This window comes from Balaenoptera acutorostrata, chromosome 5 (genome assembly GCF_949987535.1).
Source record: "Balaenoptera acutorostrata chromosome 5, mBalAcu1.1, whole genome shotgun sequence".
Classification (NCBI taxonomy): Eukaryota; Metazoa; Chordata; class Mammalia; order Artiodactyla; family Balaenopteridae; genus Balaenoptera; species Balaenoptera acutorostrata.
The window spans coordinates 73,285,432-73,429,610 of record NC_080068.1 but is presented as its reverse complement, the minus strand read 5'-3'; the positions used below and the strand labels follow the sequence as shown (position 1 = coordinate 73,429,610).

General features: G+C 35.7%; 1 protein-coding gene across 3 annotated transcripts; it reads right to left on the bottom strand.

The window, feature by feature from the left end:
• Positions 1-23,543: 23,543 nt before the first annotated feature.
• Positions 23,544-143,035, bottom strand: GABRA2 (gamma-aminobutyric acid type A receptor subunit alpha2). Of its 3 annotated transcripts, XM_028166136.2 has the most exons (11): positions 142,778-143,035; positions 141,695-141,772; positions 139,019-139,134; positions 93,581-93,648; positions 76,032-76,252; positions 74,136-74,218; positions 69,481-69,624; positions 68,293-68,445; positions 36,871-37,073; positions 31,167-31,346; positions 23,544-27,190 (listed from the first exon to the last, which is right to left on the bottom strand). In XM_028166136.2, exons 2-11 carry the CDS (start codon positions 141,763-141,765, stop codon positions 26,894-26,896), a joined length of 1,536 nt encoding a protein of 511 aa, XP_028021937.2. In that variant the 5' UTR covers positions 141,766-141,772; positions 142,778-143,035; the 3' UTR covers positions 23,544-26,893. The 3 variants fall into 3 exon arrangements, with proteins under 3 accessions (XP_028021937.2, XP_007180805.2, XP_007180806.2); XM_007180743.2 differs by lacking the exon at positions 31,167-31,346; XM_007180744.3 differs by lacking the exons at positions 31,167-31,346; positions 139,019-139,134; positions 142,778-143,035 and having other exon boundaries at positions 141,695-141,766.
• Positions 143,036-144,179: the final 1,144 nt, after the last annotated feature.

The following is a 144,179-nucleotide window of genomic DNA, read 5'->3' as shown; positions in this document are numbered from 1 at the left end:
CCATAAATATGGATATAAAAATATTAATAGGTGAGTTAAACTGATACAGTTGAAGAAAGATGTAGTGAACTGAAAGATCTGAGGAAATTACCCAGAATGCAATGCAGAGAGGTTAAGAGAGGAAATTATGAAGGGAAAATAAAAGAATCAATATAAAGAATAGAGTGTGGTATTCTAATGTAAATCTAATCAGCCTATTAGAAAGGAGATTAGAGAAAGTGGGAGAAATCTGATATTTAAAGAGAAGATAACTGAGTAAACTCTAGTAATGGTGAAGGATAAGAATCCACAGACATAGCACAAGATATTCTAAACAGGGTGAAAAAAAAAACATAAAAAATCCTGTATAAACTATAGAACATTAAGTACAAAGTGTTGATCCTAGAGAAATAAGTAATACTGAAGTCAGACTTCTTACCAGAAAAGAGTGTAAGCCAGAGAACATAGGAAAGATTATAAAGAGTTTGAGAAACTTCTTTTAAGGAAAAAAAATATACTATTAGAGTAAAGGTGATATAAGTATACTTTTGGGAAAGTTACTACCGACAGAAATATATGAAAAGACATTCTACAAAATGGAGAAAAAGAGGAAATGAATTTGGAGGAGAAGAAGGGAGATACATAGATAGAAAGGATAGATATCCACTAAAAGAATAAAAATAGAATGCGTAAGAAAATAAAAGGTATAACCTCTAAACATAAAACAGAAAAAAAATATGAAAAAAGAAAACTTCAGTTATTGCCAAAAAAAAGAGAAAAGGGCGGAAAAGAAAAAAAAGCACAAAAAGAGAAGGACAAATAAGAATCAAAAGAATTCACGTAGAAATAACTCCAAATATATTTTTAAAAACTCTCAATAAACAAAAATGAATTAAGTTTAATATTTAAGAACAAATTGACAAAACAGATTAAAAATATCTAGCTACCTGCTGTTTAAAAGCAACTTATTTAAAACATAAGGATAGTTTAAAGTATAAAGTAAAAAGAAGAAAAAAGTTAAATCAGGAAAAATATTTACACAAAATTATATTAAATTCAGATAACATATTTAAAAATAATCTTTATTAGGGATAAATAGTATCATTACAAAGTTATCTGATGCTTATTTCACCAAGAAGATACAATAATTCTAAATCCATATGCCTCTAATAAAATAAATAAATAAAATCTCAATTACAGAGAGAAAAATGGATAAAACTAAAGGGAAAAATTATACTCAGTGATAATTTTCTCACTTATTCTTAGATCAGGCAGAGAAAATTTTTATAAATATTTATAAATTTTGAATAATACAAGTAACAGTTTTGTTTGAAAAGGTTGAACTCCCCACCCAGTATTTAAATAACAAACATTCTTCTTACACACTAAGTCATAAAGCAAGTATCAACAAATTAAAAAGAAATCTGTATTAAACATAATATATCTTTCCTCAACTTGTTAGAAACCATTCCCCATTATTTTGTAAATTTTTAAAAAGTATCCTTCTTAGTAATTATGAGTAAAGAAAGAAATCATCCTAAAGGAAATTTAAAATTAATTATAATGGAATAATAAAATTATTATACAGAAAATTTGTGGACTTCAGTAAAAGCGATATTTTGAAGGTAATATATGACCATCAATGTTTATATTAAAAGAGTGGAAAACCTTAAAATTAAAGAGTCCAATGATTAAATGAAGAAGATAGCAAAAGAACAAAAGAATAAAACCTGAGAATCACTGGAAAAAATAATGAAGATAATACAGAAATTAACAACAACAAAAAAAGAAATATAGTTGACCCTCCAGTTTCGGCAGATGCGGAACCCCAGATATGGAGGGACAACTGTAGGTGTATGCATATAAAGAGATATCTTCTCCAAAGCCAGAAGGTATTTGTTCTTATAAAATATTAATAAAATTAGAAAACTCCCAGTTAGATTTCTATCGTATTAGAAACCTCATTACTGGCTCGGGACTTGGTTGCCTAGAATAACTGCTACATTTTTCAACGTCTCTGGCAGCTAGTTTTGCCCATGTGATTAAGTTCTGAGCAATTAGACGAAAGCGGAATCTTCCTTATAAGGCACGAGCCACATCCTTTTTCTTTCTCCTTTTTGCCTTCCTTAGGCTGGATGGAAACTTGATGGCTGGGGGTGAAGGAGAATTCTTAGTCAGTGAAGTGCTTTTGGGAGTGGAGACGGAGGAGTGAATAATGAGCTAGAAGGGGATGAATGCCTATGGACTTGGGGAGCAAAGCCCTTATATCTGTAGTGATCTACCTGCCTTCAGACCTAAACAGAAGTAAATTAATATATTTCTATCTCACTTGAGCCACCATTATTTTTAGTCATTGCTAATTTGCTGAAAAAGAATTTTGCAGGAGGAAAAGACTCTCACATGAGATACCTTCTATTTTTTTTTTCGATTAAAATAAGATGAATCATTAATTGAGAATTAATTGGGTTGGGGGGATGAAGTTGAAGTTGTGATCAGAGAGGATAAATAATCATTTCAGAAAGTAAGCATATCAGGAAACAAGTTAGTATTGTCAGCCTGGTAGTGGTGACAGTGATTTAAAATTGTACCAATTTGCCAAGTAGTATAACTTTTCTCCAAGATGTTTCAAATGTTTGGGTTGAAGTATGGAGAAGGGTGATAGTTGGAAAGAACCAGGTATGGGTTTTACCAGGAGAGTATTAAGGCAAAAAGTTGAGAGTGTTTGACAGATATTTATTATAATGAATGGGGCACAGGACCTAGATCAGTCAAAAGAAAAAATAAGTAAAAAGTGAGGAAATGATGGATCTTAATGCAGTTTAAGAATTTTGTAGATAACTCAGGAAGAGATATGGAAGTTTTGAAGTTCATTGTCTGAGAGTGAAATTATTTCATTCAAGATGTTCTAACTTCTCTCCGAGTGTTCAGTTCAAAGACGTTTTTTTCTCCACTGTAACTGGTAAAAACAAGACTGGATGAAAGTTGGGAAAAATTGCCTTATGCAGTTACAGGTAAAGGCAATGTTGTTTAATGAGAAAATTTTAAACATTTCAAAAAAAAAAAAAAAAAAGAAAGAAAGAAAATGGTCTTCAGAGAACCCCATTTCCAATGGCTATATATAAGATCTTCATGAGGTATAGAACCACTCGTGCCCGAAGAATTATCCTAGAAATTAGTATGAACATACAAAATGCTAATAAAAATATAGGCATTCTCATTATCCAAACTCTCGTTAGGTGAACTCACAAACCCAATAGATTTCAATGTACTTTTTCAGATTCTTGTGGAGAAAACCATATCCCTTACTATCTAAATTCTTACTATTTGAACTCTCCTTGATATTTGAAACGGGGAACCAAATATATCCTCGTAGTAAGGGAATCCACTTAGGTATATATATTACATTTGTCTTTCAATCTTCAATCTAAATTTTGTATTCCAAATATTTGTACTGTATTATTAATAAACTTTATAAAAGATTTTAACATTGTTCTCCACAGTTTTTTGTCACCGCTCCATTTCTTATACCTGATTAATTCAGTGATATTCTGCTGGCTTTTAAAATTTTATTTATTTATTTATTTTTGGCTGTGTTGGATCTTCGTTTCTGTGCGAGGGCCTCCTCCAGTTGCGGTGAGCGGGGGCCACTCCTCATCGCGGTGCGCGGGCCTCTCACTATCGTGGCCTCTCTTGTTGCGGAGCACAGGCTCCAGACGCGTAGGCTCAGTAGTTGAGGCTCACGGGCCTAGTTGCTCCACAGCATGTGGGATCCCCCCAGACCAGGGTTCGAACCTGTGTCCCCTGCATTGGCAGGCAGACTCTCAACCACTGCGCCACCAGGGAAGCCCTCCACTACAGATAGAGGATAAAGTGCTTAAAGGAAAGAGCAAAGAAAAATAGTAAAAAAAAATAAAAAATAAAAAATAAGGTCTGTAATTTAGGATATGGTCATATTATGAAGGATCTTCTATGCTTTGAAGTTTTCTTTGAAATGGTTAGCTACTAAACAGTACCCTGATGTGATTAGATTTGGATTTTGGAAAGAAACCTCTGCTGAGGAGATGGAGTGTGAATAGGAATGGAGGGAGACAAGGCATGGAATTTGTTCAAGAGCCAAAGGAAGGAGAGGCCTAAGTGAAGGCAGCAGCATTAAGGGTGAAGGAAAGGGGAAGGTCCAAGGGGCACTTCAGCAAAAGAAGCAACAATTTTTTTCAACTGGACCCAGGGTATTTTTTGTTGACAAGAACTGATGAAGGTTTGAACACGAGGGTGGGGAATAAAACAGAAACAGCAGTGACTATAAGCATTCCCTTTTGACCAGTAGTGTGGGCATGGCCTCCCAGACTGTCAGTAGATCAGTACCTCAGATACCTTTCTGAGTGGATGGGTGGTACCACACAGGTATTTGTATGGTGGTGAGTATAAGAATTTTCATGGACGTGAAGGTGTTAATGCATATGTTTCCACAGAGGCTTTCAGATGCCATTCTCTTTGAAATGGCTTCTTAACAGATAACAAAATGAAACAAAACAGAACAATAAAACTAATTGGAGAGAAATAGAGTGAATACAAAAATCACTTTATGTTCACTGGCAAACCCTGGCAATCAATCATATGTTGTTCAGGCAAATCTATTTTGTTAAATGGAGACATTGGCTATAAATATAGAGCACTTTAATATACATGATTTTCCCTCTAAACTCCACCACTATTACTTATTAACAAAAATATTTCTAAAACACTCACCTGGATATAAAATGTTGGGGATTGATCACATAAGTTATACAGACCACATCTTCCAGAGACTACTAAGGTGCATATACTTATGAAAGAACCAACAGCCTTCTGAAATGTTTATCCTCAGTGAGTTTGGCACTATTCACCTGGCATTTATTAGTGACCATGCTGGATATGGACATTTTTGGGTTGATTTGTAAATAAGGTACCTCATGTAATCCATATCAAAGTTTACTGATCCAAAATCAAGATGTCAGATCAATTATTACCACCATCTTCACAAAACCACAAATCAGCTCATTATTTTATGATCTTCACCCATTATGTGAACTCTGGAAATGACCAAAATGATAGTGCTACAGAGTAATGCAAATATCCCTTGAGAAGGAGATGTCTAATGGGTGAATCATACACCTCAAGGGAACCACAAATACCCTTAGCTTATTAGTCATTGCTTTAGAAGCAAATGTGTCTCTGTAACTTAAAAATGATTTTTATTGTGTACTGGAAATTTTCCTCTCTTTATACTGTAAGATGATATTCATGAATATAAAACACAAAATTAGATCATCATATTTGCATTTGTTCCCAGGTTTCCTTAACCTCCATATATGTGTGCAAATAAATCTTGAGAGTCTACTAAAATGCTTTTTCTAAGAGGAAAAGCATTTTAATAACATCACTATATTTTTAAAACAACTTCCAGTGTACAGCTAAATGAGTTAGTCCCATCGAACAGGAGCACTTTGTTAAATATTTATTAAAAAGGAAGACACAACAAAGATTATACATTAATCAGGAACTTAGGCAAATCAGTAAAAATCAGAATATTTTATATATTAAAATTATTCAATAAAGAATTTAGTACAATATGTGGTTGTAAGAATCTAGTATATTAAGTTGTGATTGAGTTTTAACTTGAAGTATTTATCCTGGTGTTTTCCGTACATCCTTCCTCTCAGGCATTTTCCCTTGTACCCTTTATATATTAGTAGAGTTTATATATTCACTTCATATGCAATCACAAAGATTGAAATCCATGTGTACAGAAATCCGTGTACAGAAAATCCAAGATTTTCCACCCTCAGAAAATAATCAGTCAGTGCTGCATGATGGTAGAGCTGGTGCTGAGGTCCCTTTCTTTACCTCTTCCTGGTCGTGTGACACTGGGAAGCTATTTAACTTCATTGTGCCTCAGGCTTCCTACTGGTAAAATGGGCATAATATTAGTACTTGCCTCATATTTTCTATGATAATTAAATGAGTACATTCATGGAAAATTCTTTGTGACTGCCAGAGTGAATCTAGCTCAATAAATGTTAGCTACTGTTGATAAGTATTGAACTATAGAGAAAGGAAGAGAAAATGAGATAGCCTAAAAAGCAAATAATGGAATGGGTAACTTCCTGTTAGACCAGGAAGACCTCTCCATCAATACTACCTGAGAGCAGAATAGGAAGTCTACTCAGGGCCAGTTGCTTGAGGAACTCATTACCAAACCAGAGCCTGGAAATCAGATCCTGTGGATAGCCAATCATGTGATGTTGGAAGATACCCCCAAACACTTCTGATCAGTGCATGATACTGGTAGAGGATCATGGTACATTGGATCAGCTTCATCCTGTGATCGAAGTAGGACTGGAGATGAGCAAATAGAGATTGAACTATGAGCATGAGCTAGGTCAGCAGTAGACGCCTCACTTCTGTTACACATGGTTGTGATTTGCAGGGTCTGACATGGTTCCCCACTTTTCAATTTGGATATCAACACATTTACACACAGTACAAAATAAATAAACAAGTAAATTTTATCACAATAGAAAAGGGTCTAACAATTAACCTACTGCTAGTCTTTAAAAGGCATTTTTGCTAATTGCAAGGATGATAGAATTTTATTTTAAAATAAAACATGGACCATTTACACAAATCTGCCTGCCACCTGAAAGCAAGACCATTCTTTCCTCTACCACTGATATCTCCTCTGACTTAGAGATAGAAAGTCTATACTAATATTATCTGTCTATAGAGGAACTCCCCAGAAAGTTGGTTGGAAACTGGGAAATGGAAATGACACTTGTACATTGCACCTTGAAAAACTTAATTCCCAAAACTTAAGTGTTGTGGATGAAGAGATAAAGACCTGTTGTAACAGTCCCTTCTGGTGATTGGATTTAAAATAGTAACAATAACCATAACAATGCCAGTGATTTCTAACATTTATTGAGCAGTCAATATGTACTGGGCACTGTATGTTACCTAATTCAGGGAGTATATGGTAATGAATATAAACTGCATTAAAGGTACTGAGGAAGTATAAGGAAGAAGTAATGGTATTGTGGTTAATCTCAACCTGGGAGAAAATAAATGTGTGACTGTTCTCTTCCTGATACAGTGATATAGAGGTGGGGGAAGTCCAGTGGGCTTTCCTCCAGAAAGGACTCAGGATTTCCACATGCAAACTTTGTAATTTACCTGTATCCAATGTCTGATTCAGAAATAAGACATTTCAGCAAATCATTGGAAGTTCTTCTCTTGGTGACAGACTCATAGTAATCTAAATGTGAAAGTGATTTATAAAATCAGAACAACCATGATGCTAATCTGTAACAATAACAACTATTTATAGAGGCAAGAACATTCCTAGTCCATACACCCAGCACATTGTCTCACTGTAGGCAGACCTAAATGAGAAGCCAAATACTGATGAAGAGTTAGCTCAGTGTGTAAGTGTGATATAGTGATGTATAAGAAAAATATATGTTTGGTCTTCAGATGACCAAAATATATTTCTCACATATATTTGGTCTTTTCCCATGGTTCTTGACTCACAACCCAAAACCCTTAGAGTTTTCTTAGTGCTGTGACAAATGTGTCTTTTGTTATGTTAATGAGGTGACTTTGGACCCCCACCTAAGGATGGGGGCTGGTTGCCTGGGGAACCAACCCTGTGATTAGAGGGTTGGAATTTCAGTCTTATCTCCCTGAGCTCCAGGGGGTGAAAGTGGGCCGGAGAGTGAATTGATTGCCAATGGCCAAAGCTGTAATCAGTAATGCCTATATAATGAAGCCTCCAAAAAAACCCCAAAGGAGACGGTTCAGAGAGCTTCAGGCTTGGTGAACACATGGAGATTTGGGGAGAGTGATGCCCTAGGAGAGAGCATGGAAGGTCCCTGCCCTTTCCTCATAACTTGCCTTGTGCATCTCTTACATCTGGATGTTCCTGAGCTATATTCTTTTATAATAAAACTGATAATCTAGTAAGTAAAATGTTTCTTTGAGCTGTTCTAGCAAATTAATGGACTATGTGGAGGAGGTCATGGGAACCTCTGGTTTATAGTCAGTTGATCAGAAGTACAGATAAAAAATGGACTTGGAACTGGCCTCTGAAGTCCAAGAAGGCGGTCATTGGAAACTCCAATCTATAGCTGGTCTGCCAGAAGTACAGGAGATAATCAGAGCTTGTGATTGGCATCTGAAATATGGGGACTGGGTGAGGGGGTAGTCTTGTAGGACTGAGCACTTAACCTGGGGAATCTGAAACTATCTCTGGATAAATAGTGTCAGAATTGAGTCAAATTATAGGACACTGGCTGGTGTACCAAGCATTGCTTGAGGGTGTGTGGTGAAACCACGCCACTGCTAGCACACAATTTGCAACTGGTACCAAAACACCCAATTTAATAAGTAATCAGAACAAAGGAATATGATAAATTGAATATTAACCTAAATTAGGCTTACTTTGCCTGATGCAACCATCTGACAGTAGGGATGATTTTGTCCATACTCAAGGACCAGGGTATTCTGATGTATTTGCTAAGTCTCTCTGTTTTGGGGCAGAACTAGGATGGGCACTGTAGGTGCTTGCTTCTAAGGATCTACTTTTTTAGGCTTCTGTGGCCAACCAACAACACTCTGATTGACATTTGTTATTTTGAAATGTTAAAACTTGTAATCAAGTTATATTCTTGTCCATATGATCTGGAAGATATTTTGTCTGCTAAATATGAATTTGAAACTTCCTTTTTGGCTTTAGGGTTTAATTCTCAGAGAGAAAATTTAATTCTTTGATTTCTAGTATCTAAGAAGTTGGCATACATACCTAATTGAGTTTTTAAATTTTTGATGCAAAAAAATCTGGACGTAAAATAGAATATTAAGTCAATCATCTGATTAGTAATATGCCTTTCAACTGAGAAGTTTATTGTGCCATATGTGAGTTTACTATGCAGTTCTTAGAATAGCCTAAGAATAATAATTACGATCACATAAAACGTGAAAACACGTGCAGCTGTGATCTGCTTCCTTAGAAGCTTAGCAAGACAAATCCCATTTATCTTGACTTTCAGTCTACAATTGTTATACCATAAATAACTTCTCTTTCTTTGTACATTAGCTTTAAATATGCATACCCATTCATCCCATTATTCTTAACCTGCATGAACAGCTGGATTCATTACATGAACAGAACTTTCTCTTTCTTCCACCCAGAATGAGATGAGAGAATAATTTTAAACATTTACAGCAATATTTGAATGAAACAGCAAGTAGGCAAGATGTGGATGCCTTTCCGGCTTTCTGTTCCAGTAACTACTTGTTTTCCAGTCAGCAGAGTGCTGTGCTTTTCTTAATGAAACCCAAGTGTTCTGTACTGCTTGCCCTATAATTTTCTGGACTGAGTGAGCTGTTGTCTGTGCCAAGAGAGAACTACACACTTCATTATCTTTTCAATAGACCTGAAAATTATTTGTTTAAAAATATTTCCCACTGTCATTTTTAGAGGTGTTTGCAAGAGTGATTGTTATAGAGGTCTCAATAATTATAATTTAAGAGTTGCTTCGTATTTATTATCTCCTATATTTCAATAAGAAACAACTTGAGATTTAAAAATCACCTGTCTTCCATGGCTTTGTTTCTTTTCCCAAGAGTTGTCCGTTCTTTATTCATCAATATTTTGATTCACAAACTACTCCCATCTCATGAATTCATTATTCCCTTTTCATTCTTATGAGAGCACTTCACAGTGCATCTTCTAAGGGACAGATTGTACCATGCCCTTGATTTCTCTCCTCACTACCCACAAAATCATCACATAACAGTGCTAGAAATTTATCTAGTACGTACAGCATTTCATTGCTGATGTCTTTTGAGCTTTTTTCCCCACATTTTCCCAGTGTACTTTTCTAAAGTACTTCAGAACTCAGTTCTACAAACATGTCTACAATTTCAAGAGTTTTACAGAAATTCAACCATGGTCTGTGTATAGGCAATTTATATTTTTTAAAAAACCTCTAGCCCAGAGTTCCCAATCCCCTCTTTATTCTAGATCTACATAACTGCTAATGACAAAGCCAATTTGAAATACTATTGATTCCTGACATTGTCATATTTTAATATCTAGGACATTACTTTTTTTTCACCAAATAGATTCCACTTCCTGCTATTATCCTTTCTTTCCTAGTCTTTCCACACTGTGGCAGATAAAAGTTCTTGTCCCTGCCTTAAAGAATTGGCATACGTCATCTCAAATCACTTTCTTTTTCATACCAGTTTACATTAAAGAGCTCAAAAGGCAGCACCAAACTCACCCATCTGCATTAGGAGTAGCAGGAAGGCATCAGGAAATGAGTAGAGATGTAAGTGAAATCCTTTTTCTGCTGCTTACCAGCTTTTAATTTAAAAAAAAGACCTATTTGAATGTAATTATGATTTTTTTAATGTCTTGTTTTATTTGGAGCAGACTTTATGCTATATTAAAAATTAATGCTTTATCCAGAATTTGCTGGAATGGTTCTCAACATCTACTCTACTATCTTCTGAGCATCTTCATTTTCAGACTCTCCTGCAGCTAGAGTTCTAGATTTGATTTAGATTCAGACAAACAAACTCACACAAGAATTGAAAAGTGAAAACCAAAAGAATGAAAGGCATCTCTGGCTCTGCTCTTTATTCCAGTCAAGCACAGTCTAGGAGATATGGAGTTTTCTACAGTAATATTAGCAGTAGTCCCACTCTTCCATCTCCACAGGACTTGAAAGCAGGGCACAGGTATTTTCCTGATAATGATAATGATAGTGATAATTAATGATAATGGCAGTTACTTGGTTATGATGGTTGATTGTGGCAGTGGTGTTAGTTCTGGCACCTGTAACTCTGTGATTATAGAAGAGGTAACAACTCCCTTGATAGCTGTTCTGCAGCACATCTTTGAGAGAATTTCCTAACCTAGAGCTTCTTTCTGCAGTCTTCCAATGAGTCTCTAAACAGTTCATATGCTATAAGAAATCCATTCTTGTTTTCTTTGGTCTGCATCTTAATAATGATTGTTAAAATAACGGATGGCAAGATTGTTTGAAAGTAACAGATTCTTAAGGGAATGAAAAATTGGAGTTGATTAGGTGACCTGCTTTAGTTTAGTTTTTTTTTTTTTTTTGGTTTAGTTTTAAGTTGGCAATGTTTCTACTAACATGAGATGGGCTATAGGTAGTCTATGACATGCAATGTTAAATGGGTTACTTGAATTATGAGAGACAGTATATGAGATTGGTTGGGGTCATATACTTTAGAGATTTATAGCTTATGATTGAATTCAGGTTCTACCATACCATTAGCCATGTGGTCTTTGGCAAGTTATTTAATTTATCTGCATCAATTTCCTCATCTGTATGATAGTACTAACTTAAAACTTTGTATGAAGATTATATATATATATATATATATATATATATATATATATATATATCTAAAGTGCCTAGAAAGATGTCTGGAAGAGAGTGCTTTTTTGTTATTTGTAAGTATTATCATTACTATCATTTTTGGTAGTTGTTATTTGTCAAGAACTGTGAAGTCTAAGATTATACCCTACCCTATATTATACCCTATAACTTGTTAGCCAGCCAGGTTTTCTGAATACTGGCAGGAGACATGAGATTCCTGGGTCAGAGACAGTGTTTTTACTCAAAGCAATAGCAATAGCCAGCATATCATGATGTTTGCATATATTTCTTGAGCCCCAATTCCTACAGAACAACAAAAAGAGTTTCAAAACACACCTGCACGATGGGTTACATTATAAGAGAGAAACTTCAAGCTTAGAGAACCTGATTTTTTTATAATGACTTATGCCTCAGTGAAAGACATTATCATTACCATACTGGATTGTAAACAACTAGACTTTTCTACTGTCCTTATCTTCCAAGGCTGTTTGTTATACAAATGTATTTGAAAAGAGTCTGGGACAAAGGCAGCTAGTGCCTTTGCTGATGAGATGTACAGAAATTTGAGCGACTCATGGAGAATTGTTTCAAAAAGATCTACCTCTTATTTCTACACCATCTTGGCTTCTGGTGAATTTTTCCATGAGTATATGCCACTTTATTGATTCTTCTGATAAATCTGACTGATCGAAGCTTGGATTATATCTGTTCAGCTTGTCTCGTACATCATTTACATTACATCATTTAACATTTCCTACTCCAAGATGGAGGATGAAACAAACCTGCACTATTGACCATAACCATGGTCTCTGAGGTTCTCACACATATCCAGCTGAACAAATCCCATAAAACACCAAGGCCTAACTTAAGAAGCCAAGAATTTTTCTCTGTAAATCATTGTACTAACATTTCCCCTTGCCTGGAGCCATTAATCTATGTAAAACAGAGTGTATTAACAATCACACAGACAATGGCCTAGCCCTCAGGGAGGAAATCTAGGATGGTTCTATCATTCCTAACATCTCTGGCCAGTGAGTTGAAGATTATCTGAATGTCTTCATGGGTCAAGGTAGTGTCACTTACCATTTCAGATAAAGTCAGGAGAAAAATTTCCTACCACCTTTTCTAACTGTATGACTCCCATTATAGGGATAAACTGTCCTCAGGATATCTATAAATAATGAGTCAGTTATCCCTCCAGGAAGTCCCCCTGAATAATCAAGGATAACCTTATTTTGGAAAGAGCTCTATAATCTGAGGGCTAAATGATCTACTGGCAATGGTTCCTTAAATACTTGAAAGTCTCTAAAGTGCAATTCACCATGTTTCAAGCAGGAAAGGAAGTTAGTGTCTGGTTTCCATGCAAGAATTATAGTCCTGAAGCACATTTGTTCCCTTTGAAAAGAAAGTGTTATTTGCAATTATCAGGGCCCTCCAGCTGGGACCTATATAAATTGAGGGGCACAGGTTGCAATGTTTCCACTGTGGCTGAGAAGAGAAAAAACATGAAATTGTTAGAGGAGGAGAAAAGATATAATTATGAAACATAGCTTCATCATCAGTTGGAAAACAATGGACAGAAGTATTTACTCATCATTTCTCCCTTGCCCTATTATATATGGACTTTTTTGCTTTTTTTCTCTTCCTTTTGTCCATACTTCACATGCCTATGATTGTAGGCATAGGCTTTATGTCATCATAGAATGTCAACACAGAATTGTGATTATACTAATGAATATTGAGACTGAACACCTCCCAGAGAAAGATTCTATGACTGCTAGAATTTGTTTTTGTTTTTTTTTCCTTTTGGAGAGTTGCTGAAAATATTTTTACTGTTCAGTGATGGTTTAATTATGTTTAATATTAGCTTATTATTATTTCTGTTGTGGGATTTTTTTTTTTTTTTTTGTAAATTTAAGTATGGAAAGAAGGGTACTTGTGGAAATAGAGTAGTCAAATGGGTAAACTGACAGTAGGGTGACTTCCTATATTTTGGAAGTTTGAAAGATAAATATTATATAATTCAGTTTCTGGCTGATTTATGTTTGACCAATCAGATGCTATTCTGTGAGATTTGGAAGACCAATGCAATCTGAAGACTGTGCTTCTGTTGTTTCAGCTGTTTCTGCTGGTAAGAAGAGTGGTAATGGCAGTTGATTTTACTTTGGCAGTGTTAGCAGACATTCCAGTCACTAACCTCATAGATGTTAGGAAGAAGGACACAGCATGAATCTTCCATTAAAGACTGTATGTGGCACAATGTGGTTCTGGACCGAGGAACATCATACTAGCTTCCTGATTGGGGGTCTTCTTTTTTTTTTTTTTTAAACATCTTTATTGGAGTATAATTGCTTTAAAATGGTGTGTTAGTTTCTTCTTACAACAAAGTGAATCAGCTATACATATACATATATCCTCATATCTCCTCCCTCTTGCCTCTCCCTCCCATCTGCCCTATCCCACCCCTCTAGGTGGTCACAAAGCACCGAGCTGATCTCCCTGTGTTATGCAGCTGCTTCCCACTAGCTATCTATTTTACATTTGGTAGTGTATATATGTCCATGTGGTTGTGGTGTTACAGATCTTGGACCAGTCATTTCTTAATTATAGAGGAGAGAACAGCCTTGCTGGCCTGGTCCACAGTGAAGATATTTTCCTGTAAATTCATCCCATATTCTATTTTATTAAATACAATAACAATTCTAACAACAATAACAATTTAATAACAATAACAATTCCTTCCTAACAATTCTGTAGGCTCTTTTTAAAACTCTGTAATAATTTCCTGCTTAACATGGGTATAGTGGGCTGTTTTCTGCAACTGAAATCTGATTGATATAGTACCGTAGGTTTACTCTATAAAAATAATTATTTATTTTTTTAATGAAGTAGACAGCTTTAATGCCCTATAAATTATGAGCACAACTCATATAAGATAAATTCCTCATGTTCCTGTATATTTTCTTCTAAAGTAATCTGTAGTCATTCTAATTCCTTCAGACCTAAAATCAAAATCAATCCATTTACATTTGACTGTTTTGAGTTACTGTATTATTCAGGCACTGGATTTTTTTTAATAGTTTCTTATTTCAGAAGTGGGCACAATGTTTACAGAGACACTAGCAGTTTTTCCATGAGTAGTTAGTTACAAATAATTTTTTTAATAACAAATACTAATATGATGGCCACAGCTGCATCTTGATGTATGCAATCTTAAGATGTTTTCTAGGCACTTATCTCTTTAATAAGGTAATTCTGTTTTATTATTCAGTTGAATAATAGAAGATACAATTATCATGGACAATGATGGAAGATTGAATGTTTTCACCATATTATCAAGATGAAGTCATTCCTCTTTGAGCTTTCAAGTAAAATTTGGCTGAAATCAATTGCCAGATTTTCTTTTTAGAAACTCATTCAGTCAGGAAATCTGTTATACATGTATTGAACATTTAGTATATACAGAGAACTGAAGTCTGCAATAGAGCACAGGAAAAGCAATTACCAGAACATTATTTTGAAATGGTGACACTCACTTGCCCATGTTGTTTTATATGACTGAGACTACATGCAGAAAATTAATCAAACAGAACCTCAGGGGTAGGATCTGAAGGCATCTACCTGACTTAGATTCCTGGGGTTCCTTCCCTACTGCTCTGCCACAGAGCATGGAGTTTCATCCTGGAACTTCCCAGTGGATTAACACGTGATTTTTGTAAAGTCTTACTAAATATCTAAGTAATTTATACTCATATTAATTCCTTACAAGGCAAGATAATTATAAAATTTAATGAAAAGACTATGGAATTTGAAATTTAAAATATTATAAATGTGGTTTTAGGAAAGTTATTTAGCCTTAGCCCAAAAGAAATTATCCAGAATGCAGCACAGAGAGTTAAAGGCATGGAAAACATGAAAGGGAGGCTAAAGAACATGGAGGATAAAGTGGGAAAATCTAACATATGTCTAATGGACACTCCAGAACGAGAGGGGAAAGAGAATAGAAGAGAAAGAATGTTATTTAAAGAGAGAATGATTGAAAATTTTTCAGCACTGATAAAAGAAACAATCCACAGATTTGACAAATCTCACTGAATTTCAGTCAAAGCTGTGAAAAAGATGGGCATAATCCCCATAAGTGAGAATATCATAGACTAAAGGGGAAAACAAATATTGAGTAATCCTGGGTCAATAGGAGCCCAGTGATGAGCGCAGGGCATGCAGTCAGGCACAGGTTTTCCACAAAGGTGACTCGGATTTTCATGCAGAGTCTAGGTCAGTGGGAAGGATGTGGAAATAGTACTAGCTTCACTAGGTAAAGAGTTGGGTATGAAACAGGACTTCTCTCCTCCAGTGCAATGCCTATTAGTGGGATAGCTGAGAAAGGCAAACAAGAAATGATGTGGAGCCTAATTTTGCTCAATATAGGTTTACAAAGTGTTATCAAAGTTTGTCTATGCTTTGCTCAAATCAAATAATAAATTATAAATTATAATCTAGTGTTTCAGTTCTATTGTTATTATGAAATTAGCTATAACTCCATCAAATTTAAAGTACTGAAGTTCAATATTATAGAAATTATAATAATGTATGTTCAATAACAAGTCATTAATAGTGACATCCTGTATAAATAGAACTTCATTCTTTTGTGCAGAAAGTGAAATTATAAAATCATTCTTTCAGATATTAGTACTGTACTACCTTGAAATATGCTAATCAGATAAATTAAGCTTATATTAAACATGTAGGATGTGATCACTATTCCTGTATCAAAATTTCTTATATGGTATAAAAAGCACCCTAATTATAATCTTTGAATAAAGAAGCAGTAATATACCAAATACACATTTAGCTGTAAAATTTATATTAAGGGTAAATGGCAAGTTCTAGTTTGTGGAAACAGGGAAGACCAAGTCTTCAAATCTTGATTGCTACTTATCTCTTCTCAAATTCCAACTTTATTTCATTTTTGTCTATTATACCTATTACTACTGTTACCCAGCATGCATTATGAGCATAACGGGTAATGAAGATAGGAAGATATTCTAGTTCCATTTTTGGTCATCAACAGGGACTTGATTTCCATCATTTATAACACATGTTCCAATTCCACATCAGTTCTGCTCATCTCTTCACCCTTTTGTTTTGACCTTGTTCCTACAGTTTTGAATCTGTTGATTGTTTGTAATTGTCCTGGAATATTATTTGCCAGAATAATTTCTGTTTGACATTCATCCTCCTTCCAGTCCTGGATCATTTAAGATAGGAAACAGAGAAAGTAAAACTTCTAACTCCATAGAGCATCCTTTGAAACCTCAGTTCCTCCATTTCTGAATCTGTTAGAGCAAGGTGACATGAAAATTGTCTTATATTTGGAATCTAAAAAAAAATAAAATAAAAATTTAAAAGCTGAACTTATGGTAATAGAGAATAGAATGGGGGTTACCAGAGGCTGGGACATGGTGGAAAAGGGGAGGTAAGACAAATAAGAGTGATGGTTGCCAGGGGTGGGGGGGAGGGAGTCATGGGGAGTTATTGTTTAATGGATCCAGAGTTTCAGTTTTGCAAGATGAAAGGAGTTCTGGAGATGGATGGTGGTGACGACTGCACAACAGTGTGAATATACTTAAATTTTATGTTACATATATTTTACGACAAAAAACGAGGAAAAAACGGACACTTATGGAATATTCCTCTCCTACATCTTGTGATAAAGACATACTTTGTTTTCACTTTTCTAATAAGAGGCACTTTTTCTATCAGAATATAAATTCTAATAAATTCCTTTGGTGATAAAAAAAACCATTTCGTCCTCTAGGAGGACCCAACTTGTCAGTCCTGACGCATTTACCTGAGCCACCAATCAAATTACCTCCATACTTATTGAGTCACTGTGCTGATGGGGCAATTGCGAATGTAGTAAAGTCGATGGCCTGTCAGCTCAGTGTAAATTAGACATAAGTAACTTTGATGATAAAGATGTATATAACAAAATATATGAAATACATGTGCTCTTTGTGCTTCTACATGCTAGTTTGTATTTTTATGTTATATACACTATGCAGACCTATAAATACTAATAGTTCAATTATAAATTATATCATCCTTTAGTAGTTGAATTCTATCAATTGGAAAATACAGTCACTTACATGAGTATTGAGTGTGATAGTCTTTTTTCCCCTCTTTTTTTTATATATTTTTAAATTTTATTTTCATTTTTGGAGATTTTCAAAGTAAAAAAAAAAATCTTGCTTAAATGTAATAGCCAATGTTTTGAGGTATATGCTGAAGCTTTGCCTCACTTCAATGGGCATAGCCTCTCTTCCTGCAGAGAGGTGGGCCCAGCAACTGTGCTTATTATCTTTTTTACTCTAAATCATGTAACTGATTGGATGAAACTGATCCCATCAAATTATTTTACTCAAGAATTTGAATTAAACTACATAGGCAGTGAGTCTTGTTACTCCAGTGCATTGGTAAAATCCAAAAGCCAGTCCTAACTTCTCTGATTTCAGGGGCTTTACTGCTCACTATGGGACATCTTATATCCTTTCTCTGAGTTCCTTTTGTGCTCAGACTAGTTGGAAGTTGCTCTTGTTCTTAGTCAAAGAAATTGTGGCTAAGATACTGACTGCCAGTAAGCAAGATACGATTTTCAGTAAAATACTCTCTTAACTTTGAAACTACCTAAACTTACCTAGAAAAAGTTCAATATAATTACTGGATAGGATACCAGAAAATAAAAAAGAGGAATGCAATGATCAGTATGAGGTAAAGTTTTTAAAAATTAGAGAATTATAAACATTTTTCTCCTCTGGTACAGATTCAGTTGTCTGGAATGGATTGGACTTTGAGAGAAGCCTTAGGGTGACCCTATACACACTCATTGTGAAATCTTCCTGTAAGCTGGTTTAGGAGATAGGCATAATGACTTTAAAATATTGATAAACTCTTTCACTTTTCTATTTATCTGGCATTCCATGTGTATTTTAGTTAGAAAGTAAAACTAGCTTTTAAACAGTAAGTTCAAAAGCAATTCAAAACTGATATGCTTCAATTATTAGTTTACATTTTTTCATTATTCTACATCTTAAGACATGATTTAGAAATTCTCCATAAGGTCATTTTTATTGATTCATGGAAGAAATGTTGTAACATTTCAAGCCACTTATGGAATAAGCTGTTCCACAGGAGTGAATTTTCCAGGTAAATGAACCCTAAGTAATTAAGCTCCAATTTTTAATTAAATTTTAAAAATACCCATTTCCCTGATTTCTTAAACCAGAACGCTGGATATAATTCAACATTTTCTCAAGAGGCAATTGAGGGATTTAGTGCTATTTTTACTACTTGCATCTGGTTTCCCATTTTTCCAGTTTTCTATCTGTATCTGAGAACTTCCAAGAGTTAATATTGGCCCAAGAATATAAAACCTTTTCCATTTGGCAGTGCAACACTCTTCAAGAATTACCATTTTTGAGTCTTACTACTTTCAAAGCAGTTTCCTTGGTTTTACAATTTAAAGATGAGGCAAAACTTCTAACGCCGTAGAAAACCATTTGAAACCTCCGTTCCTCCCTTTCTGAATTTTTCAGAGCAAAGATGACATAAATGCTTCCATTTATAGCATGCTTTCATTTACATGAATTTGACAAAGCCTGGACTATAAATTGATATTGGGGAAACTAGCTGAATGGTGTTGAAGAATGTGGCTTTGTGGCTATAATTTAACTGAGATGTGAATTTGAAGTGATAAATATTCACCTCATTATTTAAGTGGAATATACTTCCCTCCAGGGAAATAGTTTTAAAAATGTTAGAATAAATAATTTTTTAAGTATTTGATTAAAAAATGTAGGCTGAAAATGACAATTAGAAAGTACCTTTTTAATACATATACTCACATTGTTCATAATTAACTGCAGGTCTATAGGGTAAAAATTAAGAATAAGAGTAATTTTAATTAATTGATTAAATAGTAAAATTTCAAGAATGCATACTTTATTACATAAGTTTGATAGCTTCACTTAAATTCACTATGTTTTGTAAAAAACTATTTGTTACATTCATTTAATTTTATGTTTGTTTCTTTTTTTCTTTACTAAGACTAAACTATAGACTAAACTAAGAGCTATAGGAAAAGCAAGCAGAAGTCTCCAAGAAAGAAACAGATTAGATAGAGTCCATGATAGGTTTATAAAATGGAAACATGTTGACACATGGCTGTAGAGTAGAATTATTTGGGGAGTTTAAAAAATTTCTCATAACTCCTCCTCTCTCAAGATTCTGACTAGGGTAGGACGAATGTTTTTGAAAAGTCCTCAGGTAATTATAAACTATGGCTAGGGTTGAAAAATACTGTATGAGAACTTACCATGTTGATAAAAAATTGCCTTGTTATTATACCTTTTTGACATCCAAAAGCATTTAATTTCAGTGATATTAGCAATAATAGCAAAGGAACTCATGTCAACTATATTGCGTTAAATTAAGAGAATAGATCCAACAAGAAAACTGCAAGATTTCTGCTTAATAAATAGAATGATGAACTTGAGTCTATCTAAAAAAAAGAAAATCTTATTTATTTTATTTAGAAGTTTCATGTAAATGGGACACCTTTTATGACAGAAGGGAGCTAATTTTCTGGGTGAACTTTTATATTTTCCATAGCACCACTTTCTTAAAGTGTTAAAGAGATCAACATTAACAATTCGTGATACCCCCCCTAAAATTTCAGGGTAGGTTTGGACTTTTCCTCTCACCCTATAACCTTTTTATTTTAAAAAGAAATTTAAGAAACCAATAAAATTTAAAATCACTATTTTACACTATTACAACATATTAGTGTTATATCCTAAAATAAAAAAGTCACATTTACAATAAATTCAGTTCTTGTAAGCAAACATGTAACGAATGATTAGAGTATAAAAAACACAATTTTCAGATCAAATATATTTAAATTAATTTTAATAAGTACAAAAAGATAATGTTTAGCATTAATCTGCATGTGATTAATTAAGAATGTTTAAACAGCAAGCATACTGACATATTCAATAAAGGTCAAGTTATCTTACATACATAAAAAATAATGACTTTTCCCAATTACAGCAAGGTCACAAATTACAAATATAATTAGCTTCAGAATGATTTTTTCAAACAAGAAAACTTACCATACAAGCGTACTGTCACCCTGAAAATTTAAAATTAATGAATTGTTTTGGAGCTTTATCATGCATTCTCTATGCATGTGATTGTATTATTAATGTGTAGCAAGAGGAAAACATTCCTTTCCTTTTTGTTTTTTACTTTTCTAATTTAGCAACAAGTATGAAGCTTTCTTAAGTTTCCATGCATGTGACCTCTAAAGGGAATATTTCATGAAAGGTCACATTCCTCTGTTTGGAGCACCCTAAAACCTGAATTTGTATCTGCTCAAGAGAATCTTGAAAACGATGAGATACCAATAAACCTGAAATCAATTATGGAGCAGACACCCAAGATCAACAATCAAGGACTTATCCATGGATGGTAATGTTTAATTCATGAAAACTGTAACTCAAAGTTCAGTTTCATTCAGGCCTTTCCAATCATACATTGAACTTGTTCACATATTATGCTGGGTTTAAAACACAGCCAACTGCTTCAACTACTGTGTTGAATATTTAAAAATAAATAATTGGGAACAAATCTTTAAGCCATTATCCCTAAAGTAATTCTGTGTCTAACACCTTTGTTTTGCTTTCCTAATACCATTTGTTTTCATAAATCAATTTTGTTGGAGTTACACTTATCTATCCAATAATATAGGCTTGCATTTGGCAACTTGTTGTGGTAAAATAAGTCTTCTAAAACAAAGCATGAAAAACAAATTTTTATACCAACTAAGCTAATTTAACACTTACAGTGCCAATACTGGTATTTATATGGTGTCAGATTAGACTTCTTTCTATAAACAGGAATTTGCAACAAACTAATGAAATCAATACATAATCCTTGAAGTTCATGTTTTAAAAGTTATAAAACCAACAATATGGCAAAAAAAAAAAAATCTCTCTAACCCCTAACACAAACTGTCAAAAATTTTTTTAAAAAAAGAAGAAAAATAAAGAGGGAAGTGCTTATTATTTTGTGTGCTTAATCAACTGTAATCATTTTTTATACATTATTATACCTATGGACCAAAGAAGAAAAATGTAATATATTCCCAGAAACTAAATTGTACACAATATTAGTGAATAGCTAGTTTTACAAAAAGGGATTCTTGGTTGTTGTACAATTCAAAAAGATATAAAATTAACCAGAGACAAATATAGTAGATGACTTGGTATTTGCAAATGATCAACAGGATATTAAATTTAACGGAGGCTTTAACAAACCTCCATTGAGAAACTTGGAATTCAAAGATTTTTCTATCTTACCTTACCAGCACAACTGTGATATCATTTTGAATTTAATGGCTCAAAAGAGCCCACCAGCAATACATCAGAAAAATGTTTACACCTTTGTAGGAAGGATATTTTTTAAGAATATATAGGGCTCAAGACTAAATTCCAATGAATAAGTTGGTTGGATCTATTGAAAAAAAACTATTCTATTGACTAAATTAATCACTAGTTTAATAAGAGCTATGTTTGGAATTAGATCCATTATAAAATAAATTGTTTAGATTTCATAAATTTGTCTAAATTTCTCAAAATATTCTTTTATACCTGGAAAATACACACACATACACACACACACACACACTTACTTCTAATCAAAGCTAAGACCTTATTAAAGGTTCTTTGAGAGTATTACTTTAAACTGACACACAAACCTGTTCTTCGTTCTTCCCTACTGGCAATATTAACTGATGTTACGTATTAACTTCAACGTAAAGTGGTTTGAAGTGTGGTATATAATTACATGTATTAAAAAAAGTTCTTCATAAAAACAGGCAAAAATACAATATTTTACCTAAATAAGGTTGAAAACTGTGGTCTAAATATGTTGGATAATTAAGAATTTTTGAGAAAAACGATATAAAATTCTTATAAGAAATAGATTTTCATTACCTTTCCCAAATGCCTTTCACATGAACTTAATCTTAGTATTTTAATCATGATGCTTACCTTGATAGAATCATGACTGTTAAATATCTCTGTATATACTTATATATGTATAATTTCTCACCTTTCTTAGAAATTAAAAAGGAGAAATGCCTCGTTAGGTTTAACTAGCAACAGACATTTTTCGAGTGGGTTTTTCTCTTTGATTTTTTCCCCTGTTTTTGAGGTCTTGAATTTGTTTTTGAATTTGATGAAAATATGAGTGCATAAATATTAATAGAAAAGATTAGTATCTTTCATATAAATGTTGATAACACAAGATTATGGATATTAAGAATTTTATTAAATGCTGAATTTCATTTCTTAAAGCATGAATTCAATAGAGAAAAATATCATAATTTGTCTTGTCCACACTGTTATGATTTTGATTCAATGTCTCTGGTTCCTAAGCATGCAAGTGTTAAAAATAATCACACCCCACCCCAGTTTTAATTTTATGCTTCTGGATACTTTGGATTAAGAAAAGGTAAGCCCAAGGTTCCCATAAGACCTCAATTAAAAAGAAGATAAGTGCACTACAGGGTAGCAATCAGTCAACTCATAATTCTCTTGAAATTCTGAATATTTTTATAGGAAAAAAATCTGAGAATTACTTCAAACATATGCAGATGGATATAGGAAAGCCAGAAGACTAATAACAAGAACACCAGTATAATAAAGCTATTAATATGGTCCCAGATTTCAAAATAAGTCATAAAAATGTTGATGTTTCACAGGCATTGTCTGAGGGCAACAAGTATGAAGCATTTGAAAAAAAATTCTTAATAGATAATGAAGAACCGTGACTTTGCAGAAGGTGGACCTGAGCTACTTCCCTTATCCTTCCATTGGAATGATGACAGGCTGTGTCAAAGTACAATATCCATAGCCTCCATAGAGCTTCTCTGCCCTTTTAGAACCTATGATATTATGGCAGAGTTGAGGTCCTTCAACCAGCAATATGAAAAGAGCCACATCATAAAAACTTTATATATATACATATATATATATGTATATATACCAAAAACTGTGAGTGAAGTAATAGCTTTTGTGCTCTTTTTAAACAAACTATGAACTATTCAAAAAAATTGGAAATGTGGCTCAAGGGGATCATTTATCCAAACCTGAGATAAATTCAAAATAGAGAGATCCCTGAAAAGATTGCTAAACATGAAGATTGGCACTTTAAAAATCGCTGAAGTTTAAAAAAACAATTATTAGATCGTTCTATATTAGTTCCATTTTCTATTCAAACAAATAGAAACATAAATAGAAGAAAAGAGCAAAACAGTCACCATCTTAGCTCACTCGTGATCTCATAGCTCAATAAACAACTCTCAGTGCTAAATTAAGTTATATATTACATTTGGTCTTTTATTTAAAGTCTTTACAAGAATGAGATGCACTTTGATTTTCAACTGAATTCTGTGGATGTGATGTGAGTGGTAGTGACACCATCCAGATGGCATGGCTAATAGTAGGAGGTAAAAAATATTTGTTGAACAAATATGAGCTTAATCAGAGCAGTAACTATACAATAATGAGATTATATCTCTATATATGTACATGTATTTATCTACATTTTGTACATACCATAACTCTTTATGTCAATATACAGCTGCATAAAATAGTCATAATATTATGGGCCAAAGAGACCATTGTTAGTTTATTAAAAATGTTTCCTGAAAAATTAATCTTATTTTAATAAATCCATGTCACTTTTTTGTGTTTTTAAAATGATTTATAGAAGGGAGAATAATTGTAAAGACTCTGCTTCTATAATTTAAAATCCTTTTCCATGGACCATCCTCCCTCTCTCCAGCAAGACTAAAAGCTCCTTTAGATTTATCTAAATTTTAAAAGATTAAGAAGTGTGTAAGAAAAAATTCCACGAAAGTAAGAGAAATAATAGAAAATCCTGATCCACATTATTGGAATATCTCAACCGTCAGGATATCATTAGGCTCAAATTAGATTTTAACAGTTGAAAGTAAAAATAAAAATAACAATAATGATAACTTTTCTGGCCAATCTACCATAAATTTTATTAAAACAGGTACCATCAATGTAGGTGCAGCCTTTTGCCAAAAGTATAGATGAGTCTTTTCTGTTGTCCTACAGAAACTGCTATTCACAAATATTTTTACATATGTACATATTTATAAATTTATAATGTATAGTCACACATTAAGGGGGAAATGCAGAACTTATAAGAACAATATTTAAAGTGTCTAACAATACATACCATACAAAGCACTTTTTATTGCTTGTCTTCAGGCATTGTGTACTGTCTTAGACTACCACACCCTTCCCTAAACAGCCCAGAAGAGCTATGATATATTTAAATGTGTAAGAAAATAGGATATCTTCCATTCCAGTGTATGAATAAAGTGCACTTTAAAAAACAATTTAGATGACAAAGAAGATGCTATTGGAAGGGAATTAAAGAAATACATTTATTGGCTCATGTAACAAATTTATTTTATTAAGGATTATGGATTACTTTTCATGAGGGAATTTTTAATGTCAAGGCTGTCTTCACCGCCAATTCTGTTAATAAGATGCATTTGTGACCTTGGTATTAATACAGTCATGCAAAGCACATAACAGAATCACACTGAAACAAAGAAAATGAAAAAAAATAAAATTTAAATGAGGCAAAGAAATAGCAGTTTTTGTTGTGATTTTGCTTATTTCCATAAGATACTCCTTTTATTGATGTTATGAACATACCTATTTATGCACTATACTGAAATACTGTACAAAACTGCAAGAAATGCCACTATTTGACTACTTACGTTTCTACAAAAACACCGTCATATAGGTGTATCTATTAGTAAAAGTCAACTAATAACTGCTAATGTATATGTGAGTCAAAAGGATTTTAAGTTTGCCCAAAATGTTGAATCTAGGTATGATACACAACTATTAATTTCTATTAACATATTTCAGGGACATAAAGAGTATTTTTTAAATACTGAAAGGAAAATGAATTTTACTCATTAATAATTAGTAATTATATAAAATTGAAAATTCTGGTTTCTAATTTAGCTACATGTTTGTGTGTGTATCCTAATTGAGCTAATTGTGTGTGCGTGTGTGTGTGTGTGTGTGTGTGTGTGTGTGTGATGTCTGTGCATGTGAACTAATCCGCAATCTGTTGGTGATGCTTTAAAGTTTCAGTTTAAAAATGTTCAACTCTTACCAAAACCTCTTCAGGTATACAAAGCTGCAAATTTGAGTCAGAGAAATTTAAAGTTGCAATTTACAAAAGCAGATTTACATTAATTCTTATCTGAAAGAGCTGCTTTCAAGACAGAAAAATGTGCCAATTAACTGCCCTTTCCTTTGTAATTAGTGGCTTCTGAGTCCTGATGAAAAGAAGCCTTAAGGCAGAATTTGCAGTAAACAGGAAAGGAGAGAATCGTATAAGTGCTTATACATATTCTGTGACACCTATGAACTCTCATTGATGGGAGTTTTTGGCACAGTTTTCTAATCCAGTATGAATGTTGCTCCACAGCAGCCAAACTGGATGTTTCTTCCAGTCTCCAGCACCAAGAAAATTTAGCTGATCAATTTCAATACAACACATACTGGAAAGAGTAAGACCTATTTATTGTCTTTTTGTTTAATTTAAGGTAGTTTCCAATGATTACAATAATCTGTAGGATTTCAATTATTACTTTCAAATAAACTCTGATGCTAAAAATGTGATGACCATGACATTCCAATGGTTATTAAATTCTAGGCATAATGAACATCCTGTCGGGGTGACTCATAATTATTTGAATTTGTCATGCTGTAATATGTACATGGCTATAGACACTATACAGAGTAATTAAAAGCTGATTTCAAATCTCTAGCTTTTCTTCTGATGTGTACTAAGCTTCCAATTATGCTAGCAGGGATTCTGAGCACTCGGGAAGGGAACTGATGTTGCAGATATGAGGTTCTGTTATTTAGAAGAATTCATCTTGGAACGACAATGTTACCTTACATTATAGTTAGGCAACAGTAGAAAATACTCCTATGTAAGACCTAAATCAAAAGGGTCCATAAAATGTGGTGTAGGATCTCCATTTTCATCGCTGTTAGGAAAAGAGAAAATAAATCAGGTCATCTGAAATCCACTTTAAACCAGTTCCTAGGGTAAATCTTTTAAAAAGGCAATGGCTTTTTGGGCATGGGGTGCTTTCTGCCTGCAGTACCACAAGTTAGCAAATGCGTGTCTCTATTAGAGGTCTATAAGCTATATTGCTATATACATACTGTACATGTTGGTTCACAAATTAGCAGTTATTAGTCAGACTGTACATGGCAAAACAAACCAAGTTTAATGTTGCTATACATCCCAAAGACAACCCGTGTCTAGATTCAAGGACTGACCCCTAATACAGGTTCTCTGTTTAAGTATGTAGCCCAGTAAACTAAATTAAATGTACCAAACAAAACTGGGAAAACTATTCTAGACATTCTGTCAATTTTGCTAACACTGTTGAAGGTTTTCTTGGCTTCGGCTGGCTTGTTTTCCGGCTTCTTGTTGGGTTCTGGCGTGGTTGCACTCTTGGAGATGGTGGAGAGAACTGGGTCTTTTGAAAGATTCGGGGCATAATTGGCAACTGCCACTGCATAAGCATTGTTCTGTATCATGACAGAGGCTTTTTCTTTTTTCTATTGAAAAATACAAGAATTAACAGAATGTGGGTTGAGACTGCTTCTTAACATTTTCCAAACTCCAGTTCAAATTCTGAAGAAAAGTATCTTGACAAGCATCATTATCCATTAGAAAGAAGGAATTTAGGGAAATAAGTGTAGTTTATTAAGTCCTAAAACCATTAGGGAGAGGAAACCTCCAGAGTAAATCAATGATATCATTTTCCTGGAGAACCATTTTCTTGTTGTTTACATGGAACACTGACAATCAAAAATACAACTTTAACAAATGACACATTTTTGACTCTTACAAGTCACTCAAATATTTGTTGAATGAATGTGTGAATGAATAAATGAAATGAAGACATAATTTAACATGAGGAATGATCATCTACAGTGAATTATCTCAAATTTTGAATTAATAATTTAATTTCTTTAACTTGATAACAGGATTTCTCCCCTTCATGTCAAAATCATACAGTAATGTTTTACTCAGATGGTAGGAAATTGTATCCATATACAGATGTTAGTGTAATAAATACTAAGAACATAGAAGGAAGATGAAATACAAACTTTTGGATTTCTGCCTAGCTCATCCACAACATGTTTCTCCTTATACTTCCCAGTTCAGTTCTCACCCACTTTAGTCTGGGTCACAGTTTTCTCCTGCCTGGATCAAGCAGCATTCCTTTGTACTCTTCCACTTGGCTTGACCTCATCCAATCATTAGTCAAACTACAACCCCCATGGGGACTTTTTAAAGACATAAATTGGATGGGGTCACCTGTCTGCTTAAATCTCTTAAATACCATCTCATAGAACTTAGAATAAAATCAACACTTCCTGCCATGGTGTCTTTTTTTGTTCATTATATACCAGTCTCACTGAAATAACTTGCATTTGGAGGACTTCTTTGTTTGATGCCTTTGGCTATGCTACTTCTGATAGGGCCAGAGTAAAGGGACAAAGTAGGTAATTAAATAGTTAATCCCACTAGGGGACTGTAAGTAAAGAAAAAAGTATGGGAGACTCCTGTAAGTTAATGAACACTCTAGAAAGCAGGTTTGCTTAGCCACAAAACCAAGCAGGCTTGCTTAGCAACAAAACCATGAAACAGAAGCATGAGACATGCCCCAAAACTATAAAACAATGGTGGCATGAGACCCACATCCTGCCCAGTGAGCTCAGTAAGTTAATGTTTCCTAGGACACGTTCCTATATGCACACTAAAAACAAAAATATAAGGAAAGGTGACATACTAAAACCTGAGATGATTTCACATTTTTAGCATAAGTTACCGCCTTTTTGCTCATTTCCACTGAGGCATGACAGTCCCAGCTTGACCATGTAGGGACAAGAAAACTCCCCTGCCTGACATGGAGGAGGAATTGATGATGGAAGCATGACACCTACTCAAGAATGAGGAAGAAGGGGTTTTTTTCCCCCTCCCACTGTTCCTTTGATTATAAAACTGTAGCCCGCTAAGTTCTCGCCCGCTAAGTTCTCGGGGCACAGCGCCCTCTGGCCTGCCTACTTGTAAGCCTCACAAGCATCCTATTCTAATACATCACTTCTTATCCATCTCTTTGTCTCTCACTTAATTCTTTCTGCACTGAGACATAAAGAACCAGAGCTCGGAGTCCCCTGAAATGCCACCTAGTGGTTTCACTTCCTCATCCTGGAATGGCTTCCCTCCATCCCATTTTCCACGTGATCAATACCCTCTCATGAAGTGTCATTTCCTCAGAAAGTACTTCCTAACCACTCTATCTAATGTCATCCTGGCTCCCCATCTATACCCTTTTAGAGCACCCAGTTTACTTCCATCATGTCATTTTTCAAAATGAGTAAATTTTTTTCTTTAGTTGTGTGATTATTTGACTGACATCTTCCTTTCCTATTAGAATCTAAGTTCAATGAAGGCTGGTGCTATTTCTGTCTTGTTCACCATTATAACCTTAGCATGATTCCTTCCATGAGGTAAGCACGTAATATGTAGCCAAATTAATGAAACCTGAAAATATTTACTCAACATTAAATAATAATATTTAATGAAACCTGGAAAACTATTTAACTGCACTTCTGTACTAATACACACTCATTGCTAGTTATCTAAATGCAAACAAATTTGAGCCAGCAATGAATTATCCAAAATAGTGAATAGTGTAAATCAACAGATTTATAGGACCAATTGACCTAGGACAGAATTTCAAGTATCAGTATTTTGAATAAGAATTCTCAAAATGTCCAAGTAAAATAAGATAACAAAGGGCCTCTGAAAGCCCAGGAGGATCTGTAAACAGGCCCACATTTCCTGTCCTTCACTGGCACTGGGTCTCTCCCTCACCTGTTTCCCTTGCTGATAAGGCATTCTTCCAGACCTGACTGGAGCATAAGAGGAAAAGGGGTGAGGGATTACCATTTGTAGCTTTATGAAAGCTATAAAACAGCTTTTCCCATGTTACACATGGAGGGTAATCCTCAAGCATATAACTGGTAGCAATGATAACTAACACCTTGTGAGCCCTAGGATGTGTCAGGTTGAGTGTTAAGCCTAAGGGTGTCGTTGGTGACAAAATTCACTACTGGATAAGAAGTAAGTTCTATGTTGTAACCCCAAGTTACAAAATCAGAAACAGAAGCTAAAGCGGTTTTGTGACATGACCAGGTCTCCTGTCTACTAAGTGGCTAAAAAAGCACACAAACTCAAATGTGTGTGACTTCCAAACCTCTGCTTTAAACAGCATGCCTCGTGACTTTACCTCTGAGGAAGCTTGTGAATATCTTTTTCTCAAGATTTTCCAATTGAAGTTTATATTACTAGGTCAACCTTCTAAAAGGACTTTTTAACCCATAAAGTTCTGACATATAGTGTTTATATTATTATTATTTCAATTATACCTAAACATCTCTTAAACTGCAATATCGAATTGCAGAGATTGGGCAATGCAGAATTCCTAGCAAAGTTCCTGGCACAGGGCAGGCTCAAAAAATGTTTGCTTCATGATAAATGAATGACATCTACTAGAATGATTACTGTGATAATATACGTATATAGGTATATATAATGTATATAAGCATATAATGTATTTTATAGAATACAATAACCATTTATTAGATTAATAGAAATAGATTCTAATAGTGTATTCTGCAATTCTGTTATGTAATTATCCTGAAAGTCCTCAATTTCACCATCTATAGATGTAGGAGACTGGGAAATAATAAAATAAGCTCAACTGAAAAACAGTGCTGCGGAATTTTCACGTTTGTGGAAACTGTTTCACTTGTGATTGAGACATATAAGAGGGAAGTGGGAAAATATGACTATACACTAAAACAGCAAATGATTTATTTTTATACATTATCTGGGGAAAAAAAATAAATTATGCTGCTTTAGAATCAGTGGATGCTGTTACTTAAGTGGAATGAAAAGGGAATATAACCCATACTAATTAAACTTTCTGTTTTTTAAATGATGTTTTATAAGAATCAGAATATTCTGAGGTTATTACTTTATTATAGTGTCCAAATATATAATTAAAATTTTAAGTCTGGAAAATTCCTGATTAAAGAAATCAAAACATCTTACACCATCGTGGCAAACCAGTTTTGGCTTTCTTGGAGTATTAGATAAAATGAAGTGTTAGTAAATTGAGCAAATGCTCTAGCTAAAATGTAGACACCTAGTAGTGAAGTGACCTAGCATATAAATGAAAATAACAATCACATAGTTTCAGAGTTAGAAAGAATCTCAGAGACAGAATAAGGAAATTGAGCTCTCATAAATACAACACTAAATACAACAGTCTTTGGAGAAAACCCCAGGTTTACAAAGTGGCAAATTTATGCTCTTTCTACATACCATGTTGCTTTTTTACAGTCATTGTGGCTACTAGAAAGCCCATTACTTGTAAAACAACAACATGCTCCCTTGTCAGATAATGCTATTGTTAACTGTCTGCTAACCATCCTGACTGAGAAAAGTGATACTTACAGAAGATTGTTTGAAGGTTATACAGTCCATCCACTTCTCTAAGTACTCTAAAGTCTTTCCTTGGATTAAACTGGGCCATGAGAAAGCTATATACTTGGACCATATTAGCTTAGCTCCTTGAAGAATTGCCTTCACTGAGTTGTATATTAATGTAATGCCTTCAGCTTTTATTGAAGGGGACTACAAGAAACACCAATATGAAATTCATTACTGCTTTTATTGGGAAAATGTTGACATTACTTGCAATAGCACCCAACTTTCCCTAATATAAAACCCATATGATATTGTTTAAAAAAGAGATTTTTAGCATAGGACAATCGTTCTTTCTGAGGAAATTTATACATCCATTTTTTGGTTAAAGAAAGATAAGTTTCCCCCATGGTTTACTCTCATAACCAAGAAGCTCAAGATTTGAATCTCAGCATACTCTAGCTATAAACTACAGTTAATGTTCTGGCCCAAATGGTGGACATATTTGCAGTCTATTTTCCTTCATCCTGATTTTCTACTTCTATTTATATCTTATTATAATAATTTAAGTACATGCATTCTTTTGGTAAACTGCCTGAAATGCTTTTGGAACAAGGCATGATGTTTAAAAATGCGTATAAATGAATAAAAACACTTGAAATACGATGTTTTCTATGAATTGCATGGAGTGAATCACAAAACAATGGCACATTTCATGTTAGTTTGGATATTATGGTGCTATGCCTATATTTCAAGTAATTTAATATATAGTGTATTTCCAGAGAATATGCTTTTCTTGGCCAGTGTAGAACCACTGACTCAGATTTAGAAATAAAAACAATCTCAAGAGACAAAATGTATTTTTAAAAATTTAATTCAAATAAACTATGTGCTAAATGCTATGTCAGGTATTGGCAGAGAAATAATGAATAAGACAAAACTATTATCCTCTTAGATCAGGTAACCTACTGTTAGAAACAGATTTGTTTATAATAAAAGTATAATTTAATGAGGTTACATAAAAGAAATTCATGCCAGGTACTGTAGAAAGATAGTGGGGGGATGGCAATTAGATACAATTGGATAGATTTGAAGGAATAAGTAGTTCATCAGTTAGAAAAGAAAGGAGAGGGCATTTTAGCAAGAGGGATGAACACATCTAATGCCATGGAGATGTGTAGGGGCATGGAATTGGGAGATGTTTTTAATGGCTAGAGGAAGCATATGAGCATGGACTTTAGATTTGTGTTCAATCTTGGATTCACCACTTATTAGATGTGTGATCCTGAGCAAGTAACTTTACTTGACCAATCTTATATTTCCTCATTTCTAACATGGAGATATTCCCAGGCACACAGTAGTAAGTGCACAATAAATAACACACACAAAAAATTTCTTATTATTCATCATGTAAACAAATATATGAGAAGGCTATATATTTGGACCATATTAGCTGAGCTGCTTGAAGAATTGCTTTCAAAAATTCATTAAAGAGCTGAAAAATTAAATGAACAGATTTCTGTTTTAGAAAGATAACTCTGGCACTACTGTAGAGGATGGATTAAAGGGAGACATGATTTAGAGGTAATGAGGAATAAAGAGTCTCAAAATAATGAGAGATGGCAAGGGCATGGTCTATGACATATAGGTAGGAGAATGGACACCATTCAATGACTGATTAGGTCTTAAGGGTAACTTCCAATTTGTTGGTTTCTGAGATTAGGTTTTGCCATGAACTGAGGTACATATGAAAAAAAAAATAGGCATTTAGGAGATTTTTTGTTTGTTTGTTGTTTCTTTCACCTTTTAAAAGAGATATGTAAAGACTGAAATGTCATATTCATGTAGAAATGCCTAGGGAACAGGTTGGATATATGAGCTTGCAAGTTAAAAGAAAGGTATGGAGTATAGCTGTAGACAATAACTGTGGAAGGTAAGATAAAGGTGTTGGCTGTAGTTGTGATTTGGTTATACTTCATTAATTCATACCATATTTATTGAGCAACTAATATATACTAGGCCCTGTACGAAGGGACAAGGATAAATGATTTATTAAAATAAACATGGTCATTGTTAATCATGGTCAGTGAAGGAGGTGGGATATAAGTGTGCAATTACAAACTGTGATAAAGAATTAAATGCAAAAGAGCAGGATACTGTACACACTTATAAAGTGAGCTAATTATTCAGCGGTGTGGGGAGCAAGTGTTCAGAAAGTTCCTGAGGATTGGTATATGTGCTGAAGATGAGTAGGTTTTACCTATTTGGATATAATAAATAACGAACAGTGTGCTTAGTGTTGCTGACATTCCTATAAGTATGGTCAGTAAAATCCTTAAAGTGAGAATCACATATGAATAGTAAAAACAAAAACATAAAATAAATTTAAATGACTATCTTTGGGGATAAACAACAGCAGATGCTATGGAGATTGGATCTACTCTGAACTCAGGCAAAGAATCTTAAAGAACAGAATGAATAGTGGTAGCTGTTTTAAAGGCCTAACAGAAGAGAAAAAGTTGTTTTAAAGGCCTAACAGAAGAGAAAAAGTTGCTGACTTGGGCCTGAAATGGAATCTTGGAGTATAACAGTATTCAATGGGTTCAGTGGGGATCCCTTAAGAAAAATGGAAAATTATCTTATCTGAAAATGTAGAGGTCATTGCTGTCCTTCAGTTACAGGACAATGAATGGAAAGAATTACAGTGAGCTGAGAATTAAACTAGAAGTGAGAACATACACATTATAAGCAATGTTTTCAAAAAGCTTGAATGGAGGAAAAGAGGGTGGAATCTGATAATGGGGGAATGGGTGACATACAATCTGGAGAGAGTTTTGGTTTTGCCTTTATGGTAAATTAAACATATTAAGCATCTTCAGAAATGTAAAGCAAGGAGACAGTTGAAAAGGAGAAGATAGCTTTGAAGAAGTAAGAGAAGAAAATAACTGATGCTTCAAGATTGAAAAAGGAACAAGAAGAAAAGAATCAAGAGATGGGGTGGAAGAATTAGTCTTGAGGAAGTGGAAGAACACTGGGTGTAAGAGAAGGTTCCAGAAGAACTTGGGAGGTTGCATAAGTAGATATTTTCTTATATGGAAGGGCATAAATATTTAAAGTTGGATTATTTGATCCACCACTACATTTTTAGAATGATAAAATTTTGTTGACTAATTTCACACCTGAGGCTAAAGGTATAGTGTACCAACTTGTGCAAGATCACAGAGCAAGGTAAGCTTTGTCTTCTAATAGAGGGCTCAAATGTGTCTTGAATATGAAGTGAGTGGATTTATTTATTTATTTTCAAAAACTAACTTTAAAGATCAACAGAGCACAATCTACATGAAAACTGTATGTTAAATACATATCTCTTTCTTTCAAACATAAAATATTAATATGAATCTCTGAGTGATTATTCTTATGAGACAAATTAATACTTGCCAGTTAACAAACCTTTAATAACTTTTTATATACTCTTTGGATTGACAGATAATTTAAGTGCATTTACTCATGCTTACTAACTTCAAAAAAGAGGACTTCCTCCAGTCTGGTTAAACTGAAAGGATGCCAATTTGGCCGATGGATAAAAACTTTGTATTTCAGGAAAATTATTGTTCTCCACTTAATTAAATCTAAGGATAACTAAAGCAGAGGTAAATTGCACTGAAATATTTTTTTTAGGCAGATGTACTAGTTTGGGGCACTATACTAGATTGCCTTTTAGTTCTAAGGACCTGGTTATTTCCAAGGTAGGTTTAGGAAACACCTCCCCAGATTCATTTCAATCATGAAAATGGATTGAATACCCATTGATAAATTCACCACTGTAAAGTTTTAAAAGACTTTCCATGAAGGCAAAGTCTTCTCATTGGTATTACATTGCCAGATTTAATATCAGAAACGTATTTATTCTTTTATTCAATGAAACTTTCTGAAGTGCCTACTAAGTGACTGGCACTGTGCTTGGCACTCTAGCTGTGGAAAAGTGATTAAGAACAAGCAAGGTGCCTGATATAATGTTCCCTTTAACTTATCCACTGAACTTGAACCACTTATTACTGAAATAATACAAATTTGTTAGTTGTTTTCCTGCAAATTAGGTTGGAACATAAATGATTTCAACCTAGATTTAGTTTCACTATGTGTGATCTGCTATGTGGGTAGAGTTAAATCCAGTATTCATTAGTAGTAGGTTACTGCTTTTAGAATGCATTATCAAGAATGTGTTTTTCACATTTATAGGTACGTCTCTTTTCCAGGTTCAGGGGTTGAGGAGGCATATTATTTGATATGCCAAATCACAATATCAATTTGATTGACACCCTCATTGCATTAAAAATAATATATCAGTATATTTCTACACAGGGCATTTACACTACAAACCACTATTTATCTTTTGTGACATATTTACAAAGCATTTTATCTTCAAAAAAAGTTAGTATGAAAGTGCATGTGTAACTAATATAAAAAGAAGTAATTGCATAGATAGCAATGGAAAAACAGTATATTTTATGGGGAATGAAAACATCAATCAACAGTAAAATGCAATGGAAATGGTAAAATAACCTAGAAGTTAAGCATGGAAAATCAATCAGATTCCCTTTAATATTTACTCATTGGCTATTAGCATACAAAACATAGCTTATAAAATGAAATAAACCAGCACTCTTATGAGAACTTTTACAATTTACAAAATTAGGGAAAAAGAGCAAGACTTTTAAACTATAACATCAGCTGTTTGTACACTTTAACTGCAATATTGTCATAGAAATTTGAAAAAAAAATTTGTATTCAAATAACTGGAAAGGAAAATCAGCAAGTATATTATTCCAAATTTAATGGAAGGGTATTCAGGTAGACATTTTATTATAAAGGAGCCCTCCAAGTAGAAATTTTACTATTATTAAGACTACTTTCTATCTCATTGTGATATATACAAAGCCTCCTCATAAGATAGATGAATAATAATCTATAGACTGAGAAAGGAAACGGCTATTTATCAATGCACAAAACTCCCACTTCCTTCAGTACTTGAAACCTAAAAGTAGACACCTGAAATAATTACCAAAGAAGTTAATCTTCAAAACAAATACTTTTTCTCTTATAGACTGCAGGAGCAACTTAAAATGTCTAGGCATTCCTACCTAGTTACTTGTTCCATACAACATGGGAGAGATTACGATGCTGCCAGTCTTTTACATCCAAGCAACAGAGATGGGGATAGGTGAAGAGTAACTCAGCCCACTTGATAGGGCCTGAAATTCTATAACTGGTAAAGTTAATGCCCACTTTTCTTTTCCAAATCTTTTTCCTATAACCCAGCGTGGTTAAGAGCATGAATTTAATGGTCAGACAGATCTGGGTTTAAGTATACTTATTAACTTGTGTGAGCTTGAGCAAGTAAATAAGTTCACTAAGCCATCCATAGCTTCTTCATCAGAAAAAAAGGAGAATTAAAAAGAAACCCTAGTTATAAAGTTGTAAAGATTACACGAGAGAACATATATAAAAAACTTAGCACAGTGCCTGACACACAGAGCTCAAAAGATGCTAGGAAGTGGTTTTAACAGAAGTAATACTACCAGCACTCCTAAAGGATTTCAGGCAAGAGCGTACTTTGAAAGAAATCTTTTATGTTTGAATGTTCTTAATGTCAGTTTTGAGGAACAGTGTCTGTTGCAAGCTAAATCTGTTGGGGGATTCTCTTAATCACGGTGAGAAGGAAGTTCTCACTTACCTTGTCATTTACTACACTCTTTCCATCCCAAGCCCATCCTCTTTTGGTGAAGTAATTAACAGTTGCAAATTCAATTAGGGCAGAGAACACAAATGCATAACAAACAGCAATAAACCAGTCCATGGCAGTTGCATAAGCCACTTTGGGGAGAGAATTCCGAGCACTGATGCTTAGAGTGGTCATTGTGAGAACAGTTGTTACTCCTGCAGAAAGATAGGAAGCAAAAACATCAACAAATACCAGCAGGACAGCATTGGAAATACTTTTTTTTTTTTTCCCCCAAAGGTACTTTCAGTGCCACTTCTAGCCACTAAAAAACCAAAGAAAAATCTTCAGAAAGAAAACAGTGCAAAGTTAATTATCGTAAATGGTTATTATACTTTTTGAAGTGATGACTCTGAAGTGCTTTCATTTTTCATTTTTGTTTGTGTGAATCTCCTTTTTCTCTTAAATACCATTGAGGTTAGAAAGACTGGTGAAACTGAAGTCGAATTTCCTATAAGGAAAGAAGGACTTGATATTGACCCATTGTCCATTAACATTAATTTTTAAAAAAATCTTTCACAAAGCCTCACATTAATTTGTTCATCATTTATTTGAATCATTCTAAGCAGACGACCAATCATCCACACTAGTAGTCACAATAGAACTATGATTAAGAAGTTCTTGATTCTAAGTATAGCTACCTAAGTATGAAATTAATTCTGGATTGCCTAGCATTGTGAGGACATAATTTCTTTCATAATGAAGCTTAGAATCTGCAGAAAATAAAACAAGCATCTAAATCCCAAACCTTATAAAATTTAAATCACTAAAAAGGTATATTTTATACCTTTGTTGGTTTAAAAAATAATTTCGTTCCTTGCATTATAAAGCTTTTCTGCCTATAGTCAGGGAAGTCACAATGGTTAAGTAAAAAGAAAGCAATAACTCAGAAGCCAGTCACAGTATCAGCAGTCAAAATGTCTACAATCATCTGTTTTATCAGAGATTCAAGAGAGGATTAGTTATGTACATAGGGGATACATTAAATTAAAAGACAATTGAAATGTTAAAGAAATGTTCATTCATATACTGAAATTTTTTATATTTTATTTTTTACTTTCCCTTAGGATAAATAAAACAGCCTTTTTTCTCACTTACCATAGAGTTAGCAGTTCAAAATAGCAATAATTCTATTTAATCATGAGTGAATGCATCTGGGAATATGATGGTAGTAGTAGGAATAAAAGGTAGAAAAATAAATTTAGCTCACCTGCTGCCGAGTCAATATTAAAAAACACATTTACAGAAATACATTGTGTTTGCATGCATCAAACTGTGAAAGGTTTTAGATGGTGTCTTCTTTCGAGAATTTGGTAGAGGAGAATAATTAAATAGAATACAAGCCAGATACACCCACACATACCCACGAACACAACCATATCCACCTGTACACACACACACACACACATATATATATACATGGCAATGCAAATGACGAATCAATATATGAAAATATATTTAACTTCACCAGCAGTCAAGAAAAAAAAAGCAATAATGAGATACCTTTTTAAAACAATATTATCAGCAAAATGTTAGCAAAACTTTAAAAGATTGATACTATCCTGGCATTGAAGAGGATGTGGAGCAATTGACATCCTCTTTAATAGGGATTACAGATATCTAAGAGACTGTTGCCTAATCTGAGGTCATAAAGATTTAGGCCTATATTTTCTTTTGAGTTTTATAGTTTTAGTTCTTACATTTAGGTCTTTGGTCCTTTTTGAGGTGATTTTTGTGTATGGTAGATGTCCAAATTCATTCTTTCGCATGTGGACAGCCAGTGGGCCCAGCAACATTTGCTGAAAAGACTTTTCTTTCCCCATTAAATGATCTTAGCACTTTTGATGAAATCAATTGATCATAGATATATGGGTTTACTCTGGACTTTCAATTCTATTCCATTAATCTACATGTCTGTCCTTATGCAAATTTCACAGTTTTGATAACTTATAGCTTTAGAGTAAGTGCTGAAATTGGGAAGCAGTTCTCCAAATTTCTTATTCTTTTTTAAGATTGTTTTAGCTTTTCAGGGTCCCTTACACTTTCCTATGATTTTATGGTCAGTTGCTCATTTTTTCAAAAATGGGCATTGGAGTTTTGATAGGTATTGCATTGAATCCCTTGTTTGGGCAAGTATTACCATCTTAACTACATTAAGTCTTCCAATTCCCAAATATGGGATACATATCTATCTATTTTAATCACATATACATATATCATCTCCATTTATTTAGAACTTTAATTTCCTTCAGCAACATTTTATAGTTCTCAGTATACAAGTTTTTCATCTTTAAACTTAAATTTATTTATAGGCATTTTATTCATTTGGCTGTTACATAAATAAAAATGGCTTCTTCTTAATTTCCTTTTCAGATTGTTCATTGCTAGTGTATACAAAAAAAAACTGATTTTTTTAATGTTGAGCTTGTACCCTGAAACTTTGCTGAATGTATTAGCTCTAAGAGTTTTTATGTGGTTTAATAAAAGTTTTCTATGTATAAGAACATGTGATCATGTGATCTGCAAATAGAGTTTTACTTCTTCCTTTCCAAATTGGATGCCTTTTATTTGTTTTTCTTGCCTAACTGCCCTAACTAAAGCCTGAAGTATGATGTTGAATAGAATTAGTGAAAGCAGACATCCTTGTCTTGTTCCTGATGTTAGAGCAAAGACTTTTAATCTTTCACCTCTAAGTGTGATGTTAGCTGTGGGCTTTTCTTTGATCCTCTTTGTTGGGTTAAAAAAGTCCTTTTCTAGTGCCAGTTTGTTGACTGTTTTTATCATGAAAGATGTTTCATTTTGTTTTTCAGAATCTACTGAGATGATTTTGTGTTTTTTCATATTTCATAAATATGTTTGGTATTACATTGATTGCTTTTTGTGTGTTGAACCAACCTTACATTCCTGAGGTAAATTCTACTTGGTCACAGTGTGCAATCCTTTTTATATGTGGCTGGTTTCAGTTTGTTAGTTTCTTGTTGAGGACATTAACATCTTTATTCATAAGGGATGTTGATCTGCAGGGTTTTTTATTTCCCTTGTGATTTCTTTGTCTGGTTTTGGTATCTTGGCAAAATGGCTTCATAGAACGAGTCAAGAAGTTCCCTCATCTATTTTTTCAAAGAGTTTGAGAAAGAATGGTGTTAATTCTTTCAATATTTGGTAGAATTAACCAGGAAAGCCATCGGCCTCAGGCTTTTATTGATTTTTTTGATTACCCACTTCATGGCTTTACTTGTTATAGATTTATTCAGACTCTTCAGTCAGCTTTGGTAACTTTCTGATTTGAGGAATTCGTCCAGGTTATATAATTTTTTGGCATACAGTTGTTCACAGATTCCCTTATAATTCTTTTTATTTCTACAAGGTCAGTTGTAATGTGCCCTCTTATTTCCTGATTTTAAAATTTTGAGTCTTCTCTCTTTTTTTTCTTGATCAGTCTAACTAAAGACTTGACAATTTTGTTGACATTTTTAAAAACCAACTTATGGTTCTATGTTGATTTTCTCTATTGTTATTTATATTCTCTATTCCATTTATCTCTGTTCTAATTTTTATTAATTCCCCCCTTCTTGCTTTGGGTTGCATATGCACTTTTTTTCTTTTAGTTTTTAAGGTGGAAAGTCAGGATATTAGTTTGAGATCTAAAAAAAATAATGTAGATGTTTACAACCATAAAATTCTCTTTGAGAAATGCCTTTGTTGTATCCCACAAGTTATGGTATGTTGTATTTTCATTTCCATTCATTCTAAAGTATTTTATACTATCTCTTGTGATTTCTTCTTTGACCCAATGGTTATTTAGAAGTTTCTTATTTAATTTCTACATATTTGTAAATTTTCAAATTTTTATCTATTATTGATTTCTAATTTCATTCCATTGTGGCCAGAGAACATGCATTGTATGATTTCAATCTTTAAATTTATTGAGAGTTGTTTGTGGACTAATGCATTGTCTTCCTGAAGAATGTTCCATGTACATTTAAGAAGAATGTACATTCTGCTTTTTTGGGTGGAGTATTCTATAGATGTCTGCTAGATATGGCTGTCTTATACTGACATTCAAGTCTTCTATCTTCTAGTTCTAGCCACTATTGAAAGTGGGGCATTGAACTCTTCAACTATTATTTTTGGACTGTTAATTTCTCCCTTCAATTTTGTCAATTTATAGTCATGTATTTTTAGGCTTTTTTGTTGGGTGCATATATATTTATAACTGTTATAACTTCTTGATTGACTCTTTTATCATTATTTTATATTCTTATTTGCCTCTGGGAAAGTTTATTGTTTCAAAATCCATTTTGTCTGTTATCAGTGTGGACAATCAAGCTCTTTTTTTGGTTATATACTATTTCCATCCTTTTATTTTACCCTTATTTGTATCTTTGAATTTAACGTTAGTTTCTTGTAGACAGCATATAGTAGGATCATGTTTTATTTTTTGTTTTTTATCCATTCAGCCAATTTCTGCATTTTAACTGATGGATTTAATCTCTTCACATATAACATAATTTCTAATAAGAGAAAAGTTACTTCTGCCATTTTCTATTTATTCTCTATAGGTATTTTATATATTTGTTCCTTTGAGAACAAAGGAACAAATATATAAAATCTTTGAGAATCTTTTTCTTTTGACATTTTGAATATGATATCCTACGGTCTCCCGGCCTCCATGCTTTCTGATGATTTGTTAGCTGTTAATCATATTGAGAGTTCTCTTTACATGAGGCATCCCTTTTCTCTAAATGGTTTCAAGATTCTCTTTTTTTCCAGTTTGATTCTGATGTATGTATTCGTGGGTCTCTTTAAATTTATTCTATTACTGGTTTACTGAGCTTCTTGAATGTGTTGATTTGTGTTTTTCATTAAATTTGAAAGTTTTTGGCCACTATTTCTTCGAATATTTTTAAAACCTTTATCTCTCTCCTTTCCTTCTGTGACTACCATTATACATATACTGACATGCTTGATAATATGCCTCAAGTGTCTTGGGCACTGATTATTTTTCCTCATTTTTTTTCCTTTCTGTTCCTCATACTTAAGAATCTTAATTGACCTATCTCTGAATTCATTGATTCCTTCTTCTGACTGCTTAAATCTAATGTTAAGCTCTTCTAGTAAATTTTTATTTTCAGTTATGGTACTTTTGAATTACAGAATTTCTACTTGTTTACTTTTTATAATTTCTATCTATTGATTTGATATTCTCTGGTGAGACATCATTATTATACTCTTCTTTCATTCTTTAGACATGGTTTCCTTTAGCTCTTCTATTTTAACTAATGTAGCTTATTTAAAGTCTTTGTCTACTTAGCCCAACATCTGGGCTTCCTTAGGTATAGTTTCTAATGAATCTTTTTTTTTTTGGTAAATGGGCTATACTTTTTTTTTTAATTTGCGGAACTTATATTTTTATTGTAAACTGGACTTTTTGAATACTGCAATGTGGCAATTCTGGAAATCATATTCTTGCCCTCTCCAGGGTCTTTTGTCAATTACTGCTTGTTGTATTTATTGTCTTTGTTTGTTTAGTGACTTTTCTTAACTAACTCTGTAAAGTCTGTATTCTTTTCATTTGGGACCGTTAAGTCTCTGTTTTCTTAGCTTAGGAGTCATCTAATGATTGCATAGAGTTTTTCTGAAACACTTGAAACCAAAAAAATCTCTCAGTCTTTGTCCAGTGATTCTGTGTGCAGGTTGGGATATGTCTTCATCATTCAACCAGGCAGTTTACAACTCTGCCTTCTCATCCACTTCCTGCTTGTGTAGAGGCTCAAGGTCAACAAGAGGGGAGAGCTTTGGGCTTTCTCAGTCTTTTTTTGTGTATTCACATAGCTCTATGTATGCATGTGGCCTTCTAGATTCCAGGAAATATGTCAGTGCTTTTCAAATCACTTATGTACAATTCATTTACCAGCTTTTCCTCTCAAACCTTTTGGTTAGCCCACTGTTTGCCCCAGATGTTATCCACTGCCTCAGGCAGAAGCAGCTAAAGTATTTGCCTGGAAATGCTTTCAGTATGCATCCTTCAGGTGGTAGCTTTGGCACTGGGGGAATTCTGAGTCAAGTGAAATAAAAACAAGCTTTTTGAGAAGATCTTCCAGGGAGGCATCATACAGATGAAGTAATGATAATTCTTTTTGGATGAGCTCCATTTTCCTCCTTCTGGTACCAGGAATTCAGGCTTTATTTTCAAGACTACCACTTAGGTAGGGAGTGGGTATAGGACTAGTGTAAGTTGCAACACCATAAAGATTACTATTCTCTACCAAGATTCTACCATTTTTCTTGAATACATGTACTCAGGGTTGCAAGCTGTTGGCTAGTTTCCAAAGTTCTGAAAAAGCTGATTTTAACAGTTTTACCAGTTTCTTATTGCTTTTATGAAGATGTGGGATTTTAGTATTTCTTACTCCATAGTTTTTGGTAATGTCACTTCTAACATTTTGAGGGTCTACCCTGAGACCTAGGAGTTATCTTTCTAGATAAGCCAGGGCAGTATTAAATACTGGATAACAGTATAGATATTTCCTCAGAAGGCCTTATCATCAGATGGCTTGGGTTTGAATTCTGGCTCCATTACTTGCTGCCTGTGTGATTTTGAGCAAGTTTCTCAACTATTCTCATTATGTTCATCTTCAAAATAGAATTTTAGACTATATCTACTTCAGAAGAATGTTGTGAAGGTTAAGTATGCATTTACCACAAAGCCTGGAACATTGTAGGAATTTATTAAATGTTACTTATTTTACTTCTCTTTTTCATTGTTATTACTATTACGTCTATCAGAAATCTGCTTTACTTAAATGATAGCAGAAAAATATTTAAAGGTAAATGATACACAAGGCCCTTTACATGAACACTGCTTATAAAAGTAAGAAAGTGGCAAAAGTGGCACAGTCAGTATTTGGGAAATAGTTTAATAAATTGTTGAATACCTACATTAGTAATACCAATACAATATTGAAAAGAATAAAGTTGGGCTATACATTGATGGCAAAAAATCTACAATACATTTTGCTTAAAAATGTTTCATGATTCAAGATTCATGAAAATATACACAAATGAATTTGTGCATCAATATAGATATACTGCATGAACTTAGTAAAAAAAAAAATCAGAAAAGACACTCATCTTAAGTTACCACTTTGGTAACTTTAGGGGAGAAGATAGCACATGGTTTGGAATGATGAAACAGAACTGGACTTGGGACTGATTTTTCATTGTTTTACTTTTTTTGGTATTTTATCAGGTAAACATAAAAGGACAAAATCTCTAAGGATACAATCTAAGACAATAATATTAGTTACTTTGGGGAATTAACATTGAAGGAAAGTCATTTTTAAAAATTTTTCCTGGAGTGAACCTGCTTTGCTTCTGTGATAAGAAAAAATACAAAATTTTTGATTTAAACAAGAGATACTTAATGACTTTTAATCTTTTCTAATTCAAGTGTGAATTCTTGGGAACAACTGATAGATACATTAGTGTTGACTAACTTAAAGAAAATCTACAAAAAATGCATGTTCAAGTTATGGCAAACTATAAATTTAACTATGATTCTAAGTCTATACTGCTAGCTTAAAATTAGATTTGAGTCTAGTCATTCAAGCCAATAAAACGTTATAGCAATTTCAATATGAATCTACTAGGAGGCTCTTTTTCACCATATTCAAATCTTCCCTATATCTAAACTTTATTTTCTTTCATCTGATTGTGGAAACTTGACATTAAAATTGTTAACATGGACAATAAGCTCCTTTCTCCTTCCCTCCCATCCTTCCCTTTCTTCCTTTTACTGGAGGGCTAAGATTCTCATACGTCAGCTCTTCTGCCCGCTTGTTGAGTCTAGCCTGGTCCCATTACACTGTAGATAGAAGAGCTAAGAATTAAAGAGCTGCACTTAGCTAGAAACCTCACAAACCTTCCACAAGCCCATCTCCCAACAATGGGCATTTTTCTATACCTAGTAGGGCGTCCATAAATGAATATTCCCACAACATTACTTTAACAGACTTGTGTCTTCCCTTATCACCACTGTGTGACCACTGAATCCCAATGCTTCTTTGGGAAGCCTAAGTTTCTTTTTCAGTAAAATAAAAGGCAGGTATTTTAAAGTGCTTTCAGCACTAAAATTCTATGCATATACGTGAAAAATATGCGACCATTCCCCATACACAGACAATATCTAATGTATAGCTATTTTATATTCTGATTTTATTCTGTGTAATATTTATTTCAAGGTGTAGGTGCCAAAAACCTCAACTCATAGTAGCTGAGAAAATGGTGTCAAAGTAAAGAAATGCTTAGTATTGAGTGAAAATATACACTGAAAGGAGAAAATCAAATCAGGGGAAATGATTTCAGCACAGAGACTGGGACTGTGGGCTCCACGGCCCGATGCCTGAATTCTAATTTTGTGACCTTAGGGAAATTCCCTAGCCTCTTCGTTCCACAATTTCCTCATTTGTAAAGTGGGGATTAGGGATAATGTTTTCCCATCCTGTTGTTATAGCAACCAAATGAGTTACTGCATGTAAAGCAATGCCTCTGTTATAAAAAAGACACCTCAGTGTGTGTGCGAAAAAAAAAAACATCACTCTGAAAGCAAAGTCAGGACATAATTAAATCAGAAAAATAAAACAAAATACTCCTTGACACCTTTATCCCCATCAAATGCTTGTTTGTGGTTAGGGTGTGGGAAGTTAGGAAGAAGTGTCAGAAACCAAACAGGCACAAAAACTGCAATAGAACAGAAATGTAAAATTGTTTGATACCACCTGCTGGTTACTGCTAGAAATGGCAGAAACAACAGAAATCCTGGAAACAAAGTGGTGGATTCCCCACCCCACCCCTGCCTGCCCCTTCAGCCCCATGGACAAAGCAATAATCACCCCTTCCCCCCAAAAATGATAATAATAACATTTACAAATACAGTATAAGTACAGTATGAAAGGTTGCTATTTTAGTTTATTTTTAAGGTTGAAATTTTAATGCATAACTGTACTACATCTGAATAACAAAAAAGTTGAAACTTCTGTGTGTTAGAGACAGAAGTTAGAACTTGGATAGCACATCATTGTCCTAAAACCTAATTATCTCAAATTCCACTAATTTAAAATTTGTGAACTATTGATTATAATCCAGAAGAACATGATCGAAAGGTTAATTATAATGTAGACTACAAAGTTTTCTTTATGCTTACCTGAATACATCATGGATTTAATAAATTCAAAACTCATATCCCTTTCCAGAAATATTGATGTCCCTTTCTCAATGAAAGGCCTCTGCGATCAGAATGAAGTCATTTTCATATTCTGTCAGTTTGGGTAACACATGGTTTCCTCTCCCTAGAATCTTTTCCTTGTCACACATCCTTCTTTTTTACCTAGCTAAATCCTATTTCTTCTCTTAAATTATTGAGTACCTACTTACTGCAGGTACTTTTTGTAGGCACTGGGAACATACCAATGAACAAAATAGCAAAGATTCCTGCACCTAAAGAATGCACATTGGACTAATGCTGCAGTACACACAGCTCAACTTGTTCTTTCTGCAGGATTTCATCCATAAAGGAAAGAAAATAGGCACCTATGACCTGGTCCTATGCATACCTCCATAGGTCGTGTCCTTTTTCAATTTTCTGTTGGTTTACATGACTGTATATCCCTAATAAACTATATGGATTAGAGTTTGTTTGTCTTCTTCTCCCCAAAATGTAAAAGTGTGCATAACAGAGGGTAGGAGATCATTAAATAGTTTTTAAATTAAATAGTTTTTAAATAAATAGGGCATAGCAGAGTGCAGGAGGTCGTTAAATAGTTTTTTAATTGAAACTACTCCCCCAATGATCTGTAATTGATAAGCCTTTATTTATTAGGATAATGGCAAGAAATCTCTTCCTTCTTTTATAAAGCAAGTAGGCATTGAGTTCCCATTCTGTGCTGGGCTCTGTGGAGCTGTGAATGGAATGCGAGCCAAACCAAATCAGTTCTCTACGAGACATTTTTTCAAAAGAGCACAAAGTAACATAACATCACAAGTGGGCAGGGTCTATGATGAACTGTAACGGGGTGACCTACCTAGACGGGAATTTGGGTTAGACTTCCCCAAGGAAATGAAGGGATAAGTTAAAATGGTCACCAGACAATGGAAGATAATACTAGACTGAGGAAAGAATATGCACAGGACCCAGCCCAGAGACATGGGGAAACATGGCATTGCGAGGCATGGAGAGAATCCTGCAAGGTGGGAAGGCAGAAGAGAAGGGTTTCGTGAAGAGGAGGCGAGAGGGGGAGGCAAGAGCCAGACTATCCAGGGCCTGTTTGATGGTGTTCAGGTGATATAAATTCTTTCCAAGAGCAATGGGAAAGCTTTACAGAGTCCATTTTAAACTGGTTAGTGATATGGTCAGTATTTCTTGTTTAAAAGATTACTCTGGCTATTGTTCCTCTATAGTTAAGGTGGTTGCTTTTTTCTTTATTTTTTTCCAGCATTTTCTGTTTGCCTTTGGTTTACTGTAGTTTGAATACGATATGACTAGGTATGTTTATTGTTTGTTTTGATTTGTTTTGTATTTATCCTTCTTGGTGTTCTCTGAGCTTTTGGACCTATGGTTTGGTCATTAATATTTGGCAAGTTTCAGCCTGTTAATGTCAAATATTTCTTCTGTTCTTACTGTCTTCTTCTTCTGATATTCCAATTATGACTATGTTACACATGTTAAAATGGTAGCACAGTTCCTGAATGCTTTGTTGTTTTGTTTTTGTTGTTGTTTATTCAATTTTCTTTTCCTGTTTGAATTTCAGTCTGTGAGGTTTCTAATGATCTACAGACAAGCTCAGTGATTCATTCTTCAGCCTTATTGAGTTGATTGATGAGCCCACTAAAGGCATTTCTGTTATTGTGTTGTTTTTTTTTAAATTTCTATCATTCCTTTTGATTCTTAGAGTTTCCATCTCTATGTTTATATAACTGATTTCTTCTTGGATGTTGTTTCCTTTTTCCATTAGAGACATTAACATATTAATCATAGTTATTTTAAATTCCTTGCCTAATAATTCCAACATCCCTGGCATGTCTGAGTCTGGCTCTGTTGTTTGCATTTTCTTTTCCAACTGTGTTTTGTTTTTTATTTTTCCTTTTGGCATGCCTTCTAAATTTTTCCCCAAGTTTTATTAAGATATAATTGGCATGCATCACTGATAAATTTTTGTTGAAAGCTGATCATGTTGATTTGGATAATAGGAACTGAGATAAATAGACCTTAAGGGTAGGATTTATGTTAACTTGGCTAGAGGTTGGCTGTGTTTAATGTTTGCTGTCATTATAGGTGCCGCAGGATTCAAGGTTTTTTTGTGTTCTTGCTGTGGCTTCACCTTTTGACTTTGGACTTCCCTAGCTACTCCGCCTCCCAGGGAGTCTGTGTCTTCAGCTCTTTCTGCTGTAAGCTGCTGCTATTCTATGGGCGTCAACTTGGCGTGGCGGTAAGGGGTACGGGAGGGAGACTGGTCTACAATCTTCTGATTAGATCTCAGGCTTTTAGGCAGCCCGTGTCTCAGACTGTAGCTTCACAAGTGTTTCTCCACTTGTACAGCTTTCTTCCCCATTCTGCTTACTCCTTGCAGCGGCTGTAGCATGCCCAATCTATTTCCTTGATTCTCTGATCTCTGTTGATAGTATTTCATTTCCTCAAACCTCCTTAGGTGAGAGAGTAAGACTAGAGGGCCTGGAGTGGGAGGTCTGGCCTTCTGTCAGCTGGAATGAGGCTCTGGCCAAGTCCCTTCCCCTGGACACGGGCTTTGGCTCTGGAGAAAGCTCTGGGTATATTTCAAAAAAGCTTCTTCTCCCTTGCCCTTTCCTCTGCCATTGTCAAGAATGGATATTTCTCAGATCTTTCCCTTGAGAATCTAGTGGGGTTCCGGGGAGGTAAAGCCCACGAATATGTGGGGATCCCCCATAAGACTGTGGCCTTAGGAGTTTCTTACATTCACATGAGTACACGCTCAGTTTCTAACAATTCATGACAATGACCATTCAAGTGCCTCTACCAGATGCTTAAGCAGCATCTCTTTCAGGTAAAAAGAAAATGTTAGCTGTGTCTCTCAGTGCATCTGCCTCTTCACAATTTGGGATGGCAGTTTGCCTGTCACCTTGATTCTTGTAGGAATGCAGTAAAAGCCCTTAATTTTCATTTGTTTAGCTTTCTCTTATTGTAAAGATGGGAGTGACAGCTTGCAAGCTCTTCACATGTCAGTGCTGAAACCTGAAGCTCAGCGCCTTGATTTTAATACATGATTTTTTATAACTTCCCATGTTATTAGTCATACGTACACTTTTTCTCTTCTGGGTTTTTGGTTGTGTCTGGGTAGTTGAGTTTGACAGTTAATCAGAAAAGCTAGGTAATATTTAGCAAGGTAATGAATCAATATAATATAGACAACCTTCTGGAAGTAAAGAATGAACTGATAATCAGCAGATGACTGATAGTCAACAAGGCAAATTCATAAATCTCTGCATTTGGCCAGCGCAATTAAATTTGAAACAGATGCTCTAGCAGTTCACTGTGTTCCTGCTAACTGCATCTTAAAAGAAGAACTTTGAAGACATATAAAAATGAATTAAAATGAATTATAATATAATGTCAGAGTATTGTTATATCACTATATAGACATCATTTAAAAATAACTTGTTAAAAACAGGAAAATTCAAGAAATCAACCAAGTTTCTAATCATATGTACCTGATTTATTCAATCAGCTTGCCTAATATTTGTTCCCCCACTAACTGGCTTGATTGTATTTTTGGCAAAAATATTACTTGTAAAATCTGGCCAAATTATTTAATGCTTCACTACAGGCATAAGCAAAATCATATTTTAAGATTGAAAGTAAGAAGAAAATTCATACAGTAATGTTACTGACCCTAATTTAACATCTATGCACACTAGTTGTTAAATTAATATGATATTAAGAACCTTCATGGATACAGACTGCAATTTATTTGCAATCAGTGTATGTGAAAGTACATATACATACATGCATATGAATATTCAGGAACTCTGGGGCATCAGTGGTGGAGCCTCAAGCTATGAGGATGAATTAATATACCAAGTCTGTGTTGAGTGCCCCTTCCAGGTTATCAGAGCGCACCCTGAATATTCCCAGAACATAACATATCATAATATAAACCATTGTTTACCTTCCCTTCTCCTCAAACAGACTGTAACCTCTGTGAGTGTAGGAATAACATCTTTTTTGTTTACCTTGTGTTGTTAAGGTCTAGCAAAGTGTCTGGCACATATTTTCTAACTGAATGGATTAATAAATATAGTTTTGAAGCAAATACACCTATTTGTGTGGATATAGACATATGTTATAAATGAGTGGGTATGTTTGTGTATGTTTGGGGTTAAATACATAGATACACAAAAACAGTCTGATACTAGCTATTTTTTTCCCAGAATTCAATGACTAGGGAAGTGGATGCCTTGGAAGATTTGGGATTAAGAGATGTCCGATCATTTAAACAGTTTTAAGTAAATATTTTATGTGCTCCATAAGTCTAATCAAAATATTATATATGTAACATTATATATATATATATATACACACAAAATAGTGTGTACATAGTATATGGTGTACTATATACTATGGTGTACTATATACTAATATATAATGTGTATATATATAACATATATAGTTATACATGTAATATATACATATATAAAATTACATAAATATACTAATGTTATGGTTAATTCTTAGAAAAGTTATTAAGCTAAGCACCAACTAAAGACTGTTCTCTGGAGTAAGCAAGTAGGAAAGCAGACAAGATAAAATGAAAGTACCACCTCATCCTCTCTCTCATTTAACAATTGTGGTGGAAGACATCCAAGGGTATGATTGTTGTGGTATCAGAGACCTAGGCTTCCTCTTTCTTGTTTCTCTGCCATTTTTAAGGTAGTGCCCATGTCCTTGAGGTTGAAGAGGGCTTGCCAGCACTTGGCCTGCATTCCAGCAAACAAGAGGGGAGGGAGAAGGAGGGGCACATAAAATATTTAGGTTCTTAATATCTTATTAATTTAACAACTACTGTGCATAGATGTTAAATTAGGGTCAGTAACATTACTGTATGAATTTTCTTCTTACTTTCAATCTTCAAATATGATTTTGCTTATACTTATAGTGAAGCATTAAATAATTTGGCCAGATTTTACAAGTAATATTTTTGCCAAAAATATAATCAAGCCAGTTAGTTGGGGAACAAATATTAGGCAAGCTGATTGAATAAATCAGGTACATATGTCTTTGAGAACTTAGTCATATGGCCACATCTAGCAGTAAGGGAGGCAGGGAAATGAGTGGGTGTGTACATCAAGTCAGTGTAGTCTTCACTTGATGTACACAGCTAGAATTGAGACTTCTAATGTTCTGTAAGTTATTAGGGAGTAACTAATCATCTCTGACAGATGGAGGCCTGTGATGCTCTAGGCACAGACTATATAAATTATCTGAAAAATTGGGAAAGGAAGAAAGGAGTGTTTTATATTAACCCTCTAACGTATCAAACTACCTACTAAAGCAAAACTCTACATACCTACATACACTGGCCTCCTGCAAGTCATTCCAATGGAATGGGCTTGCTTTGCAAATGCAGCTTTGAGACAGTCCCAAGGCCCACTTCCCAATAGTTTGGTCCTATTGAAATAGAGATTCTAGACCTACTATTTCCATGCACATTCTGTCTTTTGACCACTCTCTTCTTTAGTTCTCTCTGTAGGCTGTTCATTACCACTCGTAGCTTGATTGTTCAGATTCCATGAGGTAACATAATTGCTCTTCTACTCCTCTTACTTTACTGTTCTCTCTGGGCAATATAATTTACTCTCATTTCCTAACGTGTTCCCACATGACAAATATCTTTAAGGATGTATCTTATGAACTCCAGTGCCAAATATCTCACTCTGGCCATCTTCTAGATATCTCTAATGGGCTCAATAAAAGTTTATTGAGCTTCCTATATGACATTAGTTTTTTTTTTAGATTTTTTAAAATTAATTAATTAATTAATTTTTATTTTGTCTGCGATGGGTCTTCATTGCTGCACGTGGGCTTTCTCTAGTTGCAGCAAGCAGGGGCTACTCTTTGTTGCGGTACGCAGGCTTCTCATTGTGGTGGCTTCTCTTGTTGCAGATCACAGGCTCTAGGCACACGGGCTTCAGTAGTTGTGGCATGCGGGCTCAGTAGTTGTGGCTCACAGGCTCTAGAGCGCAGGCTCAGTAGTTGTGGCGCATGGGCTTAGTTGCTCCACAGCATGTGGGATCTTCCCGGACCAGGGCTCGAACCTGTGTCCCCTGCATTAGCAGGCGGATTCTTAACCACTGTGCCACCAGAAGCCAGATATTAGTTTTTTAATTAAAAATCTATCCAGTCTACTACACATCTGCACCTTGTTATACATGAGTATACAAAAAATATGAATTATATGCTCAGGGAGAATATAATCTACTGGAAGATGCAGATAATCAATAGGCAAATTTCGCAGATGGTGTAATAAATAACAGAGAAAATATGGGGTGCTCTGAAACTGCCTACAAAGTACCTGTCCAAGATTTTGGGATCAGAGAAGGCTTCCTACAGGAAGTGATATATAAAAGGAAATTTGAAGAGTCTGAGGAATATGTTCAATGAAGAAAAAACATGTTCCTGGGTCTAATATAGGTCAGTGTAGCAAAAGGTGCCCTCACTACAGGTTAGGTTGGGGAGGCCCAGGAAGGCTGCATAAACATGGTAAGTGTTTCAGTCAATGGCTGTAACGTACAGTCATGGAAAAGTTTCATGCAGGAGAGGGTTATGTGACTAGATTTGAGTTTTAGAAAGATCACTCTTGCCACACTGTGTAGAATGGAATGAAGAATAGTAAGACTAAGGACAGAGAGATCAGAGAAACCTTTTATAATAATCCCATACTGTTAAGTCCCATAGAAATTTCAAATTTTAAGCCTTCACAACTGAATCTATAGTCTCAGCCAAACCCTACCACATCTCCCATAATTCTCTATTGTAGGGAATGATGTTACATTTATCTAGTCACTCAAGTAGAAATCTAAGAGTATTCTGCAATGCCTAATTTCTCTCCCCTTCAGATTCACTATGTCCTGCATATTCTTCCTCCCTAGCTTCTCTCAGATCTATAACTCTTTCTCCACAAATATTCATTGTCCTATTCAGCCCTTCATTATTTCTCACCCAGATAATATCAATTGTCTCTTAACTAGTCACCCTCCATCACTAATACCATTTCAATCTATTTATACAATATTCCCCATGATAGTCTTCCCCTAAACTCAAATGCCTCCAGTTTACTCCCTCACTAAAATACCCTTCAAGCAGTTTCCATGGCTTTAGCGCGGAATGTAAGGCTGTACACGAACTGGCCTCTGTCTAACCATCTTTACAAACAAATGAATCCCATGCCTGAGATACACCGAGCAATAATCTGCTGTTCTTCATATGCTCCATGTTGCTTTTGATAATTACGCACCCTCTGCTTAGAATATGGCCTTTTCCATTATGCTAATTTGCAAGGCTTGACTCGATTCTTCTTCCCTTGGGGTTTCTCTGACTTCTTCAGATTTAACTGCTTCCTTCTTTTTGCTCTTACCTTATTTTGGAATATTTCTCTCCCAGCACCTATGATCCTCTATATCACTTATTTATTTACATGTCTCTCTCACTCCTCCATACTCTGAGCAGCCTATAGGCACGTGGAAATGCTACCACCTCATTCAGATTCTGGCAAGAGTAAATCCTCATTTTTTGTTGGTTCATCAAATGAAATAATTAATTCAAAAATCTGTGAACTATAACACTGGGAGACCATATTCACAAATTCTATAAGGAACATACAGGTTAAGAAGCTAATAAGCTTTAGAATGAAACAGAGGGCTTCCCTGGTGGCGCAGTGGTTGAGAATCTGCCTGCCAATGCAGGGGACACGGGTTCGAGCCCTGGTCTGGGAAGATCCCACATGCCACGGAGCAACTAGGCCCGTGAGCCACAACTACTGAGCCTGCGCGTCTGGAGCCTGTGCTCCGCAACAAGAGAGGCCGCGACAGTGAGAGGCCCGCGCACCGCGATGAAGGGTGGCCCCCGCTTGCCGCAACTAGAGAAAGCCCTCGCACAGAAACGAAGACCCAACACAGCCAAAAAAATAAATAAATAAATTAATTAATTAAAAAAAGAGAATGAAACAGAGGTTTAATCACAACATTGTAGTATAAATGGAATATAAAAATAGTGTAAATTGATGCCTTTTCCACTTAAATCGCATATTCTTACATTACTCCAGATAGGATTAAAAAGTATCATTTAGGAGCACCTACTATATACCACATCTTACTGTAAGAACTTTTCATGTATTAATTTGTTTAATTCTCCTAACAACCCTGTGAGTTCGGTATTATTATCAGCCTCATTTACAGTTGAGGAAACTGAGGCTAAGTGAGGCTGACTACCTTACTGAAGATCACACTGTTAGCAAGGAGTAGAGGTGGAATACAAACCCAGGCAGTCTGCCTCAAAAGTCCACACTCGTCGCTAAATTGTACTGCCTAGTCTATAAATGGTCTTCTCTTTCAAAGCCAATTATATGTCCATATAGTGTATTTTTCAAAATCATGAATCTAACACTTCAGCCCCTAAGCCCTTTATACATTTTAAAGTTATATTGTGTATTAAAGTGTTTCGATTGCTTGAGAAGTGGCTATGCATAGAGACAATGTGCAGTAAAATCAGGCACGGATTTGGATTCTGCTTCTGCCACAGCAGCTATGTGACCTTGCTAAGCTTCATTTCCATCTGTAAAATGAAAATGATTTTTTTTGGTGGGAGGGGGATTGTTGAGAGGATAGAGTATGAGCATGTATGCCTGGTACGTAGAATTGTCCAACAAATGTTAAATTATCCTCCTTTCTCTCTCCCTCTCCCTGCCACCTTCTCTCTCTCAGCCTCAGTGACTTTATCTCTGAAATGGGAATTATGATATATTATAATATAGTATTTTATATACTTGAACATTAAATGATACATGCAAATGTCCCATTTGGAACCTGTCAAATAAAAAGTGCTATAGCTTCCCTGTTATTTCTGACTTGTTTAGGCCCCCAATATGTAGATAAAGCAGCTAAGAATCCAAACCAAGGATGCAAGAGTCCCATCTAGTGGTGGTTTAAGAAAAAAATCAAGACACCTAAGGATTATACTGCTTAAATGGTTGCCTAGAAAGCCTTGGGCTATTTTGTTTTATTCATTTCCCACCTTGAGAAATAATCTAATGTGGCTCACAGGGAAAGAGAAAGCAAAGCCTTGAACTGGATTCTTCTCTGTTCTTCCATTGTTCCAAGAATGTCCAAAATCTTTTCAGAGTGGATCCGCAGATTTCCGGTCTTGTTAAACTCATTATCTTCATTGCTGAACTACTCTGTTCCTAGATTTCTAAAAGGATGTGATTCAGCTCCTCAGTTAGGCATGATTTGACAGCCTAATGCTATCAGATGGATTCAGCAGTGTCGTTATGACTTAAGACCAATCTCTCGCAAGAACACCCATCAGTCAAAATCTATTACATTTGAGAGGTGACTTCCAAGAAGTCTAGCATGGTTTACATCTAATCTCAAATGATATCAGGAATGAGGTGGAAGTTCTGGTTAAGGTAAGGCTAGATCTAAAAGTAGTTGAAAACAGCCTTTCTGGGATCCCTGCCCCTCTGCTCCGTTACCCAGGAAAGTGCAATCCAGCGTAACTGCTAAATACCACCGTGACTGTTATGAGCTAACTGCATGTCTGTGTTCCCTCCAGATTCATATGTTGAAATCTAATCCTTGATGTGATGGAGGTGGGGACTTTGATAGGTAATGTGGTCATGAAGTTGGGGCCCTCATTAATGAGATGAATGCCCTGATAAGAAGAGGCCAGAGAGTTAGCTCACCCTCTTTCTGCCACGTGAGGACACAAAGCCAGCAGCCTATAATGAAGGAGAGGCCTCTCACCAGAACCCCACCGTGCAGGTATCCTGATATCCAACTTTCAGCCTCCAAAGCTGTGAGAAAGAAATTTCTGTTGTCTATTAACCACCGAATCTATGGTACTGTGTTTAAAGTAGCTTAAACTAAAACAGTAATATTCTGATTTCATGAGTTTAAAAGAAAATAATATATTCAGTATGATGACAATAAGGCAATACAAGAACAGACCACAGAAAACACTATCTTGTATAAACTCCCCACTGTTATCAAATCTTTTTATTATTTCAATCTTGTAATTGTATTGTCATAAAATGCAAGGTGACTGTTCAAATATTAATTGTTTTGGTGATTTCTTATAGCTCCCTGAGGTGATCTAACTAGGGAGATATTATGTTATTTGTGATAAATAATGCATTATTAAATAATTTTTATCAGAAAAAAGTCACCCAAGTAGAAATCATTTCCTTGAAAGACTAGGAGGTATTTGAAAATAAACAATAGTTTTAATTTTTTTGAGAGTTTAAAAACTAAGAATAAATATGCACTCAAAATTTTGCTATAGTGAAAATAAATATTTAATGATCTAAACCTGTTTAAATAGTAAAATAATCAGAGTAGAAAAATCTATTATTTTCCACTTTGTTATTTCAAGGCGTTAAGTGAAGGAAAAAAAAAAAAAACAACTAAAAACAAAACCTAAAAAAAATAAATAAATCAAAACGAAACAATGACAGTAACAAAAAACCCTTCTCTTGAAACACCTAAAATCTCCCTTATATATTCTATAAGGTTATCAAGTTTTCACAGATGAGTTCCAAGACAAAGTACATTATAAGAAATGGTTTTACAGAATGCAGTCAAAAGCAGTCATAGAATTCTCCACCTCAGATTAAAATTAAGCAGAAGTTTCTAATGACTAAGGTGAACCTATTATAAGTACCTATACTTTTAAAGACCTGGATTAACTAGGTTAATTTTGCTTAAAAATGCATAATATGACACCAGGACAGGAGAGAACTTTGAAAAGTCATTTAATGCATTAGTTACTATACCATGATGTGATAGTATCAACTTCTGGCAGGAAATAGGGCAAGGAATCTGAAATACTTCAATAAGCAGCTGCTAATGCCGAAAGTTAACTATTGCTCTTCTGAACATTCACCTCTAGTTCTGATCTATGTTTAGTAAGCCTGACTCTCAAACAGAAATTACCTATGTTTGAAGCAATCACCCAGGAGATTTCTGATTTCAAACTCTAAAAGAAAACAGAACAAAAAAAAAAAAAAAAGGAAAAAGTAGTTTGATGGCATAATGGTGCAGTCGAAAAAGTGAAAAGATTAGAGTCAGAGAGTGTAAGGTCAAATTCTTTCTTTGTTACGGACCTGCTGTCTGATAATGGAGTAGTCTCTTAATACTTTCGGGCTTAAAAATTCTTGTCTGAAAAGGGGGGATAATTACTTTCCTAACTGGGGATATATATTTTTTTCAGAATTAAATAATGATTAAATTGGAAGTTTCTAACACAGTATATAACCCATAGAGGTGCTCCGAAACGCGCTTTTAAATTTTTTTCTCATCACTATGACCGCATAGATTTCAGTGTAGGAAATGGGATTGGATAATCTGCCCTCATAACTTGAATGGTCATAACTGTATTGAAGTGATATTTGCATGTCCTGAAAAAGAATCTAAAAAAAAAAAAATTCACTGACAAAATAAGAGCATACACTTTTAATTCTCTTCCTATGCCCTTACTAATAATCCATTCTCCTCAATCAAGCTTAAGCAGGCCACCTATATTCCTGAAACAACTTCTAAACCTGTCCCTAGACTTGGACCAGCTAAGCTTTCTAATCTTCCTTGCCATGGCTTATTAGCGTATTTTGCTGCAGTCACTTTCCTAATTGGCAGTGGCTGACGCGGATGGGTCTAACAGCAGGAGGGAGGCTGGTGGGCTGGCAGCTTGCTGATTAGCATGTGCTGCCTTGTGCCAAAGTCAATTCTGGGATGCCAGGTGTGCAGCCTGTTAGCACTCTGCAGCCCATGCCTTGTGGAAGACAGGGATTTGGAACGAGGTTTGCAGAGACTGTCTTTGCCCTGCACAGGCTTTCTGTTCATTGGTTTCATATCCTGCTACCACCCAGACATTCTACTCCTGCTGGCACTTTCTCCATACTTTCCAATTAAAACTGTCCATGTCTCCTTCTAAGACTGCCCCCATTCTTTCGCCTAGATAGGCTGAAGCTGTATCCAGGTGATTTTCTGATTTTCTCTCTCTTTTTAAAGTTCTTTTCAGCTTGACTGAGGTATAATTGGCAAATAAAATGGTAATATATTTAAAGTGTACAGTGTGATGAATTGATATGCATTATGAAAGGATCCCCACCATAGAGTTACTTAACCTCATCTCACATATTTACCTTTTTTCTTTCTTTTTGGTGAAGACACAAGCTCTATTCCCTTAGCAAATTTCAATTAGACAGTACAGCATTATCAACTATAGTTACCATGTTATACGTTAGATCCTCAGACCTTATCCATCTTATAACTGAAAATTTGAACCCTTTTATCAGCCTCTCCCTAATCCCTCACACCCAGCCCCTGGCAACCGAGATTCTATTCTCTGTTTCTATGAGTTCAACTTTCTCTTTGCTTGGATTTTTTGCTCAATTCTTATGCAACGCTCTTTCCTATCTCTGCATGCCTTCATCCATAGACCACTTGGATTCACAGCACATTCTGCAGTATCCTTGGTTCTCAGAAAATACTCAGACTTGCTATTTGTTGAATATATAAAACAATAGAAGTATATGTTTACTTTAAGATTTAATAAAACCTGTACACATATTGTTTCAGGGATCCTCTTAGCATCCCAATGAGGTGGACAGCATAAGTTTTACATCTATTCATAGTGGAGAAAATCTAGACTTTACAGAGGTTACATGCTTGCTTAATCTAGAAGTGGAATCAGAACCTGACAGAAGCTCTCTTCATTCTTGGTGCAATATTCTTTCAAACATGTAGTTAAGCGCTCAACATTATTTGCTGTTTTATTTAATAATTTTATTTATTATTATTAGTTGTTTTATTATTATTATATTTATTACTTCAAATCTTGATTATCTCTTTATTAAACTACAATAACCTCATTATTAAGGGACTTTCTGCCCAGTAGGTGGCTGGTTTCTCAAAAGTTGAAGTGGAATGTTCTTCTTATCTGCCATTTTTATGATCACCTATAGTATGTGTTTCATGTAACGGGTACACAGAGCCCACTTTCTATAGAGCTTTCCTGAACTAAATGAAGAAGCGTGTTTTTCACTCACCAATTCCACTGTAAAAAAGATATTTCTAATATTAAATAACTTGTCTGACATGCTGGTGGAGGGGAGAAATGCTCCAGAGTAGGACTAATGTTGAGACCTATAGAGAATTAGACAATGATGAGGGCAACAGGATAAAGGGAAGGTAAGCATGAGGGAAGGGAGGAAGAAGACTAGTGACAATATTGAGAAAGGTATGAAGAAAGCAGATATATTGGTAACTCAAAATGATAGTCTAATAATTCAATATTTAATATTTGGTTTTATAATGTATACAGTTTACATAATATAGAATTTTAACCACACCCAAAGAGAGGTCAGACCTTTGCTCTCAGCTTCTGGGATGCGATTTCTAGGCCTGGAACGTCACACTTGCTAAGAGTGGCTTTGCCTGGGGGCTTTGGTGCAGCCCAATAGTGACAGTTGAATTTAGGGTGGGAGTTTGGGAACCTGCCATATCAGCTCTACCTCCTGAGGAGCTGGAAACTGAGATCAGCCACAAGACCAATCAACCATGCCCATGTGACAGAGCCCCAGGAAAGCCTCTGGACACCAAGGTGCAGGTGAGTTTCCTGCTTGGCAATATGTGCTGTCACATTATCAATGCCAGGAAAGTACTGCTGTCCCTGACTCCATGGGGAGAGGCCAATGAAAGCTCTGCATTTGGTACTTTGCCTGGACTCGACTCTATGTGCTCCTTCCTGTGGCTGACTTTAATCTGCATCTTTTCCCTGTAATAAACCATACCTGTGAGTGTAACAGCTTTCAATGTGTTCTGTGAGTTCTTCTAGTGAATTATCAACTCTGAAAGTGGTTTTGTGAACTCCCTGAACTTACAGTTAGTGTCAGAGTGATTACAGCCCTCTGCCCTGTGTTCCTTCTAAACTTCACAGTTGGCTAACCTATTGCAATGAATACGTTTTATTTGCTTATTTTTTTTCCCCTGTATCCATGCAACCTTCTTTTGGAAACAGCACTCTGATTCCCTAATTTTAAAAATTAGGAAAGTACCCCACTTGACACTTTTAGTCCCTATAATTTTGCTAACCTAACTCTCGTTGAACTCACAAATGTGTTTATCTATACTATCTATCTATCTATCTATCATCTATCTATCTATCTATCTATCATCTATCTAAAATCATTTTCCATTTACTTATTGCCTCAGTTTAACCTACTTAATTGACCATCAGCTTAAAAAGAGGTAAAAATAACTGCCCTCTTGAAATTTAAATTCTTGTCGGGGAGGCAAATTAAACAAAAATATATTTTTTTTCTATAGAATATTGGAAGATGATATGTGCAATGGAAAAAAAAAAAACATAGAATAGGACCAGCGAGAGCAGAAGATTCAGGATTGGGAAGCAGTTCACACTTTTAAGTTCGATTGTCAGGTAGGTCTCTTCAAGAAGATGACATTTTAGAAAAGCCTGAAGGAAATGAAGGAATTAGCCACACAGATATCTGGGAAAAGAGAAACCCAAGCAGAGGGAAAAGACAAACCTTAGAGGTGAATGGCTAGTATATTCATGACATAAGAAAGAGGCCTGAGTGGATGTTAGGGGAAAGGAGGTCATAGGAGGGGTGTGAACCTGTCCATGATGATTGTATCAGGGATAAGAATGTGACCCATGTCTAACCAATAAGACTCAATTATGCGACTTTGAGATGGGATGCACATCTAAGATGTTGTTTCTTATGGATATCTATACAAGCTCAGGATTAATTAAGAATAAAGTTAACAAAGAGGCTTAAGTCAGCTGGACTTGAGCTTCATTTGACATAATAAAGGAGACTCGATTAAAAACTGAACACACACTGGCATATTTCACTTAAATACAGGAATATCAAAAATTCTGAAATTCCCTTCAAACAATTGAACACTGATGATATGAATATCAAAGAAGCTGGATAACTGCCCAGGTACCTCTTACCTAGAGGTTTATAGAGTTCATAACTCCCAAAATATGCCATCTTGGGATATCCAACCTAAACTAAAACAAGATCTGACCACTCTTTACCTATTTATTGATAAGAAGGAAAGAATTAAGTATTAGACAATAAATAGTAATAATAATAGCAAACGATTACATAGAATTTACTATGTGCCAGAATTGTTCTAAGTGTTCCATGTGTCTATGAATGTATGTGTGTGTGTTGATTCCCTAAAATACCTCATGAGGTAGATATTATAATCCCAGTTTTACAGAGGGATGAAACTAAGGTACAAAGAGGTTAAAAAGACTTTCCATAGCTTACCTTATTTGATCATAGAAGAGCCAGATTTTGAACCAAGATACAAACATACCTTGGAGATATTACAGGTTTGGTTCCAGACCACCACAATAAAGTGAATATCACAATAAAGCAAGTCACGTGGAATTTTTCGTTTCCCAGTGCATGTAAAAGTTATGTTTATACTATACTATAGTGTATTAAGTGAGAAATAGTATTGTCTTAATTAAAAAATACTTTATTGCTTAAAAAATGCTAAGCATCATCTGAGCCCTCAGTAAATTGTAATCTTTTTACAATGGTAACATCAAAGGTCACTAGTCACAGATCACCAAAACAAATATAATAATAATAAAAAGTTTGAAATATGGTGAGAATTACCAAAATGTGACACAGAGACATGAAGTGAGCAAATGCTGTTGGAAAAATGTCACCAATAGACTTGCTTGATGCAAGGTTGCCACAAACTTTCAATTTGTAAAAAATGCAACATCTGCAAAGTGCAATAAAGTACAGTAAAACAAGGTATGCCTGTGCTCTGATTCCAGAATATGTGCTCCTAATCATTTCATGACCTTCATAGCAAACTGCTATTTTTTTCTTTTTTTTTCTTATTGTAGTAGAAACCACTAGCTGCCAATCCAATATTTAGTCAATCATAATATTGGAACACTGAACTTATTCAGGGTGGCAATTTCTCAGACTCTCCGGTTATGAGACCAAGTTAGGCTAATAATATATAAATAGAGATTGCTTGAAGGGACTTCTGGGAAAGCTCATTAATGGCAAACACAGAGCTGGAAGAGGTCTTTTGCCCTTTTTGCTTACTCCTTCCTGTTCCTGGATATGAATGTGATGCCTGGAGCACCAACAGCCTTTTTGGACAATGAAGCAAAAAAACTCCATGCTAGGGATATAAAAGAAGAAAGATGAAAAGAGACAGACTGCCTGATGCCCATGATATTATCATATTAATCTTGGAGGATCTACTTGAGGATTTTTTTCACATGAAAAAAAAGAAACACCTCATATAATCAAGCCACTATCTTTTGTATTCCCTAACATAAGCAGTCAAACTGAATCATGGAAATCTGTGATCTAAGTAGAAAAATGAGCAATCCAAACATATCCCTTCTGGAGTTTTAATTACTCCAAAAATATTAGACAAGCAGGTAAGTCACTTGCAAATGCAATGAACTTTGTATGTACAAACTTTGCAGTATAATGCATTTGAACTCCCTGTACTCTTTTACCAGACAAACATACACCCTAACAGATGTTTGTTATTTGGTTTTAGTTCTTAATAGAAAAAACTCTCTATTCCATACTGAATATAATATTAAGACAGAAATACCAGTACATATTTCTTATATATAAACGTATTCATATACTCATATGTTCATATATTAATGTGTAGTAATATATTCATAGATAAACTTACTCATCAATTTGAAAAATGATTTGGCTTCAAATATACAGACAATAATTGGCAAACTCGTTATCATTATTCTTATTTATAGGAAGTTCTGAAGAATGTTAAGCAACTAAAAAAACCATAAGCCACAATTTCACAAAATAAGCTATATGTTTATACAAACACAAAATGAGGTTTGTACATTGCAAATACATTGTTTAGTCACAGGAGCCTTGAAAGCACAAAACCTGAGGTTTAAGGTTAGAAGTTTCCCAAGTGCTTTCTGGTACCGTTGGCAACAGAGAACAACTACCTCATCATAAGGGTGTTTGGTTTTGTTCAAGGACATACCCCAAACATCTAGAACCATGTGATAAGTAGGTGCTCAGTAAGTATTTGTTGGTGTTGAATGAAATGGACGTAAGCACTCAGAGAAAGTCAAAGGAGGTTTTCCTCATCTATCATTGCAAGATATGTACACAGCCCCTTTGAAGCAATATCTTTGAAAAATATCAAGCTGCCCCTACAACCACAAAATAAATGCAATATAAAAAAAAACTGAATAGATAAAACCCAATACAATGGAACAAAGTTTCTAATATCGAAGGAGTGCACATTCTAATTTCAACTCCTCTGCCTGCTGTCTTATTTGCTCTGTTTTCTTATTCTATTGACAGCATGAAGTCAGACCTCAAAAGCTGAGAAATTTGGCATCTGTGTCCCAGGGCATATTAATTTCTTAACTGTAATAGTTGTTGTTGTTGTTGTTTTAACTTGGGGGGTTACCCACCACAGAAAGCCTCTGAGGCAGGAGGAGGGCAGATGATTTAATGATATCTTGTAGACCTGATTTAATGGTAATCAGCTTGTAGACCTGACTGTGGATTCAGGGAGAGAAGTTTGGAGATGGTAGACACTTTGCTTCAGTAACTGCTGTGCATCGGTCAGAGAATGATGTTAAGGAGGCAGAAAACAGTGAAAGATAGAATGGGGGTGGAGAATAAAGAGGCTGGGCAGGTTTCAAATCTCATTCCACACGGGATGTAGGATTTTTAGCTTTTACTTTCACACACATATACACATACACTCACATGGAATTATATTTATTACAAATTTTACACAGAATAACTTGTAGAGATAATACTAAGAATGCCTTTACCACCTAACAGTTTATATTTACATGACAATATGACTTTTGGGTCCTTAAACCTGTATTGTAAATCATTCATATACAAATGAATTTACACATTTAAGTATAGCCTGGATTTTTAACTTTGTATGTGTTATTTTTATAATCAGTCTTTAGAAACTTTTGTACATTTGTTATAGTTGAACCTAGTAGCTTAGACACTAACACATTCTGTTGATTCACTGTTAAATATTTATCCATCTATTTATCTCTCCTTATACTTAGGTAGTCTTCTACTGGTTTTTTTTAAACATATGCCTCTATATGATTTATGCTATAAAATCTCTGTCTTTATTTACCTCAATGCAATATTTTGTTTTCCTTACAACCTTTATTAAGCAAATACTTCATCATTTAATTTTATCTGGTATGCTGTATATTTATATACAAATTTAGATCTTTCTGGAATATCAACTCTGTCCTAATCATTTCCTTTCTGTTATTAATTATTATGTAATTTTCCCTAAAAATTTATTTTCTGTATTATTTATGTTCTGAAAATCATGTAACCTTATTTTTCAAGTCATTTGAATGGAAGTTTTCTCATATTTTTAGCCATATCAGTTTTTTTTTGTCTTTGATTCAATAATTTGCAAATTTTGAAATAGATATCTAATAAGATTCCTAAATCCTGGGAAATCCTTGGTGTGCTCATCAATGTTGTTTTTTTTAATTCGTGACTTAAAAATTATTTTACGGAGATGAAATTCACATAATATGCAATGAATTATTTTAACGTGTACAATTCAGTGGCATTTATGCATTCACAGTGTTCTGCAACCATCATCTCTCTCTAGTTTCAAAACTTTTTTATCACCCTAAAACACCCTGTTCTTACTACAAAATCACTTCCCATTTTCCCCTGCATCCATCCACTGGCAACCACTAAACTGCTGCCTGTCTATGGATTTGCCTATTCTGGATAATTCATATGAAAGGAATCATACAATATGTGACCCTTTTCATCTGCCTTCTTTTACTTAGAATGACGTTTTCGAGATTCATACATGTTGTAGCATGTTATCAGTATTTAATCCTTTCTATAGATGAATAATATTCTACTGTAAGTATATACTACATTTTGGTTATCCATTCAACCACAGAAGGATATTTGGGTTGTTTCCATCTTTTGACTATTAGAAATGATGCTGCCATAAATACCTGTGTACAAGTTTCCATGTAAACATATGTTTTCATTAATCTTAGGTAATACCTAGAGGTGGAATTGTTGGATGATATGGTAATTCTATGTTTAATCTTTTGAGGAACTGCTGAACTGTTGTCCACAGAAGCTGTACCATTTTATATTCCCCCAGCAATATGAATGTTTCTATTTCTCTGCGTTCTCTCCAATATTTATGTCCTTTTGTTTTGTTAATTATTATGGCCATCCTAGTATGCATAAAATGTACTTTATTGTGGTTTTGATTTGTGTTGCCTTAATGTATAATGATATACATCATTTCTTGTGCTTGTTTGCTATTTGTATATTTTCTTTAGAAAAAAGTCCGTTCAAGTTCTTTGCCCATTTTTTAAAATCAGGTTGTTGGTCTTTTTGTCTTTGAGTTGTAAGAGTTCTTTATTTATTCAGGATATTAAACCCTTATCAGGTATATAATTTGCAAATATATTCTCCCATACGTAAGTTGTCTTTTGACATTATTGATAATGTTATTTGAGATACAAAAGTTTTCAATTTTAGTGAAATCCAATTTATCTATTTTTTCTTTGTTACTCATGCTTTTGATGTCAAACCTAAGAATCCATGGCTAGATCCAAAGTCATAAAGATTTATCCTATATTTTCTTCTAATAGTTTTATACTTACAGATTTTACATTAATGCTTTGTATCCATTTGAGTTAATTGTTGTATCTGGAGTGAGGTAGGGGTCCAGCTTCATTCCTTTGCACATGGTGGTCATCCAGCTGTCCCAGCACCATTTGGTGAAGAGACTACTATTTCCCCACAGAATGGTCTTGGCACCCTTGTTGAAAATCCATTGGCCATAGTTGTTTGTTTGTTTGTGGACTCTCAATTTTATTCCATTGCTCTATATGTCCATTCTTATGCCACTACCACACTGTTTTGAATAATGTAGCTTTGTACTAGGTTTTGAAGCTGGGAAGTATGAGTCCAGCAATTTTTTTTTTCTTTTTCAATATTGTTTTGGCTATTTGGAGCCCCTTGCAATTTCATATGAATTTGAGGATTGGAATTTCTGCAAAAAAAAAAAAAAAAAAAAAAGCCACTGGGGCTTCCCTGGTGGCGCAGTGGTTGAGAATCTGCCTGCTAATGCAGGGGACACGGGTTCGAGCCCTGGTCTGGGAAGATCCCACATGCCACGGAGCGGCTGGGCCCGTGAGCCACAACTACTGAGCCTGCGCGTCTGGAGCCTGTGCCCCGCAACGGGAGGGGCCGCGATAGTGAGAGGCCCGCGCACCGCGATGAAGAGCGGTCCCTGCACCGCGATGAAGAGTGGCCCCCACTTGCCGTAACTAGAGAAAGCCCTCGCACGAACCGAAGACCCAACACAGCCAAAAATAAAGAAATAAATAAATAAAGTAGCTATAAAATTAAAAAAAAAAAAAAAAAAAAAAAAAAGCCAAATTTGTAAATATAGTCAAGGGTGCTTTTAAAAAAAAAAAAAAAAAAAAAAAAAAAGCCACTGGATTTTTTACAGGTATTGAATTCAATCTATAGATTGCTTTGGGGATAATTCCTATCTTAACAGTATTGTCTTCCTCTCAAAAAACATGAGATGTCTTTCCATTTAATTAGGTCTTCTTTAATTTCTTTCAACAAAGTTTTATAGATTTTAGTGGACAAGTCTTTTACCTATGTGGTCAAATTTGTTTCTAGGTATTTTATTATCTTGGATACCATTATAAATGAAATAATTTTTTAAATTTCCTTTTGAATTATTCTTTGCTAGTACTGAGAATAAAATTGATTTTTCTCCATTGATAATAAGAATAGCCAACAGTTATATAGCACATATTAAATGCCAGGCATTGTTCTAAGAGCTTACACATGTCTATAGTCTCAAAACGCTATAGTCTATAAGATAAAGGTACACTATCTTAGCATGGCCTACAAGGACTTCCCATTAGGCCTCAAGCTATACTTCTATCTGTATGTATATCAACTGACACTGAAACAGCTCACTATCACTGAATACACTATGTTCTTTCATCCTTCAATGTCACTGCACACTTTATCCTTTTTTGGCTAAGATTCTTGTCCCATATCATCTGTCTGGCAAACTCCTACTTATCCTTCAAGAATTAGCTCGAATGTTGACTCAGCTACTTAATCAGTTCTTTTAGGGAGGATCCATGCTGCTGTCTTTTTTAATGGCTTGTATGTGCCTCTTTTATAATGATTTCATCTTGTGTTGCCATTATCTTTCCTGCTTATTCTGGTGCCCTCCACTGTACAGAGATAGTTGAATGCAGTGCCCTCCACTGTACAGAGATAGTTGAATTTTATATGTTTTTGAACCTTTAGGGTCTGATGCCATATCCAACGTAGTAGATTCTCAATAAAGCTTTCCTAGATGAATGAGTGGACCAAATACACAAAGGTGATCTACTTTGTCACAAAATGTACTCATCCTAGTTCATATATCCAAAAAGCAGTAACAAAATTCCCCTGCATGGTTTAAATCAAGAAAATTAACTTTGTTATTAAACACACTACTGGTAGCGAATGAGGGAGTCTTTTTCTCCCCCTCTTTCCCTTCCTGCCTTATTCTCTCTCACTTAAAGTACTAAGGTCATTTTTGTTCATCTAAAAACCAAACAAAAAAAATGAAATGAAATAAAATAAAATAAAATAAAATAAACATAGCTTAGAAATATGGTACTGTTATACTTTACATTAAAACCTCTAAGAATATTCTCCTTATACTAACATGGAAAGAAACATTGATAAGCAAAATGATTTAACAGAAAGAAGACAATGTAATTCAGAAGATTTGAGAACTTCTTATATTCCTTTTTAAGAGTGTGACACTGATTCTGTATTGTACCTCTCTGAGCCTCAGTTTCCTTATCTATAAGGCAAAACGAATACTCCCTGCTCTGCACTCCACAAACTACTGGGGTGAAGATCAAGAGAGATAATGCTTTTGAAAGAAAGCCATGAAACAAAATGTGCTGTACAGCAAAGTATGTAGTTATTCACTCACCAAACACAGTTCTTGCCGGCACAGATTCTCTGTTAAGCCAGAATGACACTTGGGAGAGAATAACAGTCATGATGCAAGGCAGATATGTCTGAATCACAAAATACCCAATTTTTCTTTTCAAGTGGAAATGAGCTGTCATTACGGTATATTCACCTAGAAGAAAAATTTAAGAAGCTTAAGAAACTGTAATAGTCAATAGTTGGAACATTTTGGAAATGAAAGGGATTAGGCAAAGAACAGTCCCTGATTTAAAAAAGGAAAGAATTTGCCCCATATATGACATGGAAAGTATATAACATTAAAATGCCCACTTAGCATAGCAAGAGTATTTAAAAGAAAATTTTCATATGACCAAAAAATTTGAATGGCATGTGTATCGTGTGGAATTTGTTTTTCTCTCTAGGTCATGCTTACTGACCAAGGGATAGAGGATTCATAAATGCTCTCTGACCATGGATTATCTTACTTGCTCAGGTTCTCATCCCCTTTGGTCCCAACCTCAAGCCTCTGTTTTGACCGTTTCCAGTCCAGTCCTCTCCGGCTCTTTAAAGTATTGATCTCTGACCACATCTCCAAGACTGATCTCCTGGCCCAGATTTTCTACTTTTAATCTTGCCACCAATTCTGAATTTATGTGTTAATGCCTGCTCTAATATAGTGGGGTCAGTTCTATCTGATACTCATAGCTACCTTCCTTTCTGTTCTCTGGGTTTACATCTGCCAGATGTGAGATCATTCGTTCATACAGCTGCTTTTTCTTAGAAAGGGCTTTAGCTTTCCCACACAGACCAATAGTAATTATCCATAATCAAGAGTTGAATAGTCATAGCTTATCCAGAATAGGGGGAAAAGAATTAGAAAGTGAGGGAAATTGTAACACTGTGTGAAGGTAAAATTGGCTTGTCTCAAAAGACACACATGTTTTGAATTGGGAGCATAAGTTAGACTAGTGTTTTTTAAACTTTAATGCACATCTTGGTATCTCCTTGAAATCTTGTTAAAGTGCAGATTCTGACTTAGTAAGGAGTCAGGCCTGAGATTCTGAATTTCTAAAAAGCTCCCAAGCACAGTCTGCTGCCTCTTCTTAGACCTCAGGCGCAAAAGGTTTTAAGCAAACTGACATTTCCAACGACGTTAACCCATTAATCTTCTTAGGAACTAGCTTTTCTTTAGACTCATTTTACTAACCTGTACTGGATTTAATTGTCTCCTTCCCAATTGATTGGCCCAGCAGATCATACTGATTTAACCTAGAGCCATCAGGAGCAACTTGTACAGAATCAGATGCATTGTATGTCCAAATGTAAGTGACCTCCGAGGTTGTATACGCATCTGTAGGAAATCAGGAAAAAAATCTTTTTAAGCATTTTAGTAAGAACTATCAATAACATCCAGCATCAAAGGTTACATATTTCATAGAATTATTGTTTACTATAAAAATTGATATTTTTTAGGGCAAAAAAGTGTCTTTGAAATTTGCAACTTCAATATGAAGGGTGTGAAGCAGACCAAGAGAGACAACCATGACCACAAGAGTATTTTCACTGTAACCACTTTGAGAGATGAAGAGCAAATTTCTCTTTAGATCCTGCAAAAATCACTGGGCCCTGAGATGGTTAACACATCCTCCATATTCCCAAGGTAGTAGATGACGGCATTGCAGTAAACAGGTTATGAATGCCCAAGGCTCATTTAACCAGTTTATTTAGAAATAATAATCACTCATGAAAAACTTATGTCCATGTGAGAATAATGATGAGAAGTATTGTGTTTATTTTAGGTATTATTTTTGTAGTTAGTTTCGTAGGTTTTTCTTCAAAACGTTCACCTAGTTAAGAATTAAATGACTTAACTATCATAATACAATGCATTTCATTAGAAGGATGAGAATTTTGCAGAATATGCAAAATAATTCAGAATGCTATAGTTTCGTAAGTTGAAAACACTTTTTTAAACCTGTTCATTTTAAAATTAATTAATGCACACAGATCTCACTGAACTATACTTGCATAGCATCCTAATTAAGCTATGGATTGGCAGGAGGAGACAAATCACATACAGACCAAGTATAATTTTCTGATTTATTTGGCCAAGGATACAGAACTAAGCAGAAGTGAGATGACTCTAACGCTGGAGGGCAGGCAGCCTATCTTGTCTCAGTACTTCTCTGGCCCTGGCATTTCCCTTGCGCCTGTAGGGGGAACAGCTGACCTCTCCGTGCGGGCAGAGTCTCTCCACAGTTGAATAACCAGACAATTCCAGCTGTACTACTGACCTTTCAAAGAACTTCTATGCACTTTTGCTCAAGGGAATGTTTAGAAATATTAGTTACTCCTGGTCCTTGAGCAAAACTCAGCATCACAGTCACATTTTCAACTGAGGGAGAGAAAGAACCAGCCGTCTCCAGCAATATCTCTGCCTCTAGCTCTCCAGGACACTGGAAAAGCTCATTTACCTGCCATCTAATAGGTTTTCTAGGTTAATACCATTGTTCTGGGGTGGTTCTGGTACTTACCTTGATCTAAAGTCTGTGATCACAAATCCATTACCACTTAAGCATTAGTTACAATAAAGTGAATGTTGTGTCTTATTCACTGTGTGGTCTTTTAATGGCATACCACAGTGTTGTCTGGTTTTCAGAATGTTACTAGTAAATGTTAATATCAGTGAAATACATGTATACACCTACATCCACAAATAATTATATTATGTGAAACAATTTTTGAAACAGCATTCTAAAAAAGTATGTATGTATGTATATTATTATACATACTTCATATCGTCATATGTATATATATGTATTTGTTTTAATAGCAGATCTATTCCTACAGCTTGCATATGAATGAATTCAGTTACCCTAAGGTCTAAATTTTTATTAATTAATTTCAATTAGTTGATCATTGATGATTCTACTGTTATGTATAAATAAGTAACATTAGTAATGTGTATAACTAGCAATGCATTTGCAGATCATCAAGTGGCCTTCTCTTCAATAAAATTTCAAATGACACAGAATTTAATAAACCAAAAAGACATCACATGCTCCAGTTCATATCAGAAGGCCTCAGAGTACTCAGTAGTTGTGGATCTTAATAAATTATGAGGTTTTATTTTAAGCAATTATAATAATTCCACTTTTGAATTTTGACGTTTACCTTTAAACATAAATAAGAGAAGATGAAACTCTACAAACATAGGTGACATTTTAAAGAAACTAGTAAGAGACTAATGGGAGGGACTCTATCTTACTCATATCTATACTTCTTGCACCTGGCACAATGCCTGTCACGAGGAAAATGTTCTCACTTCATTCTTGCTAGATTAATCAATAAACTCATAGTATTTTAATTCTGTTATTTACTGTTATGAAAGATGGAAATCTGTATAGAAGCCTAAGAATATGTTAAAGAAAATGACTGATCCTGCCCATGTCTTTTATAAAAAAGCAATTATTTAATTTCATTTTTTAGGCAGGAATGTTTTTTAGATTGGGGGTCTGGTGAGAGAAGAGAGAGCAGAAAGTTAAGCAATGCAGATTAGAGGCATTTCCTGGCCTACCAACACACATATAAACTTGGAGACCATTGTGATTTTTCAGTGAAGTACAAAAGGAGAGAAAGACAAATTTCTTTATAAATTCCATATCTAGATTAGGTTTCCATTAAATAATTTTATTTAATTTTATGCAATAATCCATTTTAAGTCCTAATCTGCATTAAACATCAAATGCATACCGACCGATTCTTAATATTTGATAACCAAAACAATCCCCAAATCATTTTTATCCAAAAAGAAAATTTATAATTTCTTTTGGGATAATGCCCAGGATACTCTTAGATTTCCATTCAGGAAGTTTTAAATCAAATTAAACAGCAAGGAATTATATAAAGATGTGAGGCAATGGGAATAACGCAAAACGAAAATGAATTCAAAATTTTAAATTAGTAGAAAAGATGCTTCTTTTATTTGAGAACAATGATAAAAAGTTCCAGAAATTCTATCATTTGTGGGGACACAAGGGAGTTTTTTAAATAAGTGAGGAGTAAATGACTAGAAGAAAAAGTCATGGCTGCTTCTGCTAAAATTTGTTATGCCAGCATTTTAAGTTTTGGGTTGGCTTGTTAGTCTATACACCATGCTCGTGTCCATACTATTAACACTATGTCTCAAGTACCTACTATTGGCAAGGATAAATAAAAGAAAATACAACTTTTTTACTCAATGTGTCAGAAAATAAATATAGAGAAAACTAAACAAAAACAATTGCTTCAATAAAAAATGCCTAACAGTAAGCTCTGTGTGTTGCCTGCATCACTTCTAGATACAGAAAACCATATTCTCAAATGTACAATATTACACTACTCTGAAGATGCACTCTAAGGGATTTTAAAATTTCATTTAAAATATTTTCAGGTGTATTTATTTCAAATTCAGAATTGAGACATCATACGTCATTTATATTTGGTGTCTTAATGGCACTAACTTGTCCACTGAAAAATGCTTTTCCTTCTTAGACCATTACTGCATCTTGAATAAATCCTTTCCTTGGTATGAAGGCTTTTCAGTTTTCTATTTAATGCCATTTATGCAATGCAAATGAGTTTTTCTCTGCTGCATCTGCTGTAGTTTTTCCAGCATCATGTTTACTTTTATAACATGATTGACTATCTTAAATAATCTTCGAAGAAGTGCCAGTACTGAAGTGATAGTTTCCGTGGAAAGAAAAAAGGCTTTATAGCTAAACAAAGAGGAGATTCTCAAAGAAAATAAAGAGCTGACACCTTTCGTAAGATTGAACAGAACAAACAAGATTGAACTTCTCATTCCACAAAACTATGGCCATCAATAAAATTAGAGGGTTTTGCATTCATATTAGCCACCATTCTTCTCTTTTCTTTCACTTGATACAGTCTGTGGGGAGAAGGCACATTATTCAGTCATACATATTTGTATCAGGTGAGAGTACTGCATTTCTATGAAAGAGAATGAAAAGTCAAAACTGCCCAGAATGGACAAAGATGGAGGTGCCAGCAAGAGCAAAGGTTTCTGGAAAGGTCAGGCTATGGAACACACAAAAGAGAGAAGCTGCTTAGCTGTGTCCATGAATTTATCCTGAACCTGCCCTGAATGCCCTGTGGGCCTAGGGAGATGATTTGACCTTCCCTCTTTTCAATTATTCTGGGAGAGCTAATGCTTCTGCTTGACATATAAGATACAACCTCAGTGACCTAAAGAACAGCCAAACGCACAGAGCCTTTTCTGAAATATTTTATGTACACAGAAAGCGCCCACATGTAGCAATCGACTTACATCATCTCCTTCAAATTTATTTTAGAAAGAAACTTTCCTTCCATTATTAGAAAGTAGAAAGGTAATTAGAGATCCAGCTTTTTTTTTTCACCTATTCTCTGTTGCCATTTGCAACAGGCTGATCACTACTTTAACAAACAAGTGAATCTATCCTTAACATTTCATTCTTAGTTGAAAAAAAGCCATTTATTTTGCATTTTTAATGGGTTAGCACTTGAAAAAGAAGGTAAATGACATATTCCTGACCTTCAAGGAGCTCCCAGTCTACTTTTTCACATTGATAAAAACACAGGGTGTTCTTTATTAGCAGTAAAGCAAATGACAAACACAATGATTAAGATATGATATTTGAGAGTACAATAGGGCTAGCCAATTGATTACTTGAGGGAAATCAGTATGTTTTTTATTTCTGCATCTTATTGGGCAAGTACTAAGCATCCCATCATATGAGAAGAAAGTATACAATTAAGTTGTGCTGCTGACTATCCCTGATTTTATTGACCCAAACCATGTACCTTCGTCCCCATACTTACAGCTGCCAAATTTCAGAGGACATGAGTGGGCATCCATTGGGAAATCCTCCAAGTGCATTGGACATTCAGCTTGAACTGTAAGCCTAAAAGTCAAAATTCCACTCTTTGTTTACATAAATTGGCAAGTCAAGAAAAATCACTACTTATTGTGGTCAACAGAATTAATGATGAGGTAGGACCCTCATTAGGGCATCTGATGAGGCTAATTCACATTTAAATACGCTTTTGTTCTTTCACATTTAGGCGATCCTTCAGAAGACATTTGCACCTACAAAATCTGAGCTCAAGTAACAATATTTATTTAAAAATATACTTTAAGCATTTTGTACTATATGGTTAGTTAAGAAGTTACATACACATTTTTGAAAGTTATTTTCCCATTAACTTCAGTATTAACATTTGAAATCTTAAAGAAAAAAATGAAAAAAAACCTCTGTCATAAAAAGAATGCTATTTTCTCCCAACATTCCATCAATAACCATATAGCAAAATTGATATAGGAATTCAAAATTGCCTCAGAGAAGCACCCTTCAAAATTATGTAAGTTGTAAATGAATATCATATACTGTATATAGATACATATATAGAAATATAAATATAGACATAGTTACATATATAGATATATCTCCTAGAAATATCTTGTTGAGACTAGACTATTCAAATTATGGGCACAGGTTATGAATGTTAAAGAAATATTTTTTTTGTATATACGTGATCACATTAAAGAGTAATCATAGCAAATTTGTTTTAAAGAAAATTATCAACTATTCCATTTCAGACAAAGGTAAATTAGATAAAATAGGGACTAAACTGAACTTATGGAAGAATCTCTGACAATGAGTAAAACAAATGTAACCAACAATTTAATTATAGCTTATATACTTCCAAGAGAGTATTTAAGTAGAACCCTACACAATATTTTTCCAAACCCCAAATTTCCAATCATTGTCTTAATTCACAGGACTAATTAACGTGTAAAATCAAGGGGGATATGGTATCTATATTGCAAGATTCAGAGAGAGAAGCAGAAAGAATAGCTAACTTGCATTTTAGGCAATGGTCATTTAGCAATGAGAACTTAAGAGTTTTTTTCTTTAAAGATCAGGACTGTATTATTGCCCCTTCTTAAATAACTTTCACAATTGAAATCCAACACTTAACATTTCATATGAAATAATACATCAAATGCTTGGAATACACATCTGTCTATATACGATGCTGATGAAAGTTATCTATGTTTTAAAGTCTTTGTCAAACATTTACCTTTTAGATTATACACCATTTTATTAGATTTGTGATTGCTTTCTTTGTTATGTAATATAAGTAACTTATTTTAAAAAGATTAATTCATGAGAAGAGTTCAGATGGAACAGTGATTAGAGTCAACAACTGTATATCTCTTTCGATAATTTTTTAAGATTGAATCATCTGAACTTGATGTCACATGACATCTCTGAGGTTATAAAAGTATTTTTCTCCCTTCATAAGAAGGATTAAAGTATTAAATTAAGTGAAACTTGCTTAAAAATCACTTAAAAATTTAATGGATATTTCATGAGATATTAAAAATAAAATTATGTGCTTGTATAAAGAAAAATTTAAATCATACTATTAAAGTTGTACTTAACTAAAATGTAGTATGAAAAGTAAACTGCCAAAAAAAAATCAGTTCTTAACAGCTAAGGCAATTTTTAAGCTTTAACACACTAAGATGAGTGTCAAACTCATAACCTTTATTTTTTAAATATCAAAGCATTTATAAAGCATATTCTGGTTACCTCAATAATCTGTTATGAAAATGTTCAACTTGCTAATACTTGACAGCTAGGTTGGCTGTTTGGTTAATACACAGATTCCTCAGTATTTAAAGGCAACATATCAAACCTGAACACATACCTCATTGTGTATAGCAGAGTCCCATCATCCTGGATTCGAAGAAGCTTGTTTGGCATTGTCATATTATGTGCTACTGATTTTTTCCCATTGTGGAAGAAGGTATCTGGCGTCCAGATTTTGCTGGCCATTAAATTGTTAAGTCGAAGGATGTTCATAGGACCTTTAAATTTTAACCGTTCATCTTTCCATTTTTGTCGAAAGAAAACATCTATTGTATATTCCTGAAATATAAAATAGAATTCTTTTGAAAATAATAAATGTTTTAGATACAAAGACACTATAAAATTTCAACAAAAACAATAATATAAATAGTTTAAAAAGAGAGAAAGCTATTTTGAGAAGTGAATTTTGAAAGATCATTCCTTTATCTTATCAATAAATGTTGCCACTTACAATGGGATAAAGCATGTGTATTTGCACAATCAGCTACATATTATTATGAAAAGAAAACAAGAAATTTACTTTCTCTGGTGTCTTTCAGTTGAACAAAGTCTTAGGCAAACTGCTTTACTACATTGTATAGTTTAGAACCACTCGGAAAGGGGACATGCTTGGGCAGGGTCTGGGTGGATTGTCCCAAATCATTTATCTCAAGAATGAATAAGGAGGCAAGCAGGCAGCCTGATTCTCAGTAGAAAAAAAAAAAAAAAGAAAGGAAAAGAAACAACTATTAAATACACACACTGTGGGATCTATATGACATCTCCTGTTGCCAAAGAAACTATAAAAAAAAAATCTTATTGCTTTCTTAATCCTAAAAAAATGGTGAGATGTCATACTGTTAACAAGAATGTATTAGGGGAAGATGATTTCAATAAAGTTTATTTAATGAAATTGTAATAAAATACTTTGACAAGGTATTAGAATACTTAAAATATGAATATTTTGCAAACAAACACCCTCAGGTTAAAATGTACTTTTAAATATTCATACAGACCAGCTAGTGATCAATTCCCCTATTATCATCCTCCAATAAGTTAAAAGTTGGTTTATGCAATCTCTCTCTCTCTCTCTCTCTCTCTCTCTCACCCCCTCTCTCTTTTCTTGTTCCCCACCTCCCCTCTTTTTTCATTCTCTCTCTGTCTTTCTTAGGATAAGAGAATGTATACATTTTAGACGAGATGCACAATTCACAGTTATGATCGATACTGACAATTTTTGGATATTAATAATTTTGGTCAGTGTATGTTTGTGCAGACACTTCCATGATAAATAACTAAAATGTTCATTTATGCACCTGAGATTGGAAATTCAGGAACTGTCCTTTGTGCATAAAGCCATAGCCATCACATGTTTGTTTGAAAATAAACACCTTAGCAACTGGCAATTTCACTCAACTAAAATTATGTGTTTAAAAAAGGACATTAAAAAGGCCACATACTTATGACAATAACAAGTCATTTATACAAACCTTACTCAAGTAAATGAAAGTAAATGATTGCCAGCAATCCCTCAAAAGTTGAATGGATGAAGATAACAAGAAATGGCCACAGGTAATGACATATGAACAGGAAGGAAAGAGTGGCTCTGGGCTCCTAATCCTTAGAAGAAAATAGCATCATCTAATCCACCCTCACTCTCTGTGGTTCACTCATTTTTTTTTAAGTTCAATTCTATATAAGTGTAACTAAATTTTTTTTAAAAAGCTGGATTAAGAGATGAGTTTTTGCTATCTGACAAAGTTTTATGCAAATGTTTCTTCCAACTGTGGTTCTCCCAAATTCAAGCCTGATGTGAACACATTGGACATTTACTTGTTCAGGCAAACTGAATATATTTTACAACTTTCTGTAAAACTTCAAATTCAATTTTTCCATTTCTATAAAATTATGGGATGTTTTATCTGTCATCATGTGACTCCAATGAAAGTTACATGGGTCTAATATCGGGGGGCAGGTTGGTTATAAGTTAGTAAGTATAACTGTAATCAACTGTATGGTACCTCAATTAAGTGAGGGCCCATGAGCAGAAGCAAGATTATCAGCTTAGAGCAGTAGCTAACAAAGTGGGGTATGTACATCCATTCGGGTGTAGGAAGAAAATATTAGAATCTTTATGTTTATATAGAATTCTTAGCTAAATATAAGAAGTAAATTAAGCTTTGCTAATAATATATGGAATGATATTGGCACTCTCACTATGTCCATAAGTAGTAGATGATGGTCATGCATGAAAGGCATGCTATGGGAAAAGAAGAAGCCACAACAGGGAATGGTCAAGTGATGCTGAATTCATTTGCATTCAGTGTACTGTGATTTGTACTCAGGTGAATTTTCAAGTTATAATAACTAGTTTTGATTAAACTAACTCTAGTGAAAATAGGCAATTGACTTAAAAATTATTGCTAAATGATACCATGGATTGAAGAAAACACTAATAATTACACAAGCACAAGTGAAAAATAAGAAGAGGGATATCACTTCTATGCCTAATATGAGTTCTTCATTAGCCACATAAAGAATGATGAACTAATCAACTCTACAAAGAAATATGCAAAAGCAAATTCATAATTTTCAATAAGACTACTTAAAATATGGGTTTATACCCGCTACATTTAATGATGAGCTTCATCTGAAGCACATGTTGTACCATGAAATACTGGTTAATGATAGCATAAGGACATTGCAAATAGTAAGTTGTTCTGAAAACTAAATATCCAGAACATGAAGATGAACATCTAAACTTGGTGGATGGGTTTTTAAAAAATTGGCATGATGGTTCAGTAATCAGTAGCCAATGATGCACTTCTTAAATTTGAATTTGCATATCTTTTTCATCGATGGCAATCATTAAGACAAGTATTAAAATAATATAAATTTAGAATCATACTTTTGATTGCTATATTATAAAATATTAAAGAAAGATATTTAGAAATAATAAAGCACAATTTAAACATATTAAATGCTAAAATATTCTCAGGAATAGAAATCTTAAGTATGAGTAAAAATAAATCTATTTTAATAATGACACAATAATTATTCCTGAAAATAATATGTATTTTAACTTTATCTCATTCCAGTTTCTGCTTTTTTGCTTCTCAGAATACCTCAATATATTAGTACAAAAGCATATAGATACAGACATATAGATACATAAACAAATACAGTTGATTCACTAGTTTTTGTGGTTTTGCTTTCAAGATTAAAATAGCAGGGAAAGGAAATATTTCAATCAAATAATATTCATTTCATATCCACTAAGTTACTACAGGATTTCCAGACAGATTATTTGCATGTGATTCTTTTAAATGCATATATAACACACATTCTCAGTACTTGAAAAGAATATTTTTGAAAGGTTTCTTAAAATAACACTCAAGTTTGTCATGAGTATATACTAATATAGTAATTACTTGATTTGTGTGTTACAAGAAAATTGCCAGAAAGTACAAAACAATGCAACTTATTCATACAAATAAGATTTAGTCCCTTGAACCGAGGTTCTAAAAGAAATAAATAATACCAAGATCAACTACAAAATCACTCAGAGAATATACAAACAACTAAGGAGCACATTTAGAAAGAAACAAAAAAAATTCATAAGAACTTATCAGCATGCAGCTATCCTCTGGCCTGTGTATAGGACACATGAGGCTGTTAACTGAGACTGAAAAGTTGAAGAATACATACACTTCAAGATTTGAAAAACTCTTTATGGGAAATTTAATCCAACTTCTCCTTTTTATAGATGGGATTATAGATAAATGTAGTGACTGCCCTGTTTCCAAGCTTGTAAGGGGCAGAACCCAGACAAGGATGTGATTTCCAGCCTAATGTCTTTACTACCACTAAGTGTTATTTCCATAAAATGTATTGCTAACAAGGAAATCACTCTCTATTGCACAGTTTATTGAATAAACATGATTTCAAGGACACATTAATTTAGTGAAGACAGCATACTTTTTAGTGCCTGGCTACATTAATTATAAGTCAGTGCTTGTAGCCAATTTCTGAAGAATTATATCTACTCACTAAAACATAACCAAATTGCAGGACTGCTCTTGGAGTGATTTCTCATTTACTTTGATTTACTGAGTGTATTTTTCTTAATTTTTAATTTAATTTAATTTTATTTTGGCTGTGCCGTGCGGCCTGTGGGATCTTAGTTTCCCGACCAGGGATTGAACCCGAGTCCTCAGCAGTGAAAGCGCAGAACCCTCACCACTGGACCGCCAGGGAATTCCCTACTGAGTATATTTTAAAGTACCAGAATTTATTTCATTATACCCTTTTGCTTTTAAAGGTTAGTCTCCTCTGAGTAAGTTCCTATCAGTGTGTTTCTTCAATAATGAAGAAAAATGTGGTTTATGAAGCATGTATGTAGCAACTGAAGAAATAACACCCTGAGACTATACAAGAATGGGTAAGATCTAACACTTTCAGTTGGTACTCAAAGGGGTGTGAACCAGGAATTTAGCCCAGTATTAGCATTGCAAAAATTGCAAAACGTGAAAAGCTTAAGAACAGATCAGCAGTGTCAGTAAACCCAATTAGTGCAGTTCATAAAATCTTATTACGCAAAGACGCTCACACAAACAGACTGCAGAGCACCACAGCTACTGCATGTTCGGACTGTTGTGTAGGCACGATGCCTGGGCTTTCTCTTTGGAACTAGATGCCTGGCAGGTTTACAAACAAATTAGAAACTGATACTAAAGGTTCAGATTCTAACAGAAAATTATTAAAATATATCTAATCAAAATACTTAAAATGATTCATAGAATATGTTAATTGCAATTCACTTTGATACAATTTATTATTTAAAATTCATAATAACCTTATTAAATATAGAGAACTATTCCCATTTCACATATTCATTAAAAAAAAAAGAGAGAAAGCCAAAATTTGAACTCAAACCTTATGTTTCCCAACATCATGCTCTTTCATTGTACCATATGTAAAAACAATCCTTGGAGGTGGGACATTAAAGGGAAATTTCCTTCTTTATAGACTAAAAAAAATAGACACTAGTCATGTATTATGGAAAGTTGCAGGCTGAGACTGAAGTTTTGGAATCTCTGTCAAAGTCTTCTTTCTACATTTAAAACTGACTCAAACACAAGATTGAAGGATAACAGCAATAATAATAAGTTGAGTAATGTGAAATAGATGTTAAGTGCATGCAATCTTAAGTCAGATAGAATAGGGTACTGGACCTTTAGCAGGTCACTTAATCTCTCTTTATTTCAGCTGACATATCTGTAAAATGGTGATAATTATACAACTTACTTCCTTTAAGGATGAAGTGGTATAATACATGTAAAGTTCTTAGAAACAATTTGGACATCAAAGAAGGTAGCCTGGTATGAATCACCTTCAAAGCGTCCTTCTCCCCCCATTTTCCATACTCAAGAAAAAGGTGGCCTGGCAAGAGAAGGACACGCAGAAACAAAAGGGCACAAAGTAAAGTGCCAGGGGCAGGAGCTAAGTAGGATGCCACAAGAGGTCCATGAAAGAATAAGCCAGCTGTGCTTTTGGTGTTTTGGATAATAAAGAGGTCATTGAGAAGAAATCACAAGTGTGCCCCATGAGAGGTCCTGTATTTATCTACCGGCCATTCAAATGTCATTGATTGCCAAGAGAGAACCACCAACAGAATAAGCTAAGTAAAAAGGAATATCCCTCCCCCCTTTTTATAATCTCCCTTTTTCTTGCCTCAACTCTGGAAGACCCAGAAAGAGAAGAGGAAGAGTAGATCATGGCCTCTCACCCACTGTGCACCTCTTACCTGTGACCACGGCTAAGAAAAGGAGAGAAGCTCTAAATGGCATACGAGATTGAAGTTAAAATTGGACTGGACTGGGCCCTTTGATATTTGAAAGTGAACAGAAAGCTACAAGATGCACCCCAGATATTGTCATGATATGGCAAAAGAAGATCCAAAGAGTGAAATGCTGCTGAGTTTGATCAGTTGAATTTCTAAAGCCCTTGGGATGAAACCCAAATGCTTTCTCACAGCCTCCAAAGCCCTGCAATGACCCCTCCCTCCCTTACCTCTCTAGTCTCATGCTTAGCAATTCTCCATATATGCTGCCTATAGCAATAGTGATACTGCAGGGCCTCTGACGTGTCATGCTTCACCTTACTACCCAAACTCATTGATCTCCCTCGCAGTCTCTCTTCCCTGTCAACCCCTACATTTGGCAACTTTTACTCCACATTGAGAACAAGTACAAAGACCACCTTCTTCAATGTATCAACAGTATCTAGCTGCCCAGAACATAGGCAAAAAGCAATAATTAGTCCATGAATAAACAAATGAGAGGAGCCACTGGAAATTAAATATAGTAACAAGGATTCTGGGCCATAACAGCTCAAATGGTGCACAAGGAGAAAGGCATCAGCAGAGGCAGACGGTAGAAAAGCTCTCAGATATCTTATGTCAGTCCCCTGCATGCAATACCCTAATCCTTAAATTCACAAGTGTGAAGTGTATATGTTTATGTGTGTGTGTGTCTGTGTAACTATATTAAACTAATCACAGTAGGCTTTTCTTTTATATAATATTTATTTTTTTAAATATATTGACACATATGAAAAAGTCAGGCTATAATAAGATCTATGGTAACAGAAATCTATGTTTTAAGTTTTATTTGGAGATGCTTTTATGGTGTTTTGGGGCATTTGGCTATAACGCCCTTCATGATCTGATTCTAAGTTATTTTCTAGCTTTATCTCCCCCAAAATCTCTAAGAGTATTCTAGGCTGCAGTCACATTGAACTTTTACATTTTACTAAATTCAACAAGCTCTTTCACTTTGTGCTAAAACACTTTTCCCATTACATAGCTAGCCAGTCCTTGTTTGTCCTCCACTATCTTCTTTTCTAGAAACCTTCTCAGATATAGATATTCTCTACCCACAACTCCTCTGCCACCATATTAATCCATAAATACTTCAATAAAAACATGACCACACTGTTTTAAAGTTGATGTTTTTTTATTTATTTTTTCTTAGCTGTTCCCCCACTACTCTGTGAACAACATGAGGGCAGCTCCCGACACTGTGACAGACACAGAGTATGTACTTAGCAAATCTGGTTGAAAAGAACAAACACAACGCATGCCTTCTAGTAGCTCAGACGGCGGTAAAGAAAAAAAACGTGTTCCGATTTTTATAATCTAGCGTGCAAAGTCATACAAATGTGTGAAAGCCATGTGGTGGAGCATGGAGAGAAGAAGGACCGACTCTACTTGGAGTAGCCCAGAAAAACATCAGGGAAGATGAAATGGAGCTTGGCTTTGAGTAAATGAAAGCTCTCCAGTTGGCCAAGGAGGAGGGTAGGCATAACAAGAACAGGGGAAAACACTTGCAAGGCCAGAGAGTTGTTAAAGATAATGGCAGGTTCCAAGAACAGTGAGAAGTTCAACGCAACCTTTAAAAATAAAAGCCTGTCTGATAGTTATAATGCCTTGCAGCTACTGCCCCCCGCCTTGCCTTCTCTCCTCGACCACGCTGCTTAAAAATGTTGCCGCCACTCTTTCTCCATTTCCTCACCTCCTACATGCCTCAGCCCACTGCAATCTGGTTGCTTTTACCACGATCAACAAATATCTCCTTGTTCTTAATCTAATGACACATTTAAATCCTTTTCTTGGCTTTACCATAATATATGACACCGTTGTTTTCTCCCTACTTTTGTAATGCTCTCCTGCGTTGGCACTAAAACCACATTCTCCTGGTGTTGTAGTTAACTCTCGGGAAAATGCTCATCATGGGACCTGAGACCTCCTGTGTCTGACAATAATCTATACGTAATGGTGTCTCCTGGAGAATGTATGGGAGTAACACCGGTGGATGGTTTCTATTATTCCTCCTCAAGTCATACAAGCTCTGCATAGTTTTCCCCAAAAGACAGGTCCCACCCTTGTAACCTGGGGAAAGAACTTGCAACTTCTGCAATTTTTATTTTAAAAATCACTTCATGTTCAGAAATCCTAGCTGTGTGTTATTTAGTTTTTACAAAAGAATGGGCAAGTGGTAAGGAATGCCCTCCCCTGAGGCAGCCAAGTGAGCTATGACTAGATATATGTAATTCCTACAAGTCACCTTCCTGCAAAAAGGTAATGGATTGAGTCAAACTAGTTAAACTACCTTTATCTGCACTCTTTTCTGGAACTATTACCCCACTCCGTAGGTGAGATTTCACTGTGGGCAAAACCTATGGGTTCATCCCATTACTAAATGAATCATACTTTCTTCAGGATACAGAATCCTACCTGGACAGAGGGCCATACATTATACAGATACCTGACTACTGAACATTGTTGCATCTGATAAGGAGGGAAAGGCAGTGGCCTCTGATGTTTGTTCTTAAGGATCAGAGCACAGTCTAGTCACAGAAGGGAATGCACCTCCATTTGGACAGACATCCATGGTTGCTCCTTCTCAGATTCCTCTGCAATCTTTTTTATCCTCTTCTAGTCTAGAGGTTCTGTCAGTGTATGATTACCATCTCACCCTAATCTCTTTCCTTGCACAAGTTCATGTATGCCTTCAACTACCATCAAATGGCTCCCAAGCCATCTGCATTCTAAGTTCTCTTGAGCTCCAAGTCTATTCCTGCTACCTAGACGTCTCCAATTAAATCTCTCACAAAGACCCCAACTCAATACGTCCAAAACGTAAATACTCATCCCCTAGACACCAAACCAAAAGCAAACAAAACTTTTCTTCCTGTGTTCCATATCCCAGTGAATGGTACCACCATCCACCCAATGCCCCCAAGCCTTCATACTATACATCTCCTTCAACCTCTACTTCCAACAGATCACAAAGGCTTATCATTTCTATCACATCTTTTAAATCTTTTCAGTTCTTTCTTTCAGGGTAGTAGTCCCTCTACCCTGACCCAGTCTACAATCATTTCTTGGCTGGCATATATCAGCTTTCAAACAGTTTTTTCCTTTCCTTGTCCTCTAATATAAATTATTGGATTGCAGAAAATCTGACTCTTCACATTCCTTCTTTATTACCCCAATCGTCCACCAATCCTGTGATGGGTTTTGGCTGCCCTCAGCATAAAGTCAAATACCTCAACCCTGTTAAAAGGCAGACTGTCATGCCCCACAACAAGCAATTATGATTCCACAGATCGCAGAAGGAACCTAGGAAATCACTTTTTAAATAAATACTCCAACTGATCCCAACACAAGTGTCTATGATTCTCATTTTGAGGAACATTATTAAAAATTCTAGGAGGGTGCTGAAAAATATGGGCTGAATATTAGCTAAGTCTAATTCCTATCCTTCCAAAATATCAATAACTGTCCAGTTATCAACTTCTACATTCTGACTTTAAAGTGAGGAAACATTATTAGTTTATCTTTGATATATAGTATTTGCTGTGTTTGCAGCAGGTTTCTTTATCTAGATACATTTACAAATGGCAACTTCTGATAAGGGTTGACAGCTTAAACCCAGTGTTAATTTTTGGCCAAATATCAAGATCTAATAATTCTCTAAAGCTCCCTATGATGTTAACTACTGAACTATATAATATCCCAATAGCTTCTGGGGTTTCTAAGAGTTAATGCACTCTGTGTTTTCATAAGATAGACAAGTATTAACTAAGGGGATTGATATGATCAATAAACCAAGGTCACCACTTACCTGGCTGACTGCTTCTTAGTAGCCTAATGGTAAACTCTAGATCAGAAATCTTGAGATGACTTCAAAGTGTTCATCGTTCAAGATCTAACCCTAACACTTAGCAGTGCAAGAGATAACCATTTGGGCTGAGGTTCTTAGTCTAGGTTTCAGTGCAATAGTTGGTCGCTATACCACTTATGTCTGAAGAATATGTTCACCCAGTGAAAATGCTTACTAGAATGGGAAAGGACCCCCTATATAGAACAAATAAAAAAGTAAAAAATACACACAGAAGAGCTATAAATTGCTTAAATGTGCAGTTAGCTACTACCAACTTTGTCAATTAGCTGTTAGTACATCCCCAAGTTTACCTTCCTACTCATGAATTTTTTTAAATGTTGAAATTTTAAAGAAAAAACTGTACTTAATTGCAAGTGCTGTAATTAGAATCTTTAATTATAATTTAGATCTGCAACTTTCTTTGGACAATTACACTAGTTAATGATTCTGAGACAGCAGTGTGTGTGTGTGTGTGTGTGTGTGTGTGTGTGTGTGTGTGTGTGTGTGTGTGTGTGTTGCTTGCTCTTTTGCTTCTTAATTCTTTTTGCTAGGCTGCTTTTTCCTCTCAGGCTAATGTCATAACAAATCTACATCACTGACCTGCAGAGGAGGACTTAGGAGTTTAAGTCTTGCTACTGAGTATGCACACTGCATAGAAATAAGGGTATTAGCTAAGCTACCAAAAGTGAAATCAAATTTATTCTTTACTGTTTTCCCATTAACAAATTGCTTCTGTAAGACATGAATTAGATATCTTCATATCCACTTTTATGTATGGGTAATAATAATGTGGGTGTCTTGTACCTCTGCATCATACTAAACTTCTTTCTCTTTAGAGCCGCACATATAAGTTTCATTTCTTGACCTGGCCATACATACTAACATATATTCAAACTTTTCCTCATTATTTGTTTTGCTTTCCAACAAAAGTAATATCAAGATTGGAAATCACTCCATGTGAGCACCGTGAGGTCCAAGTCATTTCTCTTCACAAAATGTATGCATGTTTTTAAATTGAGCTCTGTCTTCCCTAATATATTTATAATATGAGTAAGTGTGTGTGTTCGTATGTGTCTGTGTTACATGTGTATATAAATTACTCAGCTTTCATTTTCTTCTCTAGATTTGGACGCATATCAAACAGCAGCTGTTGCATGGTCAAACTACCCCTTGACTCTCCCTCAAAATCCTCCTCATAGCACACATTATTATGTACACCTATTATTAGTGAATTGCCTCTCAGCTCCAAGTCCACCCTCCTTTCCCCTTCTTTGTGACACAGGAGAAGAGCTCTGTAAACAGTGCTCCTTCACCAGCTCACACAATGTTAGGCTTGGCCATTAGAAGGTGCTGGAGGGATACTGCTATGTCACAGCAAGGGAAGAGGGCTTTTCTTTCCGGTTCCCTTCCTGGTTCAGGTGCACTGTCATTCTCTCACACAGCTTCAGAGGACTGCCGGGCTGTGAGTTGTCAGCCAGCAGGCAGGATATTCCTCTGACCAGCTTCAGCAGGTACCCTCACATGTTTCTTCACCAGCAGAAGGTGCATACTCCTCTAACCATAAGGTCCTCTCCAGTGAGCTCTAAGTCTTCGCCTTAGGGGAAGGACTCCTTTACAAGTCCTGAGTTCCTTCCTTGTTCATGATGCTTCACCCCAGAAGCAGATGCTGCCCTCTGCGTCTGCTAAATCTATATTGCTTAGAGTCTTCTTTTACATTTTTATTTAGCCATCTTGTACTAATCTATAATTCATTCTATGAGGTTTTCCCTGTTCTAATTACCGTTATGGATCCTTTCCTCTAACTGGACTCTGATGATAGAGTAAGTAACCCAGTTAGTGGTCTTGCAATTAACTAGACTCCCCCCAACCCAACTATTGGTAAGACTGAGTAAACAAGGTGCATAAAGATGGAAATAAAGTAGAAAATTTGACATGACCAAAGAGAATTCTATAGGACTATGTTAGGCTAGGTGATTCAAAGAAAATGTGTATTAGGAAAAAATGTCTAGGGCCTTCAAGCATCTCAAGAGCCTAAGAGATGTTAAATATGTATTTCATTTTAGGGAATTTCTCAATATACAAGTGCATGTGCTCGCATACATACACACACATAATCCAAAACACATAAAGAAAACTAAAAAAATAAAAATAAGTGATTTTTTAATATTTAAATGTTGCCAAACACAATTCTACTCAACTCAATTCAACCTATATGGTTTGGAATATGAGTGCATTTTCATATTTAATACAATGCGTGGTAGTGCCCCCCAAAATAAGAAAGCCTGTCTTGAGCCTGTTAAAATTTCTTTAAATTCTTGGGCTAAAGTCACTGAAGACACCAACATTCTGAATTCAGTTCACAGATGAGTTTAAATTTGCTCTATTGCCAACGACTATACACCTAACATGAGCTCCCACCTTTTCATTTTTATATATTTATTTTTGCATATGGCTTATTAATATTTATTTCAAATTTATTTCAAAATGACAGCAGCAGACAGGACACACAACTGCTAGACGCATTATTGCCTGATCGTGACTGCTTCACTCAGACACGGTCCTGTCCCAGTTCTGGGACTTGTCCTTAACCTTGAGTTTTCAGCTTCACACAGCATTCCCTGCTCTGGGCTGCAACTTGACATCTGTGGATTCCTTATGCTAAGCTTTAATTCTTGCAGAATTATAATGCTTTTTCCCATTTTCTTATTTGACTTTTCCCAGAATTTAGGATTTGTAAATATATATAAATTTCCCATCAAATGCCTGGATGAAATTCCTACATGGAAGCACTAACTAAACGATCACAGTTTCTTTTTATTTTCCTTTTTTTAAAAAAAATTCAGCTTTACTGAAGTATAATTGATGAAAAAATTTTAAGGTATCTGAAGCAATCATAGTGGTGATTTGATATACATAGTGAAAGGATTCCCTCTGTCTAGTTAATTAACATATCCATTGCCTCATATCTATTTATTTATTATTTGTTTGTTTTTGGCAAGAACATTTAAGTTCTACTCTCTTAGTGAATTTCAATTATACAATACAGTGTTATCAACTATAGTCACCATGCCTTACATTAGATCCTCAGACCTTATTCATCTTGTAGCTGGAAGTTTATACCTTTCACCGACCTTTCCCTATTTTCCCCACCCTTCAGCAGCTGGCAACCACTTATCTACCCTCTCTCTTTATGACTTTTTTATTCCACATGTCAGTGATACAATGCAATATTTGTCTGGTTTATTCACTTAACATAATACCCTGAGGTCCATCCATGTTGTCAAAAATGCCGGGATTTCACTCTTTCTCATGTGATATATATATCACATCATATTTCCATATCTTGGCATTGTGGAAAATGGTGAATAAAAAAAGGAGTGCAGGGAATTCCCTGGCGGTCCAGTGGTTAGGACTCGGTGCTTTCACTTCGGGGGTCCAGGTTCAATCCCTTATGTCGGGGAACTAAAGATCCCACAAGCTATGCAGCACAGCCAAAAAAAAAAAAAAAAAAAGTAGTGCAGGTTTCTCTTGGGGGGTCCTATTTTCATTTTGAATATATATACCAGAAGTGGATTACTGAATAATATGATAGTTCTATTTTTAATTTTTTGAGAAACCTCCATACTGTTTTCTATTCTGATGACACCAATTTACATGGCTGCTAACTGCACAAAGGTCCCCTTTTCTCCACATCACTGACAACATTTATCTCTTGCCTTTTTTTAAAACTATTTTTATTGAGGTGTAGTTGATGTACAATATTATATGTTTCAGGTATACAATATAGTGATTCACAGTTTTAAAGGTATACTCCATTTATAATTATTATAAAATATTGGCTATAATCCTGTGATGTGCTCTATAATATATCCTTGTAGCTTATTTATTTTACACATAGTAGTTTGTACTTCTTAATCTTGTACCCCTATCTTGCCCATCCTCCCTTCCCTCTCCCCACCAGTAACCACTAGTTTGTTCGCTCTATCTCTGAGTCTGTTTCTTTTTTGTTATATTCACTAGTTTATTTTATTTTCTAGATTTCACATATAAGTGGATAAGTGATATCATACTGAATATCTTGTCTTTTTGTTGATAGCCATTCTAACAGGTGTGAGGAGAGATCTCATTGTGGCTTTGATTTACTTTTCCATGATGATTATTGATGTTGAGTATATTTTCATGTACCTCTTGGTCATTTGTATGTTTTCTTTGAAGAAATGTCTATTCAGTTTTTATTCCTTATTTAAATTGGATTGTGGTTTTTGTTTTTGTTTTGTTTTTTTACTATTGAGTTGTACCAGTTCTTTATATATTTTGGATGCTACCCCCTTATCAGATACATAATTTGCAAATATTTTTTCCCATTCTGTAGATTGCCTTTTCATTTTATTGATGGTTTTTTTGCTGTGCAGAAGCTTTCAGTTTGATATAGTCAGTCCTACTGGTTTATTTTTGCTATTGCTGTCAAATTTTAAAAAATCATTGCCAAGACCAATGTCAAAGAGCTTATTCCCTATATTTTCTTCTATGAGTTTTATGGTTTCAGGTGTTACATTCAAGTCTTTAATCCATTTTGAGTTGAAGCTACCAGCTTTCTAAATTTTTCAGTTATCACAAAGAATGGTCAGAACAAAGAAGAGGAGGATTAGTTTAATTCATTATCACCACTGGAAAAAAGTCTCTTCATATATTTTGCCAAAGATATGACTGTTTGTCTAAAACGCTCAAATAACAAACATTTGCATGTCTAGAAAAAGCATATATGAAGATATGTTTACTTTTGATTTTTTCAGGTAAAATAATTCACTCTGCAAAATGAACAAAAAAACTTTAGCATTGTAGCTGTTAGTATTAATATTCACTACACAAAGTCTAAAACGTTGAAAACTTTGATATTTTGGGGTCCTATATCATTTGCCTTTCTGTTTTGGCTTGTAATAAAACACCATAGCTAACCATATAAGAACCATAATTTATATAATATTCTGCTAATTTTTCAATGTAGTGCTTGACAGAATTCTGACTCTCTGCACTTGACTCCACATAGAGGTTAGGTGCTCATTCACACTGTGTCTCTAAGATAGGGAGCATTTATTAAGACAAGCTTCACAGGAATATTATCTTTACTGCCAACCAATAATGTTTGGGATATACACTCTTACTAAAAATATGTCTCTATGATCTTTTCAAGTTTGTGTACACTGAAATTAACCTATGGAAAGAGGAGGATTAATATTTCAGGTCATGATATAGGATACTGCAAGGGAGGAGGAGAGTTATGTTGAAAAGTGGGATTTTTCCTGTTGTTGCAGAATTGTAGTTAATGCCTGAAGTTGGGGGGAAAAAGCACTTAAATCTTCACATTCTAATTTGAAAGAACTTCAAAGGTCAGCAGTGTTTGTTATCACTCACCTCCCCAAAATTGGGGGTCATCACCCCTCTTCCACTTTACATCTTCAGCCATCCAAGTTAATATAAAAAAGAACTATGAGGTCAGAGGAATGGCTCTGGGTGGAAGAAAAACTGATTTTTTAGTGATAAAACCAGCATATCTGCTCCCTAAAGCAAAGGTAGGGAGGTCCCAAAAAAATGGATAATTATGGGAATGTAAATTAGTAGAGCCACTAATGAAAACAGCATGGAGGTTCTTCAAAAAACTAAAAATAGAGTTGCCATATGATACAGCCATCCCACTCCTGGGTGTATAACTGGAAAAAAACAAAAACTCTAATTTTAAAAGACACATGCGGGTTTCCCTGGTGGCACAGTGGCTGAGAATCTGCCTGCCAATGCAGGGGACACGGGTTCGAGCCCTGGTCTGGGAAGATCCCACATGCCGCAGAGCAACTGGGCCCGTGAGCCATGATTACTGAGCCTGCGTGTCTGGAGCCTGTGCTCCACAACAAGAGAGGCCACAACAGTGAGAGGCCCGTGCACCGCAATGAAGAGTGGCCCCCGCTCGCCACAACTAGAGAAAGCCCTCGCACAGAAACGAAGACCCAACACAGCCAAAAATAAATAAATAAATAAATAAATAAATTTATATTAAAAAAAAAAAAGACACATGCACTTCAGTGTTCATAGCAGCATTATTTAGAATAGCCAAGACATGGAAACAACCCAAGTGCCTGTCAATAGAAAATTGGCTTAAGAAGATGTGGTATATAAGTATACAATGGAATATTACTCAGCCATAAAAAAGAATGAAATATTGCCATTTACAGCAACATGGATGGACCTAGAGAATTTTATACTTAATGAAGTAACTGAGACAGAGAAAAACAAATAATGTATGATATTACTTACATATGGAATCTAAAAAATAATACAAATGAATCTATATACAAAACAGATATAGACTCACAGACATAGAAAACAAACTTAAGGTCATCAAAGGTGGGGGGGGTGGGGGGGGAGGAGGGGTAAATTAGGAATATGGGATTAACAGATACAAACTACTATACATAAAATAGATAAGCTATAAAGATTTACTGTATAGCACAGGGAACTGTATTCAATATCTTGTAATAACCTATAATGGAAAATAATCTGAAAACAAAATAACTGAATCACTATGCTGTATACCTGAAACTAACACAATATTGTAAATCAACTATATTTCAATTTAAAAAATTGGCTAATATTGTTAATCAGCATCTGCAAAAAAGGAAAACCTTTAGTTTTTGTGTGTTTATCCAGGTGGAAAACCTGCACACTTATCCTTCCCCTTGGGGTATCAGATAAAGGGAAGAAATTGGGAAGAGATGACATGATGGAGAAAGGCCAGGCAAAGCAGGGACAAGGGCATCTCCTCTAATTCTCATTTCCTGACCATAAGGAAGGTGGATGAAAAATAATTTCTACAAAAAAACTTCTATAATACAGCACTGTAGATAGCAGTAGAAGTGGAAGACTGATTACTAAAATTCTTATGCTTAACCAAGGATTTATCGACGATGTATCTAGTCCACTGATTTCTAACCCAACAGACTAATTTCCCTCTTCTACTGATCTCATTTTAAAGAAAAATAAAGGCCAGTTCCATAGAATTCAAGAATGTTAAGATTCTAGTTTTCTTTAGATTAATTTATATGTATGAGTGTATGTATTGTATTTATGTAGCTAGGATGACAAGAAATCCACCTTACTCAATGTTAATAGAAGGTTTCCATTTGTAACACCGACCATAACCACAACCTGTAAGAAGCAGTTATCTATGAAACTGCCCCAGACGTACGGAAGTCAAGCAGGGGCCTTAATCTTTTTTTTTTTTTTTTAAAGGTTTGCTTTTATTTATTTATTTATTTATTTATTTATTTATTTATGGCTGTGTTGGGTCTTCATTTCTGTGCAAGGGCTTTCTCTAGTTGTGGCAAGCGGGGGCCACTCTTCATCGCGGTGTGCGGGCCTCTCACTATCGAGGCCTCTCTTGTTGCGGAGCACAGGCTCCAGACGCGCAGGCTCAGTAATTATGGCTCACGGGCCCAGTTGTTCCGCAGCATGTGGGATCTTCCCAGACCAGGGCTCGAACCCGTGTCCCCTGCATTGTCAGGCAGACTCTCAACCACTGTGCCACCAGGGAAGCCCAGGGGCCTTAATCTTAAAAAATGGTTCTCAGTAATATAATTATTTTTATTTAAACAATTGTTTGCCACACTGCAGCTGGGTAGAAAATTTTGAAAATAATATAAAATATAAAGGGTTAATCTGAACACTCAAGTTAGAATGGTGCACACAGCTATAAGCAGATTAACAGCCTTAACTGTCCATGTATTGGGGCGGAGTAAATAGGCATGAGACAGATCCAGAATCTATAACACTAAAAATATGTGTTTATTCTAAATTACCCCCCAGAATTCCCATTATATGAAGTAAAAATACTGTTTAATGAAAAACTCACCATATCTGTATCTGAGACGGGGCCAAAACTGGTCACATAGATGTTAGTGAAGACTTCAGTAATACTGTCTGTTGTAAGAAAAAGAGATTGAATATAGATATTATATAATGAGAACCACAGGAGAGAGAAGGAGTCAAGTACGTGGCATGGTTAGAAAGTTCTGTGATATTTGGGAATATTTCTTTTTTGCTTTCTTTTCAACGTTCACAACCAACAAAAATAGCTGTATTGCTTAATTACTTCATAGGGTCTTACAATCCTAAATGCTAAATGCTTAGAAGGATTATGACATTCTTATTTGGAAACTATACCTGACTAGAGCATTTTGTTTTCAGCACACTGCTCAGAATGAATAGTTTCTCAGAAACTATCTTAAATGTACCACCAGTACGGAAAATAAAGTACAGTTAGTATGGTTACTGTTTGATACAGTCCTGTAATTGACCATTAAACCAAATATTTTAAATGGTATTTCATGATGGTAGAGATTTAGTTTGTAGATTGTAAATTAGTGTATCTTCTCAATAAAGCACAAACAAATCGTTAATCATTATAAATAAACATAATTCATATTTTATAAAAAGCTTTTTCATTCAGTAACATAAAAATAAAAGCAAATAACATTCATTAATCACAAGGATTGCTTCCAAACAAGCTTGCCTTTACATGTATTTAAGAATGCCTAAACCGCGAAGATTAAATCGAATTAGACTTGAAAGTTATGTAACTTACAAAGTGTAGCACAATTAACTGGATTGCTTTATTAACCAGGTGATTTAGATCTTTGATTTTAAATAAGCCAAATGGCAATGGGGGGAAGCTCAAAGGAAAAATTTAAAACTAAAACCCTTTCAGTGTTCTTATAAGAAAAAAGTACATCATTAATTTCTACCATCATGAATTTAATGCCTTAATTGCTAAGTGTCAAATGTGTAATTCTACACAAACAATATCATGAAATATTTTAATATTATACTGAACATTAATTCACAACCATGAAAGAGCAGTAAACTGAATCTGGAATACTGTATCCACTAAAACAAAAATAAAAAGTAAAAGGATTTTGAAATAACAGAGTAGACTGAATGCTTACTCTTTTTTTTTTTTTTTGAATGCTTACTCTTAAAAGGACTTGAAATGTAATAATCTACATGAGAAATCTATGAGATAGATTCTCTGTTATCATCCCAATATATGTGTACACTGATGTACGGAAAGTTAAGGAAATGTGCCCCATGACCCACACGCCGTTGAGTAGATAGAGCCAGGTTTTAGGACCCAAGCACTCTGGCTCCTGAGCCCTCAGGGTAAACAAAGCATTGTACCACAGTCAAGAATAAATTTAAAACTAAAAGTGTTTTCTTATCAGCTACATATTTCTATTCACCACAATACTCTGTGCCAAAAGCACGCTTATGGTGTTCCAAATAAATATATTCATTCAACTTTGTTATTTTATATACTATTTTATTCCAAAAAACGGTATTCGTGAAATTTTGTTATAAAACTCATTTGAAACTCATTTATAAAGTTAATTCTCAGCTGCCACCTGCCCCCAAACACCCGCACAGGGTCTACTTCATAGCTATACAATTTGTGCAGTCACATAGGTCCCTGTGCTCAGGAAAGTCCCATGCCTGGTCTAATGTTCTGTTTTTGCTTCCTTGAAATTCTTCATCATGTTTTGCATAAAGGGCCGTGCATTTTCATCCTGGACTGGGCCTCACAAATTATGTAGCTGGTCCTGGATCTGAATTATATGTGTTTTTTTCCTCTTACTCATAGAAAACCAATCATGCTCTCACATTTATTCAATAAACGATTGAATAAAACTTTAGTCACTATAGATATTGGTTTAAAATGTTCCAAGAGAGAGAAATTAAAATGTTATCGTAGTCTTCACCCAAATAGAGGCAAATGGAATTTATTCTCCTTAATCTGGAGTTGTAAAGTTAGAAAAGAGAGATGATAAAAATACATGAATATATTCATGCTAAGGACATGAAGAATATCCACTTACACACCAAATGGCAAGTAAAGAGTAAAGGAGAATATGATCATCCTAGTGGCTGCAAAGAGGTGCCAACTAAGAATCTAAAGAGAGAAAAATAAAATTACCCTCAAAGCTCTAAACAGTAAGAGCAACACCTCAAGACAGAACAGAGATATGCAAAGTTACCTTAAAGAAAATAATTTTAAAGTTTATTGACTTCATAAACACAGTTAAAGAATGTATGCATTTCAGGGAATATTCTCCTGCTATGCATGTTCAGAAAAAGTAGAGGAAAATAAAGTGTCCCTAAAACTTATTATATTATAAGATTTTAATTGTTACAATTATAATTATAGTGTTATAGTGTTACAAAGGCAGTTTACACCCCTGTGAAGAAGTGAGTTGCGTACAGTCACTGCTGCTGAGAGATCCAGTAATCTGAAGTCTGGAATATTTACTGAATTTAGAGACCTGGGAGCCATTAGTAAAATAATGTGTGCAGAGGCCAGCTTGAAGTGAGGGAAGTGGGAGAAGAGGAAGAGCCTAGCGTGATTTTAAACAACCTTAAAGAAGTTCGACTGTGAAGGGAAAGAGGACTCCAGCAACAAGAGAAGGTGGGGGAAAAGAGACCGTTTTTGTTTGCTTGTATAAGGTAGAAGATAGTTAAGGATCTGGCAATGCAGATGGAAGGGACTAAGGGAGCCGCTGAATATTCAGGAGACAAGATCAGTGAAAGAGGAATATTCCTGAGTAAGCAGGTAGTACATTCATTAAAATTGATTGACAATATATACATGGAGGGAAGAGGGAGGAGGGAATATCCTTAATTATGTCGGGGTGAGAAGACAGAATGTTGAAATAAATGGAAGTAGGTTTTTAGGTCTAGTGGCAGGAAAGTTCCTGCAGAGGAGAGAAATTCTGAGTTACGTGCAAAATATCTGTGCATTATTTTTATTGTAATAGATGATGATTCCAAGTCAAAAATTTGGTAGTACAATCGTATTAAGAACAATTACAGTAGTATACATCCATAGAAGACCAATGTAGCATCTGCTGCCAGTTCTTCATCCATAGCCCCTTGACAATCATGATTCCTCTACATCAGGGGTCCCCAACCCCTGGGCCGTGGACCGGTACCGGTCCGCAGCCTGTTAGGAACCGGGCCGCACAGCAGGAGTTGAACGGCGGGTGAGTGAGCGAAGCTTCATGCTGGCAATACCACCTGCACCACCCCCTCACCAGTCCATGGAAAAACTGTCTTCCATGAAACCGGTCCCTGGTGCCAAAAAGGTTGGGGACAGCTGCTCTACATGCTGGCATGTTCTGCTGCAAGCTCCTGTGATTCTCTGCCTGAGGGCTTTTCCTGGCTGTGCAGGGCAGAGTGTAATTGCAGAAAAGTTTGTGTTCCTGGGAACAGCCATCAACCAACGACGGATGAGAGTTGGAGGAACGATAACTCAGCATTTTCTCCCTCTCAGTGGAGACAACTCGAAGGCATGCTCTACACCATTTCCCAGATGACTTCAGTGGGAGGAAACTGCAACTGTCCTCAGCAGTAACCTGCTCACCGTGGTACCCTGCTTTGGCTGTCCTCCCTTCCCTGTATCACTTTGACCTCCCTCAGCTAGTGCCGCCTGATATCCCTTCCCAGATGATTGTGTATCTTAGAGTCTGCTTCTGTGAGAAGCCAAAGCCAACTACAAACATCATTCACATACTCTAAGAAGAAAAAAATGATAATAATTAAGGAGTCAGGAAAGATATTAATTGTATTAAAAGATATTAATTAATTGCAGCTAACCATCCAAGCAATAAGCTATATTGTCTTCGCCCCTGTAATTTAGATATAACACTAATACTAATAAGGGCACACACTCATAAGATGGAGAGTAAAATCAAACTGTAAATGACATCCCTTCAAGAAGATGAGGATGCTAATAATTTTGCTCACCATGTATCATAAATAGGATGTCATGCACACATTTTAAGACAAGTTAGCCATTGCTGTTTTGCTTTACTCTCTCAGCAGCAACAAAGACATTTTGCTTCCTGGGATGATTTCTGTTAACACCTACATGTGCCATTTGTCATCAGTCAAGTTCAGTAAAGTCAACAAATTCTTAACCGACTTTTGTGTCTATGGCACTTAGTGTTCCCTATTAAAAGTTGAAAACTTGGAATCTGATAATATAATTTGTCACCATTCTACCACAAAAGAATTGCTGCTCCTTATCCAATATCTTCCTCCCAGTAGACACTTAACACGTGTTTGATAAATATAGTGCCCATAAAATCAGGAAGAGTTAAGACCAATAATAAAACCAATATGAATTGTGTTTTCTTACAATCATTTTTCATGATAGTTCTAAGTTTTGGTCTTTGATTCTTTGCGATGATTTGGAAACATGAAATATAAACATATATTGAATACATGAAATTTCCTCTCAGTGTAAGACTCCTGGTGCTTTTAAATTTTTGAATCTTTATATGTTCTGTTTGTTCTTGTAGTTTTGTTTATTTACTTTGATTTTTTTCCTACTAATGAAAATGCATTGATTTAAAAAGTATAGCACATTTGGGGATCCGAAACAAGAATCAAGATGGCTGTATGTTTATGGACAGGACACAAAGTCCTCAAAGGATAAACTAAACATACCCCATCATGACAGTCACTGATTATGGGTTACAAATGAATCTGACTTTGAAATCACTGGAGGGTCTATCTATCCCCCAATAAGGTTTGGGACTGTTCTGGCCCTTAGAACCATCACCAGGTAGAAGATTTGTAGTGCCTTCTCTTTCTTTGAAATGTCTTTCTTCAGTACCTGATGATTCAGTTGCTCTGGTGAGGAAGCTGAAGACACACCTCTCTCCCCAAAGCACTAGTGAAGGAAATCAACTAGGAAAGGGAAGAGGAGACTGAATGCACATTGATTCCCATGGATTTAGTGGGACCGTTTGGTTCAATTAACAAATAGCTACCAAGAGTTTACTAAGTATTGTCCAGAGACATCCCCTGCCTGACAGACAAGGGAGAGAATGTTTTCAAAGGGAAGCTGTTAGTGGTGCCAGAAGCAATTTATGTTCCTCAAGGTAATGTTTCATCAAGCCTTTGCTACGTGCTCAGTGTGGGACTCTGACAGGGGAAAGAATGAAGATGTTCTCAAAGATCTCACTTTTACTATCACAGGTTAGATTCTCTTTTGAGGAGATTCTAGTGACCCCATCCCATTTCAAGTTGATAAAGATGGCATCCAGAGCACACGGGATACCCTAGAACACTAAGAGTTCAAAGTTTAGTCTGAGCACAGGCTATTACATATCTAGTATCCCTGGGTTAGTTAGAAACTTGGAGCTTATTAATCACCAACCTGAAATCCTATGCTGTTCTCTAAGTACTGATAGAAACCAGCTTAACAACTAAGTTATGAGAATTTAAAAATAAAAACTATGTTGATATAAATTTACATTTTGCTCCCCAAATACATATTAATAAAAAATGATTCTCATGTCCAATATATATGATAAGGATAAGCTTTTACCTTTTTAAGATAATGAATTATTTTATAAATCAACATAAATTGAGCATTCTTAATGCACTAAGAACTACAATTCACATATATATGTGTGTGTGTGTATATATATTACTAATACAAAGGATTGAAAAAATTCCACTATATTAATTTTCTTTCTTATAAAAAAGGTGCATAAGTTAAAGCTTGCTAATTGACTTTTTCTTTTATGACCTTTTCACCATCCTCACAAAATACTGCTGTGGACAGCGATATTTCTGTTTACTTTGCAAAATAATTTTTCAGTTCTTTCTTTTCTATTTTGTAGAAGGAAAGCATTTAAATGTAATAGAAGTATAGACATTGAAAACACTAAATTTCAAAAGCTCATATAGGCCATGGCTTCAAATATTCAAAATTCTGCCTCCTCTGTTTCTAGTCTTGATAAAAGCCACCATCATTTTGTCAGCTGTCAAACTTTTAGTCTCAGGCTGAACTTCTTACTCATATCCAGCATTTTAATTGTTGACTGGGTTCTGTTGATTATATTTCCTACATCGCTCTTGACTTTCCCTTCTCTCTCAATCCTCACTGGCAATGACCTCTGGAATGGCCTCTTTTAGTTTTCCTGCTTCTAGTCTCACCAACTCCTATATACCCTCCATGACACTGCTAATAATAAATCATGTGATGTCTCTTCTCTGATCAAATTTTTCTCAATGACTCTCCTTTGCCTAAAAGATCAAGTTCGAAGATCACAGCATAGCACATCAGACCCTTCATGATCTTTGTCTCCTTTCCATCCTGATCCAGCGCTGTCCCACACTGTATACCTTAGCCATACCCAACTCCATGTTATTCTCCTTCATTCTTTTTCGGGCAGGGGGGGGCGGTGCTTTCTCTTTCCTCTATGTAAAATGCCCTCTCATTGAATCCTTGTTCTTAAAAAATAAGTTCAAATAACACTTCCTCTTTGAAGTTGTCCTTGCCATCCCTGGGTATTTAATTAGTCTTTCTGTTGGTTCCAGAAATGTTTACTTCTTCAAATGAAATAATCAAATCATATTGTAACTTCTAATGCATGAGGAGTTGTTAAATGGTTGTGTGTTTCCCCACTCTACTCACCACTCAACAGTGCCCAGGACTTTGTTCTATGTGCATAATATGGAGCAACATAGATTATCACAGAATGATAATCACAGAAGATTATGGTCAAGGATAAGGCTATACCAATCCTGTCACACTCAAATATGAGATAAAGTATTATCTTTACACCTATGGATAACCTGCAATAAATTACATGTAGGAAAAGTATTATGATGGTAAAGTGCTGAATTACATTAAACATATATGGAAAAAAATTTAAGGCAAGGTTTTAGATTCAGATGCTAAAAGCATAAGATCATTTGCCTTTATTTCTAATAGAGTTCAGTTCTCATATTCAACAATCCAACATTTTTCATCTACAACATCCTAAAGGTAAATGCATGAAGAGCCTTGTTGGCAATATTACAAACCTTTGCTATCTTTCCCTGAATCTCTTGGATCAGCTTCAAAAAGAAATTCTGTACTTATAAAATGGAGCTAACTGATATTCTAATTTGATGATAGTATCAATTTCTTCTTAAAAATAAATTTGGCCCAAATTAGTGTAAAAGGAAAAAAGAAATCTCCTTAAGTAACTAACTTTATCACCCATCACTGGATGCTGTTTCCTGACAGTCTGTACATTGGAGAATGTTATGATTACTTTACACCGAACATGTAATTAGGAATTTTTAGAAACTTTATGTAGCAACCCTTAAATACTTGTCTTATCTGTTGAATTCCCATTGTGTGATAATAAAAGGAACTTATTACCTATTAAGCATTTACTATATGCATGGACTGGGTTAAATTTTTATATATAATTTCATGATCACCCTGTGAACTGTGCATAATTATATTCATTTTATCTCATCCAAATTCAACAGCTACTTAGACAGAGAGCTGTACTGAAACATTTTTTGTGACTTAAAAATCCCATGCTAATAACTATTTCAATAATAAAATGTCATTCAAAAACACAACCATTGGAAAAATTTTTCATTTAGTTTAAGATTATTTGGTATCTTTAGTGCCAGTATAATCACATCATATATATATTTATTACACACTTGCCATGCACCAGTCTCAAGTTACATATATGAGGAGATAAAATAATGTAGAAATAATAATAAAGAAACCTACAGTTCAGTTAAATAGTCGGTGCTGGTTTTATAAATCATGATGTCATTTCAACTTTTCATTCCATAGATACATGATGTAATATGTATATGTTACATATTAGTATGTATTATATACACCTAAATATATATATATGTATGTGTGTATATGGTTTGTTTATACATGTATTATATATTGTTGTGTGTGTATACATATATATAATAATATTTGATTTATATGTATATATTTGTGTGTATGTGTATACACATACCAATATATAAATTTTGGTGTTGAACTGTCCCATATTTAAATCAAAAGCCTTATATCACTCTATCTTAAATCTGGAACTTCTGAAGAGGGCTACATGTAGAAAGATAAATGGATAAATAAATTTTCTTTCTTTCCTCCTTTCTTTCCTCTTGTTTTTCTTCCTTCAAAAAAACGATAATTGGGGCTTCCCTGGTGGCGCAGTGGTTGAGAATCTGCCTGCCAATGCAGGCGACGCGGGTTCGAGCCCTGGTCTGGGAGGATCCCACATGCTGCAGAGCAACTAAGCCCGTGAGCCACAACTACTGAGCCTGCGTGTCTGGAGCCTGTGCTCTGCAACAAGAGAGGCCGTGATAGTGAGAGGCCCGCACACCGCGATGAAGAGTGGCCCCCGCTTGCCGCAACTAGAGAAAGCCCTCGCACAGAAACGAAGACCCAACACAGTCAAAAATAAATAAATAAATAAATAAAAATAAAAACAAAAAAACAAAAAAAAACGATAATTGAGGGACTGATTGTTACACTACGTAATACACTTAGATAAAAGACAAAGAACATAGTATGTAGCCATCATGGTCTTTGAGGGGAAAGAAACAAGTAAATAGATGACTGTCTACAAAGCATGTGTAAATGGTAAAAATAATCAGTCATGCTAAGCGGTGATGTCAGGAGGTAGGAGGTGGCTGATGGTAACAGGAGTGACTCTGAATCAAAACTGGGGTGTCGGCGAAGGCTTCTCAAGCCATTCTTTTATTTATAATGCATGCTTCTTTTTAAATTTTTAAAAATTTTAAAAGTTGTTTTAGTTTGCTCTCAGAACCTTTCCCTTCTATCATTTCAACTCATTTGATTCCATGGTCTCATAGTTGAAAGAAAGAAGGAAAGAAAGAAAAAAAGAAAGAAAGAGAGAGAGAGAAAGAGAGAGAGGGAGGGAGGGAGGGAGGAAGGGAGAAAGAGCTAGCTAGCCATTAACTGTCATGATTATTAATTCTTATGATAGGCCCGTTTGATGCAATTTTAGGAGACCTAGACTTCCAATTAGGGAGAAATCTTAAGAAAGTAGATTACAGCATAGGGTTTGGACCTCAAAGTGAGGGCAGAAACACAGCAGAAGGAACTTAACAGAAAAGATTCACTACATGCAGGAGATAAATGAAAGGTTGAAAAAGAAAAAGAAAAGATAACTGTGAAATTAAAGTGATAATAGAATTCTTTGGTGGTCTTTTAAAATTGGTTTGGACGCTACACCTAGATCTGGTCAGAAAATACTCAGTTTAATGCAAATTCCCAAACTCAGTCTTCTTTGTGATTCATAACATTATTTTACTTTGTTCTAGATCTGTCCCTGAATCCTAATTATGTCTATATATTTTTCAGAACATTAAAATATTTTTATTTTAGACATTTACTACTATATAAGAAGTAGAGATACGAGAAAAAATTTTTACAGTCAAAATTTTTAGTCAGAATATTTGAAAAGATATATATATATATATATATATATATATATATATATATGTATTAACATTCAAGACTCATGCATGAAAAACTGTCCTTTCAAGGATAGTGATTACAGACCGTATATGAAATAAAAAATTAAATTTACTCTTTTTTTAAACACCTTTATTAGAGCATAATTGCTTTACAATGGTGTTAAATTTACTCTTTATTAATCTATAGTATACTTTTAATTTCTCAGCTCTGATCGTATCTCTTCCATAAAATATTTCAATGCAAATAATCATGTTGCTTCATTCCTTTTTTGATTTGCATTTAAATTTTATCCTTTTTCCTTCTCTGCTCTAATATACTGCTATGAGCACTTGATTTTTCCCCACTGCCCTAAATTCAGTTTCCAGCACCACGTCCTATAACAGTATTCGTTATATAAACTTGTAGGTTGATACATTTGGGGTTTTACCAGAAAATGTTTCCCACTTTGTCCACCCTTACTTGTTCCTGCCATTCCTGGTAGTCTTTTAAACTGCTGTTTCAGCTCTCCAGGCAGTTTTAAAAGGCAGCTGTTGGGCTTCCCTGGTGGCGCAGTGGTTGAGAATCTGCCTGCCAATGCAGGGGACAAGGGTTCGAGCCCTGGTCTGGGAAGATCCCACATGCCGCGGAGCAGCTGGGCCCGTGAGCCACAATTACTGAGCCTGCACGTCTGGAGCCTGTGCTCCGCAACAGGAGAGGCCGCGATAGTGAGAGGCCCGCGCACCGCGATGAAGAGTGGCCCCCGCTCGCCGCAACTAGAGAAAGTCCTCGCACAGAAACGAAGACCCAACACAGCCATAAATAAATAAATAAACAAAGACTTAAAAAAGAAAAAAAAGGCAGCTGTTGTACAACCCCAGCTAATAGATCAAAGAGATTCACCCCATGTTTGCCTTCGCTGAGCTCAGAACGTGGAACTCTCAGCCTTTTGCTATAAGGGCAGAGAAACGTTGATAAATGAGCCTTTATGCCTCATGCAAGAAAAACACATCCAGTTTATAGTCACAGGGACAGTTATAGTTAAATCAAGGTATTTCACTTGTGCCCAATACGCCTCACCCCCAGCTCTCCTGTTTGTAAGGAGCTGACACTACGTGTCTGAACTGTTGGGTCTCGGTAGTTTGCTTTTATTTGTGACTCACCGATTATGATGAAAAAACAGAAATAGTAAGTAAGCTACATAATTGATTTTTCCTTTGGTCCTCCCAGAAATAATAATGTTTGTTTCTTTTCTCAGTGTGAAAGTTTTTATGAATCCCATCTGTAAATGTTCACAAGAATATAAATCTAATACAGAAATGAAATACATCATTTTCAGAAAATATTGTGGCAGTTCTCTTTAGTTCCTAAGAATATATCACCACAGAAAGAGAAGAACTGAGACTGCCTTTTGCCCATGTAAGAAAAATTTTAGACAGACTTTTTAGACTTATTTAGTCAGGAAATTTCATCCATTGTCCATTTCCATTGACTGCACAGTACTTGTCTCTGTGTGGCCAGAGAACAACGAAGCCAGATCACTACTAAGGCTCCCTAACAAGGGAGACAATTTTCTGCAATCAAGAAGGCTGTGGGCATCCATATTGATTTTGGAGAATGGCTGGAGCAGGGTGCCTGGATCAGACAATTTAATGGGGAACGCATAGGCAGAGCCAGACCTAGATCAAGCTGTAAAGTAAAAGAAGATTTCCTCTGAAAGGTCATATTATCTTTTCATGCCTTACTATTTTCTTTGACCAGTAGAGTTGTCTCCATAGCCCTCAAAGGTTCAACAATCACTTATTCAGCACCAGCTGGGTGCATATCGTTTTCACAGTGCTGTGGAGGTTACAAAGAAGTATAAGGGAGTTCACTGTTCTTTTTCAAGTGCATAAAACAAAAAGCCACAAATTGTAAAATAATAATACTCATTACATTTATTACAATGCTTGCTGATGCTTAGGCTAAAACCCTGTAATTATCTTTGTCTTTTCTCTTTCACACCCACATCCAATCCCTCAGGAAAACTGTTGGTTCTACAATGTATTCAAAATCCTGCTACCTGTCAAGATCTTTACTGCTACCACCTTGGTCTAAGCCGCCACCATCTCTCACCTGGATAACAATTGTCTCCCAGCTTCCACCTCTGCCCTCATACAGCCTATTTTCATTGTATCACTGAGAGTGGGTCTTATAAGACATGAGAAAATGCAATCATGCCATACCACCACTTGGAATTCTGAAAAAACTCCCCATTTCACTCAGAGTAAAACCAAAGCTCCTATTATGGCCAACAAAGCCTTAAGTGATGTAAGCCATCCTCTCTATTATATATCTAACTTCATCTCTCTCTATCAACTTGGCCTCCTTGTTCTAGACGTACTCCCACCTTAAAGCCATTGAACTGACTGCACCCCTCCCCATCCTAGAATGCTATTTTCCCAGCCATCCATATATGTGACTCCTTCTTTAAATCCTCATAGAAATGTCAACATCTCATCTTGCCTTCAGTTTTCCCAATACTCATTTCCCTGCTCTACTTTTATTTATTTATTTTTATTTTCTCCATAGCATTCATCACTTACTGTCATACTACGTAATGTACTTCACTATGTGTATTTATTTCTGCTCTGTTCACAAAGATGTAAACTTAGGGGCAAGAATCAGTTTTGTACACTTATAATATTCCAACGGATTAGAACTATTGTTGACACATACTTGGCATTCAATGAATGCTTATTAAAAAGTAAATACATTTATGAAAGAATGAATACAAACAGCTTTTACCACGTGTATACTACATGCCAGGAGTTTGCTACATGTTTTGCATATATTATCTTATCTTCTCTCATAAAACACTGTGAGCTAGGTATTATTCCAAATGCAGAAGCTGACATTTGGAAAAAAATGTGTTACTTGTCCAAGGTTACAAAGCAGATAAGTGACAGAGCCCAGATAGAAACTCACGTCCAACTAAAACTTGGAATATTAACCACCATGACATGTTTCAAGTAAACTCTTGTTTCACTACACAGTTCTGCATAATCCTAAATTCTGTTATGTGTAGGAAAGGATTTAAGCTTCCTAGATTGGGAAGCAGAAAGTAATTGTCAAGAGCTATGTTATTCCAGAGTCTAATCCTAATTTAGAAAAATTTTCAAAGATACTGGTTCATAATTTCTATAGAAAAAGGAAAGAAAAACCGAGGGAACATGTGTGAATTTTAATGTGTTCTTTTATTTCATTTCATCATATCCTGATTCTCAATTCTTCCTGGGAATTACTCCTAAGTTTCTCTAATGCTTGAACTCTCTTCTGGACCTTCGATTAACACAATACCCAAACCATTTGGTAAATTCAGCATTTTCAAATAAACTAGGCGACTTTTAAAAAATCATTCAAACTGCTTGTTTGGAATAATGCAAAGCAACCAACCAGTGGAACCGCAGCTGCTCTCAGTGGTTCCTCTTGAATTCAGCTATGGTCTCAAGAATGAAGACACTTGGTCCCATCTTGGTGAAGCACGGAAATGCTTTAACTTCCCTCACTCATGGCATCAGTGTATACCCTTGTGCACATTATCTTATTTCCGATATGAATCTGTCATCTAGTCTTGCCCCAAGTATATCAGACTTGGCACCACCTGTACCTCAGATTCCAAAATTCTTTGGGATGAGGCCTGGATATAATTATACACACTAACTCATTTTATACACACCGTGCAGGCAGCCATGAACTGACTAGACTCCTAATATGCACATTCTGATAAAAATATCCTAGTCTACTCCCTTCCGAGGCACCCTCCACCCACACCAACACTTCACTTTCTCATTTGCCTGGTGAGTCATATCAGTGCTGGCAATTTATATTAAATGCTTCAATCCCAGTTTCTTATTTTGTTTTTGGTCAGTATTCTCTTAACCTGAATAGTCCTTATAAATGCAATTGTTCGTTTCTTACAGTATAAACATGGAGGAATGTGTAGTAATCAATAGAGTCCTAGCATTTCGATGTGCTGAACAATATTTTTTAGAATTAAACATCCATCATGCTTTAAAAATACTCCAACAGATTGTCTTTCTAAACGGTGCCTTAAACAGCGGTTGTCCCTGTCTTTGCAAGCTCAGTGAAGAGATAATATATCCTTTGGGGTCAGGCAATGCTCCATTTTCCCCCCAGTAGACCTTTTAACTGCAAATAACTTTTCTTAAATGGATTCTCAAATTTCTTATTATTAAATCAAAGAAAACAAGAGAAGAATTTTTATGTGCACAAAGCATTCACTTTAGCACTTCCTGCAGGAGAGCTCATTTAAATGTGTAGAATTCCTGATACTCTCATTGCCAAAGATCCCCCCAGGGTACAAGGACCTTCAAATAATCAGGACTATGTTAGGCACAGCACTACCAGAGCATGATTGGAAGAAAATACATTACAGTCTAATATGCTACACGTTTTCTGTCTTGTTTTTATTTATTTATATTTTTCTGCATTACTTTCAAATAGGACTACGTCAGTTAGAATGGAAGTTCAGTTGTAAGACTCTTTTAGGCTCTTTCTAAATATACACTTCATCAGCTTATTAGACCACTGGAGCTAAATGTGGTTACAATAGTTTTGTTTACATTCCTCATCTGTTATTCTCATAATGGTGATGTATTATTACCTGTTCCAAGAGTCAAGAGCCCTCATCTCTGTCTTCATTGAACCTGCTGAAATGTGACATCTCTTGCTTCACATCAGGGGCCAAGATCATATCCCTGTTAATTGTTAGTTGGATCACGGCACTCAGTGCTCCCGCCCACATCACACCTCGTGAAAGAACACCATTTCCCTCAAATTCATCCTTTAAACTCCGAAAATCGCTTTCTTCAACCACTGCTCTACTGTGTGCCTCAGAAAACCTTAATAATTCTGGAGTTCTCAGAAAATCAAAATCAGCTTTCTACTGCTCTGCTTGTAATCTCTTCTCCCAAGACTTCTAATTTTATTCTCCTGTCCAGTCCCTCTCTATGGATTTGCCAAAGTCAATCTACTTGTTGATTTTTTGACTTTCTGGAAATCTCCCGTTCAAGAACCCACGTGCCTCCACCTCTTCACACTCTGGCCCAGGCACGAATCAGCGTGGCGATTACTTGGGAGGTGAGGCAAGCTCACTGAGCAGAAAGTGGCCACTGCTTTCCAACTTCCCAAATCTATGGCACCTAACAGCGCCTCTCCTTGAAGTTTATCAGGCAGGTACAGGATTCATGGCTGCCACAAGTAAGTAAGTAAGTCTTTGAGGAATCTAGAGTCTGCATATCAAAATCACTTCTGAGACTCACATAAGCCCTGGGTCTGCAGAGATTGTCACGGGACAATCAGGAACAAATTTAATGGTTTCAGAGTTAGCGTATTCTATTTTCCTAGGGAGGCAAAAGGAACTGCCGCCCTGTGGAGGTTTGATCTAGTGTTGGGGGAACCCTTATTCCCCAGTCCTCACATTTTCCTGGGAGCAGTATTGAAATAACACTTCCAGCGCCATTCCCCACTCATTCATGTCTCCCCTGAAAGAGAACTGTGACAAGTGAGATTGGGAGAAGGAACTGAACACTTTGTTGGGTTAAGATCTACCTGCCCCAGGAGAGCCGTGTCCTGTGTTCTTGCTTCCTGTGATAAGCATGCAATATCAAGCATAAGCTTTTCGTCCAGAGACAGAGCTGAAAGTGTCCCTTTCTGGCTACACTATTGGGGTTCCATACATATGAAACAGTGACTAGGAGTGTGTGTGTCTATCTGCAGGCCCCAATATTCCTGGGGTGAAGTATTAGGAAGCCTGACCATGAGCACACATGTAAGCCACATTCTCCAATCCAGCTTGGTCAGAAATAAAACTGATATTCTAATCTCCGTATGTCTGCTTCCTGTGTCTACGTTTTCTGTGAGTTTAGGAGGGGAATAAAGGAGTCTTATTACTGGCCTCATAGACCTTCAACAGCTAAAGAGAAGGAATTACACGTCTTTCACCCAAAATGTTGTTTCAGTTGATTAGGATTGTGTGAAGTTTAAAGCCCTCAATTTGAATCTGAATTCTGTCATTTACTATCTTTATAATATGAGGCAAGTTATTTAATCTCTCAGTGCCTCAGTTTCCTCGGTTGTGGATTCAACTAAGACTTAATGAGCACATGGTCTGTGCCAGATACTGTTCTAGGATCTGAGGACACACAATGTGCTCACACACAAACAGAATAAAATGCATTCATGGAGATTTCATTCTGTGAAATTGAAAGAGTTCTACAACATAAGGTCAGTATAAGAATTAAATGAGTTGGTATATAAGATGTACTTACAGTGGTACCCAGAGCATAGTAAGCACTCATCAATTAGTAAGCACTCAATAAGTGATGGTGATAATGATGATGATGATGATCTTTGCTGCATTTAGGGAAGCAAAGCCAACTCTAAATCTTGCTATTAATGCAGTTCTTTCTCTGTGATTGTCTCTGAGCTTCATTCAAGATGCCCCATGATGCATTGATGATTCTCACAAAAAAAAAGTCATAAATTCTGATTTCTAAACTCCACTCTCAAACCCTACACTTAGCTCCTTAGAGGATACTGTTATTTATTATGCTATGCTATGTCAGGAGGAATTGAATTTTTCTGACTTTGAAAGTACAGGGGTTTCATTTTTGTCTGTGTTTTGTTTTGCAACATTCAAGTAAAACATGCTTTGCATATCGTACTTTCAACTTGATTGTAGTAGACAACATTGAAAACATTTTCTCATGGTCTTCAATGTGGCAGTAGGACACTGCTAAATAAATACATCTATGAAGTCGACGAGAATACAGAACTGCCATTTCTTTAAGAATATTCTAACCATTTCTCAGTTTCACACACTGGCTAATTAGGAATTCCAGGTGTGCATGTTTGCTGGGTTGGTTCTAGTATAGAAGTGGCTACACTAGCACACTCCTGCCCCTACATCCATGCGTAACCACCTTCTGCAACGCAACTGATCTAGATTCAACCCAGAGGGAACTCTCTACACACTCTTCTAATAGAATCCTTTCATCTGCATGCCATGCCAGTTATGAGGATCTTATGTACTAGCTTGGTTACTTGTTAGAATTGTCCATTTTAATTCCTACCTAAAAATACGTGACAGATCCATTTATCTTAGCCACATTAATGTTCTCTACGTAAGGACTGATGATGAATTGTTTTCACAGGTAATGGATAACTCTCAAACACAGCTCCTTGTCTTAATACATTCATTCAACTATCAAAAAACATGTCTAATATTTACAAATGCTGTGATCTGCAATTCTGTCTTCATTTTGAAACAGGAAATGAAAGCCTGGAGAACTTAAATATTATAGTGTACATGGGGTCATTAAGATAATAATGAGTAAAGGCATTAACTAAAATATTTTACTCCTGACAAAGTCTATCAAACTATAGACACTGGTTTGCAAAAGTTGACCAAAATTTGCCTATTTATGTTGTAAAGTCTAACAAAAGTCACTCACTGCAAATTTAAGGAGATATTCTGAAATAAAATCCTTATGGGATTTGACATTCTCAGGCATATTCTCTATACTACTGTTGTAAAATCTAATGCAAATCACTCACTTCAAATTTAAAGGGATAATCTTAAAATAAATTTTAATTGGACTTAACATTCTCTGAAAATTTAGGGCTCACCTTCAATTGTGGACACTCATGATATCCATGACAATCACTGTAGAAATGGCACTGTCAGCCCCGTCAATTGTCAGATGATTGAAAGGTGTCATACCTTTCTTTACTCAGTAATGTGTTGCTAAAACAACACATCTACAATTGCCTGTTTCTAATATATTTTTAATATACCAAGTAATATTTTTAAAAACTTTTGGTAAGTTCTCTAATTGTTTAGGACTCTATTTTTTTAAAAAAATAATTACTTTCAACAAGGAAGGACCCCTCATATAGTGATTTTTATTTTTATATTACAATACAATGATAAATGAGAGCATGAAAGATCTATAAGAGCAGTGGGAGCTTCACTCACATCCCTGAAAAGAGAGGGGCAGAAAGAAGAACATCAACTGATGAAAAGAAGATTCCCTTCTCCTGTCCTACTAGCTCTGGGAACAGTGAAACCAGATAAAACACCTTATGGTTCCCTGGGAATCTGATTTGTTCAGGAACTCCAAAAATAATAAAGACAACACTCCTTAAAGCTTGAAAAAAGAAACTTCATTAAAAAAAACACTGCTTTGCATGGTACAGTGCACTGTACCCAATTCAATATTATTGAACGGGTACAATTCAATGATATTATTGAATAATATAATAATATATTGAATATTGAATAATATATTCAGTATTATTGAATGGGTACAATTTGCTGTGCCCAATTCAATATTATTGTCACTGTAGTGATGGCCACCAGTTTTGGCCAACATGGCATAATACTCTATTTCAGATTTCCTCAAGGCTGGGCAGTTGTTGGCGAGGATGACCAGTTTCGCTTTGCCATGTCGGATCATTTTCAGAGTCTGCTTGTACCCCAGCACGTACTTTAGCTTACATTCCATCCAACAAGAAAAGCACAGTTTGGAAACAGAACTAGATTTTAAAATATGTAGATGAAATCATTATAATAAACCATAAAAAGCTACTAAGTAAAAGATTTAGAATTGTCTCTAAAATTTTAATGATTGGTTGTAAGCGTCTGCATAGAGTTGCTGGTCATTATTAAGAGGAGAGAATTTAAGCCTTAGCAGACTTACAGGCAGTAAAGCAATGGTTTGCAAAAGGACAAAAGATGATAAAGTTAAACTGGTTTATTCAATTATTAAACATTTACTGAGTGATACTCTATGCAGGATGCTGTGTTAAGTGCTGTGCAGATTAAACAATCAAGATGACTTAGTTCCTATATTCAAGAAATTCATAATCTACTCAGGAAGCTAAGGCATGCACAGAAGTCACGGTAATTCAGATCATCCCTATTTAAGTAAAATTAAGCAGTTTGTACCCATTTGCCTAAGTCAAAAACCTTTGAGATATCCCTGATTTTTCGTCTTCTCTCACCTCATCTGGTCTAACAAGTTTTATTTCCACTGCCTGCAAGACATATCCAAAAACAGATGTTTTTGAAAAATGAATAAAGCTGCAATAGATAAGGCAGATGTTAAGGGATGGATAATAAATGTAGGGAATGAAGAGTAAAGTATTTCAACAAGACAGAGAGGAGATAAGTGGCAGGGGGAGTATTAAGAATTAGTGGATACACACTATTATATATAAAATAGATAAACAACAAGGACCTACTCTGTATAGCACAGGGAACTATACTCAATACCTTACAATAACCTATAATGGAAAAGAATCTGAAAAAGAATATATATATATATATATATATATATATGTACTTATGTATAACTGAATCACTTTGCTGTACACTCGAAACTAATACAACATTGTAAATTAACTATACTTCACTTAAAAAAGAAGAATTAGTGGAGACAACTAATCAGTAAGCATTAATGGACAGAGCTAGGAGATGTTTACACCTGCAGAGGTAGAGCGAGCATGAGGTCTCTAATCTAAGAAAAGACTTTAGAAAAATGCACACAAGGGCAGCCGAACTCCTGGGGAAAGATGAGACTGCCATCAGGAAATGAAAATGTAAGCAAGAAATATTTCCATGTATTAAAGGAGAAAGAAAAGAGGTCATCAGAGAGAAAAGAGGCAGAAACACACTAATACTTTACTAAAAAATATGACAAGATAATGGCCTATTTGAGAATATATAATGACATAAAACTAATTTAAAGAACAATTTAGCAATGGAAGGCTTAAGGAAAAAATTAACTTTATTATATAGAATTTCTAATGTGTAATAGTTTAGCCTTTCAGCTATAAAGTTAGTATTCTAAGAATACTTCATAAGACATTTAATAAAGATATCAAGAACATTAACAACCCTAAAATGGTTTTAAAAGACATCTATTCAATATAGGCAAGGGTGATAAAAATAAAATTAAACGTTATGAAAGTATTAATAATGCACTTTAAAAGTCAGTCATTTTAGAATGTATAATTTTATTTATATTAATGACAATTTTGAGCCATAACTGACATCTAAAATGCATTGTTGGATATAATTCAACTTTTCCAGGACAACTGTAAGGGAAAAAAAATGCGTTCACATACAATGGTTTAAAACTACAATACCCATAGCTGGTAATCTTGTCACATAAAAACTAAAATGAAATTTCTTTATCCCTTGCTAAGGGTTCATAAATAAGATATTCTGTAGATCAAGTGTCACATCAATGTCATATCATCCTGTAGAAGGCTTGTCATCACCTCCGTGAAATGTTCATTCCTACCCAATTAAGGGGCATGTAAGATGCCAAAACTTGGAATTAGAGAAATCTAAATTCAAATCTGAGTTATATGCCAATAATCTAGTGGCCCTGTGCACACGTCTTAAATTGTGCTGCAGCTTTCTTACAGATGGGGCTCAGAATGCTCATCTGACGATGTTCCTGTAAAATTAAATGAAATGATGTCTGTAAAGTGCACTGTGCTTGGCACAGGCTAAATAGTAAAAAAAAAAAAAAAAAAAAAAAAAAAGGTATATTTTAAGTTGGTAATAGAAATTATATTAGTTTTATATTGTTTAACAAATTATTACAAACTTAACAGCTTGAAACAATATCCATTTAGGAAGTCCAGTTTGGCATATGTGGGTTCTCTGCCCAGGGTCTGAGGCAGAAATCACGGTGTCAGCTGGGCTGTGTTCCCTTCTGGAGACTCTGGGGAAGGATCAGCTTCCAAGCGCATTCAAATTGTTGACCTTGCAGCTGTAAAACTAAGGTCCCCATTTCCTGCTGGCTGCCCTGTCTCATCTCCTTGACACTGTCAACATTCCTTGCTACATGGCCCTCTCCGGCAGTGGAGAATCTCCAGGTCAAATCCCTTTCCTGTTTCAAATCTCCCTGAATTCTCTATTTCTGACCATCTCCGACCTCCAGAACCAGATTTAAAGGGCTCATATAATTACGTCAGTCCCTCCTGGATAACTTCCTTTCCTTAAGGCAAAGTGCCATATAACAAAACCTAATCGTGGGATTGATGCATTCACAGTCCCAGGGATTACAAAGGACTTATAAAACATGCAGCAGGAATCATGGGAGATATCTTAGAATTCTATCTACCACAGCATTGTGGCAACAGTCTTAATAATTGTCTACTGTATAACACTTTCAATCATTTAAAAAACTTACCTTTTTTAAAGTTTGAAGAAATCATAAGTAATTATGATTTAAAACCTCATAAAATCCCTTGTTATACCATTAATGTTTAACTATATTTACACACAGGAGATACAACATATTTATGGGAGTTTGAATTGCTAAAGAAAATCTAGAAGAAAGTAGATTATCATTTACTTGCCTACTCATGCTTTCTCAGAAACACCTTATTCCCCTGTTTTGCTCTGTACTTCAATAAACGTAACCTTGAAAGCCAGAAATTCCCTTTCATTTAATTCCAATGTGTGACAAAAAACACCATGCAATTCACAGATTGACAAACTTCTGAAGTTTGATTCTGCCACAAGCTTCTACTGGAAAGGCACCCACAAAAGGAAAAGTTTAATCATAGTTAACCCTAGGGTAAGTAGTTAAAAATCATCCAATTCCATGAATTCTCTTAGAAAAAATAACTTCTTATGTCCTGTTTTTAAAGGGACTCTCATTTAAACTCATTATTTCCTAAACTGTGAACAAATCTCCACATTATGACATATTAGCAAGAATCAAAGGGCAATCGGGAAGCTGGCTACTAATAAACACCTACCATATAACATTACACACATAATTTCATTTAATCTCTTTAACATTCTTAAGAATGTTGGTTATTTTATACCTATTTTACCTATGAAGAAACTGAGGCTCAGGGAAGGTAACTAATATGTGCAAAAACCATATAACTAGAACGTGTTAACACCAGAATACAAACCTAAGTTTGACAGACTCCAAAGCCTGATCTCTTTCCTGGGTACACTATACTGCCTGGTAAGATTAACATGGGTCAAATGGGCACAAAGGAAAATGCATCTAGGAGACAGGGTTCTTGCATTTAATATTCCTTCATTTCTTTGGTTTTTATCGACTTATCCTTCTTTCATGTGCCATGTTCTTCAAATGTGATTTACAACAAGCCAATCAAAGCTGAAATTTATAAGACTGATTGCATCATTGCATTATTAATTCCACAAATAATCTAAGTACTAACAAAGCAATGCTGAAATGATCTACCTAAACGACATGGTCTTCTTGTGTCCTTCTCATTAGCTATTCTTGAGCATAATAATGGCAAAAGCTGTGAATCACATCAAGTAAGGGGTAAAACCAGCAGAGTGAGAGGCAAAGATTCTGGCTTTAATGCACCAATACCCTAAGAGATTGTACTACTAATCAATGTCCTTTCTGTCCCTTCATATCTGAACCCAGATCCAAGTCCAGGGTATATGTCAAAGTCAAGGCTGACCAGGAAATGTGATAAGGAGACCCCCTAATCAAATAAATGAGTGGGATTGCAAACCATCCTTCACCTTCCAGAGGTACTTACCCAGAGGCCCCCAGAGCAGAGATATTCTCATTGTGATTCACTATCTCTGTTGCATTTGGGGGTTCTTAATTCCTGATTTAACAGATAAAAGCTCTGGAGAAACATGCATGGGTCAGAATGCGCATGCTATCACAACGTAATTATGTGATAAAGGGCAAATAAGTGGTCTCTTGCTCTCATTTTCTTAAAGAGAGAAAAATGTGGAGATCATCAAATTACTACCTTGTGGGACTAATAATGAGTATTAAATCATAGGTGAACTGCTTAGCATATTACCTGGCACTCAAAACATGTTGGATATTATTATTATTAATTTATTATGATCAGCATCATTTTATAATGTAGCCTCTGCAAGACAACTGTAAGGCCTCTGTAGACTTATAAGAGAGCCTCTGCAAGACAACTGAAAAATTTCAATTGTCCATATGAAACTAATAATTGTTCTGCAAAATTTCAACACAGAAAAACATTTAGACTTATGCTACTCGGGCTTTTGAAATATATTTTTGTAGTTTTGTTTTTGTTTCTATCACATGCAACTAGTGGCTCTTCCAGTGCTTTTGTTTCAGAGTTAGAACGCGGTGCTGAATGTCCTACAGACAACAGAATCCGTGGGGCCTTTGGTTCACAATCATCACTCATATGGTTCCCCCAATGCAGCAACAGTGAAGGCCACTGAATTTGTTCTTTTACTATATTAAATCCAAGCTCATCCTAATGGTTCTAATTCTATGTGCCATTGAATTTAAGGTCCAGCACAGCAACTGAACCTATATGTCAATCAACAGTGTTTCTAAGAAGAGTGACACATTGGAAGAAATGCTGGAAGTCAAAATCACTAATATTTAAAGATAAAACTCTAGATAGCCTCATCCACCAGAGGGCAGACAGCAAAAGCAAGAAGAACTACAATCCTGCAGCCTGTGGAACAAAAACCACATTCACAGAAAGATAGACAAGATGAAAAGGCAGAGGGCTATGTACCAGATGAAGGAACAAGATAAAACCCCAGAAAAAAAACTAAATGAAGTGGAGATAGGCAACCTTCCAGAAAAAGAATTCAGAATAATGATAGTGAAGATGATCCAGGACCTGGGAAAAAGAATGGAGGCAAAGATAGAGAAGCTGCAAGAAATGTTTAATAAAGACCTAGAAGAATTAAAGAACAAACAAACAGAGATGAACAATACAATAACTGAAATGAAAAATACACTAGAAGGAATCAATAGCAGAATTACTGAGGCAGAAGAACGGATAAGTGACCTGGAAGACAGAATGGTGGAATTCACTGCTGCAGAACAGAATAAAGAAAAAAGAATGAAAAGAAATGAAGACAGCCTAAGAGACCTCTGGGACAACATTAAATGCAACAACATTCGCATTATAAGGGTCCCAGAAGAAGAGAGAGAGAAAGGACCCGAGAAAATATTTGAAGAGATTATAGTTGAAAACTTCCCTAACATGGGAAAGGAGATAGCCACCCAAGTCCAGGAAGCACAGTGAGTCCCATACAGGATAAACTCAAGGAGAAACATGCCGAGATACGTAGTAATCAAATTGGCAAAAATTAAAGACAAAGAAAAATTATTGAAAGCAGCAAGGGAAAAACAACAAATAACATACAAGGGAACTCCCATGAGATTAACAGCTGATTTCTCAGCAGAAACTCTACAATCGAGAAGGGAGTGGCATGATATACTTAAAGTGATGAAAGGGAAGAACCTACAACCAAGACTACTCTACCCAGCAGGGATCTCATTCTGATTAGATGGAGAAATCAAAAGGTTTACAGACAAGCAAAAGCTAAGAGAATTCAGCACCACCAAACCAGCTCTACAACAAATGCTAAAGGAAATTCTCTAAGTGGGAAACACAAAAGAAGAAAAGGAACTACAAAAACAAACCCAAAACAATTAAGAAAATGGTCATAGGAACATACATATCGATCATTACCTTAAACATGAATGGATTAAATGCTCCAACCAAAAGACACAGCCTTGGTGAATGGATACAAAAACAAGACCCATATATATGCTGTCTACAAGAGACCCACTTCAGACCTAGGGACACATACAGACTGAAAGTGAGGGGATGGAAAAACATATTCCATGCAAATGGAAATCAAAAGAAAGCTGGAGTAGCAATACTCATATCAGATAAAATAGACTTTAAAATAATGTTACAAGAGACAAGGAAGGACACTACATAATAATCAAGGGATCAATCCAAGAAGATATAACAATTATCAATATATATGCACCCAACATAGGAGCACCTCAATACATAAGGCAACTGCTAACAGCTATAAAAGAGGAAATCAACAGTAACACAATAATAGTGGGGGACTTTAACACCTCACTTACACCAATGGACAGATCATCCAAAATGAAAATAAATAAGGAAACAGAAGCTTTAAATGACACAATAGACCAGATAGATTTAATTGATATTTATAGGACATTCCATCCGGAAACAGCAGATTACACTTTCTTCTCAAGTGCACACGGAACATTCTCCAGGATAGATCATATCTTGGGTCACAAATCAAGCCTCAGTAAATTTAAGAAAATTGAAATCATATCAAACATCTTTTCGGACCACAACGCTATGAGATTAGAAATCAATTACAGGGAAAAAAACGTAAAAAACACAAACACATGGAGGCTAAACCATACGTCACTAAATAATCAAGAGATCACTGAAGAAATCAAAGAGGATACCAAAAAATACCTAGAGACAAATGACAATGAAAATACGACAATCCAAAACCTATGGAATACAGCAAAATCTGTTCTAAGAGGGAAGTTTATAGCTATACAAACCTACCTCAAGAAACAAGAAAAATCTCAAATAAACAATCTAACCTTACACCTAAAGGAACTAGAGAAAGAAGAACAAACAAAACCCAAAGTTAGCAGAAGGAAAGAAATCATAAAGATCAGAGCAGAAATAAATGAAATAGAAACAAAGAAAACAACAGCAAAGATCAATAAAACTAAAAGCTGGTTCTTTGAGAAGATAAACAAAATTGATAAACCATTAGCCAGACTCATCAAGAAAAAGAGGGAGAGGACTCAAATCAATAAAATTAGAAATGAAAAAGGAGAAGTTACAACAGACACCGCAGAAATACAAAGCATCCTAAGAGACTACTACAAGCAACTGCATGCCAATAAAATGGACAACCTGGAAGAAATGGACTAATTCTTAGCAAGGTATAACCTTCCAAGACTGAACCAGGAAGAAATAGAAAATATGAACAGACCAATCACGAGTAATGAAATTGAAACTGTGATTAAAAATCTTCCAACAAACAAAAGTCCAGGACCAGATGGCTTCACAGGTGAATTCTATCAAACATTTAGAGAAGAGCTAACACCCGTCCTTCTCAAACTCTTCCAAAAAATTGCAGACGAAGGAACACTCCCAAACTCATTCTATGAGGCCACCATCACCCTGATACCAAATCAGACAAAGATACTACAAAAAAAGAAAATTACAGGCCAATATCACCGATGAATATAGATGCAAAAATCCTCAACAAAATACTAGCAAACAGAATCCAACAACACATTAAAAGGATCATACACCATGATCAAGTGGGATTTATCCCAGGGATGCAAGGATTCTTCAGTATACACAAATCAATCAATGTGATACACCATATTAACAAATTGAAGAATAGAAACCATATGATCATCTCAATAGATGCAGAAAAAGCTTTTGACAAAATTCAACACCCATTTATGATAAAAACTCTCCAGAAAGTGGGCATAGAGGGAACCTACCTCAACATAATAAAGGCCATATATGACAAACCCACAACAAACATCATTCTCAATAGTGAAAAATATCATTCTCAATGGTGAAAAGCCTTTCCTCTAAGACCAGGAACAAGACAAGGATGTCCACTCTCACCACTATTATTCAACATAGTTTTGGAAGTCCTAGCCATGGCAATCAGAGAAGAAAAAGAAATAAAAGGAATACAAATTGGAAAAGAAGAAGTAAAACTGTCACTGTTTGCAGATGACATGATACTATACATAGAGAACCCTAAAGATGCCACCAGAAAACTACTAGAGCTAATCAATGAATTTGGTAAAGTTGCAGGATACAAAATTAATGCACGGAAATCTCTTGCATTCCTATACACTAATGATGAAAAATCTGAAAGAGAAATTAAGGAAGCACTCCTATTTACCATTGCAAGAAAAAGAATAAAATACCTAGGAATAAACCTACCTAGGGAGACAAAAGACCTGTATGCAGAAAACCATAAGACACTGATGAAAGAAATTAAAGATGATACCAACAGATGGAGAGATATACCATGTCCTTGGATTAGAAGAATCAACACTGTGAAAATGACTATACTACCCAAAGCAATCTACAGCTTCAATGCAATCCCTATCAAATTACGAATGGCATTTTTTACAGAACTAGAACAAAAAATCTTAAAATTTTTATGGAGACACAAAAGACCCCGAATAACCAAAGCAGTCTTGAGGGAAAAAAATGGAGCTAGAGGAATCAGACTCCCTGACTTCAGACTATACTACAAAGCTACAGTAATCAAGACAATATGGTACTGGCACAAAAACAGAAATATAGATCAATGGAACAAGTTAGAAAGCCCAGAGGTAAACCCACACACCTATGGTCAACTAATCTATGACAAAGGAGGCAAGGATATACAATGGAGAAAAGACAGTCTCTTCAATAAGTGGTGCTGGGAAAACTGGACAGCTACATGTAAAAGAATGAAATTAGAATACTCCCTAACACCATACACAAAAATAAACACAAAATGGATTAGAGACCTAAATGTAAGATCAGACACTATAAAACTCTTAGAGGAAAACATAGGAAGAACACTCTTTGACATAAATCACAGCAAGATCTTTTTTGGTCCACCTCCTAGAGTAATGGAAATAAAAACAAAAGTAAACAAATGGGACCTAATGAAACTTAAAAGCTTTTGCACAGCAAAGGAAACCATAAACAAGACGAAAAGACAACCCTCAGAATGGGAGAAAATATTTGCAAACGAATCAATGGACAAAGGATTAATCTCCAAAATATATAAACAGCTCATGTAGCTCAATATTAAAAAAACAAACAACCCAATCCAAAAATCAGCAGAAGACCTAAATAGACATTTCTCCAAAGAAGACATGCAGATGGCCAAGAAGCACATGAAAAGCTGCTCAACATCACTATTTATTAGAGAAATGCAAATCAAAACTACAATGAGGTATCACCTCACACCAGTTAGAATGGGCATCATCAGAAAATCTACAAACAACAAATGCTGGAGAGGGTGTGGAGAAAAGGGAATCCTCTTGCACTGTTTGTGGGAATGTAAATTGATACAGCCACTATGGAGAACAGCACGGAGGTTCCTTAAAAAACTAAAAATAGAATTACCATATGATCCAGCAATCCCACTACTGGGCATATACCCAGAGAAAACCATAATTCAGAAAGACACATGCACCCCAATGTTCATTGAAGCACTATTTACAATAGCCAGGTCATGGAAGCAACCTAAATGCCCATCGACAGATGAATGGATAAAGAAGTGTGGTACATATATAAAATGGAATATTACTCAGGCATAAAAGGAACGAAATTGGGTCCTTTGTAGAGACATGGATGGATCTAGAGACTTTCATACAGAGTGAAGTAAGTCAGAAAGAGATAAACAAATATCGTATATTAATGCATGTATGTGGAACCTAGAATAATGGTACAGATGAACCGGTTTGCAGGGCAGAAATCGAGACACAGATGTAGAGAACAAATGTACGGACACCAAGGAGGGAAAGTGGTGGGGTGGTGGTGGTGGTGGTGTGATGAATTGGGAGATTGGGATTGACATGTATACACTGATGTGTATAAAATTGATGACTAATAAGAACCTGTTGTATAAAAAAATAAATAAAATTAAATTAAAAAATTAAAAAAAATATACCTCCAATCCCAATATTTAATATTAAGGCTAATTATCAATTATTTGAAATCTTTAAATTATTGATTAAAAATAAAGGTAAAACTCATTGTTAAATGCCTAAAATGTATATGAGAACCCCAAATAAGGAGCTACCCAAAGTACCAACAAGTCTATGTATTTTTATGTATCTGAGCATTGGATTCACATACATAGTCAATTGACAGAGAGTGAATTCTAGGTATTCTGCCAGGCACTGAGGACACAGTAGCAAACCAGAAAGACATGGCCTCTGCTCCTCATCCATTTAATTCCACTGTCCCTGGCAATTACTGTCACAGAGGTTTGAGATTGCAGGCTAACACTTCAGACTATCTCCTCTTAAATCCCTACAATTTGAGCTCTGGCTTTCCAGCCCAAACGGCAAAGCTCTTTATGCCTGGGAGTTGGGGAAGAAGGTTTTGAAGGTGTATCATATCAATTTGTCAAAAAAGCATAACAATTAACTCGTAAACACACTAAGCATCTTACCCACACAACATAGTTCCTGAATTATATCTTGAAATAAGATATGACTGTATCACCAAGCAGTGCATATTATTTGTCACTACTGAAGATGAGTTACACCCTGAGAAATGGGTACTTCTTGCTAAGAATGGTAGTCATTAAGCTGCCAAATATCTCCAATTCTTCTACTACTGAGTTAATGGTAGAGTTGTACTTCTCTGCCCCCTTGAAGTTAAGCATGTCTATATGCCTTCCTTTGAGCAAAGAATCTGAGCAGTGACATTGTGTCACATGTGGGCAGAACTTTAAGGGACAATTGCTCCTGATCACATGTCTTTTCCCTGACATGGTGACCAGCGATATTTTAGATGGTAGAGGTCCATCAGCCTGAGACCCTAAGGGGTGATGATGTGTAGGCGAGCCCAACCCTTACACACCCGTCGCACCTCAGGGGACAGTGTTGTGTCATGAACAAGATAAATAAGGGAGAAATAAAACATATTTTAAGCTGAGAGTTGTTACTGCGGCATAAGCCAGTTAATTCAGACTAATACCTTAGTAAAGAAAAGTAGGTCTCTGACCCTATAAAATTGACAGCCATCTCAGAACAGTGGTGCACAAAAGCTCCTCTTTGAAGTTATTGATGAAAATGCTAGCCAGACTCATCTGGTGACAGACTGATCTTACTCTACACATTTATTTTTCCTTTTTAATTAAAAGGTTACAAATAAAGTCCTATGAGAGAAAAGAGGAAAACACCATCATTTTTAACCAGAAACTTAAAGATAGATAATTCAGTCCAGCACTGGGACCGCCTGTATCAGAATCAAGAACATTTGATGAAATGCAGATTTCTGGGCTCAAACCAAAACTGACTGAATTTTTGAGAATGTGTTAAATTTGCATTTAACAAATTCTCCAACTGATTCCTTCACACCCTTCATGAGAAATCTTGGTTTTCGACTCGGGCCTGCAAACTAATAATACTCAGGTGTGTGTTTTGTTTGCGTTACACAAGATTTTGTTTTGATTAGCATTAGAATTGGTTGGTCTTTAAAATTAAGAAACTTCCCATGAAAACTGATATTTCCAACAACTTGTGAAAAATAATTGGGGTATCTAGCAACTCTAATCTCAAACACTTATACAGCAATAATCAGATAAAACTTAACCCTCTTTAAACAAGGAATGTACCTCCTCCAGTTCTTCAGTTGTCATAATGTCAACCCATTTTTTACCTGACCTGCCCAAGAAAAGCATTAGGGTTTGGGTCCCCTTATTCTGGTTTCTGGAAGCTATGTTATACAGACTGGAGGTTATGCTCTGGAAAGTGGGAAAAAAAGAAAGCCATTGGAGAGTATTGAGCAAAAGAATTACACAACCAAATCTAGTTAAAAAGTAAAAATCTGGCAATACAGAGAACAGGGTAGGGATAGATTTATATACACAAGTGTTTCGGGGGACAGCACATTATTTACTTGCAAGGCAGGTAACTTAACTGAGTGACATGAGCTGAATGAGATCTCTGGCTAAATGTGGAGGACACACCTCCTGTAATAGGGAAAGCCATTACTTAGTTTCAATTGCTGTCATCAACTCAATTTCAATGTCAATTTCTGGCATCAGGAATTTTGGCCTAGGATCACCAAATCTGCCATTTTTGAAAGAGAAAGAAATCCATGCTTTTATTGGAAATGTCCTGATTTTTAAATGTTGTAAGCTAATTATTTATTTAAAAACAAAAATAAGCTAAACTATCAGGTTAATATCTGTATATTTGAGGATTGCAGAATTGGAGTCAGGAGACTGGAAAAGAGTAAAGAGAATTTGAAACTCATTCTCAGATGGATTTTTAGCTCTTCTGGCTTGACAAATGTACATTACCATTAACCATGCAAGAGAACCACAGGAAGAAAATCAGTTTCAGGTAGCAAAATTATGAATTCAGTTTCTAGGAGTTTGAGAAATGTATATATGAAAGGACATAGCTCATCAGTAGTCTATTCATCTATTCAACGAATATTATGATTACTATCTACCTTCTAGAAGCATTACACATAGAACAGGGGCTAGAACAACAGACAAGGAGTCATATATCTCTGACTTTAGGAGACCTTAGATGCCAATAGGTAAAATGGGAGTTACAAGAAAGTATGTTAATTTTATTCCAAGTATAGTAATGGGTGATTTGTTCAACAGAGATGTGTGTGTGAGGGGATGATAGTCATGTAAGGTTACTAGAAAGTATGACGTCTAAGCTGGAACCTAAAGAAAGGAAAATGTGTTCCCAGTAGACTCAACAGCCTGTGTAAAGGCCCACAGGCTAGAGAAAGCCAAATGCATTAAAAAATAAAAACTGAAACAAGGTCAGTGAATCTAAGCCACTTCATGCAAGATAGCGATAAATAGTGAGCAATGAGGCCAGAAAAGCGAACAGAGGCCAGAGACTGTAAAGTCCGCTACGTTAAATGCTCTGGACTTGATCCTGAAAGCAGTGGGTGGTCATAAAGAGAGTTCATCTGGGCAATAACGAGCAGATTTACATCAGAAAACAGCAGCAGGATGATAGAGAATCTACATATAGGTTAATATTTGAGGCTATGGAATTGAATGAAATTCTTCTGGGAAAATCATGAAAGTGAAAAGCAATAAGAGTTAAAAGGACAGAATCTTGGAGAGCATCCATATTCAAGAAGAGAGAAAATAAAGAGGGACCAAGGGCTGAAACAGATGAAGAAGGGTGGAGAGACCAAGAATCAGGGAGGAGGTGGTAGGTCTAGGTTATCAAACAGAGCAGAGAAGCCAAAGAGGGTGAGCTTCGAAGAGATGTAGCCATTTACATCACAGAGAGAGAGAGTGTCCAGCAATGTCTGGAACACGGGCAATTATAATTTGGCATATTTATCACTACCTCACTTGTACCAACCACTTTCTAATCAACCTTGCTCAGCTTTAAGAGAAGCTCTTAATTGGCATTTTTGTGCACTAGGAGCACCTACTTCTGTACAAACTCCTAATTGCTATGAGCTGGAAGACCAAACAGCCTTTATTCTCTTATCTGGCCATACTTTATAGAGGCCTAGTAGCCTTATTCTGCTAGCTTGTATTCAGGCCCATACTCTATTTTTCTACAATGAAGAAAAAATTGGCTTCAGATTTCTGTTCCAAGAACCTTATTTTCTACTCTATTTGCCTTGAAACAAGTCACAAAAGGATGGGAGAAATTTTAGATGGGAAGGGCATTGCAAGTCATTGCTACAGTCTCCTTACCTTCACGTTTTGGAAACTGAGGCACAGAGATAATAATTGGCCTTTTATAAAAAGAAAGGGGTTTTTCATAGATAAACTAGTGTTTTTTTTATGCTCTCGTGCACTGCTTTGCCCTCACAGCCTCTTCTGATCAAAGCAAAGGCCCTTGCCCCTCTTCGTGTCTTTAAAATAAAAATTTAATCAGTTCTTTAAGAACCTGGATCCTCCGGGTTTATAATCTGGTCTCTGTCGGGCACTCTCATACAAACCATGTATAATATTTTTAAAGGGAAATTACAATTTTCATCTGTCCAAAAAGAAAATTTTGGAGCAACTTAAATAGAACATAAAATAATTTAAAGAGACAGCTCTATTATTTTTCTGCCCTCAAGATTACACATGTGGTAAAATTTTATTTACCACAACACAATATTCAGAATTAAATTAGTTTTATAATCAATTATTTTATAACTTTATAATCAATTAATCAAATTTTATAATCAATTAATTATACTGGATTAATTCACAAGCTTCATGTCAATATTTTCTTTCCCACAACTAGCTAACTGTAATATCCAACAAATCTTTTGAAGCAGAGTTCAAATATCATCATGGCTTTATCACAACTTAGTTTTAATTTTTTAAATATAAATAGAGATACGGATATGTTCTTATTTACATAGAATGTGACAGAATTAGAGTGTACTGATAGCTGGATAGAGAAATTGTATTTAACATACATCATAGACGTTAACAGTCAATCTAGTATTTACTGGCAATTTTGTAAAATGTATCAGAAGGAATAAATTTATCTATGATTATACTCTGATAAAAATAAGATTTATCACTGCAACCTTTAGAAACATAAATTATGAATTCCTAATTATCAGAGTAAACCAGTGGCAGTAAAGATAATAATAATAATAATAAATGAACACTTAGCCTCTTCTTGTCATTGCATTATATTCTGTATGAATGCTCCCTGAGGTTGTACAGCATGGCAGCCCTAGCTGAGTACTTTCTTGCTACTAAAAATGTGACCCAAAGACCAGCAGCATTGGCATCACTTGAGGGCCTGTTAGAAACGCAGCATCTTGAGATCCACAGATATATATCTAATCAAAATCTTCATTTTAACAATCACCATCCAGATTATCCATATGCAAATTAAAGTTTTAAGTACTTTAGATATATTGACCCATCATTGGAATTAATATTTTCTATTTTACAGAATAGAAAATTGAGGCACAAAACGATTAAGTAACTTTTATTAGCATTAGTAAATGTGGCAGGCATTGCCAGTAGCCTACTGAATATCCAACACATCTTCCTTCTTTCTAATAAATCCCCAGTTTTATAAGGGCAGAAATGTGCCCAACCCCAGGTAGGGCACTCATTTTCCCAGATGCTCTCCTAGCTTGAAATAACTATGAGATAAATATGGAAATAGGCTGCAAGTGCCAGAAAGGTTTATTTTTCTGATGAAGGGAACTAATGGAACTGGCACCATCCCTTCATTTCATTCCAGCCTTAACCATGGATGTGATAGCTGGAGCTGCAGCAGCCATCTTGGGATCAGAAGGTAACAGCATAAAGGACTGAAGTCACACTAAGGAAGAGGAAGTAGAAAAATAAAAAAAGTCTTGGTTCTTGATGTTCTTGATGCCATCACTTAAGAACTCAGTACTAGGAGCCACCTACCTCTAGACTTCTTGTGAGAAAAACTGATTCCCCACTGAAGTCACTGCAGATAGATTTTTCTGTTGCTTTCAGACAAACGCATCCTTACCTGATAAAAGCTACCATGATATTCTTCTTTCACCTATGTTTTATTATTTTATTCCAATGTTATGGAGCAAGGTTTCCTTTGTTCCAATTGGCATTAAATTTGCACTATAAAAAGCCATTTGGGATTATGATATCCTCTGCTAATGTCTTCTTCAGACAGAAGTATGTAAAGTGTCACATCACCCTCTCTGAGCGGGTGGGGGAAATGACAGCCTGCAAAACAGTTCCCGAAAGGGAAAGGGTTTGATGAAGAGTCACTTTCCACCCCACTAACCTTCATATCCACTCACTTAACATGAACCTGAGCACGTTTCCTTATCTGCTGATAGATTTTGCTTAACCTCCCAGCTGTTCCAAAGCGGCGGCAACAGCGGCAAAGATTGCAGCTGCCCCTACAAATGGTAACAGTCAGATGCCTGAGAGTGAAATGCTTGTATTAGAATCTGCCACCAGAAATGACAAAGACTAAATTGGGTGTGGCAGCAGCTAAAGGAGAGTGACAAAGGCAGGCAACATCCGTGTAACAAGCAGACCTCCGTCTACACATAAATATCTCCATCCTCAGTCAGCAACTGGCCCCCACGGGACTTCTCATCACCCCCGTATTTCACAGACAATAATGGAAATGCTCAACGACCCTCCCTGCTAATGCTATGAGTCAGATCATCAGTTTGGTGGCAGCCAAAAACACCCCCAGGAGTTCTTCAGATTATCTGGGGAGCTTGAAAGAATGAGTGGAAAGGAATTCTTCTGCTACAGAGATCTTCTCCTCACTACTTCATCTGCCTGGTATTCTCCTTTAAGAATTCAGACACTATTATTCAGATTTATATGTTTTAACAAGTCAATTTTTGATATTTAATCTATTTTAAATGGCAACATACTGTAATATAAGCACTACTGATCATACAGCTCAGTGTATAGCTTTCCTGTTAGTCCTCTTTGATCCTGTAATTTTGTAATCATTACTAAAGCAAAAGCTATTTAGAATGATAAATGGATACTCAGTTTTAATTTTTAGTTATCAAGGGACTTTGTTCTCTTAGTAATGCTCTAATGGCAACTCCCTTTAAAATGGCTCTACACTCACCCCCATTTCATTATAACATTTTCACCACCTAAACCCACCCATTCACTCTCTTAAGACTCTAGAGTTTCTCTTCCTCTAATAGCTGTTGGATGATTCCTTTGCTATTCTCCAAAGCACAGTCATCAGCTTCACATTTTTTGCTTCGACAATTATCCTCTCACATGCCCCAGATAACTAATTAAATCTACCCTCCCATATTCCCCTCTACCCGACCTGAACACCAGCCTTGCAATTCCATTTTCTTTTAATTAAGACTTCCTCTCTCTTGGTATCCAAAACTTTAATCTTCCTTGTAAACCTGGCTAACATTTTAGCTCACTATTTCCTTTCTTGAGAAATTGCAGAGTTTATGCAATCATGCAGCAAAAATGAATTTGTTCCATTTACCCTAATTCTCTGCCTATGGCTGATTTGCTTATTTCTCTTGTAACGGCTTCAAAAAATTCATATAATTGAAAAACTGTGAACCCTCCAACCTATATCTATGAGTAGTAACTCATCATTTTTGCTTCAAAATCTAAAATCTTCTCATGAGTAAATAGGAGTAAAACGGAAGCCTCTCATCTTTTTCTAAAACATTCCATGACGTTTGTCTTCCTCCTCCAAACCACTCCTCCAGTTTAAGTCTGGAGCTCTCTTCTGTCCAGGGAAGTTTTTAACACACACACACACACACACACACACACACACACACACACACCCCATTCTAAAACCACCTGATCCTTTTACGTTCTTAATGGAAGTCAAATGCCTTCCCAGTACTTACTAAAATACTTAGGTACCACTACAAAACATAACCTAAACAATGGGTTTGGGAATGCTCTTAGGAGGCATATATAATTTTTGTTCTCTCTTCAACCTTCCTTAACTTTGTGGCATAACTCTATTCCTCTACTCAATAGACAAGATCCAATTGTACTACTCAATATATGATATTCCTCAAATATTCACAGAATTTATGAATTACTAACGATCTCCACAAAATAGCTGAAGATAGCAGTATGTTCTTTTTGACATGTTTTTCCTCTGGATACTATATCGGAAGAAGAAAACCTTACCTTTTCTTTTATTATGTTTTAAATCAACTTAGTAATATTCCGACTGAACATGTCCTCTAAGAATCCTGCAATACTTTAATACAGACAGAATAATGCCACACATACTACTGGGACAATCTTTGTGCTACATTTTGCATTTATTCCCCTAAAAAGGAGCTACCATCCTGAATCTTAACAAAGATATTTATTAAAAGAATGCTCTTATAACAGAGTACTGTATTTTTGAATTTTATGCAAAACCATTTTTTATGTTCTTAACGTGCATGTTTTAAATATTAAAACAAACAAAAATTAAAAAAAATAAAAATTGACATAACAATTCATATTAAATTAAGATGGAGATGGAGTCAAACTTTTCCATATGCTAGTTTTTTCATTTGTTAAAAGGTATAATAATAACATACAGAGACATCAAATCTACCCTAATGTAAGTTACTTAAAATGCAAAAACCCAATGGAGAATTTGAAGGGATCTATATGTATCTTATAAGTTGATATCCTTAATTTGATGAGTTTCTATATGAAATCCCTTTAGATTTAAACCTTAATTTTATTCTTATGATAACTTATTCCTAAATGAGAAGATCTAAACCTTGAGGAATGAGGGTATTTCAAGTTAGAAACAAGTTTTCAGAATTTTGTGTTGGGTCAGAAACATTAAAACTCAAAGGAAATAAACTAAATCCTCATGATATTACAACTCATATCATTTATTTTTTTATTTCACAGTTCATGTCTAGTTATTATTTAACTCATCTGTAGCTCAAAACAGATTAAGATAAGGTAGAAAATAAGTTTTCCTTAGAAAGAGAACTGAGGAGTATCCAGAAGTTTCGACTGGAATAAACACTTACCTTTCTACCTCTAGGAATGCCACTCTTACCATAAATACTCTCAACACCCCTGCTACAGACACAGAAAGACATGCCCTCTGGATGTTATACTCTTCTGTAGATATCACAATTCTCAGCCTGACAGTAAATATATCAGAAATCCCTCTTTTTTTTAATGAGAAAAGACCTACACTTCAATAAAGAAAAACATACAATAATTATACAATATTCCTAATTAAGGAGAGAAAGAAGAAACCACTGTTAAGATAGTTGAAAGGCAGAAAGAGCCAAAATATGATATGATATGAATTTCTGCAAAGACTCAGTCCTGTTCGGCATAGTATTTGCAGCATTTACAGCAGGACCCAGCAAATCCTTGGCCCTTAGAAAGAAACAATGGAATGAATGAACTAGGCTTAGAGAGACAGAAATTGGCTAACTCCAGTTGTATGATGCAAGTAAAAGTGATTTCTTTTCTTTATTCCAATAGCATGTTCTTAGAATGGAACATGTGTTGTACTGTTTCAAGTCATTTTGAGAATCACACTGTACCTACCTTATCTGCCCTCCAAGGGACTCCATCCCCTGGAGACCAACGCTACACCCTGTGCATCTTTATATCCTGCAGGGTGCCTGGTACATCATAAGCCTTCAACACACATGTGTTAGGGAACAAGCTACTAGAGTAACTTCATTTGACTCTTTTCACGTTAACACATCAAAAAGTAATGAATTGCTAGCTGGTCAAGCTGTTCACTTGGCCATCTCCACTACCAATATAGATTTCTACAAATGATTGGAGCTGTAGCAATCAAAAAATAACACTAACACAAATGGATCAGTCATGCCTATGGTCCAATTTATCCACTGTGTGTTAAGGAGTGAATAAAGAAGAAAAATGTTGATTGCACCTGAGCTTAAAAGCTGGCAAGAAAACAGCAGAGTGAGTGGGGTGTGCTTGTGCCCGAAAAGAGCAAAAATAACAATCCCTCAAAATTATGACTAAGGGCAATGCCTCTCTAGCAGCAATGGTTGAGAGAAGCTGCTATTAACCAAAACTGTTTTAAGGTGAAAAAAAAAGCACCTTAGCGTTAGTTCATTGAAACATGGATAGTATTCTCTGGGTCACTCACTTCAGTGATGTTCCCTTGAATTTTGCAGGACATGCTGTTTGGGAAGAAAGTGCCACCATCCAATCTAACACAACCCATTGCTGCCGTGTACGCACTCAGTCTGCCTTTCCTATAAAATAATCACAAGCTATATGTATAGTTAAAACATCAAACGGAGAAAGAGTTCTGCAAAACCTCACTCTAACCATTTCTGAAGAAGCCTGTCTTAGCACCATTCCCTGAGAGGGTAGGCAAGCAACACACAGCTTTAGAGTGAGGGTGTACAGAAACGCTAAGATGTTTCTTAGTCGGCTTGTAATACTAAAAAGAATCCAAAAGTCTGCACATAGCATTACTGTGCTTCTGGTTTTAGCTAGCATGCACTGTGAGGAAGGCCGTCCTATGAAGGAAGCCCATGTCCAGAGTTTCCAGCCTCCCAAACAGCATCCCACTTCAGGCACCTAGTACCTTTCTGCGTTCTGTTTCATGCCGCCCACAAAATAATTTTCAGTAAAGAGGAAATGAAAAAAACTTGATATCCATTATTTACCCAAAGCTATTTACACACTTCTGTGAAGTCATCCCTATTTATTTTTATTTTCTCGCTCACGAAATAATCAAACTCGGTGCTTCCTGTGACCTTTTCGCAAACGCAAGTGGGTGGAGAAGATCTGGTGGCAGGGAGTGAAAAAGCCTCTGAAATCTTCTCATGCCTAAGAAGGTTATCCCACTCCGGGCACACTGGGGGACCTCAGAAGACCTAGTCAGGAGGGAAGGGAGACTAGATTCTCTGCTGCCTCCTGCCTTTTCAGGAGCATCAGCCCCAATCACAGCTGCTGAATGAGGAGAATGCCGAACATCAGACCTGTTAAGCGGAGGACCAGTACCTGAAGTTTACCCAGCCTCCACCTGAGACAAGAACTTCTTAAGGGCTCAGCCGCTTCCTTTCTGCTCAGCATGCAACCCACTTGTCCCCTGCCCCTTTCAATTCCTTATAGAGATTTCAGATCATTCTCGGCGTGTTATCTCCTTCCTGATGCCTCTACCACCCCTCACCTCATCAGATGTTGCCAAGCATCAGGCACGCACCCGGTAGCTGCAAGGCCCGGAGCTCGTGCCCTTCAAGTTCCTGGCTCATCCCAGGCTAGGATGGTGGACACGCTTTCAGTTTCATGTCCCTAAAATCATCATCTGCGTCGCATAGTGAGGTTTTCATTCTGTAAATATGATTTTGTTCTTATAGGCAAATTCAGTATCATGAACTGATGATGCCCAATTGTTATATGTTACAATAATCTGACATATTTCTTTTGTGATTGGTTTTGTTTCCAGAGATTCTGTACATTTACAAAAGTGTGCTACAAAATGAAACTAATAGCGTGAGAAACATACAAGTATATCTTTTCTCTAAAACTGGGTTATATGTGCCACACGTTTATCCTTTTTTAGAAGTCACAGCTTTTACAAATTAAAGAAAACATTGAGTGATGGACTCTATTGCATTCATAGTAGAAGTAGTAGTAGAATCAACAATAACAGCAATAATATCTGCAAGTATTGAGTGCCTACTCTGTTTGCCGGATGCTCCAAAAAGTTTTTTTTAAATTAAATACCTAAGAAACCAATAAGTCACATACTTTTAGCCCCCCATTTTACAAATAAAGAAACCAAAGCAAGGAGAGGTTGAGTGAAAAGTTTTGTAGTTCATATAGTATGGCAACAGAATTCAAATTCAAAGATGCTGGTATTCAGAGGCACTGATCTTAACCTCTTCCTTATAAAATAATACGATGCTATTTTGAGGTCAGACTCCCTCTTAGGTTCTGGGAGAGACCAGATTTTTTGTACTAATTTTTGCCCACCGAATATCCTATATTTTATTTTTATAAAATTGAGAGTAGTAAAATTCATAGAAACATGTTAACATCCATCTCTCTACAGCCTGAGGAAAAATATCCAAGAGTGAAGTTGGAAACTGACCCTCAGGCCCTAAGTCTATAATCTGACATCATGTTTTTCATGGCTTTAAGCATAAAGCTGCTTCAAGTTTTTAGAGGACAAAACAAGAGCACTATGTACCAATTCTATCTAGACAAGCTCCTTGAAACAGCTTTTCAAAATGCAGTTAAGCACGGTACTCTATCTAGATTTTCCAGACTGAATCTATAATTTAGATACCAAGCCTTGTCATTTCTAATAGTTGTCATTGTTGAGCACTGTGAATGTTAGCTGTTCTAAATATACAAGGCCTGTCTACACTTTCCTTTTTTTCAGTGACCCTCTAAACACAGTCCGAAATACAAATGTTGCTCCTTTTATTCAGTTAACAATTTGAAAGCCTCTTATGGAGCATCAAAATCCATAGGGGGTACCTGAGTTGTTAGCTCCAATGACTAAAAGGAAGACTAAAGGAAAAATTGATTCAGTTATAAGTTCTAGCTAAGCTGAACATATAGTCTTGGTAGATACATTTCCAGACTTACAAGGGACTAAGCCAACCATATGCACTAGACCTACCAGTATTTTCTTGGCATGTTTTCAAGGATACTACCTTCGAAGATGATGTTCTCCTTGAAGAACTCTCCTCTGCTATTCCTAACGATCCTAATACCTATCAATGCATGCCACATTATGCTTTCTTATTTACTTGAACCATACCATATCATTGTGAGACAGACAGGGTAAATAGAACCTCCCCTCCAATTTCACAGGTAAGTAAATGACGTCACAGATGGGATAAATGAATCGCCCCAAATCCCCCAAATCACACGGTTAGTTCAAGGCAGAATCACAGCTAACATAAGCCAGGAGTTGGAATAATTGTAGTGATTGTTTCCATTCACCAAGAAGTCAGCCTAATACGCTGGTGCTAACAGTGAAAGGCCAGTACAGTAATTAAATGATAATTGTTCTGATGATTTTAAGGATAAGGTAAGTTGTATAGTCGATTCTTTTCATGGGAGCACACTAAATAACATAAAATAAAATAAATGAATAAAATCAAATTCATTCAAGAAATATTTAATTCCATGCTTACTGTGTGCCAGGCACTGTTCTAGATGCTTGAGAACCAGACAACAAAACAGACAAAAATCCCTAACCTCAATTAGCCTGCGTTCTAGCAAAAGAGACAAAAGTAAGCAATTGACCTAATGATTTAAAAATTATCTTGTATATTAAAAACTAGTAAGTGCTAAGTAAAAACAGAAAAAAAAGGGGTAAGAAGGAGGAGTATTGCTAAAGGAGGAACACATAGTATTTATCGGATTGGTCAGGGTAGGCCTCATTGAGAAGGTGAGCTCAATGGGTATCCAGGGAAGAGGGAACAGTCGGGAAAAAGCTCCAGGGAGTAGCCTGGTGTCTTCATGGAACAGAAAAGAAGCCAATGTGACTGCAGCAGTCTTAGCAAGAAGGAGAGTTGTGTGAGGTGAGGCCAAAGAAGAATAGGAAGACAGATTATGCAGGACTTTGGAGGCCATCGAAAGAAATCTGTGTTTTATTCTGACTGAAGTAGAAACCATTGCAGGATTTTGAGCAGTTGAGTAGTGTGATCAGGCCCTTAGTTTAAAGAGGACCCATAGTTCTGTACACCTTCAATGTTTACAGTGCTATATGTCAATTATACCTTAATAAAACTGGCAGAAAAAAAAGAAAACCCAGAATTAATTATTAAATACCTTAAAATTTTATCATTCGACCTATTGTACAATCTTTATCACGTATAGAAGTCCCAATTTATCCTCCTCCTCTCAGAATAAAATGCTAATATTTTTTTTTTCCCTAAGAAGATATCAAGGCTCAGAATGTCTAAGTAACTTGTCTGGGATAAGATCTAGTAAGTTGAAGAGCCAGGTGAAAAGAATAATTTTTCTAACTCTTAATACAAAACTGATTGCTCTTTCCTATGTACTCATTTATAGTAACGTTACAAAGGAAAAATAATAATAATTGAGATTAATTATTCAGATTATCCATTGATAGAGATGTTCAGTTTGATATATTAAATTGAATCAAGCCCATTTTTCCCCTTATTATTAATTTCTGGGACATAATGATACAAATAATTTCCCTGAACTTTCTATTTGAAATGACATATGAACATTCAGGCTGAGAATTTTGGACAGAGGAGAAACCGTAATAATAACTGAAATTTACAACAGTGTATTTACAAAGGTTTTCTAGTTATTGTTATGTATTAACTCTCTACGATATGCCAGTCACTGTGCTAACTCCTTTGCATATATCATTGTATTTAATATTCATCAAAAACCCTAAGAATAGTAATAGTAATCCCATTTTACAGATGACAGATGTAGCCCCAGAGAGGTAAAGGACTGAAAGGTCACAAGACTGCTCAGTATCCCATCTAGAATTTTACCTAAATCTCCACAGTCTAAAGGTAGATTCTCTTCACTCAGCCACACCACCTTCCTGCAGCAGGATGCACAAAGTATCACCTCAACATTCTCAACTAAAAGGTCAGCCAGATGTGAGTAGCTCCATTTTCCAGATGATTAACTGGTCATAGAAAAGTTAATCAAGTAATCAATATTTTTTTTTTATGGTCACCATATGCAAATCAATATTTAGTTAGTGAGAATACAGAGGATTTATGATACAATACCTTGCCTCAATAAGTTTACGATCTTGTTAAGGTAACAAGAGACACATAAAAAGGTAATAAATAATCCAAGACAGCACATAATAAGTGCCAAATGAGATACAAAGCCAACAACAGCTAAAGAAATTCAACAGAGGGAAAATTGAATCTGGGTGCTTCAATTCAGTTAAGAAAGGTTATTATTGAAAAGGACCCACATTGAGGTGGTCTTCACAGGAAAAGTTTAGATTAGCAGAGAGAATGAGGAAGAATAATTCCAGTGAGAGGGGAATATTTTCCCCTCAAAGGCTAAGGGAGCAGATGTGAATGGATTATCAAGAGAAAATGAATAGATGTGTTTGAAGTACAGGGTAGATGGATGGCAAAGTAAAAATTAAGCCAGAGAAGTAAATTGTAAAAACCTTGATTGTCATGTTCGGAACCTATGGGAGGAGGGAAGGAATTGATTGTGTTTGACTGCTAGTATGTTGTGCGTACACTGTAGTTTATGTAATCCTCTCAACAACACTATAAAGTAGAAATGCATCATGGCCATTTTATTTATTTTTTTTTTAATTTTTGGGGGGTATAGTTGATTTACAATGTTGTGTTAGTTTCAGGTGTACAGCACAGTGAATCTGTTATATATATACGTATATCCACTCTTTTTTAGATTCTTTTCCCATATAGACCATTAGAGAGTACTGAGTAGAGTTCCCTGTGCTATACAGTAGGTCCTTGTTAGTTACCTATTTTATATATGGTAGTGTGTATATGTCAATCCCAATCTTCCAATTTATCCCCACTTTACCCCCTGGTAACCGTAAGTTTATTTTCTACATCTGTAACTCTATTTCTGTTTTGTAGATAAGTTCATTTGTACCCTCTTACATGGGAAAGGAAATAGTCACCCAAGTCCAGGAAGCACAAGAGTCCCATACAGGATAAACCCAAGAAGAAACATGCTGAGACACATATAAACTGAACTAACAAAAATTAAATACAAAGAAAAAATATTAAAAGCAGCAAGGGAAAAGCAACAAATAACATACAAGGGAATCCCCATCATGACCCTTTTAAATGAAAGGAAACAGAGATTATCTGGCCAAGGCACAGTTTTGGGTGTGTAGATGGAGCAGAAATTCTAATCTAGATCCATCTGCATGCAAGGTCTATATTCCTTCCACTACCCCCTAATACTGTGAAATATTAGCACATGTCCACTATCAGAGAAGAATTGGGGAAGGAAGACACTAGGCAAGAAGAGCCACTTTGTCTATTGCATTAACCTACAGAATGAGTGACAAGGATCTATATTCGAATGCTGATGACCGAAGTAAAAAGAATGGAAGAGATATTTAAAAAGAAATATGAAGAAACAAATGGCAATATCCATGTCCTTTAACAGGTAGTTTTTACTTCCCAACTATACACCCACAGTGTAAACATTTCTCCTAAAATCTCATAGACAAAATCCAAGATCTAGCTTAAATATCTTAAGTTTTTTTGACAGCACATGATTTATTTAAAAATAATAACATCTAGGCCTTGGGAAAATATCTGCCTTAGTGCAATCTACCTCTCAAATCACCATCATGAATTATGACAGCCTCATGCTAGGCATACTTCTGTTGTATGAGTTTGACATTAGCTCCTTGCTATATATGCTAACATGGATGGTAATGCCTTCTATTCATGGTCATTAGAAATGTTAATTACTAAGAAAATATTCTTTTCCTTTAGTTTTTCCTTATTTTAACTTTTCTTTTAACTTTTTATTTTATATTGGAGTAAAGAACTTATTTACAAAATGGAAAAAGACTCATAAACTTAAGAGTTTTTTCTTTTAGTAGACTGTGTATTAAACAATTGAATTATCTCTGAGAGATACAATGTATCATACTTCTGAACATTATTCTTCCCCATCACTTCTCTCTTGAAATGCAAGGTACCATTCAGGATTCAAGTCCACAACCACTATCAATTAAATGGCATATTATTTAAAAACAAGTTAGGTCTTTTCCAACCTTTTCTGACTCCTGGGCAATGCAAACCATACAATTGCCAAATATGCATAGAATTAACAACCACCTACGTTTTTCAAAGACAGTATTGACATAAACATCCAGGCGTTTAGTCACTACACATCTTTTCAAGCAATTTAATATCGCAAAGTTGCCAACCTGGTAATAATCAGGCTAACTATATAAACCTTCAGTCAGCACCAAGCATTCAACTAATTCGTCTTAACTTTGAATTAGTTATTAAACTGAACATCCTAATAAGTATAACATACATTTGATAAATGTGTGCATGCAGATATATAGATATAGGTATATATATATATACATCTCATGTTAGAATTAATGAGTAACAATATTTTGACTCAGAATCCTTTTAGGAATTACACACCTACCCTACTTATACCTAATCTCCTTAGTATCACCCAACTATGCTAAAGGATAATTAAAATTTAACACATTAGCCAAGCCTAGTTTCCTTTACCTTTATGGATAAAAATAGATTTGTTTTTCTGAGTTGAGAATGAATGTTTAAATTTGAAATCAAACTGTGCCACAGGCCAATAAATTAGGCCTACAACTAAAGTATATCCAAAATGTCTTTGAAAGTTTCAAGAATGCCAAACCGGTGCTGTATTTTAGAAACGTCACATGCACGTGTAAAGAAATATCATCACAGAATCCTGTGATGATTGCTAAAATTTATCTGGTTGCTAAAATTCAACCCAGGTACTCTTTTATATTTTTATGTTTCTCGTTTCTACATATCTGTACTAGTGTGAAAATAGGCATCTGCAAAATTCAATGAAGGAAACGAAAGATACTATACAAGCATATCTGCCCAATAATGTCACACTTTCACATAGTCTAAGTTTGAAAAACTTAGCCATTATAAATAAACTAATTTAAAAACTATTCATGCACAAAGTCTGGGCTCTATATGACTTCAGGTAGTCTATAAAAGGTATGTTAAATACATTATGTCTGTATAAAAGGAATCAGAGATAATGTTTATTTCATATACCTTATTTTCTATTACCTATGTTTTTTAATATGTGACAATGCATTCATGTATAAAATGTATTAAAATATAAATATTACCCTTAACTTTTAAAGGCATTATTTTGTGAGCATTTAAGAAAAGGAAAACTATTTTTACCTCCCAGTCCTGGTCTAAGCCGATTATCGTAACCATCCAGAAGTCTGTCTAGAATTCTTGTAAAGATGGTAATGTTATTTTTAGCCTCATCTTCTTGGATGTTAGCCAGCACCAACCTAAACAGATAATTTTACAAGCTGATATATATACATACGTGTGTTTTGCAAGTGCCAACATGCTCTTCCTCCTTGATTTGAATTTTAAGGCTCCCTAAGCTATTAGTGTCACCCGTTTTCCTCTTTTTTTTTTTTCCACTTCTTTAAATGCCAGTATGTCTATGGGGAAGGTAAACATGCTGTTGGAAATTGATAATAAATACTAGCTTATCAGAAAGTTTGATGCCAAAATTATTTCAGATTTCTACCACTTCGCATTTTGTGTGACCTATTCAATTTTTCTAAAATCCACTCCCTAGAATATATTATGATGGTAGAGGATCACATGCAGATACTATTAGTAATGTTGTTCTGCATTTGGAAAGGTACAAAAACCAAAGGGACTACTGAAAGAATTCTTCAGTGATTTGAATATTAATTGGAAAATAAATTACCTCCTTGGAGGCACAGAATTTTTCCATCTTTCTCAGAAATGTCTTTTCTTTTTATGTCTTTTTCTCTTTTAAGCCAAGATGATTTTCTAACTTTGGGTATACCTCCACCCAATGGCCAAGTGCAATATAGACATCAGGGAAACTCCGCTGGCTGTGTTCCAGACTCCACTGAAGTCCGGAGGTGGAGGTGGGCTCTGAAAGCATCAGCAACACACACACATTTGCAGAGAGCCTTGGAGGAGTACCCCTCCTGACAGGTCTCTGAGAAGAGCAATAGAGGTCATCCAAAGATTAAAATGCCCAGCTACTTGTGTGTGTGTGTGTGTGTGTGTGTGTGTGTGTGTGTGTGTGTGTGTGTGTGTGTGAGAGAGACAAATTTGCGGAAAGAATAAGTGGTCTTAAAATATCACCAGAAGAGGGTTAGAAACAGTGATTTTCTCCATTATTTCTCCATCAGAAAGCCAGACACCTGGTTTTGTTACATCCAGCAATTTGGTGCAGAAGCAAGTGGATGTATAAAACAGAATGTCCCTTTTCACTGCCATTTTTTTCCTCAGAATGATTCAGAGATTTAAATTACTGGTCCAGAAAAAGAATCATTTATATAATAGAATAAAATACTGGCATGAGCATTACTGGTCAAATATAGAACAGAAAACTAGTAGAAGAAAATATGGTTAAGTACTGAGGATTTTCAATGATTATTAATGGACCACAGTTTGTTCACTCCTCTAAAATCAAAGATTATATGTAATTGCATTCTGATCAAGGTGTATTGTGTGAAATATCATTGACAGAATTCATTTGCATTTAAATGATTACACAGCTAGTAGCTAAAAATAGTCATAATACATCGAAAAATTGGTAACCAACTTCAAGCAAATATCCTCTTGGGAGAAGAGAAAATATTAAAATATTGATATAAAGATAAACATTTTAAAAATTATGTAAGCAAATTAGTTCATACCTCAAGCCTCAAAAGTTTTTATATTGCCTTAAGCTAACTTTAAAACCAATCACTAAGATGGTCATGAAGTTCCACTTAGAGATTTTCACTGGAAAGCGATTTTTAATCACATGTCACATTTTCTTTCTGAACTCAATATTAAGATATTAAATGAGGAGCTATTTTCCAATTAAAAATAAGACTTCATAAAGAGATTTCTTCTCAATTCTAGAAAGTATTTTCAAACTTTGACAATTACTGAGACAGGAAAATGAAAATTTTAAAGGGAAATAAAGGTATCATAAAATCATAAACACTAATTTTTTTAAAGGAATAGTTACATGGACATTATTATGAATCATATTTTAAGTTCTCTGGCATTTTGAAAACCATACCCTAAATTTAGGCAATTAATAAAAGCTGCCCATTGATGATTAAAAAATCAGAAAAGACTCCAATTAAGATGATGCTATTGAAAACAACAGAAATTAAATTTGATATTTGTAGAATACAGGCAAAACAGAATTTGTTACATTTTCAAAGTAAGTACTTTTTATGACAGTACCATTTTAGAAGTAAAAATTTCTAAATCAATAATATGAAAAGTTGATTAATAAATCAAGCTTTTGTTTTATTTGTTTGTGACTGTGAAGTTGTATAGTACCTCCACCTAGAGGTTTCAGATCCACACATCATTTAGGTTTTCTATGTTGACTGAAAGAGCCAAGACCATTTAAGAAAAAAAGGAAAGAGAGACAGAAAGAAAAAGAAAGAAAAAAAATTAATACTCAAATCATTTTAGCTTATGCTTTTCTGTTTGGCGTAAAGGAAAACTGATGTTTTCTTTACTGAACTTTGATGTTATTATAATCGCATATACCAACCACTTCAATTCGTTGCAAAAATATGCCATCCAAAGGGCATTCTTTTCTCCCGTGATTTATTTTTTTAGAAAATGTTTGTATTCACTTTTGTATTTTATCGCTAAAAACAAGAAGCAGTGAACTTTTAATAGTCTCTGTCACTTAATAGTTCTGTTTCTTGGTACAATATCTTTTCATTAGAAATGACCCTTCAAAATACTTCAGCTTCTCCCAAGCCACCTCTGCACTGATGACATTCAAGAAACACACCTTTACCCTGAATTTAAAATGGCAAATACAGTAAATAATTGTCTCACCTGGCTGGGTCCCACACCAAGAAAACAAGAAGCAGCAACTGCATGTTGCAGATGTTCAGTTTCATCTTCATCACCACTCTTTGTAAAGTCATGGAAGAAAAACAAAATACACTTAAAATTACATTCAGTCCCACCATCCAAATAGCCCAAAAGAATGTCATTTCAACTGGGAATTGGAGTTAAAGATATAGAGATTATTCCGGTGGAGTGTGTGTAGGGTGTGATGACTGGCGGAGGATTTTTTCTTTTCTTTTCTTTTCTTCTTCTTTTTTTTTTTCTTTCTTTCTTTTTTTTCTCTTAACAGAATGATGACCAAATAATCAGACTTTGCTCTGCCAGGAACTTCCCTCAGCCACATCGTCAGCAAACACTGTTTTGTGGACACACACACGCATTAAGAACACACGGGACCCTGCACTGACATTTGAGCTAGAGAAAAGAATGGGTTGGAGGGGAGAGTGAAAAGGGGGAGGAGAAACGGGTATTTCATGCCACGTCCCCTCGACCAAGACCACCTCCGCAACCACAGAGGGAAAAGCAAGGGCCAGCCAGCCCACTTTTTTTCGATTATTCTTCTTTCATTACAATGAACTGCAGTCCTCACGTCTTCACTACTTCACTCCTTTTAAAATAAAATAAAATCACCTCCCTCCCTGCCCAGCCACAGTTGCCCAAGACCACTTCTTGGAGGCAGCCGGGTTCGGATTAACTGCTGCGAAACGACGCGTTTGACAGCTGTTCCGGAGCCGAGGACCGCAATCCTGGCAGGAGCGTGAGGCTCAGGGGTCCAGCGGAGGCAGGCAGGCAGCGGCGATCACAGTGTGCAAAGTTAAAACACTATAAAAGAGCCAGGCTAACGCGCTGCCGGGCGGGCGTCTCGGATCTTATTGTAGTTGCCAATAGGCTTCCGGTGAGGAGTATCGAAATTATTTGTTAAACGTGCTGGGGAGGAGGCGGCGACCTGAGCCGCTTCGGTTTCCAGGGAGCATCGGAGAGTGAATGGGGGGAGGTGAGCCATGCACGGGAGGCAAAGGTAAATGGGGAAGCAAGGGTCCCTGTTGGGACCAACGTGTGCGACCTTACCTGAAACGGCAAGCAGAATTGGGTGTTTTCCTCCCTTTGCCTTGATCTTGAGGAGATAGGAAACTTGAGAGAGACAGACAGACAGACAGACTGCAGCAGCCCGGCGAGCGGGGAGCGATGGGCTCGTTGCAGCCGAAGGAGAGCGCGAGGAGTGGCGGCGGCGCGAGGAGTAGAAGGAGGCGAAGGCGTCCGTAGTGGCGGTGATGGGCGGAGGAGGAGGAAGAGGAGGCGGGGGAAGCATTGGCAGGAGCCGGCTGGGTGGGGGGAGACGCGAGCAGAGGCGCGGTGCGCGCAGGCAGCGGCGGGCACGAGCCCCACGCCTGGAGGAGGAGGAGCCAGGCCCGAAAGGAGGGCTAACGAGGTTCTCGGCAACGCAGGGACGCCCCCCTACCCCCGCCCAGATACCGGGTAACCGCCCACCGCCCGCCGCGCACCGGCCAGGGCACAGCCCCAAGCGGCGGCGAGCGCCCGGGGGAGCCCCGAGCACCTCCCCCCGCGCCCACGCCGCGCCGGAGGAGCGGAGCCCACTCGCCGCCCGGGACTGCGCCCCGCGGCCGCCCTCAGGGACTCCCTGGAGGCCCCGAGGTTCCAGGGGGCTGCTGGTGGGTGCTGGTGCGGCGTCGGGGACGCAGTGTGTCTGTGCGGCCCTAGATCCCCGGGACCTCGCCCTGCCGCCCGCCCCCCAACGTGCCCTGGCTCTGGAGCGACGTGGCTGCCGAGGAGAGGTACAGCTCCCGCTGGAAGGCGAGGGGACTCATCACGCCTGTACTTGGTCATCAGCGCGTCCACGCAGGACCAAGTTCGAGGCATGTTGCGTGGAATCAGACAGCAGGAAGTTTCTCTCATTTCCCGAGCCCTTCTGATGTACCACTCATTCCTTCACACTCCTGCAATCAGGACCAATTTCCCTTCAAAGCTCTGAGGGCTGGAGACTTCCCTGGAGCTGGTCAGTCAAGTCATCTGCAGATTATTGGGAAACCCACTCACTCTCAGCAATTCTTTCCCCCAATATCTTTTCACAAACGTCCTCCCTACCTGGTGATCAAACTCAATCAACCGCTCTAAAAAAGTTTACGTACTCCCCACCCTACCCACCTCCACCCCTAGCAAAAAGGGACCTGCTGTGCTTCCACTACCTCTGCAAATTCTTTCCGCAGCGGGGCGGGGTGGGAGGGGGGGTATGTAACATGTTTTGAGGTTTTCCCCCTTTAGGGGTTTTTGCTGGTGTAGAGACCTGTTGTAATTTCAGTCCCATCGTACACTTTCAGCCTTGTGCTTAATTTGTCTCATTTCTCTTCTACTTTATCTGAGGCGATAAAATCCAAACGTGCAACTTGAACAACAACAAAAAAAGAGACATTTTCCTCTTGGTACTGCAGGTAAGACAGAACGTTATGCACAT

Excerpts from the sequence above, each read along its gene's own strand:
- GABRA2 (XM_028166136.2), bottom strand. The coding sequence starts at position 141,765 with ATGAAGATGAAACTGAACATCTGCAACATGCAGTTGCTGCTTCTTGTT. Across the intron at positions 93,649-139,018 it reads GCTTAGACCAGGACTGGGAG|ACAGTATTACTGAAGTCTTC; the intron begins GTAAAAATAGTT and ends TTCTTACAACAG. Across the intron at positions 69,625-74,135 it reads TCCTCTGAAATTTGGCAGCT|ATGCGTATACAACCTCGGAG; the intron begins GTAAGTATGGGG and ends GATTTCCTACAG.